The sequence below is a fragment of the Carassius carassius genome, chromosome 26, assembly GCF_963082965.1.
Source record: "Carassius carassius chromosome 26, fCarCar2.1, whole genome shotgun sequence".
In the NCBI taxonomy this organism is placed as follows: Eukaryota; Metazoa; Chordata; class Actinopteri; order Cypriniformes; family Cyprinidae; genus Carassius; species Carassius carassius.
The window spans coordinates 27,505,910-27,650,088 of NC_081780.1; the positions used below are offsets into that span (position 1 = coordinate 27,505,910).

The window sequence follows — 144,179 nt, forward strand, 5'->3', positions numbered from 1 at the left end:
TTATTAGGGATAAAACCAGACTCATAAATCCAGCCAAGCCAAGGTCACAATCCAGGTAATCCGTCAAAACAAAAAACATGAATGTCCGAAAAGAAACACAAACCACAGGGTGACATGAAACAAGGACTCCATGACAATGACAGAAACAAACCTGGTATATATGGACAGGTGCAAACAATGTGAGTGGGAACAGCTGTGGGCAATGAATAGTGATTAGTCCAGATCAAGGTTAGTGTGAAATGCAGTACTGAAGTGGAGCGACGATATGGGGAAGTGAGACCTCTAGTGGACACCCAGGGATACACAAACCAGACAGACACTGTGACAGTGTCATATAGTGAAAGAGGTTAAAAGACAGCCGTTATCATGGTCTTATGACCAAAGATAGCCTACGATACAGCATGAACATTGTACAGTGTGTTTGTTGTTACAATCCAAGTTTACTGACCAACCAATAAAAATTATACATGAAATTAACGCAACATGGCGCTAAAACATAAAAGCAGTCATTCAAAAACACACTACACACCACTTACCTTATAATCACTGGTCTCCTCGAGATATTGTCTATCCCTGTTTTAAAACTATAATTATTTACATACATATATTAATCCAAACTAAAAAAAAATGAAAACACAATTTCTAAGACTGTTCTAATTAAAAGAGGTGCATTTTGAAAAGATTTTAATTTTATCATGTAATAAAAATTCATTAAAAAAAAATATTGAGCAAATAAATCTAGTTTAACTGTTTTGTTAACTGAAATAAAATAAAAAATATTTGATGAAAAAAAAAAAAAATTAAAAAGCATAAACAAAAATAAGAAATTATGCTTGGGCAAATAACTTAAACAAACAAAAAAAAACTACAAAAGCCTATTAAAAAAAAGCTTAAATATATATATTTAAATGAAATACATTGTAACAGAGGATGTTACATTTTGATGTCAAATCCACTATTGTTTTATACAGAGTTTCTACACGTGGATCTCAATAAATTAGAAAGTTGTGGAAAAGTTAATTTCACTAATTCAACTCAAATTGTGAAACTTGTTTATTAAATAAATTAGTGTACTCAGACTGAAGTAGTTTAAGTTATTGGTTATTTTTAATTGTGATGATTTTGGCTCACATCTAACAAAAACCCACCATCTCAACAAATTAGAATACTTCACAAGACCAATTTTTAGTGAATTGTTGGCCTTCTGGAAAGTATGTTCATTTACTGTACATGTACTCAATACTTGGTAGAGGCTCCTTTTGCTTTAATTACTGCCTCAATTCGGCGTGTCATGGAGCTGATCAGTTTGTGGCTCTGCTGAGGTGGTCTGGAAGCCCAGTTCTCTTTGACAGTGGCCTTCACAGCACATCTGCATTTTTTGGTCTCTTGTTTCTCATCTTCCTCTTGACAATAGCCCATAGATTCTCTCTGGGGTTCATGTCTCGTGAATTGCTGGCCAGTCAAGCACACCAACACCATGGTTATTTAACCAACTTTTGTTGCTTTTTGCAGTGTGGGCAGGTGCCAAACTGCTGGAAAATTTGCTGGAAAATGAAAACAGCATCTTCAAAAACCTGGTCAGCAGAAGGAAACATGAAGAGCATGTCTTAAATAAAGAGCAATTTCTGCGAATTAAGAGAACATTTAAAAGTGTATGAAAGATGGTTTCAATTGTATTAAAGTTGTAACAATTTCTTATTCATTTTTTTTTACAGAGAAAGTATATGAAAAGCACATTTCAGTTAATATTTGTGGTGTCCGAAATAGCACAGTTGAGTACACTCAATTAAGTGTTATTTTTCTGCGCTTTTTTCACCTGGGTTCACACATCCATACAATATTTATGTCATATATTTCATCTTTCTTAATAACTTTATAATTGAAAAAAAAATGCTCTTGATCTAACAAAAAATAAAAATGAGTATATTCCTATTGCCAATTCCCTGAAATTATTATTACCACCACTAGATGGCAGCAGTAGGTATGTCCTAAAACAAATAATAAATGAATAATGAATGAATTAAGTTATTTATTACAACCCTGGCTTAGGGTCAGGGACGTAACATAAATAAAGAGTACTGAGCCTGCTTTCACCATTTCTGTGTTTTTGTTTGACATCATCAGATCATTAGACCACACCAAAATAAAAGTCTTGTTGCTTAATCATAGAATTTTACATCAGAAAGCTAATATAAATGATAAGATATAGGATTATTTTAAGAAATTAATTGCAGAGCTATCAAAAGCCCAAAACTGCTATCAATATCATTCAGCTTTATATCTAATATTATATCTAAATGTAAATAACAGTGAAGTTATTTCAATTCATTATAAATTACAGATTATTTGAGATATTATTAATTAATAATTAATTGAAAATAGATATTCCAAATATTTCATATAGGCTATAGGGAATTGCACGTAATATACATGGATTTTTTATTTTATAACCCGCCCCGAAAAAAAAGTGACAATTTCTTTACCTGAGATGAGATGACCCGCACATCACTGGTTGCAAGGTATATGTATGTATATATGAGAGTGTAAGCAGAAATGTTTAAAGGGTAACTAAACCCCTGGTCAGAGCCTGACTCCACCCACTGACAATATTTGAAAAATGCTGAAAAGTGGGCAGATCACAGCGGAGATAGAGGGGACGAACAGAGGGCGGGGCTGAGCGAGAGCAGCGTGAACATGAGACCCGCAGTGACAGATTGATTGACAGCTGCTGTCAGGGTCGCTAAAATGGAGAGTGACTGTAATGACGCAAGTAGCTTTGCAACAGAGCGATCATTTGAAGTAGAGGACTTTTCTCACCTGAAGTGGAGGATGTCGAGGTGTCTGTTCATATCAATTCGAGCCGCTGGCTCAAACTGCGGTCTTAACTCCCGCATCATGTCGCTTTTCAGCGCGAGCTGTGTGGAGAAGCCCATCTCCACCTCCATTGCGTTGGAGAAGCAATCCCATGTAAAATGCAGTTTGCACACTCCAGCTCTAGGTGGGAACTCACGGTCTTCCAGGCCAAGTGTATGCAACCACTGGCACCTAATTTTAAAGTCTGCTGGAAAACTATGCAGTCCAGCAGTGCTGTCGCAACTAGCAACACACCTCCGTACCATCCTGACCACTGTACTAAATACAGATAAATCTATGCTAACTTGAAGATCTAAATAACTATATAATTGATATGCTAAATAGATGCTATAATAGTCGATCCTGATCGTTTCAATACTCGCAATTCCAACTCCAGGAGCTAAACCATTTAGGGCCTTATAGGTAAGTAATGATAATTTGTAACTGATACGGAACTTAATAGGTAGCCAGTGCAGAGACTGTAAAATTGGGCTAATATGATCATATTTTCTTGACCTGGTAAGGGATTCTAGCTGCTGCATTTTGGACTACCTGTAGCTTGTTTATTGAAGAAGCAGGACAACCACCTAGAAGTGCATTACAATAGTCCAGTCTAGAGGTCATAAATGCATGAACTAGCTTTACTGCATCAGAAACAGATAACATGTTTCATGGCTTGGCAATGTTTCTAAGATGGAAGAATGCAGTTTTTGTAAGATGGGAAATATGATTTTCAAAAGACAAGTTGCTGTCTAATATAACACCCAGATTTTTGACTGTAGAGGAAGTAACAGTATATCCGTCTAGTTGCAGATTGTAATCTACAAGATTCTGTGTAGTGTTTTTTTGGTCCAATAATTACTATCTCCTATCCGAATTTAATTGGAGAAAATTATTGGTCATCCAATCTTTTACATTTTTAACACACTCTGTTAGCTTAGATAATTGGGAAGTTTCATCTGGTCTCGTTGAGATATATAGCTGAGTATCATCAGCATAACAGTGGAAGCTAATTACGTATTTTCTAATAATATTACCAAGGGGCAACATGTATATTGAAAATAGAAGGGGACCTAGGACGGATCCTTGTGGCACTCCATATTTTACTGATGATAAATCAAAAATTGTAGACATAAATGGAAGATTTAAAATAGGTCTATAATTTGCCAGTTCACTAGGATCTAGTTTTGGTTTCTTAATAGAAGGCTTAATAACTGCCAGCTTGCATGGTTTTGGGATGTGACCTAGAGATAACAACGAGTTAATAATATTGAGAAGCGGTTCTTCGGCTACAGGTAACAACTCTTTCAGTAATTTAGTGGGTACAGGATCTAATAAACATGTTGTTGGTTTAGATAAAGTGATGAGTTTATTTAGCTCTTCCTGTCCTATATTTGTAAAGCACTGCAGTTTATCTTTGGGTGCGATGGATGAAACTTTAGAGTTTTAGACGCTGTAGAATCTACATTCGCATTTCTAATGTTATCTATTTTATCAATGAAGAAATTCATAAAGTCATTACTATTAAACGTTGGTGGAATATTTGAATCAGGTGGCATCTGGTAATTTGTTAATTTAGCCACTGTGCTAAATAAAAACCTTGGATTGTACATTCAAAAGGCCTTACAACAAGGGTTCATCCATCCATCCACCTCACCCACAGCATTGAGCTTCTTCTTCGTGGCCAAGAAAGATGGGGCTCTGAGGCTCTGCATCGATTACAGTGCACTCAATGCCCAGACGATGATGTTTGCCTATCCCCTTCCTCTGGTTCCAGCTGCCTTGGAGGGACTATGCAGTGCCGTGTCTTCAGTAAGCTGGATCTAAGGAGCTTTTGTGATGCCCACCGGGCAATATGAGTTCCGGGTGATGCCCTATGGCTTCTCCAAGTCACCTCCCATCTTCCAAAATTTTATGCACGAGATCAACAGAGACATGCTCAAACAGTTAATCTTAATCTATATCGATGATATACTCATATATTCACCCAATTTTGAAAAACACTGACCATGTCACCTGAGTACTCCCAGTGCCTCCTTACAATCCGCTTACACTTTTCAAACAATGTTGCATTGCTGCGGTCATCACCTTCTGGATTGGAGTTGAATTTCCTGTATTTGTTGTTAGGCCTTATGCACCGAACCAAGATGTCCGTATCGTGATGGTTCGGTTCGAATACATGTATCATTCTAGGGCAGTTGCGATTAATCGAAAACATTAAAAATCATGATTTGAGCGTGCACGTTTTCTAAATGGCTTTATAGCGCGATTTTCTGCGGCCCGACTTACCGCAGTATGCTATCTGAACCAGTCAGAATGAGGCGCGCCTATCTAGCGCATGAGCATAGAGAGAGCTGTGAGTGCACAAGACACAGGTTGAGTGGGAAGAGACACGTTTTAAGTGCGTGCACTCTCTCCGGGTGAGAGCAACGTGTATCTGAGCATGCGTGTCTGGTTTTGTAACAGAGCATAGGAAATCTGCATGCGAGCAGAGAGATTCATGCTCGCACATTATTTTAATGTGTGTTACAATAATGCGCTCTTGCTGCTGCTTCTGCCCTGCATACACATACTGTATACACACTACAGACAGAGTATGTGTGAACCTGTATAATTTTTAACAAATCTATTTCAACACCTGAGGTACCACTACAAAGAGCTCTATGGCCAATGCATGGCAAAAAAAGAAAAGAAATCCCTAGACACGGGTTTTATTTTATTTTATTATTTTTTTCTGACATCTTTACTTATGTCTGTTCTAGAGACATGTTACAACTTTTTGATAAAAGTCTCATTGGTTTTCTTTTGGAAATTTGTTGCAAATTTATACTGAATGCATTTATGACTGTAAAGCATGTTTGTGTGTGTCAAAATCGTGATTAAAATCGAAATCGCAAAAAAAAAAAATTGGTGATAGTTTTTTTTTTCATAGCATTTTAATGCACGATGAGAAGGTTGCCTCCGCAAAGCGCATTAAATTAATTTAATGTCTGGCTGGCCGTTGATTATCCCGCTTATTCCATGGTCATTTGCCAATGGGTAAAAATTGGTTATTTTGGACTGTTATAGCTCGTTAGTGCTAGCATTCTGTCCACCTCAAATTAGACACAGAGATTAAATAGTGCATTAAGACCACATTTATTTGAATGAATTATACCATGTATTTAAAAATGTATTACCAATAAATGATTGTGTGCGAGTTACCTGCTTGCTGCGTCTGCTGCAGAATCTCCAGAGATATCAGTGGTATCCATCTATGAATTCTCTGCCTGTCTTATCATGGCTATGGAGGCCATCTGTGAGTCCTCGTCCTGACCCGTCACTTTTATGGAGGTCGTCTGTGAACTCTCCAATGGTCCTGTCACATCTGTGGAGAACATTTACGAACTATAGTCTCATCCTGAACCGGCCATAAAGGCCGTTTGTGAACTATTGCCCTGTCTCATCCCAGCTGAAAAAGCTGTTTCTGAAATCTCACCCTTGTCTGTTACACCTGAGTACGCTGCATGTGAATTTCCTGACTTCTGTTTCCCCAAATGTGTCTGCTGAACTGTCAACTTGTCCAGTATCCCAGAATCTGTTTGCTTTCCCTGTCTGTCCATATTCAACCAAGGAACCTGCTATCTGCCCCATCTGTCCAGTCACTGTCCTGTCCAGAGCCCAGAAACTATTAATGAATCTCATGTCCTTCCATTTAACCCTGTCACTGCCATAGAACATGCAGACTATTCCTGGATAATCTTAGTTTCCCCAAGTGTGTCCAATTCTGAACCCTTAAACCTGTTTGTCATGAGCCCCCCCAAAAATAATGCACTCAATGTCTGCCCATTAAATCCAATTACTGGCACATAGTTCATTCATGAACTAGCTGTTTGTTCTGTTTTCCCAAATGCATCTGTTGAACCGTCTACCTTGCTAGTCCCAGTCAGTAATCCTGTTTATGAACTGTTTGTCTGTCAAGTTTCCATCACTGAGCCTGCTTATGAACTGTCTGCCCATTCATTGGTTACCAGGGAAATGGAACTCCTTGAGTTCCCTGCTTCTGTCCATGGGGCCATGAATGCTCTGTCTGTGTTGCCTGTCTCTGATTCTTCTAGGCCCCAGTCCCTATCATAGTGACCCAACCGTTCTGGCCCTCCCTGGGGGTTCTCTGCTCTGACTGTACCACCGTGGTTATTTCCTACTCTAGCCGCTTCAGCCTGGTGGGCTTCTGCTCCATCGTGGAGGTCTTCTGCTTCATCTGCTCTGCTGTGGAGACCCTTGTACCCGACTGCTCTGCTGTGGTTGTCCTCTGCTCTGTCTGCTCGGCCCTGGTGGGCTCCTGTTTTGTCTGCTCCACCCTGGAGGTCGCCAGTTCAACTGGGGTGCCCTGTTCCGCCTCCGCTCCACCTCCCTCATGAACTTGAACTTTTTTCTTAGGGGGGAGAGGGGGTGGGGGCTATGTTGTAATTTCAGTCTACCTTCTCCTGTCTTGGTTTTTTTGTGGACTCTCATTTTGAAGTGTTCTTGTTCCCTATGATTGTTCCTTTACCCAACTTATTAGTTTTCATAATGAATGATTAGCTTCTCTTTTGTCTTTAAATAGTTATCCTGCAACAAATTTTGTACAACGGAGCAGTGTAACTATGTTTCTTTAACTGCATTATATTTTGATAATGAACAGGCTTCCATAAAGCAAAATTATGTTGTTTGTGCATGTGATGCTGGGAACACACCAAAAGATAATCAGGCTGATTTTGGGCAGATTTCCCCCTTTCCTAGCTATGTCCCGATGATCTTGATGGTTCTACAGATTATCTTATCAGATTTTCCCTTGGTGTGAAGTGTGTAAAGAGTGTCTGAACCTGATAGGAAAAACGTCAGCAAAAAAAAAAACCTATCGCAAATATTCAATATGTTTAATAACCTGCGCCCCTATTTTTAAGCATTTTCAGAAAAACGACACCCCCCCCCCCCCAAAAAAAAGTCTAGGCGTCCTTTCAAAAAGGCTACTTGGAGACTCCAAATGGACACCTGTCACCTAATGAGTCAAAACTACATTATACACATCAATTGAGAACTGCTTTGCCCACCAAACCACACAAGAAACAATCAGAATAACATTTGTAATGTTGACTCATTTAGTTTGCATGTGTCCATTTGGAGGCATTTCTAAAAGGACGCCTAGACTTTTCTTGAAATAAAAGCTTTTTTGAAGTAAGTGTACAGAAACAACATCTATATTGTATTTTCAAATCTGTAGTTTCTGTAATCATTTTTCTCCCCAAGAACAGTTCAGGACCTTTCAAAATGGCTATTTAGAGACTGTAAATGACACTTCATACTACATATACCGTGTATATCAAAAGTCTAAATACAATTGTTATTTTGAACAATTCTAATAAAAACAGATGTGATCATTGATAAGTTTTAGAACTAATGAACAAACTATTTTTACTACATTTGTAAATGTAATCAATCTAAAACAGTAAACTACTAATTAATTATCCAGAAAAAAGCAAATTTTACAATGAATAGGGAGACACTCAAGGCAGTCACGAAGAAGGTTTGTCCTCTGACCAACTGGAAAACTGAAAGACAAGAAAGGGAGAAAGAGAAAGTGGGAAAGTGGAAGCAGAACAAATTTGCAACGCTTTATACACAAGTGTGTGTGTAAATATGTGTGTGTGAATACTAACCTATACTGCCTCATGCCAGCCTGTCACACTTGCTTCAACTGAGCCGACTCAGAAGACACCCACTGCAGATAAGAGGGAAAAAGACAGAGCAAAAAGTGTAAACAGACCAAAGAAGACTTTAATAAATTAGAATAAATCAAAGCTATGCGTTCAACAACTATTAGATTTGAACTTTTTATACAATATAACATGTTAACTAAAAACAATTAATATTTCCCACCCTGCTCCTGCCAGACATTGTAACGGTCCCATTTTGGCAGAAAACACAGTGGCACCTCACAGGTTTCACACATGACTGGTGTCTTCTGATGGCAAAGCTTGCACTTTCTCCATCCAGCAGTGCTGTCCTCTGTGACATGTGCTTTGGATTGTGGCAGTCGACTTTTGAAGCCTGGGGAACAGCTGTGCCTCATTCCAAGCCTGCAAGTTCCAGAACAAGTGTTTCCCTGAATGCTTTCTGGGTCAGGGGTCTTTCCTTCTTTGCTCTGGCCAGATGCTGATGCAAACAGCAATATCTACAAAGTGGTAAAAGAAGATTCCGATACCACTTCCGTGTCTTGTGGAGCAATTTGTAGTATTCAATGAGGGCATCGGGCAGGTCCACTCCCCCTATAAACCTGTTGGTAGTCCAGCACAGCACCTGGAATAGGCACATTTGAGACACTTGAGTAAACACACTTGGGACCACTGCCCATCATTGTCCTTCACCTTCATATGCTCTGTGGAATGTAGAATACATCAGTAATTCCCGGGTGTCTTTCCATTCCACCAACAGCAGCTCTTCCTCTCTGAGCCATTGTATGAACCCTTGTGGAGAATTCCGCAGCAATCTGTTGGTAGTCGTCTTTGGATAACCGATCCTGTTTGGACATGCCCAAGGTCTCTGAAAAGCATGGGACTGGTGTAAATAGCGGTCATAAGATGCTGTTCCCTTCTTCTTTTCATTTTCTTCAACATCCTGAGGATCGCTAAGATAGCGTTTGTTATGTTCAGAAACTTCCTACAGGACAGAAAGGGGAACAATATAGATTTGAGACCTCCTCTAATAATCAGTTACAGAAGAGACCTTCACAAGACCCCAGGACACAACAAGTGCCAGGTAAGACGTCAAGTCTTCAACAGAGATGGTCTGCCATGGCCCGCTTGCACTTTCTCCATCTAGCAGTGCTGTCCTCTGTGACATGTGCTTTGGATTGTGGCAGTCGACTTTTGAAGCCTGGGGAGCAGCTGTGCCTCATTCCAAGCCTGCACGTTCCAGAACAAGTGTTTCCCTGAATGCTTTCTGGGTCAGGGGTCTTTCCTTCTTTGCTCTGGCCAGATGCTGATGCAAACAGCAATATCTACAAAGTGGTAAAAGAAGGTCCAATACCATTTCCGTGTCTCGTGGAGCACTTTGTAGTATCCAATGAGGGCATCGGGCAGGTCCACCCACTCCCCCCATGAACCTGTTGGTAGTCAGCACAGCACCTGGAATAGGTACATGCACTTGGGACCATTGCCCATCATTGTCCTTCACCCTCTTTTGCACTGTGTCACCTGCATGTGCTCTGTGGAATGTAGAGCAGCTCTTCCTCTCTGAGCCATTGTATGGACCCTTGTGGAGAATTCCGCGGCAGTCTGTTGGTGGTTGTCTTTGGAAAACCGATCCTGTTTGGACATGCCCAAATCCTCTTTGAGAGGAGGTCTCTGAAAAGCATGGGACTGGTGTAAAAGTTGTGTAACGGCATGTTGTCATAGAGAGGCTTGATCTTCCCCAAGCGGTCATAAGATGCAGTTCCCTTCTTGATGATGCAGTTTTCACCAACTGTAGCCCAAGTTCTCGAGCAGGCCTAAACACGGCTTGGGAGGCTCAATGTCATCCTCATCCACATTATGCCATCTTTACTGTGAGGTGTTAGGGGACACAGCAAGGACTGACTGGCCCCTTCTCCCTCTCCCCCTCCCTGTACCTTTACCTCTACCTCTTGTAGCTGCAGAAGATTCAGATGGAGACTCAGATGCAGATGATGATGAAGATGACTGCCGTGGTATCTTCCGTCGCTTAGGACTGGACTCTTGATTCCAGTCCTCATCTGTGTCAGTTCAAGGCCTAATTTATAGCACAGAGAAACACACACACAAGTAAAAGAGACATACAACTGTTAGCAGCATCAATATTTCTTCACATTACAATTATAAATGCTTGTTTGCAAAATAATTTGCTTATAATGCACAGAATTATATATAATCTTTAATATTTATACTTTTCCCCATATACTTTCGCCTTGTAATCCTTTCCTATTATATTCAGTGAACCAAATTCACACATAATATGTATATATATATATATATATATATATATATATATATATATATATAAACACAATTGACACATCTGCGGGGTCGCGGCATTAACTGTAAGTCAGTCGCGTGTAATTTGTCATTTGCGAAACTACCGCCAAGTGGCACAAAGGGATGGATTGGAAATTAATGTAATTGTAAAATGAGATGAGAGGAGGTAAAAAAACAAAAACATTATGATATAACATTGTAACATGTCTTCTCTCGCATGTTTTTTTCCCAATAAAGGACAGGTAAGGAATAACAAAAATGCATGTTGTTTTATTAAAGGAATTTTAAAATATAAATTATAATACAGGCATAATATATGAAAATATTGACATTTTGCATATTTATCCATGTAGCCTACCACCCTAAAATAGGCTACCACTTTTAATGCTTCAATGCAACGTAAACCACAATTTCTTTTGAATAATATAACACAAAATTCATATAATATAAATAATACTGCACACTAGGGATATGCCGTTATCAAATTTTCCTGTTGCAGTTAATTGATAATGCTATCACGGTATACGGTATTATCACGGTGTTTAAATTTTATTTAAAAAATTGACTTAAAGTGAATTTAAGACAGTTTAAAAATAGAAAATGATTTTACATAAAATAAAGTGCAATACATAAAATATAGTGTAATCAGTTCGGACATCACATAGTGCTCATTCAATAAATGCACAGCTAAACAATGAGCAATAGCTACATTTGCTATAGAAGTTATTAATCTTTGTTAAAAAATACAAGTCTTAGTTCATGTTAGCTCATTAAATAACACAGTTGCAACTTTACATTTTAACATCGTGTTATTAAATATTGGAATACCTAAGATTAATGAATGTTCAGAATAATTTTTTCATTGGCAGTTTATGGCTTGACATTTATCCTGCTTGAATTTGTTTTTTTGAATTTGAAATGCACATAACTTTATAAGTACCAAACTTTAATCTGTGAATATTAAATATTTAAACTATAGTGTTTTTCTTTCATTTTCCGTGACTGAAGCCGTCAAATGTAACACATCAGCGAGGCAAAACTGATGTCTATTTGCGGAAATTAGGGTGACCATATGAGCCATTTTCACAGGACGCGTCCTTGCCAGGATTTTTACATTGCCTAAAATATCCAGATTTTGGCTGTTTGTGCTGTGCAGATCGATCATTGTATGACATTCATAAGAGCTACAGAGAGCAAAGCAGACGGCTCCTTATGCATTAAAATCACTCTCTTGGTTAAATTGGTTGTCAGGAATGGTCAAGTCACTAACTTGTGGTTAAAGTGCCACTCAGCGGTCAAAAGCTGCAAATGCACTTTACAGACGCCGTGGCGGCAATTGGATGGCCACCTATTGTCTATGTATATATATATATATATATATATATATATATGATTGTAAATGTGATGTCCTTATTTATGTATAATATACATCCCCCTCACATAAGGTTATGTTGCACCCTAAATTTTGTACCTCACAGCTGTCACTGTAAATACATGATAAACATATAATATACATATACAAACATTCAATACAATGATGTTGAAACTTACCAATCTAAAACGGGATCGAGTCCACGAATAAACATCTCCTCTAATGCTGAATCGATGCTGGACACCATGCTATCCCCGTCCGAGACGCATATCTCCAAGTCTTTCTGCTGCTCTTGATCGCTGCTTCTCATCACCTCCTCTAAAACACTCAACACCACAAAAACTCTTCTGAATTCGACGTATCATGGTCTAACTTACAGATTTAGATGAAGCTTTGAAGAAAATCCGCTCGCTGATAAGCACTCCGTGTAGCGCTGCAAAGTCGTTCTGTGTATGGCTGTATGCAGCGTGGTGAAGACAAGAGAGCACAAACACATTACATTTCCATCCATAAAAACTTTGATGGTGGTGCGGTGATTAGCACCTCGCTGAACCAGTCAGTTACTCCTGTAAGATCTGAGCTATAACAGTGCCTGTGATTGGAGGAGAAACGGAGGAGGGCTCATTTTGCTCGGAAGAGACTACCTATAGGAAATACATGCCTGGAATACAAATTAGAATCGATGTTTCTTTGAAAATGAATGTTATCGGTAACTATTACTTGAATCGCTCATGTAAACGTTGTTGTACAATACAAAGTACTTATAGCCTAGTTTGTTCATTTTTACTTCGATTTTGAGTTGGTCTGGTATAATAATTGCTTTTCCTGGGCAGACTTGACATATTGGTCTTATATATGTATAAGATGATTGCTCAAAAAGGACATAATGACATAAATTAAAAGCAAATAACATTTTGAATTTGAATTATTATTGTTGGTTTAAAACAGATGAACAATGTGGAATTCAACATATTACATGTTTAAAAGATTTACTGAAATCAAAGATCCAAATCATCTCCACACTGGCACTAATTAATGCCTCTCTGCCAACCTTGTCACCAGAGGAATGGACAATTTCCAGAGAAATCTTGGACATTATTAACCCATTTGAGGACTTCACCACAGAAGTGAGTGCAGAAAAGTTATTAGTTTTAGGACATTTTTTTATTTTCATTTTAAAACCACATTTTACACCGTCTCTTGATGCATGTTTTTCTGTAGCCTTGTTTTAACAGATAAGTATATGCAGTAATGATTTTTATTTTGTTATAATTGATTTTTATAATTTATATTCTTCATAGGTTTGTGACTACATCCAAAGTCATTTTGATGACAAGAATTCTTCAGAGGATTGTTGCTCGATATCAAAGAAATCCCTCAAGCTTTGACCCTGTTAAAAAACTAGTGGATGCCCTGATGTCAGAAATGATTAGGAGGTTTGGTAAAGTGGAACACATTAAAAAGCTTGCTGATGCTATTTGGCTGGACCCAAGGTTCAAAAGCAGACTTTTCTCAATCACCAGGCAGCAGAAGAGACAATAAAGAGGATTACAGCAGAGTGAGGAGGATACTTCAGATCCTGGTGCGACTGCCAGTGCAGGGGCCATGTTTTGGGAAGACTTTGACGAGAGCGTAGCAAGCTTGAGGCCTTCAGCTACCTCTTCTAAGACCTCAGATGCTATGATGGAGATGAGGGTCTACCTTGCAGAGTCACTCTTACCCCTCACATCAGACCCACTGGCCTGGTGGAGGAGGTGTTCACCAGTATACAAAAGCCTTTCTGAAGTCACAAAGACAAGACTTTGCATTGTGGCCACATCTGTGCCATCTGAAATAATTTTTTCTAAAACTGGCCAGATTATCTCAGAGAGAAGAAACAGACTTGTAAGTACATGTGACTTTTCAGTTAAAAACAACTTGTAAACATTGAAGGTAGTTTATAATGGACTAAAGAAATAGTGACTGACTCAAAAATGTTTCATGAATCCTAAACAAGTAACACTACAGTTCTATAGTCTAATCTGAAGGGTGAACTAAAAATACATAAATCATACAACGAGGTCATTTTTGAAGATTAGAATCCACTGTAAAAAAACAAACAAATGAAGAAACAAACAAACGAAAAAAATATATCTTTATCAAAGTGATTTCGCCATCATATTGACAAAATTGAAAGCATAACCAACTCTTTATTACCACATTCAGTGTTATGGAAAAGTACCATCATTACATAAATTAAAAGCAGCAATTTGAAACTAGAAATGCATCACGTAAGGGTAAATAATAATTATAATAAAAAAATAAAATAATAATCACTATGCACCAATATTTGTAAGGAAGGTTGTAAATTAACTTATTTCTATAGTCAGTGTTGCCATGTCACGGGACAAAAGAACAAACAACCCGAAAGACCCGAAAGATGAACTAATCAAATCTCTTTCTGGCTTAGACTGCATTGGTTTAGCGTATGGGGTTGTCACATGATTAAGGAACAAGTCAAAAACCCGATAAGACTCGAACTATGAACTAATCCAGTGGTTCTCAACCTTTTTTTCCACCGGGCCGCATTATGGTCCAAGTACAAGTCTTGCGGGCCGCACGCATATAATTTACATATGATGTCACAAATACAAACCAACCTGATTTATAATACTATAACCTAAATATTATGATATCTAATCTATTACATTCATTGAAATAAATAAATAATTCTACTCCCCATAAATAAAGCACCTGATGCTGTCGGGAGCTGACCAATTTTGTGAAATTCGGTAACAGAACAAAGAAGTTGCGATTGTAAATCCTGTGTTATACTTTCCGCATGAGGAATCCGGACGCAGACTTCTTCCATTTATACTTCCGGAAGCGTACGCTGATGGTCCGCTCTGCAACAAATGTGAACAAACAATTGCCCAGAATTATTGCACATCTGACTGTCTTTACATTCTTTTATTGACGGATTGCACAGGTTCGAGTAGCAATGAACTTCTTCACTCTGCCTGGACATGTGCAATTTTGCTTTTGAAGACTACTGACCACGCCCACCTGTCCGCGCGGTCGTCTGCTCAGAGCCTCGGCACACACTCTCCAATGACGATTTTTACGTCACGCCTACCTAACGGTTCATAGCGGACTCGCGGATGCAGAAAGTATAAGAGGCTTTAAGATGCAGTCTGTAAGACGCGCACGGGAGCATGACCCTAATGCGCAACATTGCAGAAAATGTGCGTTCACAAATGTAGCCTATGTTGATCCAAATATGTAAAGCACTTTTGCATTTAATAATATTAGGCTCTCCCCAAAGATGTTTTGCCACATTTCTTCAATTAAGGATTGCTACGTAGTATATGGTGTTTCTATTTGCCTGAACTTCTTCAAGTGAGTTGCGGGACAAACCGAAAATCACTACTAATTCACTACTGATACTGCGACTATTCTTGTTTTTATGTGTTCATTCGCTGGCATTTTCCACATTCATTTTTTCTCCCTTAAAAACTAATTTGTCCATTCTGATGCTCAATTTTACCGAACTAATGGCTGTTGATTACTATTTGAATTGAATTATGCCCAAGTACGCGCTGGTTCAGTATGTGTCCGTTTAATGCGTGATGTTATGTGAGTAGGTCTGGGGCCCATTTCACTAAGGAGGTTCAACCAACTCTGAGTTTAAACTTGAACTCTGAGTTGACTTACCCTGAGATGGGAAACTCTGAGTTTTCGTTACAGAACATCTGAAATGAGTTAGTTTAATCAACTCTAAATTGACTGCAACACAAGCGCATGCAACACAACTATAAAAAGCCAGTATCAATGGAGTGCTGATATTACGATTCACCATGGCAACAGCTCCCGCCAAAAAGCCGTCTGCATACTTCAGACTCAATACAAGATATAATTCTTCTCAGTGTTATAATATCACAGGTTAAAACTGGCAGAACGTTAGATTAATGAATTAATAGCTAATCATTTTATGGTATCTCATGGGCAAAAAATATATATAAAATAATCATATTAATAATAACATTTTAAGTGCATTTTTCTTATTTTACAAATGATCTGCCAATAGAGTAAGAAAAATACAGCAGTGGCTATTTACACTAAGTGGAATTAACATACTTTCTTAGCGATAGATCCTATTTACAGTAGGCTAAGTGCAAGTAGCTCTAGATGCTATTTACAGAAAAAATGTACAGTGAAAATCGTGATATATTCTATTTACTATATAAAAGTAGCAGTTCTTTGCAACAGACTAAGTGTAAATAATAATTAGATGCTAGTTTTAAGTTATACTGGCAGATACACACTAGGCCCATTTGCACCTCAGTATTGTTATACATTAACAGGATGCAATAATAACAGATTGTAAATTATTATATTTATTACAACTATAAATAGTTATATCATTATTAAACACTCATGAGACACTTTACTTCCACTTTTAGAACATTTTGTTCATTTTTATTGAAAATAAATTCGAATGTGACGTGATGGGAAAAGTGAGAAGAACGAGCTTGACAAAAGCCAGACTCTAACCCAATCAATCACGTTACAAGCTAGTTTTCCGGATTCTCGTGTCGTATTTAACCTTATGTGTTGATGAATATAGCGGACTCGCGGAAAGTTTGACAGAGGCTGAAGATGCAGTCTGTAAGGCGCACGCGAGCATGACTTGACGTGCGACATTGCAGAAAATGTGCGTTCACAAATGTAGCCTATGTTGATCCAAATATGGAAAGCACTTTCGAAATTAAGTAATAGACACTCAGAATAATCTTGTTTTCCATTTGCATTAAGATTATTTTTATTACCACACTGGCATATAATTTTACTTAAGTAAAATGCACTTAATTTAGATCCCCCCAGGAAACAAGACTAAGTATCTTATATCATTTTCTTTTATAGAAAATCAATCTTTATTTTATTTTTTTTATTTTTTTATATTTGTACTTGGGGAAAAAAAAGAAGACATTTTTCCAGTGTGCGTCAATGAAGTGTTTAAAAAGGGGGAGGAGACCGAAAGAAACTGGGTTTACCAAAGAAAACCTGCTCCTGACCATGTTAAGTTCATAGAGTATGTTACAATGGTAACCGACTCTGAGTATGAGTTAGCTCTTTCAGAAATGGGCTAAGGTAGGATATGGATTTAATTGCAAACTGTTAGTACTGATTTTATGATTGATGATGCTACATGCTACACATTCGAGTCGACACGTGTCCAACTAGAAGTGACAGCCTGGTGAATAATCTGCATTACAATGAAAAAATAAAAATACACTGGAAAAAAAAATTATAAAAAAAAAAAAAAAATTTGTAACAGTGCTTTTTCTGTGCAATATAAAGTATATTTATTATTACATAAAACATACAAATAATAGAAAATGTGTTTGTGTGTGGCTATAAACCCTTTAAGTAACACTGAGATTATATATATATTTTTTTCTTCTCAAAACCCTCTGTTTTCATTTTAATAAATGGTTTTTACAAACCAAACAACAAAGTTCTGCCTCTCAGGCAGAATCTCACACTCTTTCGTTTGTAGTTCAATATATCCAACACATCATTGGAAGAAAAAAGGAATTTAAATATGTTTTTCACCAAGAAATCAACTCTGAACTCCTTTGGCATTTAAATGTGCATTTTTACAGACAGCCGTGTGATGACAAGACTTTTATTTTGGTGTAGTGTTGTGACGTCACAAAGCTGCGCCACCCTGCTGCATCTATTGTGATCGTCTAAAGACAGGTATGTGTTTTTAAGCATTAAATGAGTTTACATCGATGCAGCCAGATGAAGAACTAAAAAAAATGTCTCAAATATTGATGAATTAAACATTGCAATACTTTATCTACCATTGATAAACGTTGTTAATATTTTAGCCTAAAAACTGGATTTATCTAAACATGATAATATTTTCTGCTTTAATTTTTACACTTTACTAAAAGCTTATTTCAGCCATGAAATTCTGTTTGTTCATGAAAAACAAGGGACTATAACTGTATTCCAGATGTCTTTCATATGAGACGCTTCTTTGATGCCTTCAATATACAGAATGGTTGGCAGCCCTAATCTAATACCAAATGTAAAACATAAATGCTGTTTGTTTCTTGTATTTTGTTTGTGTCTTATCAGTTGATTTAAGATCATTAACTATCACTCTGGCTGACTCACAGTGCAGTAACTAGGGAGCTGATTGAGATGCACTTGAATATTTATTTATTTTTCTGTTTTATTTTCATCTTAAACAAGACAAAGTGTCCAGTTGCTGGTGAAGGGACTGAGATCCACCTGACACGATTATAAAAATGGCTTTTATTAAAGAGGAGAGTGAAGATGTGAAGATTGAAGAAACATTCAGAGTTAAAGAAGAAGAAGATACTGAGGAACAAACAGGTTGGTTTTTATTCTCAAAGCTGAACTCACTCACTCATGATATTTATTAAAATGTCCAGCTCTACAGAAAGGAATGATTGTTTTTAAGAATATCATATGGCTTTGTTTGACATGGAGTAGGTCCTCATGCTGCCCAGACAAATACTGGACAAAAAACCCACAAAAGGTGAAAATGACCATTTTTGTTGAGTGACTTAGGATAAGAATAAGGGAGCAAAACAGACTTGTGTCAAATCTGTGTCATGTCCAACAGATTGTAAAAAGATTGTTATGCTTTTATGCTGCATTTGAGACCAAGTCGGATATGGAAACATTTGATTTGAAGTGCGCCAACCTCAATGAGTTCCAGTGAATCACCAGTCAAATACACACTGATCACATGATGCCGCCATGACACTTTTTCGTCATCTTTTTGAGTCAGTTAATCCAAAAACATGTAAAAATACCTAAAAAATGCTTCTGTTCATTTTTGAAAATGGTTGACAAAAAGCTAAATATAAGCAAAAAAAAAACTTAATATGAATGTTTTTATCCTTGACATACGTTAGGTCCACTCTTAGGCTTACGGTAACTATAGTTCACAGGTCAGATGTTTGGCTTCAAGCGCCGGTCCAGACTTTATTTCCAAGTAGAAGGTGGAAAAATCTACATTTTGGGTTGTCAGGAATGTAGCATCAAAGTCACATATATAATTATGACAATATAAACAATTAATTTGGCAATGGCAATTTTATTTATATAGCACTATTTACTACAACCATAGTTGACCAATGTGCTTTACAAAAGAATAGCTAAAAACATCAGTAACACAATGAAAAATAAAAACAGTTAAACAAAAAACGAGAGAAAAAGAAAACATAACATGCAGCAATATACAAAATATATAGAACAAGGATAAAAAGAGTCCTTCAACCAGAATTAAAAGCCTTATCGAACAGATAGGTATTTAATTGAGACTTAAAAATGGCCACAGATGAATCAATTCTAATAAAAATGGGCAGATCATTGCAAAAGCGCGATCATCCCTGCATACTTAATATTAGGGCTGTGCAAAAAATCGAATGTGATTTTCATGCGCATCTTATCAGTAAAGGCGCTCTTGTGATTAGAAGTACATCTCCAGCACGTACGCTTAGATCAGGGTTGCCAGGTTTTCACAACAAATCCTGCCCACTTGCTTCTCAAAACTACTCCACGAGTAGCCCAATCTCGTTTCCAGGAGTTTCCCCGATAAAAATTGCATCCCGAGGTAAAAATACACGTTTTTTTTTGTCAGGGTTGCCTTGGTAAAATTTGCATTTTAGAGACTAAACATTACGTTATTTGTATTGGGGTCGCTTGAACTTGCAGACATGAAAAACAACCACAGACTTGGCAACATTGGTTGGCATTTACTACACAGAGCCGTAGTTCACAGAAAATCGATTTAAAAATGTAAAAATTGCAAGCGATTCTTTGTCGATTTTGAAAGAGATTTTGTGTAGCTTGTCGGTGGACTACGGCTCTGTGTAGTAAATGCCTCTCCACGTGAACCAGTGTTGGAGAATATCTAAAATATATTAAACTGTGTTTAGAAGATAAACAGAGGTCTCTTTGGAACGACATGAGGGTGAGTCATTAATGACATAATTTTCATTTTTCGGTGAACTAACCCTTTAAGCACTCTCAAGATTCAAGTTATTCTCATAGTTATGGTTTCAGCTGATTTAAAAAACAAACAAAAAAACTATTATTATAATCACTAAAGCTGTATAAACTGTGAAATGAAACTCTCACTTATACATCTACGCTTTGTTGTTTATGATGAGGGAATTCGCAAGAGTCCGGAATTCAGTCAGCGAACGCGCACACACTCATTTTGGTTAAAATGCGCAACACTGTAAAAATGCCTAAAATAAAATACGATGAGCAGGATTTATTGCCACATTCGACACTGTCTATTCATATTTACTTTGTTTGCAACAGACATAATAGATTATATTTGTTTGTGTAGGGGCATTTTTTGTCCAATTAAGTGGCATTTTAGCCCCAAGTCCCCATACGTGACCAGCCTTACACACGCTCCGCCTATGACTGAGATGTCTTAGAGATTATAAATGCAGAGCTCTTTGCTTGCATTCTGTCAAAACATTCACGCAGCAGCCACTTGCTTTAGTTAAAAATAACAGTGTTCTGTGAATGTTGATGCTTTAATAACAAATATTTTTTGGGAGCGTGTATGCTGGGATTTCATCAATTTCATAGAAAAAAAGTAATGAAACTAATTACTTTTAAAATAAAGTAATCAGAAGAGTAACGCAATTATTTTTAAAAGGAGTAATCCATATTCAGTAATTTGATTACATTTTCAGAGTAACTTGCCCAACACTGATGATAACCTTAAGCAAAAATATAACACGGTATTGTTGTTACAGCTCTGAAATATATTCATTTTATTTGTTTTTTACCGGACACAATATATTTTGCTTTTTAGCAACATAAAGAAAAAATAAACTTATTCTACCATTTCTAATATTCTTTTTTTTTTTTCTTTTTAGGAAACAAATCGAAGACTGACATCTTTATTTAACCTTAATCTGAAATTAGTTATTTAATTGTAGTTATATAATTCATATGATTTAGTTATATAATAATAGTCATACACATAATTTGATTAAATAATATCCAAATTTGAAGGACTTTTGTGAAATTATACTACATGCCTGAACGAAACAAACAGCAGAAACTCTTAATGAGACGCATGTTCACTCTCTAACAGCAGGAGGGGCCTCTGGAACATCAGATACGTGTTTCCTTGGTTACTGCTGTAGACAAAGCTGCGCTGCGCTGAATATGAACTATACAGAGATGAGAAGAAACAAAAATACCACAAACTTTTCAAAATACAGTCAGCTCCCCTCAAGATACATATTCATATAAACCTCCAAATCAATATTGAGGATTTTCTTCCAATAGTTTGTGCATCATGAACAGTGTGTGATCTGCCTGCTACAGTACTTTTCTCTCATAATAAAGTGTTTATATAATAAAAAAGTTAATGGGATCATCATGATTAAATTAAGTATAAATACAAATATAAAATCAACAATAAAAGTAATTGATGATTTTCATCATCACTTATTACACAAAATCAGTAATAATCTGTACTAAATTGTGACAGTTGTGCAATTTTTTCATAAAATGTAAAATTGTGTAATTGGCATAACATTGTGAGCTCTAATGATAATGTCCCTCAAAGTAAGCATGTAATAGGAGAAAAGCAGAGGACCTAATACTGAGCCCTGATGCTCTCCATACTTGAGTTTGATGAAATGTCTTTATGTTTATATAAGTATTATAAGTATTAGCAGTCGGATAGATTAAATTAAATAAAATGTATGCATTTAGCAGACACTTTATCCAAAGCGACTTACAGTGCATTCAGGCTATCAATTTTTACCTTTACCATTATCATGTGTTCCCAGGGAATCGAACCCCCAACCTTGCGCTTGATAGCTCAATGCTCAACCAACTGAGCTAAAGGAACACTAGATACACTAGATATAGGAAATCTAAACCGTCCTAGTGCTTATTGACATGAATGACAGATTCAGGACGGGTCTCTAACATGTTTTTCAATCCATGTCCTGGGGACCCTCTGCTCAGCACATTTTGTATGTTTCCCTTCTCTGTTACACTGAGTTGATGGAGCTCTCCCCTAATGAGTTGGTGATCTGAATCATATAGTCATATAGAGTCATATAAACTAATTATGCAGAGGTGGATCTCTAAGACCAGGAATGACTAGCTCATTATAATCAAGTTTTGTTGAAGGATGTTGGTTTAGATGTCTGTTGGTTTTAGCCAATATTTTGCCATTAACTTGTCTTTTTATTTTTATTTTAGACCTGGTGGCACTAAAAGAAGAGAGACAAGAACTTACAGGTATAGAAGAGAAAGATCCATATGAGAGAAATGACTTCACGAATGTGGAAATATCCATACAGCCTGAAGCAACTTCATCTGAAAATGTGGAAATATCCATACAGCCTGAAGCAACTTCATCACAAACAGAAGTTCAGAAGACTGAATCTAACAGTTGCTTCACCTGCCATCGATGTAAAAAGACTTTCAGTCAAAAATATAACCTTAAAAATCACATGAAATTTCATGCTGGAAAGAAGCCTTTCAAATGCCAACAATGTGGAAACGGCTTTACCCGTAAAGAAAACCTAAAACGCCACATTAAAGGCCACAGTGGAGAGAAGCCTTTTATCTGCAATCTGTGTAGGAAGACCTTCACAAATAAAGCAAACCTTAATTCCCACATGAAATGTCACTCTGGAGAGAAGCCTTTTACTTGCAAATCGTGTGGGAAGAGTTTCACACGCAAAGGATCTCTTAGGTGTCACATGGTCATTCACACCGGAGAGAAGCCGTTTACATGTGATCAATGTGGAAAGTGTTTCAGACATAAAGCAACCCTTAATTCACACATTAAAATTCACACTGGAGAGAGACCTTGCACCTGCAAACTGTGTGGGAATAGCTTCACAAATAGATCAACCCTTACTGCCCACTTGAGAAATCACACAGGAGAGAGGCCCTTCACTTGCGAACTATGTGGGAATAGCTTCTCACGCAAAGGATCTCTTAAGATTCACATGGTTGTTCACACTGAAGAGAAACCGTTTCCATGTGATCAGTGTGGAAAATCTTTCAGACATAAAGCAACCCTTGATTCACACATGAGAACTCACACTGAAGAGAGTCCATACAGCTGCATGCTGTGTGGGAAGAACTACTCAAATAAGTCAACCCTTAATACCCACATGAGAAATCACACAGGAGAGAGGCCCTTCACCTGTAAAGTGTGTGGGAAGAGCTTCTCAAAAAACAGTAATCTCAAGACTCACATAACAACTCATACAGAAGAGAAGCCTTTCATGTGCGCTCAGTGTGGAAAAGGTTTTACACGTGAAAAAACCCTTACTTACCACATGAGGATTCACTCAAATGAGAACTCTTTTAATTGTCATCATTGTGAACTGAGATTCCCAGACAAGAGACGCCTTAACTGGCATGAAAAAAATCATTTTCGATCATCCAAATGTCATGAATGTGGAAAGAGTTTCGGCTATAAAGCAAACCTCAAGGTTCACATGAGAATCCACACTGGAGAGAAACCTTTCACCTGCACTAACTGTGGAAAGAGTTTCAGTCAGAACATAAGCCTTAAGGTTCACAGGAGGATTCACACTAGAGAGAAAGCTTTTACCTGCAGTCTGTGTGGGATGAGCTTCACTCGTAAAGTACAATTTAATGTCCACATGAAAAGTCACACAGAAGAGAAGCCTTTTACCTGCACACTTTGAGAAGAGCTTCTCACACAAAAGATCTCTTAAGATTCACAAGGTCATTCACAATGAAGAGAAGCCATTTTCATGTGATCAGTGTGGAAAGTGTTTCAGACATAAAGCAACCCTTGATTCACACATGAAAAGTCAGCTGTAGTTAAACCTGCAAATTGTGGGGAAATAACTTCTCAAAAAAAGGAAATATTAACCCTTATGCGTTGTTGGGGACGTTTTCATCCACTGGGTGTAAAGTTGAGTCATATTTTGGCGACAACTTTATCTGTGTTTCAGCAAATGGAATGATTTTTGCATAAATCTATTAATCAACCTCAGTCCTGATTAAAACTACCAAATGTTTTTTTTAAAAATCCAAGATTTTAACTCCTTAATTACCAAGTTCATAAATGATGTCACTGATTTGGGGAAAAAAACCACACAAAATGACTTTTTTTTTTTTCAATATAAAAGGTGATTGTGGACTGGATTCTTTTTTTTACCTTTTATCACAGTCTTGGGCATGTCAAAGATTAGTAACAACATTGGCTTTGATGTATTGTTAGTTTTTGTACAGCAAAAGCTTTTTTTGCACAGGCCCATCTAAAGGGTTAATGGTCCCACCTAGTGATCAACTGTAAAAATAACAAATGTTACCTCTTCCCAAAAGGGAAAACCACCAACCATCAAGAATGCAAGATTTGATGGTGTCATGGCTTTGCAATAAAAAAAATGTCATTATAATGGAAGTCAATGGGGCAAAAACAGCCACCAACAATAAATGAGGAAGGAAAATTAAAATCTAATGCTGCACAAAAACTAAAAATGCATCAAAGCTAATGTTGTGACTAATCTTTGACATGCTCAAGACTGTAATTAAAAGGTAAAGAAAAATCCAACCACAATTACTTTTATATTAAAAATAAGTCAGTTTGTTTGTTTTCCCCCCCAAATCAGTGACATCATTTTTTGAACTTGGCAATTAAAGAGTTAAAACCTTGGATTTAAAAAAAAAAAAAAAAAAATTGGTAGTTTTGATCAGGACTGAGGTTGATTAATATATTTATGCAAAAAAAAAATAAAAAAAAAAAATATATATATATAAACATATATATTTATCTGATACATTTTTACAGCAGTTTCATTGAGTGGATGTTTTCATCCCGAACATACCGAAAGGGTAGTGAATTTGAACAATGCACAAGGGTTAAGGCTTGTATGAAAACTACATGTGAAAATACCCTTACGTACCACATGATGCTTCATTGTCATCAGTGTGGACAGATTTACAGACAAGAACCGCCTTAACTGGCATGAAAACATTCATTCTCTAGAGACATCTTTCACATACACTCTTACGATAAATGGTTCTAAACCATACCAGAAAATGGTTCTTCAGCTTGTACCAACAGCAGAACAATTTTTCTATGCTAAATAAATGTCTTTCTATAGTGTTGTTTAAAGAACCACGCTTTTTAATATGCTACATAGGAGCAATCATATATGTGATTTCATGTTTCCCTTTGTTTAAAGATTAACGTTTCAAACCCAAAGAGATACTCTTCATGAAAGTAAAGACTCAGTTACGCCTTCCTAAAATGCCTCATTCAAACATGTCCCACAAATCTACGTCACTGTATGGGAAGATTTGCATAACACCACCCAAATGTATATGTGTATAATGTATAATGAAGAAGGTGTACCTTTTATTCTCGCTTGTGGTTAAGTTATAATTACAACATGATGGAGTGTGTGCAGTGCATTTTATGAAGGATTGTTTTCTGAACCTTGGGAGAGTACTAATTCTTTAAAGTGGGCAATTTTAGGGTGACCATACAGGCCATTTTTATGGGACAAATCCTTGCAAGGATTTCTATATTGGATCAAATATCCAGATTTTGACTGTTCGCACTGTGCGGATCAATAACTATATGCCATTCACAAGAGCTATAGAGAGCAGAGCAGATGGTCCTTTATGCTTTCGAATCATTCTCGCTGTACTTTGGTGTCAATTCAGTGCTCCAAACTGTGATTAAAACAGTCACATTTGCCACCAAAAATATTAAATAGCTGTTAAGTTTTCACTGAGGTTGCCACTGATGACTAGGCCTATGTACATATAATAACCTAAAATTAGCATTTAATGCCTTTTTCCTGATTGTTTTGCAAATGCATAATTTGCTATGTTCACGTATTAAACTGAGATGATGCGCATTAAAGTTTTAGTGGAAAAAAGCTCAAACCGTCCTCATCTCTGACGCACACCTGATAAACGTAGCTCAGATGTGCACCTCGAGAGAAATCGAAATGGAGACGTAAGAAGTCAAAGTAAAGCATCATCTAATTCGTGCACAACTTGAACAAACTACAACAGGTAAAGCTGTCAGCTGTGTGGGTATTGGCAATATCGTTAACAACTCTCGTTTAAACAGGCTGGGCGGGGCAAGTTTTGACCTATAGCACCTAGGCCAAAACCACGCTGCGTTTCAGTTAGTGACAGGTTTTCTGTTGTGAGGTAAATAGGAGGGTGACATCTAGTGGAGAAGACTAATGTAAAGATTCACATTTATCAGATCTTTTAAATGTTTGCCGAAATAAATATAGGAAAAGATTGATTTGTGGCTTTTAAGTACTGCTATTGAATAAACGTAATTTAAAAAAACATAAAAAAAACAACTTCATTCAATATTCCCTTTGTCAACTGTCTCCTCTGTCTCTCTCCATATCTCCGTATGCTGCGTGTGCTCCTCTGTGTCCTCCGCGTTGTATGTGCTGTTTCTACGTGTATTTAGCTTTGATTTAAAATAAGACCGTACATCCTAAACTTAATTTTTCTTCTATTATCACCCCAAAAAAATTTATTTAATTTGTCTACACTATCTATTTGTATCTGCACCTGTGTACTATTTTTACTCTTTCCATATAACATACATTTAGTTTTATTAACGTTTAATGGTAATTCATTTTTATCAAACCACCAGATCAAAGCACAAACAACACAGACAATGTTATCCGCATGGCACAGATGAGACAGAATACCGTAATGGGCTCGGTGCACAAGATTCAGCGATGCGAGTGTGTGCATACTTCCTTCCGGTCTTGCGACGCTCGCATTGACTGTAAGGGAAACTTACATACGAAACTTGGCTAGATGTATATAATTAATGATTTTCAAATTTAACAGCAGAAAGTGGTATATAAAAAACATGGGGAAACATACATTTTTGCGTACCTCTGTGTGGAAATTCATCAAGATACAACGCGGAGATTGCTTTATTCTGTTGATTATGCGATCAGCGTCAGGTCAGGTTAATTATCATTAATTATCAGATTAAACAGATATTAAAATTAGTCATGTATTTTTTACTGTGTAAAATAATAAAATATGTTGTGAAAATAACGATGAAACAGACTGATGTATGTGTACAATTGAGAAATGGATACTTCTGAAGATAAATCGCAGCCCACATCTCACGAGGTAAATATTTCATTAAAAAAATAATAATGCAAACATTTTCGAGAAAAATAAGCAATTTGTACATTAACATATTTGGTAAGATAAAAATACATTATGTAGCTGTGTATACACACCATGAGTTCAACTTTCATCTCGTGAACAGTAGTGAACATTAGTGTATTTAATTCATTCCCCAGACCCAAACATACACAAGTTTCAAATCCACTGGCTCAGTTAACATTTATAGTATAGTAATAATAGCAGTGTATATCTTAATTGCATTTAAAGTGATATTATAAATCCTGTAAACATATAGAAGGTAATATTTGGACTTCTCCGGTTCTCTTCACTGACGTTTAGCACAACCGGAAATATCTACGCACACACTCACAAGACCGGAAATCCAAGATGGTGGAGATATGGACCTAGCCCATTCCTCAAATAAAAGCCGGGGCCTTTATTTACCTGAACTGCAGAAGGTAACAGGTTTTTATTTGAAGCAGGCTTCTATTAGAGACACGCCTTTATTTTTAATTCCATCTGTTTGATAAGTAATTGTTTTAAATAACCCGTTTTAAATTAAAAGCGATAGTGTTCCAGTGGACAGAGATCATAACATTAGCACAGAATCAGTTCGGTTCAGACGCGCAGTGATTCACACTGAATCACACATGCGCAGCATCATCAGCTCCTCGGTTCTCGAATCTGACGCGTCCGACAGAAACGCTTTTCGGTTCAGTGTACTGGTGATACGTAAACTGATGCAACCGATTCTTGACTCGAGAACGAGAAACGCTCCGGCGGTGGGCGTGTACGTTCGTTATCTGGCTCTGCTGCACAAATTTTCGTAGCTTCGTTTAATTACGGTTGAACCCCTGACAGGCCCGGCTCCACGGGGGGGCCAGGGTGGGCCTGGCCCACCCAAACAGAGGCTTGGCCCACCCTGGCCCCTCACCACATAACAGCCAATCACAAAATTAGTGCGATATTCAATTCAGCTCCAGATAATACGTTATTTTCTATTTTCCCAACCCCCTCTTTTTTTCCCTACGCGACAGACACACTTAGCTCATTCACTTCGCAACCTTTGAGGTAAATGGACGTGCTGAATTATAAAGCAATAAACGACAGTAAAAGCCAATTCATTTTATTAGAACTACTAGTGAACTCAATTACCACACTATAGTAGCCTAATAAAATACAACATGTACAGGTTTCTTGTTCCGAAAGGACAAAAGAAAACAATTTTAGCTCACCAGGACACAGCTACCACCTCCTCGTCCATTTGCGGCAATGAGGTCGGAGAAATGGATGAGTCGAGTTCATCAGCAGCTTCCGATGGTGTCAAAAGCACAAATACACCCACTCAAAAATGCAGCAATTCTGTCCCAAATGATTTAAACAGGGCGAATCCTTACCAGCCGGTTCTGAAATCATACCCACGAACTCTTTTTGGAGGGAAAGAGAGATGTTTTTCGGCCGCTTGATATCAGTCATGACCGTGGCTTGAATAATCTGTAGATCGCGATGCATGCTCATTTACAAGCCTCGACCTCATGGACAGAGTTTTGCCGCCGATCGGTTTCAGGGGAGACCGTAGCATGTTTGCTCGGCCCCCAACAGATAGAAAAGAATGGCTATTACATAAAAAGTATGGCAGGTGATGTTGGTCTCACTCGACGGATTCAGTGCGGTAAGTGTTTCATTTCAAACTTTGTCAATTTGATGACTGTTTTTAATATGAAATTCCATGTTATTTAAAAGTATGAACCAAATTAGCGTTAGTTAAGTTCTGTTTCATGTTTTTGTAACTTAGCTGGAGCAGACTCGCGTCTAGGTTTGAGCGCGCAAATTTGAATGATCAGACGTTGGTTGTGTTAATAAGTGTATAGCTAGTAGTACCGTATTAAGTTATTAACTGTGAGGCTTCACGTTAACTACACCATCAAAATTGAACTTTAGCTTTGCTTAATGCTTTTCTTAGTTAACGTTCGTTACTCTAACTTTAACTCTAACTTACTCTAACTTTACTCTAACTCTAACTCTACTTTTGGTTTCAACCGAAAACAGAATGTAAATACAGGTATGAGCGCTGGCCGAATTAACTTTATTTTTATTCATATTTTTCACATCTACTGCAGTCAGATTCACTCGTGTTCACTCTGAAGGAATCACTCACATTGGCTGTGCACTTGTAATGACACATCAAGGATGTTAAGAGGGTAAAAGCAGGTTTAAAATATTGCCCCATTGAAGTCAACAGGGTGCAAATTTTAAAAAGAGGATAACAAGTGTAGGCAACACCGATTTTTGTCGTTGTTCTCTGTACTGACAGCACTCCAAATTTACAAAAAAAATGAGCTCAATGTTAAAATTGACCGGAGTTCTCCTTTAAGTATGTACTCGCATGAAACCGGTGTGTTGGGGCTTGGGTTGCCATGCTATTTGTTTTGATGGGATTACTTTTTCATTTGCACTGGTCATTGTTGGCTCTCTCCATTTTTACTTGCCATATCGCCACTGAATATGTTGGACTGCCCTTCTGGTCAAGACCTTCACTTCTACCTATTGTTTTGGTATTTACCTCTAGCTGTGTTTTTTGGACTGCCATCTCGTTGCCGACTCTTGCCCGTTGCCGACTCTTGTCCGCTGTTATGCAATGACTCTTGCAACGTTTGTTATGATATTGTTGTATCAATTTTATTGAAAATAAAATCAATTGTGGAAACTATTGTTTAATCTTTTTTTTACTACTTTTATGTCATCATATTGCATTACTGTATTAAATTGTAAGTTTACAGTTAATTACTGGCTACTAATTGCATTACTTTTACAGCTGAAACACAATAAATTACTGTTCAAGTTACAGCTGATAACTATATTTATACAGTTATACACTGTGAAATTACAGTAATGATGTGATATCAATAACTGTGAAATGACTGTACACAACTGTAATTATACTGTAATTTACATTAAATTTCTTACTGTAAATTACTGTGAAAGTAATGCAATTAGTAGCCAGTAATTTACTGTAAAATCACAGCAGAATTTTTAACAGTGTACCTGGCTGACATTACATCAGGTATCCCACAAAATGCAAAGTACACTTCCAAAACCATCCAGAATGAAGTTATTGAAATTTTGGCATCCATGGTTCTAAAAAAAATAAAACAGAAATATGACACTGCTGATTCAGCTGCATTCTGTTTGAAAAGTGATGGCACAAGGGATCGGTGCAACACTGAAAATTTGTCCATTATAATTCGTTTTGTGTGCAATGGTGTGCCAGAGGAACATCTGATTGGCTTGTTAGAACTCCAGCAGCTTGATGCAGATTACATAACTACTGAAATATTACGACACTTTTCTGAATCAGGATACAGTGCTGATAATATAATGAGCCAGTGTTATGATGGAGCATCAGTGATGAGTGGGGTGCGAGGTGGTGTTCAGGCTTTATTACAACAAAGGTTGGGCAGGCATATCCCCTACATCCACTGCTATACCCACCAGCTTCACCTCACTGTCATACATGCGATTCATAGTGAACCTTGTGCTAAAAGATTCTTTGACTTGTCAGGCTCCCTGCACTCTTTTTTCAGGCATCATTTTGTCTCTCAGAGATACAATTGCCCGTATCTCAAAAGACTGTTGGAAATCCGCTGGACAAGTCATTTTGAAGTCACAAAATGTGTGGTGGATAATGAGGAAGTCATTCTTGACATTCTTTTTAAGGTTTCCAATGATGATAATGCATCAATTGACCTTGCAAAAGAATCATCCGGGCTTCTCTCTCAGCTGAAACGATGCCATTTTTTTTAATTTGGCAAATTTCTGATACATGTTCTCGCCATTTTAAAACCAGCTAATGCCATCCTACAGTCTCAGCATGTTGATTTGTGCAGTGCAGCTGAAGTTGTGCGGGGATGTCTTGGTGCACTGAAAAATCTCAGAGAAAATGACACTGAATTTCAGCAGTACTGCGCTGACATATCTACTGTTGAGCCCTCACCAAAACGTCTAAGGACTGTGAATCCCTCCTATGGTGACTCTGTCATTTTTTTCATCTTTAGGGCAAGAAGGGCAGTCAGGTTCTGAATGTGCCATTGCAGCTCTAAGACGACCGATGTTGAACATACTAGATACAGCTGTATCAGAGATAGAAAACAGGTTTTCCACAAAGAATCTACAGCTGATGCAAGCCCTCTCAGGTTTAATGCCAAAATCCAACAAATTTCTTGACATCCAGTTGCTTGAACCTCTCTGTAGTCTTGCAGGGGTTGCAAAAACTGAACTCCAGAATTAAATTCTTGTTGCCAGACCAATGCTGTCTAAAAAACTTCCATCTGATGCTAAATGTTCTGCTGTTTGCAAACTCTTGCAGGAATACAAAGATGCATTTGCAGATCTTCATAAATTGTATGTATCTGCTATGGTCATGGGTGTGTCACGGTGCATGGATCGGCTGTGTTCTCAGGTCCTGTGATTTGTTGTCTTTCATGTGGTTACATCATGCTCATTGGAATCAGCTGCTAATCAGTCCCCGCACCAGGTGTCTCACATTACCGTCAGCTACATATACTCATCTCATTCTCTCCTTCCTTGTCTGATAGTTGTTCCGGATGTTGGACTGTCTTGTTGGGTTGTCTTGGTCTTGTTCGTGTTGGATTGTTTATTTCGCCGTTGATCGTCACTGGATTGTTTATTTCGCCGTTGATCGTCACTGGATTGTATTCATCACGGGAGATTCACGCCACGTCATCACCAGCCATCAAGCCACTGCGCCACCCAGCCGAGAGATAACATCATCACCCACGGAGTTCATCATTGTCTTCACGGAGTTTGTGTTCACCGTATTTGTCGTCAATAAATATATGTTCACACTGCTTTTGCTTCCTATCACATTCATTACCATCACAGAACTATCAGACCACTTATGGAAGCAGCAGGCTCCACCCCACTCACGGCTGAGGAGGCTTTACGTTCCTGCATCTCTCGGCTGGAGACCCAGGAGAAGAGCTCGGCGGATACGGGAACAGCGATCCGAGCTCTTGTGGCGCAGGTATCTGAGCTCACCCAGCGGATGCAGAACTGGCAACAACCCACTGCGCCAACCCCACCACCCATGCCGCCCGCCCACCAGGAACCATCCGGGGCTGCCCAGTCACCCGAACCCCGCCTTCCCCCACCAGAGCTTTACAGCGGTGAGCCAAACTTCTGCCGGGCTTTCCTCACTAGATGCTCCATGCACTTTTCATTGCAACCTCGCACGTTTACCAGTGAGGTAAGCAAAGTGGCGTTCGCGCTCACACTGTTAACGGGGAAGGCGGCACTGTGGGGCACGGCGGTATGGGAGAACCAAGATCCGTGTTGTGCCTCGTTCTCGGCGCTCTCCGCCGAGATGAAGCGGGCGTTTGACGGATCTCAAACAGGGGGAGAGATCCGTCTCAGACTTTTCTATCGAGTTTCGCACCCTGGCGGCGGAGTGCCGATGGAACGAGGAGGCGCAGTGGGACATGTTCCTGCATGGGCTGGCTGACCGTGTCCAACGTGAGATCTACGCTCTGGATCTACCCGCTGATCTCAATGGCCTCATCGATCTGGCACTACGGGTAGACGCTCGACTCTCCCGAACCGAGCGGTGGTGTTTAACCGCTCGGTTTCCCCCTGGGGAGGGACCTCCAGTTCGAGCCAGTGGCAACGACGCGGTCGGCCCATTCCAGGATCACGAGCCCATGCAGGTGGGTCGAGCTCGGTTGACTCGGGAGGAGAGGGAGAGGCGGAGATCTCACGGCCTTTGCCTGTACTGCGGGGCGGCGGGACATTTCGCCTTTAGCTGCCCGGTAAAAGGGCCAGCCCGGCAGTAAGGAAGGGGCTACTGTACTGTCGGGTGGGATCTCCGCTATCAAGTCCTCGTTCATATCTACCTCCACGCTCCTCCCGGTCAGGCTTAGATGGCATCGTCTGGACCTGCACTGCACTGCACTGTTGGATTCAGGGGCTGAAGGTAACTTTATGGATTCTACTTTTGCGCATCAAAATCATGTTCCCCTCCTCCCCCTCACCAGTTCTATTGCAGTCCACGCACTCAATGGTCAGACGCTTCCCACCATCACCACCATCACGGAACCCATCACTCTCACGGTATCTGGTAACCACCGTGAGAGCATCTCCTTTTACATCCTGGACTCATCCCACGCACCCGTGGTCTTAGGACATCCCTGGCTCATCAAACACAACCCCCGGATTGATTGGCAGCTGAAAGCGGTGTCTGAGTGGAGCATTAAATGTCATGAGTCTTGTCTTGTGTCTGCCTGTCCGTCTGTATCTGAGTCTGTGTTGTAGGAGAAGGTGGCGGATCTGTGTAACGTGCCCGCGGAGTACCTCGACCTGAAGGAAGTGTTCAGTAAGTCTCGGGCTGCTTCTCTCCCTCCTCATCGTCCCTATGACTGTGCTATAGAATTACTGCCAGGTACGTCTCCGCCTAAGGGCAAGTTATACTCACTTTCTATTCCTGAGAGAGAGGCTATGGAGAAATACATTTCTGATTCTCTAGCAGCCGGGTTCATTCGATCCTCCTCTTCTCCAGCGGGGGCGGGGTTCTTTTTTGTGGGGAAGAAAGATGGATCTCTGCGACCTTGTATTGATTACCGAGGGCTGAATAATATCACGATAAAGAATACTTATCCTTTGCCGTTGATATCTTCAGCCTTCGAGAGGTTGCAGGGAGCATCGATCTTCACTAAATTGGACTTAAGAAACGCTTATCATTTGGTTCGCATCAGGAGGGGAGATGAATGGAAGACTGCCTTTAATACCCCCAGGGGGCACTTTGAGTACTTGGTCATGCCCTTCGGCTTGTCCAACTCCCCAGGTGTCTTTCAGGCACTCGTTAATGATGTGTTGAGAGATATGGTCGATCAGTTCATATATGTCTACCTGGACGACATATTGATTTTTTCTTCTTCTCTCCAGGAACATGTTCAACACGTCAGACGAGTGCTTCAGAAGCTGTTAGAGAATGGGCTTTTTGTCAAGGCGGAGAAATGCGACTTTCATGCACAGTCTGTTCCTTTTCTAGGGTACATCGTGTCAGCCGAGGGTATGCGCATGGATCCCGAGAAGATCAAGGCTGTGGTAGATTGGCCAAGTCCAGATTCCCGTAAGGCCCTACAAAGGTTTCTGGGGTTCGCCAATTTTTACCGGCGTTTTATTCGCAATTACAGCCAACTAGCCGCGCCTCTGACTGCCTTGACCTCTCCCAGAACTTCGTTCAGGTGGTCAGACGCAGCGGAAGCTGCGTTTGCCAACCTCAAACGCCGCTTTGTTTCGGCCCCCATCCTTGTTACCCCTGATCCGTCACGTCAGTTCGTGGTAGAGGTCGACGCGTCAGAGGTGGGGGTAGGTGCGGTGCTTTCACAGCGCTCACCCTCGGACGACAAGATGCATCCCTGCGCGTTTTTCTCTCATCGTTTGTCGCCAGCAGAGTCAAATTACAATATTGGTAACAGAGAGCTGTTGGCAGTCAAGCTGGCATTGGAGGAATGGCGTCATTGGTTGGAGGGGTCAGGGGTACCCTTCATGGTTTGGACCGATCATAAAAATCTAGAATACATCAGAACTGCCAAAAGACTAAACTCTAGGCAGGCTAGGTGGGCACTTTTTTTCGGACGTTTTGATTTTACACTTTCGTACCGCCCGGGTTCCAAAAACATCAAACCCGATTCTTTATCTCGAATTTTTGACCGCTCCGATCGCCCGTCCACTCCCGAGAGTATTTTTTCTGAGACACTTATTGTTTCTACTCTCAGTTGGGAGGTTGAATCGAAGGTAAAGACAGCCTTACATGGGGTAATGCCTCCGGCCGGTTGCCCACCTAACCGTTTGTTTGTGCCAGAAAGTCTTCGGTCCGAAGTTATCCAATGGGGTCATTGTTCCAATGTGGCATGTCATCCAGGGGTAAGTCGCACCTTACATTTGGTCAAGCAAAGATTTTGGTGGCCACTCATGGCTCGTGATGTTCGCAGTTTTGTTTTGGCTTGCTCAGTTTGTGCCACTGGTAAGACTTCTAACAGACCCCCAGATGGGCTCCTACAACCGCTGCCAATCCCTTCGAGACCCTGGTCCCACATTGCGCTAGATTTTGTCACCGCCCTCCCACCCTCTCTGGGTAACACGGTAGTTTTGACCGTGGTGGACCGGTTCTCGAAGGCGGTTCATTTCATCCCCTTGCCCAAGTTACCTTCAGCCAAGGAGACAGCGGTAACAGTCATTGATCACGTCTTTCGGTTACATGGCCTCCCGATAGACGTGGTCTCTGACAGAGGACCCCAGTTTGTGTCCAAATTTTGGCGAGAGTTTTGTAAACTTCTGGGGGCCACTGTTAGTCTCTCTTCGGGGTTCCATCCTCAAAGCAATGGGCAAACTGAGAGAGCCAACCAAGATTTGGAGAGAACACTACGATGTATGGTCACTCGAAATCCTTCCTCCTGGTGTCAGCAGCTGTCGATGGTGGAGTACGCACACAATTCCTTACCAGTGTCTGCCACGGGCCTGTCCCCATTTGAATGTAGTATAGGGTACCAGCCACCTATTTTTCCCAGTCTGGAATCCGAAGTCGCGGTCCCTTCCGCTCACGCCTTTGTCCAGAGGTGCCGTCGCACATGGACCAGAGCCCGTGAGACTCTGGTCCAGGTGGGAGCGCGCACCAAGGCCAAAGCCGATCGCCACCGGTCGAGGCCTCCCGTATACGTCGTTGGTTCCAAAGTGTGGCTTTCTACCAAGAACATTCCTCTCCGATCCGTTGCTAATAAACTTGCTCCCAAATTTATTGGCCCGTTTTCTGTCACCAAGATCATTAGTCCGGTGGCAGTCCGCCTCAATCTTCCTCCAGCGTACAGGAGGATTCATCCCGTGTTCCATGTATCTAAAATTAAACCTGTATTTTTTGCTCGTATTAATCCACCTGCCCCGGTTCCCCCACCGCCGCGGCTCGTAGACGGGGAACCAACCTATTCGGTCAATCGTATTCTGGACTCTAGACGGAGGGGACGCGGATTCCAGTACTTGGTGGACTGGGAAGGTTACGGTCCGGAGGAGAGAAGTTGGGTTCCTGCTAGAGATATATTGGATCACTCTCTTATTGATGATTTCAATCAACAGGTACAGGAGGCTGGGAACGTCAGGGGACGTTCCTAAGAGAGGGGGTACTGTCACGGTGCATGGATCGGCTGTGTTCTCAGGTCCTGTGATTTGGTGTCTTTCATGTGGTTACATCATGCTCATTGGAATCAGCTGCTAATCAGTCCCCGCACCAGGTGTCTCACATTACCGTCAGCTACATATACTCACCTCATTCTCTCCTTCCTTGTCTGATAGTTGTTCCGGATGTTGGACTGTCTTGTTGGGTTGTCTTGGTCTTGTTCGTGTTGGATTGTTTATTTCGCCGTTGATCGTCACTGGATTGTTTATTTCGCCGTTGATCGTCACTGGATTGTATTCATCACGGGAGATTCACGCCACGTCATCACCAGCCATCAAGCCACTGCGCCACCCAGCCGAGAGATAACATCATCACCCACGGAGTTCATCATTGTCTTCACGGAGTTTGTGTTCACCGTATTTGTCGTCAATAAATATATGTTCACACTGCTTTTGCTTCCTATCACATTCATTACCATCACAGGGTGTCTCTACTGCTTCATGTGAGAGCTCATTCTCTACTCTGGCAAGAATTTGGACACCATTCTGCCGAACAATGCTTCATGAGAGGAAAAAGAACCTTGTGCTTTTAGCTCATGAAAAAGCAATAACACATGAACTGGACATGGATGAGTTTGTAACAGAATTCTCTAAAATGAGTAGAAAGCTAATGCTTTAAATATTATAGTGGCAGAAGTAGATCTTTTTTAAGACCGGCCCTGTTTTCCTCAAATCTAAAGTCACTAAACTGATACAAGATCTATTGAGTGGTTAAAAAAACAAAGATTGTAAATAAAATATATTTATATAAAAAAAAATGAATGTACAAAATAACAATGGCCAAAAATCTGTAATTTGATATATATATTAACAGCCATGAGAATAATTCTTAAGAAAAACAGCATTTCACATAAAATTAACATTTTTAGTTTGTAACAAGTTTGTTTTAGTTGATGTAAATAGTTATTTTAAAAGAACTGCCCCTTTTTATCAAATCTAAAGTTACTTAATTGATACATATCATGTGTTCCCGGGGGATTGAATGCCCAACCTTGCGCTTGATAGTGCAGTGCTCTACCAATTGAGCTACAGGAACACAATATATATATATATATATATATATATATATTGTGTTTCTATAATATATATATATATATATATATATATATATATATATTATAGCTAAAAATTAAGAAAACACAAACAATAACAAACAACTCTAACAATTGCCTTTAATATGATATTAAAACTATATCAATAAACATGTGAGATTAAAGCATTAAAATGAATCCCCCCATTTTTAATTTCAGGCTTTTACAGTATATAAACAGACAGTAAAGACAGCTAATCATTCATTATCACATCTAATTGTAATGTTTTTCCGGTTTTACTTGTTTCATGTTTATAAGCAGCTCAAAGGAACAGCTGACATTGTAGCCTTGGGCCATCCAAAATGCAAATGAGTTTTTCTTCATGTTTTTTGCTCAGCCATGGATCATCTGCATTGAATGGGTGGCGTCAGAATGCTGATCGTCAGCTGATATCAGAATTTGCTTACACAAACAAGCTAATCATCAGACTGAAGGCAGAGCATCAATTGCAGTCAGTGCTTCTAAATCCATCAACTGTTCAGACATCTGGACTTCTGATTAAACAACCTGAAGCTCATCAAACATTGAAAGTTTTCAACACCGCATACTTTCAAAATGAACAAACCCGGATGGCTGTACACATTAACATACAATTGTACGAATGATTGTGTTTTTCAAATATTTATTAGTGGTCATTGTGTTTTTGAGGAAATGTTTAGCACAATATCTGAGGGAAGGGAAGGAGTGATTGATTGTGTGATAATATATGGATTTGAACCTAATTTACACATTGAGCATTGTTGAAGATGAAGTTCCCTTCTGCATAAATACTGACCAAACAAATACAGATGAGGAACACAACAGTCGCCTCCAGAATTGAAACGGGTGTTCTCGAAGACACCGAAACGGTAGGAAATTACAGAAAAGGATACAACCCGCAAAATGCACCAAGAAGATGGAAGTAGGGCTGATGAGGTGTATGAAAATAGTGGCGTTATAAATGGTCAATCTGGAAAACAGATCACAACCTGCAACACAACAAGAATTCATTCATCTAAACATACAGGTACTGAGATTAATCATGGACACATTTCATCACAAACATTATGACACAAATCAGATCGTTAATGAAGAGTTTTCTCATGATTTCATTTGCTGTGTGAAGTGGATAAATAAAGAGACTGAAGTCATGTTTGTTGATTTCCAGAAAGTGATGGTGTGAAGATCAGAAGCTCCAGAGCTGAACGCTGTGTTTCATTGCTGCTGTGTGTTTTTCTGCTGACTGCAGTCGTAGCGTTGTGTGTCTTCTTCACTCAAGAGAGACAACAGCTCGTGTCCAGGAATGAGAATCTGACTAGAGAGAGAGACCAGCTGAAACAGGAGAAAAATGATCTTCAGAGCAGTCTTGGTAAAGTGGGTGAGTTTCTTTGTCATTTTTGCTGCAACACAGAAAAACATCTACAAAATAAAACCAACTGTGTGTTTGAATTGAATTGACTTATTGCAAATAAGTATTAGCTACCAGCCAAGAACAATAAGTCTTGGTTCCACAGACAGATCTTAGACTAAGCCAGGACTAGGAAATAAGACAAGTTCAATTCTGATATTTAAGTAATTTAATTAACATGCCTAAGAAAAAACATTACTGGTGTGCATCTTGAGACTAAACAGAAACACTGAAATATTTTAAGATCAGTCAGTGCAAGTTTCTTTCAGCTGAAACGGCTCCCAGGCTTCAGCCTTTTCTGTGAAACCGGGGGTAAACCTCACAGAGACGAGTTAAAACATTTGTTTGGAGGAGACTGAAATAAAGCACTGGTTGTGTTCATAGATGGATGGATCTGCCATCAATCCAGTCTATACTTTTTTTCCTCTGAGAGGAAGAACTGGACGGAGAGTAGAAGATACTGTAGAGAGAGAGGAGCCGATCTGATCATCATAAACAACAGAGAGGAAGAAGTGAGTGTAAGATTGTGTGTGTGGTCCTGGTAAACCCTACATTATTGGGACAAAATGCCCTCACAAAGACGGTAATGTCTGAAATCCTTGTCATTGTTGGGACATTTTTTGGTCTCCATGAGGAAACAAGCATTTAAATAAAATGATTTTTGAAAATCTAAAAATGCACCGTTCTAAGTGATGATATGTATCTGTGTTATTATTCTTAGGACTTTGTTACGAGGGTGTCTGTTTTTAATGCAGTCTGGATTGGTTTGACTGACACTGATGAAGAGGGCAGATGGAAATGGGTTGATGGCAGCACAATGACCTCTGGGTGAGAAGTCACCGAATCAATCTGATTAATATTTCATATATGATCCTCACGATCAGTATCATACCGCACAGACAGCAGCACTGAACATCTAATTCTGATCTATAATTTCAGCTTCTGGATATCTGGAGAGCCAGACAGTTTCATGGGTCTAGAGGAAGACTGTGTCATAGCTTCATATGGATGGAATGATTCTCCGTGTAATGGGGCATTTGGATGGATTTGTGAGAAGACTATTTTTTAAAATGAAACTACATGCGTGGTAAATATCTACAGGCAAATGTGTGTCTTGTCATGTACCACGCCCAGACATGTGATCGGACATTGGACAGATCTGTTTCGGACATTGAAAATAAATGTTTTTTGAGCAGCAAAGCAGCATATTAGAATGATTTCTGAACGATCATGTGACATTGGAGACTGGAGAAATGAAACTGAAAATTCAGCTTTGCATCACAGGAATAAATTACATTTCACTTTATATTCTCATAAAAACAGTTATTTGAACAGTAATAATATTTCACAATATTGCTGTTTTACTGTAAAAACTAATGCAGCCTTGGTGACCATGAGATTTCTTTTAAAGCCTTTAGCAAATCTTACAGATCCAAACTATTGAAGGAATGTGAGAAATATGTACTCACAGAAAGGTCTGCTTGCTGTCAATGCTTTATTACCAGCTCTTCATCCTCATCTAATTAAGATAAAGATTATTATATCTCAACATATTTCTTTAAAGAAATAAAAACTTCAAATAGTCTTTTTATTTTTATTTATTTATTTTTGGCCAGTAACAGAAAACAGCCTCCAGTCAACATATTAAAAAGCAAAGATGATCAAAATCGGGTGATGGGATTACAGATGTACAAAATATACAAACATATAAACTCTGATGTCTTAGGTGCACCCACAGAACAGCTCAAATTAAGCACAGCTGACAACAGTACAGAAAGTGCATTGATCTCGTATAAAACTGTAATGGTAATTTAACAATTCATTATACTTACAAAATTAGAAGGTACAGTTGTTTTTTCATAAATTTTGTTTACAAATATCACTTAAAAATAGATATTTCAGTCTACACTAAACTTTGTTTATATATAGTAAATCTGTATTTTCATCTAAGTAGAATCATGAACATTTCTATTCTACTGCACTGTTAGTAATAATGACAGCATTCATGAGAATGCAGAAACCAAATTGCAATGACAAGATCTCTTAAAGGCCATGTTGCAGGTTAACCACCACTTTCGATTAATGGGTACATAAATCACTCAAGATATGTATATCATTTTTAAAATGTCTCAAAAATAGTCTTAAAGACCTATTTTTTACGTTTTTGGTATTAACGTTTTTTTTACGCAACTCTGCGATGACGTCACATTGGGGAGAAGTCGAGGAAAGGTAGCCTCAGTCTAGTATGATGCCGCGTTCCAGGCAACCCGTAACCCGTGTGTTTCCAACCTTAAACCTGTGAAAGTGCACAGGAACGGCAATCAAACTCGTGACTTCCCACCCGTGAACTTGTGTCTCGTACTAGATCGATGTACTCCGAGTTCCGATGTCACACAGCACGCGAAACAACAATGACAGCCCCTACGGATAATACTGCCTACGGATGCAGTTTATGCAAGTGGCATACGTTGAAAAAACGATTTTAGGTCAATGTACCGTTGCAATAAAAAAAAAAATTTAGTTACAATTCCTTGCACTCAGAAAGTTTGCCGTAACTTGCCTGGAATGGTACAAAGTCGTTAGTCGTGGTATGGAATAGTGATTACGAGCTCAAAAACCTGCCTGGAACGCAGCATCAGAACTAACGTTATAGCGACTGACTGGGATGAGGAAGAGGTGGCAAGAGCCAACATGTATGATGACCTGCAGCTGTGTAATTTCGAACCAGCCAGACGTGAGAGGGTAAATGAGGAATTGCCAAGAACTGATGTCCATAAAAAGCCTATGCATGGCCCGAGGAGAATGAGTGGAGAGTTGGTGAAGTGTCCTGGTGAGTTGCTATCGTTTAGCATCGCAGCAATGAGCACTGGAGCTAGTCTATGAGCAGCAGTGCACAATAACGACACACACACACACACACACATATATATATATATATAATTTTTTACTGTCATTGAGTAGCACCGAGTGAAAAATCAACATTTTCTTTATATCTAGTGGCAGTGATCATGACGTTAGTTCAGATAAGTACCGGTAACCTTTGTCATAGTGTCGTAGAACTGGTAAACGTTGTCTTTGTCATCTAGAAATAGAAAGCATCATGCTAGCTATATGGACGTTTCTAAGCGTTTATCTCTTCCTCCGGTGAAAATGTTGTTGCAAACGTAGCAGCGTGTCTGTCGCTGTGTTTGGCAGGTGCTTGTGTGGGTGCTGTCCCATGGAAACTGCGCTGAAAAGCTTGTGCTGTAGGCAAGTGAGTGCGTTTTGGTCGCTGTTGGTCGATATCTATCTATCTGTCTGTCTGTCTATCTATCTATATATGTAGTCTATCTATCTATATCTATGTATTTATCTATAATCTGCGCTATCTGAGTACTCTCGTCTACTACTCGTCTCTCTAGTCACTCTCAATGCTCTCAAGGCGGCTTTGGTAAATTCTCTCCCCAACGTGACGTGATGCAATGCATTATGGGGGAAAGGAGACCGCTGTAAGATAGTACCTACTTTTTCGTTCGTAAGATAGTACCTACTTTTTCCGTTTTGTGATACCCAACAACATAAAATACAATGGATAACAGTTTAAATGTTTATTACCAACAAGCAAATTGCAGAAATTCGTAAAACAATTTACCCTGCAACACGGCCTTTAATTCATGCACTTAACAGACTGTTTTCTGCTCGATGCTCATTGCAATTGCAGTAGTTGCAATGCAAATTACTGATAGCAGTTTCAAGATTAATCTGAAGCAGTTGTAACAGTAAAAATGTTGTCAAGTTTCCATTTCTCTTAACTGCCAGGAAGCACCAGATCCACATATCATACTTATTTCATATCCATAGATGTTAGCCAATCATAGCAGGGAGCATATACAGGTAAGTCTCTCACAGCAGAAATGCCCATTCAAACAAAGCAGGGTAGAAACAATAGCTATTTATTTCTTAATTATGATCATTTTGATGTGAAATCATAATAATTATTATTATTATTTATTTTTTACATAAGATTATACAGAGTGTAAAGATAACTTTGTGAACATATAACCTTGATATTTTAATAAAGACTGAGTTAGGCCATGTCGCAGATTTGCTTAATGTAATTTCCAATTTAAAAATAAAAAAAGGTTATGTAAAGCTGAAACACTTTTGAACCATTATTATCCTGACTAGATTAATTATCACAATTGTAGTGAACTTATTTATCACGGTTATCAGTATTATTATGGTATTGTTAAAATGTGCTGGAAATGTTCAAAAATTACAAGTTTTATATCTAAAATCAACAAATACAATTATTTTAACAATTAAACTACCAATGTTTAACTAATAGCATGTTCAGATGTCTAATGTAAATGTTCAAATAAATGTTAAATAAGAAATTGTTTTTAACAAATTGTTTTTTAGCTCTTTCTACAGGGGGCATCCTCTCATAGCCACTTCCCCGCATCACCTCGATGTTGGCAGATTTACTCGCATGCCAAAACCGATGGATGCGAGAAGAAAACGGCCTCTTTCATTTCTTTTTGATATCTGTATGGAGATCATGCAGAAATGGAAGGGCTCACCTGAGCTGGAGGGCTATGGTCAGAAAGATAACTCTCAGAGTTTTTTATTTTATGGCCTCACACCGTGGCGTGATCCATAACCTCCAACAGCTCTACATACGCAGGGCAGGACAATTGAGAAGGCTCAGCCCCAACTTCTTCACCATCCTCAAATATCTCCTGCTCTTCCTGGGTAAAAACCCAGCAGAGCACTAACCCCAGTATCAGATAGTGTTAAACATATAACATCATCTTCCCGAGGCTTTCTCTAATCCGCCGCCATTACGAGCGCGAAAGGGAAAATCCCTCTTTAAAACATTCAAACAGATCCACCTGTATTCTCACAAGCTCAATCTTCTCAGTGCCTCAGCAGCGGCGGGTCCTGAACCGCGGGAAGCAGATGGTTGTCTTTTTTTCATGAATTTTTTTCTTGAAAAAACGCTCACAATGCACGCAGAATGCCTCCTCAAAGACATCGCGTGCGTGCTCTTCACCCAAACAAATGACGCAAAGATCGCGTGTGTCATCGGGTGTCAAATAACGCCGACACGGATGCACACATTGTCTAAATGCTTGCTAGTGGTCGCCATGATAAACAGAAAGATCGCTCTTACCATTTCTTTCAGATGCATGCTTCAAACAGAACAGTCAGTGAAGACGAAGAAGTGAATGACGTGTTTTCGCGGTGCCTGTTTATAGTCGTGCTGGTAGTGACGTCAGATGCTGTAGCCGGCAAACAAGTTGGTGTTTTTTCAATGTATGCTTAAGACACGGGTCACAACGAGGTGTTCCCCCATAGCACCCCCTAGAGGACGCAGTTCGACGTTCCCTTGAAAGGGAACTCAAACACACAATATAGGTTATTAGTAGCCTAATTGTCTCTTCAATACCCCTTACTCCTTAGCTCCAGGCCCCTGAGCAGACTAAAAACACTTCCTATTGTTTCTATTGTTCTTTTTTACTTGTACGAACCCGAACTTATGAACTATTGACAATGAAAACTTGAGAGAGAACTTAGCCTAACTCACCATATTAAAACAATTCACAGCACATTCTCTTTCAAAAACAAACGTGTGTGCTATCTGCCTTCCAGCATAAAAAAACTTTACTATAAAGTGAACTCGCTTTCAAGAAATCACTTTGAAAACAATAAATCTTCCCTTTCAAGAGGAATGCATTTGAAATATATGAAAATAAAACTAAATGGTAAGTAAAAAATAAAATAAAGTATAGTTTCTTTCAAAACAACTTAAACTAAAAGTAAGTACTATTTTCAGAAAAAATGACTGTTCCTCAGTCATCCGTTATCAGGTGATTATGTTTCGCTTTGAAGGCATGTTATAACACCCATAGAGCTCTCCCAGCAGCCCCTCATGTCCTGTTCGTAGGCCCGGCAATGGCTTAGCTGAAAGCTAAGGTGTAGAAGATCTCCAAATTTGTCCAAATAGTGTTTGAGCTCGCAGGCATACATGCTGGGTCAATTATTTCTACAACCTTCTCATCTACTTACTCCTCTACCACTTCTTCCAGGACTTCAGTGTGTGGTTGTGTTACAGGAGTATGTGGACGGGCAGGTGTTGTTAGTACAGCAAGAGACCATTTTATATGGTACTGACTTGTGAAAATTCCTAACTGCAGGAGACTGAACAAGAAGTAGCTGAAACAAGACACATACACAAAACTAATAACGTTTTTCTGTCACAGGCAGTTGACACGTATGACATGTAATCCTCATTTTGAACTTTAATCCCCACTTTCCTTTGGCATGCCTATTGGCAAATGCTCTATACATTTTTCCAACCAAGGCACGCCATTCTCTCTGTATTTCTTGAAGTTCCAGGAAAAGGAAAGGCCCAGCACGTAAATTTTAGCACGCTTATCTCTTTTCCATGCGGATGCGCGAGGAACTGCTGAGGGAACGTCGTTATTGTTTGTGTAGCTCCTCAAAATTCTTCCAGTTCCATTTAGCCTTGCGATTCCTATTTTCATCCCAGTATTTAATATGGGAATAGTACATCATTTGGGACATCCCCAGTTCCAGGCAATGGGCAGGATCCAAAGACACTGATGTAACCATATCTGCAGCTCTCCTGAAGGTGTGAGCATACCCAAATGCCTTTCTATCACACACCTCCCTGCAGAACTCACCCACAGTCCGGCAGTAGACTAAATTCCCAATGGGATGATCTGGCCCCTTGAGAGACTGAATCGGCAGGCATTCATCCCGTTGATAGAAGTCACAAAGAAGAATCTTAACTAACTCCTCACCAATCACTTGAGGTCCTGCCAGAAAACAGTAACTGAGTGGAGATATACTTTCAACGCTTGTCTTCTGAAGATCATCTTGGAGCCAAGTTTCCAGTGGAGGAGATTCACCAACACTGGCACTGCCGACTGGACAAGCACAGAGTGACCGACCAAAATAGTGAGTTCCCTGTGTACCCACCACCTCCTGCAGACCAACTTGAGACCACAAAAGATTCACAGAAAGGTTAATGGGATGGACATTACAAGCTGTGTGGTAGGACACATTCGCTACACCTTATGTGTCTACCTGCTGAGGTCAAACTCTCTGTCATCCTTTTGACCAAATTTTGTAATGGTCATATTGACTGACATGTCCAGATCATTGTTTATCTCAAGGATGAACTGCTGATCCCCATGCGCACGTTCTCCTCCCAAACTGGTTCAAATTTGTCATCTGTTGAGTGGGCCTCTCTAAATCTCCAGGTGAAAGAGCCCTCAACCGGCCCGCAAAATGCTTGCAAAAAGCATTCATGAAACTGATGTCATGAGCCTTGGCCATCAATTAATTTAAGAACATGGGGTGTGGAGACTTGTGATTTGCAGGTACCTTACATTAAGAAAGTAACCACTGTCCACATATACCAAAACAATCCCCATCAGACACAATCAGACAGCTGCACCACAACAACATCAAAACTGAAGGTGTAATTCACTTATACAACTGGCATCATCCAATTCTGAAGCAAATAATGGGATATGCATGGAATCTAACAAAAAAAGCTTCCACTTTAAGCAATTCAAAAAAATCCCTTTAGCAGAGCACTAGTGTTTTGGTTGCAGGCAACAGAAACAGGATCAAATTCGAAACTGAAAGGCAAATTGAACATGAATTACCAACAAAGTTAATTACACTACACTCTTAAACACGAAAAATATAAAGAAAATTAAAATGAAAATTACACTTACATGTCCATTGCCAGCTACTTCAGCCTTGCCAATGGCAGTGAACTGATTACTTGCACTTTCAATACATTTACATTATACATTTATTCACTTAGCTGACGCTTTTATCCAAAGCGACTTACAATTGCCACATATGTCAGAGGTCGAACACCTCTGGAGCAACTAGGGGTTAAGTGTCTTGCTCAGGGACACATTGGTGTCTCACAGTGGACTCGAACCCGGGTCTCTCACACCAAAGACATGTGTCTTATCCACTGCGCTAGCACCACCCCTTCAATACAGTGAATCCTTCTGCCTTGTCCAACATTCTGGTTTACAATTAAAAAAAATTCAACCCCATTTGCAAAGTGAAACACACAGACAGCAAATACATTAGTTGCCAAATAATACACATATTCTTTCTATGAGAGTTGCGCTTCACTAAATAAAATTATTTAATAAATCATGCATACACATTCTCATGAGATCACGTTGGATATTTACGTGTGACCAGTCATATAAACGTTTAATCTGTATGACATAATCAACAATCATTATATGTAAATTGAATATTAATTGTCAAACAGATTAAATGTGTATATTAGTTTTATTCAATTTCTTTACTATAGTTAGCGATGGAATATAATTTTGCACTAGAATGCATTCTGTAATTTTGGTTTCAGCATGTAATGTTTTTGTTTTGTAACAGTTGTCTCTTTTTCTAGGGTTGAAGGTGTGTCTTTTAAGTGACTCTATGTGCCGTGGGGTTGAGGACCACATTAAGAACATCCAGGTATTCTTGCATTCTGGTACAAATTTAAGTCCGAGTTTGGTCCAGCATGCACTCCATTTTGATGCGCTGAAGGGGCATATGTTGATATCAACATAGGAACCAACGATGTTGCCAGTGGTGTCAGGCCCCAGGAGAAGCCTCTCGCTGCAACCTGCGGTGGACATCCAACCCGGCCCACATCCAAGTGTGACGTCAGAAGCCATTAGGCTGGCACGCCCATGCCCAAATTGGACACATTCTCATTAACGAAGAAGCATCGAGAAGAGAAGACAAGAAGACGAAGGTAACTGCGAAACAAAATGCACAAAACACGCGGTTTTATAACAGTATAACCACTGTTCAACATTATAAAAATGAGTTGTATGAGAATGAAATGTTACCTGTTGAAAGCAGCTCTAATTACTTTAATAATAGTTTATGAGGTCAGTGCAGTGCGACTGATCACTTGACTAGCATGCCTGCTCCGCAATTAGCGCGAAAGTCCGCGATATGTAATAAATTGTCAAAATATGGATGTAATTCGAATGAATAAGATTTGATGATTTTGTTTTAGATCTATGAATTATCTTCAACTTCCATATTTGGTCATAACTCTCCTGTGATGTCTCTTAACTGAGTTGTGTGTTACATTGGCTGAGTGTATTTCGTATCGGCAAGTTAACGTTAACTAACGTTAAGGGTAGATATGAAAATTATATTATTTCAGTGCTTATGTGTGACGTTACATTCTGTAAATCTTATTCTGCTTCTAGAGAATTTGAGAATTGATTGTCACTCTGTCAGTTGTAACTGCATATTGAAAAATTTGAAGTTGTTAAGTCATTGCTATGTAAATAATCTACGTTCAGTCATTGCTATGTAAGTGTATTGGTTATGTAAATAAGCAATACACGTTTAGATAATGTAATGTGATGATAAACTGTTGTAATATGCATAAGTTTTATTAATGATTCATTGTAAATACAGTGACAGCAAGCCAGCCATCACATCAGCAGTCTTTTAACTATATTATACTTCTTCTTTCAGGAGTACTACAATTTTGAAAGCAAGTGATTGTTTGTCATGTCGGTAAGTAAAAATAAACTTTGGGGTTTGTATCCTAATCAAGTTTGTGTACTGTTAACTGTCAGGCCAAAGGTTTGTCTGAAATGGAATTAACAATTTAACGATAGCTAGGTTAAGTCTGATCACTTATCACTTACAACCCTTGCAAAGTAACTTGATAGAGCAACTGAATCATTTCACTACATCTTACTTGATAACTGTGCGTGTTGCAAATGATCTGTGTATTCTTCTATCTATTCTAGATTAATGGAAAGATCACATAATTACTGTCATTGCCATGTTTTACAGCATCCTACACATTTTCAGTTCAAGCCTGATGCAGATCAATACTGCCTGCATGGGGGGTTCGAATGTCCATGCTGCAGTTTTATGACTAAAGAGAAATTCTCATTTTCTATTCATCTTGAGAACCATATAAGTCATGCAGTGAAGCATGGAGGTATGGTGGAGCATTTCTCTAGATATTGATACATTTTTGCGGTTTTAAATCACAAATATGTCTGTATAATCTAAATATGTTCTTGCATCTCAAAACAAAGACAAACAAGATGAGCTGTAGTTTCTTGAAGTAGAAACACTGAAGTAGGGCAGGTCTTTTATGGCAAAAAACTAAAATCTTGATTTTTCCTGTTCAGAATTATTGACCGATTTGATTTCTTTAAATGTTTAACTAGTCAACGTAAAAATCACATAGCCCTACACTGAAGCCCTACAATGTTGTTACGTTTATTTATCTATTTCTGTGTTTTGTTAAACTTACTGTGTACACTCTGCACTGTTGATAACATAGTTGCTATAATTTTGCAGGTTACTTCATCTCAAAATGCAACAAACTATGCAGGACCACAGCCCATTTTCACTGTCTGTACTGCAGCCAGACAGTAATACGGAAGGAACAATTCATAAGCCATGTCTCCAAATGCTCTAAGACAGAAGTATTTTCAGCACCTACCCTATCTCCAGCTCTTTCTGTAGCTGCATGCCCGACACCCTGTCCCCCAGCTACATTAGTTACCAAGGCTCCAGTCTCTACCCCCCTTTCCTCTGATCTTGGCTTTGTACCATTCCCACCCCCACAAATACAAAGAAAGAGAAAGATGTCTTTAGTTTCTAACTCCCTTACCTCTGATCCTGGCTCCTTTGCACCACCCCCACCAAAAATTGAAAAGAAGACAAACACAGTCATGTGTCCTCATTGTGGACTGTTACTTAACAGACGTAATGTAAGGCTACACATTCTGAGACGACATACACCAATAAAAACGGATATTAGCGCTCTGAACCACCTAAAAGCATTTTCAGCACCCAACACTCCAATACACATAATCAGAAAGACGTGGGGCTCAGAACAAAGAACAGCATGTGAACTTGATATCTGCAGAATTAATAAAGAATTTGCAGAAAGATCAAACATCCGTTCCTATGAGTGCCATCACCTTCGATCACTTGCATACTGCCCACCCGCCGGAAGGGAGATTTCCTTACTGACAGAGCAAGGTTTACAGGCCATGGTTGATGATAGGTGGTTTGGAAAGGACAAGAAGGAGAAATGTTTGGCACGCCAGAGAGAGGCAATTGACGCAGGAGTCCCTCTCTCCTGCCTAGTGACCGTTTGTGGGCCCAGCCATAAAAAATACATTTCTGTGTTCGAGCCCACCATTTCCTACTACAGCAGGCTTGGTCGAGTCATGGTTTCCTATGATGCCAAAACAATTTCTTGGCATTGTCCTTGTGCTAAACCAAGGCAGTCATGCCTTCACAAAAATGTTGCAAAGTGGCACCTATTTGAAGTGGACAGGGCACTCTTCCGGAAAACCAGAAGTGTGGAGGAGGATAGCATTGCACAACAATTTCCCACCAATGTAGAAGGTTTTGAGGCAGAGGACGGAGCCCAGTACCCACCCGAAGGCCAGAATCTGTCTCGGATGGTTAGGTACATCTTTGATAAAAAGAAACTACCTGCAGTCATCCCCTCAGATGTGTTAAACTCTTGTAATTTTCCTCTGAGCTTCACACCATCTGAAGCCTTTTGCACAGAATGTTCTGAGGTAATTCCACTGAGTGAACCATTGATCATCACATCAAAAGCCAAAATCCTGACGATGACCAGTGTCATAGAAGGTTTGTTATGTTTTATTTAAATTTATCATTAATTTAACATTTAATTCCTTTTTACATGTACTGTTAAGTGTTGATGACCATGATTGTCAGGGTCTCCCTCTCCACTTGTAGGCTTAATAGCATCTCCATGCACTCATTTTAGTGTTTAATGTATTAGGGTTGTACGGTAAATCAGTGACAAAAAAATTGGTAACCTCTTTATTGGCACTTGCTTTTGGTAGGAATATCAATGTACAGGAAACAGTGCTATAGATGTGGCATGGTATATCGATATCAGGAGTGGTGCGATGGTATCTATAATTTTGACGACCACATACTTCTGTCAATACACTTGTGCCATTTTCTGCGCAACAGTCTCCAGGTAAAGAACCTTGTTGTATTGAATTTGTGGTATAAAACAACAACAAAGAATTTTGCATGAATATGTATTGTAAAGTTTACATAATGTGACCTCTATTTGGCAGACTCACCAGGCTGTAGGAAGTGCAATTGAGGTCTTAGAGAGAACCTCGGGTAAAGTCTTTCCTTCAAAAACAAGGATCCTGCATGCCTACTTGAGTTTTGAGGCACTATCCGACCACACCTACACTTTTGCATGCGTAACATGTGGTTACCATCCAGTGTCTGTCGTAATGGACCTTCATAAGAAGGGTGTTTTTAGTATGCCTGGTAAGTCCACACATTTATTTATTTTTTTACTCGTTTGTTATGTCATGTACATTGCATGTCCAACTTAGGTAAGACTTGTGTTTAGTAAAGTCTTGCTTTTTAGTGAGCAGCATTGAGGAACCACCAGAGGATTTTGATGGAAAGGTGAATGCTGAAGATTTCTGGGAACATGTTTCTCTGGAAATGATCAGCCGTGGCTTGGTTCCAAGTGAGTATGATTCCCTGATACAGCTGGTATGACATATTAGTGTTTGCTTTCTTTACTATGGAATTATGATGGAATATTCTATTAACAATTTCTTATTCAAAGACAATAAGGCAAACCCCTTTGTGGTTCGTCCGAGCTACCATAACTGGGCTCCATGGATTGGTCCTCACACAAGAAGCGGGAATCATCTTCTCAATACAGAATATCAGAAGGTGCATTCTCCTTATAGTGTAAAGGAGGAATCCGAGTTTACCCTCACAGAGGACCGGCTAACAGATGAGCTTCTAAAACTCAAGGTATTTGAGTCATTAAATCATTTACTGTGAGCTATGTCAGTTAATATATGTGTATTACTGAATCATACTATGTGTTAATTATTCAAATATGCTAATGTTCACTATAGATAGAGGCAGTGCGTTCCTTATGTAGGGAGTGTGGCATCGACCCCAAGGGCTCGCGAATGGACTTGGTTGGACGACTGCAGCAAGAAATGAAAAACAGAGCCAGTTACGACAAGGTGTTTTCACAGATCTGGGGAGCATCTGGTATGTTGTGTTGTATAACAGAAAAAACTTTTCACACTTTACAGGCAGTTCTTTGTTTACGGTTCTTTCAAACGGGCCTGTGATTTGTGTTTTCCTTCAACAGGTGGATGGGCTGTGGTCACCTGTCCTTGTGCTGTGGTCTATGGGGTAAAATTTAACATCAGAGCTGAGAGCCCACGGGACTTCACAGACCTTTTGTTTTCAATGAAACATTTTCCAAATATTTCATTGTATGATTTTGCCAGAGGGTTGGCAACACACACTAACATTAGAAAACCCGAAACCTTCCATCCTCATGGGGGCAGGCTGCTAGAGCCTACAGAGGAAAACATTCAGCTTGCAAATTCTGGGCAGATTAAAGTGAACTTACCGTGGCTACTCACAGAAAAGTCAGTGCCAGATGTAAATGGCCACCCTATAACAGGATCATCTGATCATTATGCCCTATATGATCGTTTCCATGAGGCTAATTCTAAGGACGCCAGGGATACCTTGCGTAAGGTGGAACTGGTCCCGGAGTTGTGTGGTTGGCTTAATAGCCAGTGTGCCGAACAGCTCTTCTCTGGAATGAGAAAAAATAACCATTTTCTTAATATGATGACTCCCTCCTCACACATCTTTCTGATGCGGAACATCTTGCATCACCACAACATCTACAAAAACTCCAGAACCATAGAGAACATGAAGACTAGACTGGGCATGGGAGTGGACATAGCGTTAAATTCCAATGGTCAGACAGTGTTGGGTATGTATTCCACCCTCATTATTAAGTCTTAGTGGTAATGATATTATTGTGAATATTATATATTTATATATGTGTCTGTTTTTATTAAGGTGAGGATGTTTGTTTATGTGTGTTTTAGGTGCAGCCATGGCTGTGAATTCTCAATCCTCCTCTGTTGATACTGCAGCATGCAGTCAAATTCCAGGTACGAAGGTGCAGTTGTTGTGGTCGGAAGATCAATCATCTTTGATTGTGAATATTATATATTTATTTATGTATTTTTTTTATAAGAGTGAGGATGTTTGTTTGTGTTTTAGGTGCGACCATGGCTGTGAATTCTCAATCCTCCTCTTTTGATACTGCGGCAACTGGTGAGTAATGAGGGACTCATTCTGCTTTTCTTTTGTCAAGCTTTTCATTTTGTTTTTCTGTATGACAGAATGCTTATTTTATGGGTTTAAGGGACCCTTACAGTCATTTTCTGTTTTAGTTACAGCAAAGTCAGTGCCCAAGCCATCGTCCCTCGCTGCGCCCAGTCCATCGTCCCTCGCTGCGCCCAGTCCAGCGTCCCTCGCTGCGCCCAGTCCAGCGTCCCTCGCTGCGCCCAGTCCAGCGTCCCTCGCTGCGCCCAGTCCAGCTTCCCTCGGCTTCTCAGGACTGAGTAAACCCTGGGAAAAAGAATTGAATCCTATCCAGGACAAATTGGTAAGCTAATTATTAAAATGTGATATGTGTAGTGGTGCAACGGATCATCATTGATCCGTGATCCGTTTGGATCAATATCTTCGGTTCTGCACAGTTATGGGTGTAACCGATATTTGATCTATGATCTCTACAGGTTACACCCCAGATTGTTCATGTTACCCACTCTATAATTGATGTTAAGAAAGAAAAAAAATCCTCTGGCCTTAATAACTTTAGAAGCTTTTAACAAAGAATGCCATGTATTTTGCTCTTGTACTAATAATAGTCATTTTCAGCTCAACTATGTTCTGGACATGAGACGGCCTGGAGCGGAAATTATTATAAAAGAAGGGCCCATATGTGTTACCCGTGAAGAGTTTTGGAGCCTAGGGCTACAAAGATACATGGATTCCCAGGTGAGTAGTGGGAAGTTTGTTCAAAATAGGAGGGGGGAAAGCCCTGTTTGTATTAGTTTTTTAATGATTACTGATATTTGGAGACAATTAATGATAGTCTTATATTTTATTTGGTTGTTTGTTTGTAGATTGGGAATGCCTACTTTAAATTGATCCATGAAGCAGCTCAGCAACACGTATGTAACTTCTATATATGTATTATATATACACTAGACCAAAGCCTAAATTCAACATAATTTATCAGTTACTATATTCTTTCATTTTATTGTCTACTCTCAAAGTAGTTATAAACTTTTTACTTAGAAATATATTTACTTTTTTTTTGTACTTTAGGGAAAAGACATATATATAGAGAACATGTACGTAGTTCCTACATGGAAGCGTACACCAAATAATGTGGTTGTCAACTTTCCAGTAAGTATGCAAAAAGTACAATGTGTATGTTGTTCCAAAAATTTAGATCTGCATAATTACAAGACATTTGATTAATGTTAGGAGGATGTTGACATGAAAGACTTGTTGGTGTTTCCGGCATGGACAGACTCAATTGGGCCAGATCACTTCGTTCTCTGTGTAAGGGATTGGTACTGTTCTAAGATATTAGATTGTACATGTGGCGGTTATTGTTAAATCATGTAAATTGAAATTGTGAATTCCATAATTTTTTTTCTAACGACTTGTACAATGTTGTGTATCTTTATCTTTTACCAAATACCACATTATAGGTCATGAAGCCACTCATGAGAGAGATGTTATTTTTAGACTCCCATTACACATTGCATGAGTCTGGATTTGGTGATGCTGATTACAGAGCCATTTTTAGGTTCACACATGAGGCATACTGTTTGACATGTTCATATAACAATTTATACTTTGGCTATGTTCTTATAGCCTGTACTGATATATTTCGGCTACGTTCTAATAGCCTGTACATACATATTTGTCTACGTTCTTATAGCCTGTACTGATATATTTCGGCTACGTTCTAATAGCCTGTACATACATATTTGGCTACGTTCTTATAGCCTGTACTGATATATTTCCGCTACGTTCTTATAGCCTGTACTGATATATTTCGGCTACGTTCTAATAGCCTGTACATACATATTTGGCTACGTTCTAATAGCCTGTACATACATATTTGGCTACGTTCTTATAGCCTGTACTGATATATTTCGGCTACGTTCTAATAGCCTGTACATACATATTTGGCTACGTTCTTATAGCCTGTACTGATATATTTCGGCTACGTTCTAATAGCCTGTACATACATATTTGGCTACGTTCTAATAGCCTGTACATACATATTTGTCTACGTTCTTATAGCCTGTACTGATATATTTCGGCTACGTTCTAATAGCCTGTACATACATATTTGGCTACGTTCTTATAGCCTGTACTGATATATTTCCGCTACGTTCTTATAGCCTGTACTGATATATTTCGGCTACGTTCTAATAGCCTGTACATACATATTTGGCTACGTTCTAATAGCCTGTACATACATATTTGGCTACGTTCTTATAGCCTGTACTGATATATTTCCGCTACGTTCTTATAGCCTGTACTGATATATTTCGGCTACGTTCTAATAGCCTGTACTGATATATTTCGGCTACGTTCTTATTCTTTTTTTCTATTTTTTGTAGAAATCTTGCACAAAAAATTGATCCTGGGAGCTGGACTGAAAAAACTGGACATGATATTGTGGTGATTAATAAATGCATATTTAGCTACAAATATTATTAATTCCCATAATCTGCATATCATAGATGTCATAATGTAACCGAGATGGTAATGCTTTCATCTATTTGACATGTATGTTACCTTTTTTTGTTGCTTTTTAGGGATTGCCACACCAGATCTGTGGAAATGACTGTGGGGTTTTCATGCTTATGGTAAGGTCAGTTTATTTGGCAAGTCTGTACAAGTTTCTGTCAACATTGTAAATAAAATGTTTTCTGTCTTTTATATTTCAGTATACCCTTTGCATTGTGACAGGTGTGGGGTTTGACTTCGAGGAGGTTAGTTGATTTTTTTAAAAAAAAAATGCAAAAGGAAATTTCTCACTTTACATGTTGTCTGAGTGCACACTCTTCATCATGAAGAAAATGGATACATTATGAACTAAAGATTCTCCTCGTCACTGTCACACATCTTTCAGATGGACATGTCTTCCATTCGAAAGTGGTGGTGTCTCATTCTGATGGAGCGCTTCAAAATAGAAGGGTATGACGCCACTAAACAATGTGTATATTCATTTCTGTAACTTTTTCTGGTTTTAATACCTTGTGCTGTTTTTTATTACATTTATGTTTCCATTTGCAGTCTATTGTTCATTTTGTGCCTTGGCTCATTTATTCAAATCGATATAAATCTGTTCACTAGATATGAATAATGACTATCATCCATTTAGCTACATGTAACTTAAGTAAGGTGAATGGGTAATGTTTACCATAGTTTCCTCACTCTGTATGCAGCTGCAACTATATGGTACCATTAGTGATGTAGGACCAGACTCGAGACCAATTTCTGCTTTCTCGGGCTCATTCCTTCAAAGACTCGGTCTTGACTCGGTCTCGGACCACAGTCATAATTTCGGATCGAGTCCTTGAGATTTTTTTTCCAACGCATTTTTTTATGTTCAAATAAATAAACGCACAACACTTAACAGTAATAAATAAATGCAATGTTGACAGGCAATCATCACTCAATGACGGTCTCGTCCCCATCACTAGGTACCATGGTCACAATTGTTTATAGGTATTGTATTAATTTTGGTGAACAAACAGACTGGAAATATCTGTGGTTTAAACAGTTTTAAACCACACCTTCCACTTAATCAGACATTTTGTGTATGCTTTTGCCTATGCAGTGCTTTAGATTTACCTTCTTAATGTTTGAAAGGCATGGTCAGCGGTTTGCCTTCTGGACTGATGAGGCCAGAAGCTTGTTACAAGGAACTCTTCAGCCTGTCTACAGAGTGCCAAGACAGAAAGCTATCTCTGAGAAAGTCCCAGCCCACATTGAAGCTGTCAATGTCCGCACAGCTGAGGAAAAGAAGCTAGTGGACTTTATTGTGAAGTTACAGGGATCTGAGGAACATTTGGTGGTACTTTAACAATGTTCACATTTATTCATCTTTAAAGACTAACTCCTAGTAAAGATTCTCCAAGGGCCAATGTTTTAATTAGTGACTATGCAACTATGCTGCAAATTATTGTATCTTTATCTTAAATGTATTTATTCCTTAAATAATTGTTGTTGTACCATGGTTTGACCCTAGGGTGTACTCAACGGGAAGCCATCTAAGTGGTTACGTAAGGTAACTTCTTCCCGGGTGCCTGTCTACCTCGACAGTGAGGAACAGCAGGACATCTTGTTTTCATATCTGAGAGGATTGCTGGATAGGATACCAACACAATTGAGCGTTAAAGATGAAGTGCAGTTCATCTGTGGTGTTCTTTTTCCAGAGGTATGCTGAACCATGTAATGTGTTTGTGTGTCCTGCTCCTGTGCATATAAAATGTACTGTATAAACTGTATGCTAGCACTACTATATAATGGCTGTTTAATACTGATATTATTGTATATTTATATTAATGTTTTTCATAGGCCATCATAAATGCCCTGGCTGTCCTCCGGGATATCTCCTTACAGGAGGCTGAGCAGGTCTTCCTTTCTGGTCCGAATTATCATTGCAGGTCAGAGTAGATTATTAATTATTTTTGCACAATGCCCAGTGCTCCCTTTTGCTACTGATATTTCTGTTAACACAACAGTGACTGTTCTCTGATAACTATTTCAGTGAAGTGGAAGATTTTAACAGACAAATAGACAAACAATTGAGGAAAGAAGGGAGACCATTCAATTGGTGGGTATTGCTCGTTACATTTACACAAATTAGGCGTCAGTAACATTAATATTCTATTTGACTTTCTCTCTCTACAACTCCCAACGTTCCATAAGTGTTAGATCAGAGAAATATATTTCAGTTGAACATGTTAAACACATTTCTATTTCTTCTCTCTCTCACTCTCACAGAGTTGAAGCCTACAGCCATTCTTGCAGCAACTGAAAGGGGGATCTTTTTGGTGCTTTTGTTGTAGCACAATATTTTGTTCTTCCACAAATAATTTTTTCATATAATATAAATAAATGCATGTATATATAAATAAATTCATTCTTGAATCATTCTCGAGTTTTTCCTTCTTATATCTGGCCATATCATTTAGTGACTGCATATGATGATTGCATCATTATTTTACCTGATAATGAGCAAATTAGTTAAACTTAAGGAGGTTAATCATTACAATTCAATAAACTAAGACTCACTCCAATTTTTCAGTTGTTTAAAGATTGATATACATTTTTTAATTGTTTTGTGTAAATTAAAATTTACCCATGTGTGTAAACTTGATGTATTAACACAAAATATTAATTTGTGACCAAGATATTTTAAACCGATGGTATTTTGATATGTTAAACTAGCTTACTTAAATAAGTGAGGGATTAACTGGTTTTTATGTGTTAGAAAATTGTGCAAAAGTTCCTTTATTTTAGTAATTCAACATAGCTGTAAGCCATAATAATCAAATTTAGAACACAAAGGCTTGAAATATCTCACTTTGCATGTAATGAATCTATATTATATATTAGTATCAGCTTTTAGTTGAATTACTGAAATGAACTTGCACAATTTTTTTTTCAAGTTTCACCATATTTTTTTTTTTTTACTTAAGGTTTACTTAAATTCCATTCTGCTGTTCTATTGTTTTATTTGCTATAACAGGCATTAATAAGTGAAGTCTTAATTTGGTTGTAAAAATGCAATATTTCTATAACCACATAGAAAGAAATGTAAAAAAGTTTACATTTATTTTTATTTAGAAGGGGTAAATATATAAGAGTCCACATATAATTAAGAAAGTGACAAACTCGTTTTAGTTTAAGTATATGAAGAGTTCAGATGCAAAAGCCGTTAAGTGCCATCTGAAATTTTCTTCTAGAATGATCATTTTTATCAAGGTCGTATATTTAAGTTCAGTAATTTCACTTAAATGACAATTAATAGGTAATTTTCATTGCCATTTAAGTGAAATTACTGAATTTAAATATACAAGCTTAATAAAAATGATCATTCTAGAAGAAAATTTCAGATGGCACTTAGAGGCTTTTGCATCTGAACTCTTCATATGCTCCCTTAAACGTTTATTATAGCAAAACCATGATTATTGATTACTACCATTTGTGTAACAGAAATACAAAAATATTGTTTTAACGTACATTGTTTACTTGTATTACCATGTCATTGACTTACAAAACCAGTGAGCAATGCAGATGTAACGTATGACCATATGGGCCTACCATTTTTATTATAAACCAATAACTATGATAACCATATGATAACCGTAAATAGACTACAGGAAGTGCAGCGCCATTTTGCGCATGCGAGTCACGTGCCGTTTTTGGATATGGGCGTGTCTTCTGACGTCACACTTGGATGTGGGCCGGGTTGGATATCCCCCGCGGGAAATGAGTCACGTGCCGTATTTGGACATGGGCGTATCTTCTGACGTCACACTTGGATGTGGGCCGGGTTGGATGTCCACCGCACGATGCAGCGAGCTGTACTTGCAGGGGTGCGTTTCCCAAAACCATAGTTACTAACCGAAGTCATCCAGAGTGTGGGAGCACTTTTCTTTGAGCCTCCAAAAAAGAAGAGTAAGCTGTAAACTCTGCACTACTGAACTGTTTAAGACTTATATTTGTGCAGATTCTCCAGTACAATGTTGTTTGCAAATGTTTAGTCGCAAAAGCTGATAACATTGCTTTTTAATAATTAACATTTAAAGATTTACAAACATGTTCTGTGATCAGTTTGTCGTTTACCAGTTCATAATTCAGTCTTGCAGCCTAATTATGACTGAATGAGAGAGGGAAATGTTTAAATGTATTTGAAATGCACTTTTTTTTAAAAAACTATTTTTTATGTGTGTCCAATTTTTTTTTTTCTAGACAACCTTCTGATGGATTTTACTTTAAAATGTGAGTTCCATTCAGGTTCCATGCCACTGGCACTTTATTCGAAGGATTATTTACAATTTCACAGCATAAGCTATAAAGCTGTGTGTTTACAGGACAAAAATAATAAAATGCAATTTTATTCTGTTTTATTCTTTTTCTTCGTGAAAATATGTTCTGAAAGATTCCTTAATAAGCTTTGTTCGGGATGTTAAACTACTTTAGGAGCTCTAAGGACTGCCATGTTGAAAACATTATTTGAAATCTCCTTGTGAAATTTGCTAGAGTTTGGGTCAGTGTTTTGATTGCAGAAGAGTTCAACAAAAGGATTACTAACACATAATAAAACAACTCCAGGTATATTTTTGATGAGGATATGACAATGCAAAATGGTTAAAATCTCTAAAAAGTCTCTATTGACTGATAAATACCATTTGTTATTAATTAACTTGGGAAACTAAAATATAAGCACATAAACAGATTAATCGAATAATCCCAAACATAATCGACAGATTAATCAATTATCAAAATAATCGTTAGTTGCAGCCCTAGTGAAAATAAGTGACAACAACCATGAATATGAATATATGAATATCAACCAAACTGTATAAGGACTATGAAGATGATGAGGTGGGGGTTTTTTTCAGACAGATTTGGCAACCAAACTTGTTGACAAAAACGGAAGTGAAAGCAGAACGGAAGTACTTGCAGTGTTTACACTGGACAGTTAGATTGTTTTTCATTTTGATAAACTGATCATCAAACTGTTTTTATTATTTGCTGATGTGTAAATTTGGATGTAAATAATAGGAAACCCAGGACACTTTGTATGTGGAGCACAAAGGCACTTCCTTTTTAATGTAAGTAGGCATAAAATACTATCTTCATAAAGAAACATGATTCAATATGGACAAATAGGGATTACAAGGTTGTAACATGTTTCACACTAATGTTCTGCAATCATGTTTTCAAACTTTTGTATAGTTGATATAATAATGATCATTTTAAAGTAGCCTACTGTTGTTACTCCATAGGTTGTGTTTTACATCGTAAGCAATATGAAATGTCAAATATATTTCAGTCATAGACAGTACTCATGCTTTGCCTTTCTTAATTGATATAAGGAGAATATATCACCTATGTTCTTTGTGTAATCTTGAGTCAGAAACACACAAAAACACAGCGCTTTTAAAACATTTCAAAATAAAGTGCATTTCATAAAAATAATGACAGATACACCCAAGATATTGGTTTGATTTATAGCACTATTTTATATAGTTGATGACACTATACATTTGTTAATTTTGTAAGGGAAATTTAATCTGCATAAAAATCCATCAAACACGGTTTTATTTTTTTTGTATGTACGCAAAAAAGAGTTAATGACTCAGTGATCAAGCTGACTTGTAACAGCTATCTCTCTTATATTTAAAGGACTCTATAGCAGTGTTATAATGTATGCTGGATTTGACTTTATATAAGCAACAGGTTTTTACCTAACCAGAAGAAACACAGGTTTATATATTGTTTATTATTATTATTAAGACAGTGTAAATAACGTCTTATTGCTGTTTACACATATTGCCCATGTCTCAAGTGCAAATAGCATATTTTGGTAACACTGTATGTAAAACCCTGTGTATAATGCATTATAAAGTATTATTTAAGGGTTTAATAAGAAAGTTTTAATGTCATTTTCTGTTCATCTTACCTTCATATAATTCCATTAAAATAGTGTTTTTATAAGCAGTTAGAATTCCCTGAAGTGTTACCTTAACAACAAATAAATTAGTTTAAAAGAAAAAAGTGTCAGAATCAGCCCGTTTGTTTTTGAAATAGTGTAATCATCCATCATCCAATCGTTTTGTCTCTGTTTTGTTTGTTTTTTTACCTGTGATTTATCAGTTATTTTACTCGGTGGATTGTCAAATATGCTGTGTATGATCCTCCACATTGTTTACTCTCATCTCGAGTCTGAAAAGTTGGTTTCATTAGTTTTCTTAAATGGTTCTGGTTTAACAGATTTCAGTTCTGAAGAAAACTTTCACGTCCAGAGTCTTATAAAAATGCAGAATTGAACGTTTCAGGGCTTCCAATCAAGACACATTTAACTGGAGAAACAAGAAACATCTGCATCATCATCATTCATGGTTAGTAAATTATACTAATGTTACTTCATAAGATACTGAAAAATATCACTTTAAAAGTGACTATTCATTCTACACTTTCAGTAACAGACAGCATTGAGATATTATTTACATCAGTATTATGTTTGTTTTTTGCTAGCAAAACTCAAAGCAATAATATCAGATTTTGGACCAGAAGAAGCTCACAGTAGGCATCCTGAGAAAGATGAACCAGAATGATGGCTGAACAGCTGGGAAATCAACAAAATCAAGGTAACATTGAATTCACTGTGACTGTAACATGATTAAATATTTACAAGTGAAACCTCTTTTCCTCTTTGCAATGCTGATTTGTTTGTAATAAATGTGTCCTTGTGAGTAATTCTCTCTTTCTCTCTGACAGCTCAGAGTGAGGGTGATATGAAAACATCTGTCCCTGTTGGAGGTAATTCACAATGTATCTGGAGTAATTATCAATTACTCTCTTTAAATGGAGTCAAGAAAATTAAGAGTTTGGTTCCAAAATGCGATAAATGCCATTAAAAATCAGTATTATACCTGGTCAGTATTGAAAAGTCTGTTTTTTTGTTTTATGCAAAATGTGATATCTGCCATGTTATTCTGTCATGTTTTCTCCCTTTTTTTCCAAACCACGACAAACGCTAGTTTCCTTTCTCTGTCGAATGCGATACATCCGCTTAGCATATTAAATGCCGCTCTATCTGAAAGCACATGATGGAGATTTACTATTAATCACAGAACTAGCTTTACTGATGAGATACGCATGATAAACGCATGCGATTCAATGATGATTCAATGGATTTATTGCATTTCGAAAAAAAATCTGTTTTTATAACAAAACGTTAAAAATTCAAAACCAGATTTAGATTTTAATCTAAAGATGCTATGTAAAAGTTTGAAACAGAAAATAGTGTCTTTCATCTTGCCACTTTCTTGGTAAAGAAAACACATTTTTACTCAAATTAATCAAAATTGATTTTTTTTGGGTTTTGGAACTAAACTCTTCAAATATGATGCAAGCAGCAATTACAGGACCAGTCATGCTGACTTAAATTTTTTTGTCTTGTTTCCAGCCCAGATATCTAAAAATGGTAACATTTTACATTAAGGTTCCCTTTGTAACAGTGTCCATAAATAACTAACTCATTTACAAAAGCATTATAACTCATTGATAAACAGTTATAGATGCATGAGTAAAAGGGCAAATTTGATGGAATACCTGATGGAATAAATTCTTAATAAAAAATATTTATTAATCCTTATTTCACTCAAAACCAGATTCCTGGTTTATTTCATGATGCAGCAAAATGTACTATTATAGCAAGACTGAAAGATGTTCTATTTATGGTTCTTTCATTTATATGTCATGTCTCATGTCACTTCTCTTACAGTGTTTCTTAATCAGCTCTGTGAAAGTGAACCTTAATGTAGAGTGAACACCTGTGAACCATTTATTAATGAATTATAAAGTGAACTTTAATGAAGACACACTAATGATGTATTTATTGGTAATTATTACACCAACTAAATGTAATTGTTGTTGCACTACATCAGCAAACACCTTTCAATTTGATGAATCTTGAAAAAAGATGAATCTTTTCTTTTACAGCATTCAACACCACTGTTGATGTGAAAGCTGAGACAAGAGCAAATGTAATTGCTCCTGTAATCACTGGAAACAATTTTAACGACAAAGTGACCATCAACTGCACGATACAGCTTGGTACTATCACTATAACTGTTATGACTGAGACACAACGCTTATTAGCAGTTAGTTAATAGCTTATTAATGCCAAGTACATGTGAACCTTACTCATAATTTAGTTTGTTTTATGGCAATATTGTTAAATGTCATGCTTTAGCTACATGGCAGTTTTTTACTTAATTTTCTTTCTCTTCACAGAGAAATCCCAAGACACAGAGAAAAATAAAGGAAAACAAGGTACAGCCATCATGTTCTCTTAAGGCTAGTTCACACTGCACTGAGAGATGCTGACCAACACCAATATACACATTTGTGCAGTTTTATTGGATTAGTGTGCTACCCCTTTGTCACTGGTTGGTGTTACCAACTGAAAATGCCTAATGAAACAAAAAGTATATATTTATAAAATTATTTATTAAATTCTTGGCTGTCAGGTAGAGTATTGAGTTATTGAAATATTTTTAAGACTACATCCAGATCAGATTCAGGACAATGATAAAAAGACAAGATTACGAGTAGATCTCATCCATCAATGCTCCCAAATCTCGCATAGTTCTTACTCTTTGTGGGTTTCAACATTTAATTTGGTAAGCTTGAGCAACTTTAATTAATATACTGTTTAAGCATATAAACGTGAAGCAGTGCTTATATAGTTTTTTTCTGCTTCTTCTTCATCATTTGTGTTCTGATCCAGAGGTTACATACTCTTCCAGAAGATGCATAAAACACTTACAGTATAACAGTGAAAACATGGATTGCTGGGAAATTTAGTCAATCGCAGAAGTTAAAAAGTGATTACTTACTCTTTGCTATTATTTTTCTCTTTCTCAAATGCTCAGCTGCAGTGGACCATGAAGCTGCTGTTCATGATTACACAGAGATCAGCATCAGACTGAAGAAGAAATTAAAACAGGACTACCAACGGATATTGATTGGTAATTCACAGAAGGGTCATCAGCAGAACCTGAATGATATATACACTGATCTATATGTGGTGGCGAATGAGACTGGAGGAATAGAGAGTGAACATGAGGTGATACAGATGGAATCAAGTCACAACCGATTTACCATTGACACACCAATCAAATGCAATGATATATTCAAAGTCCAGAGTGATATGAGCAAACAAAAAAGAGTGCTGACGATGGGAATTGCAGGGGTGGGAAAAACTGTCTCCGTCAATAAATTCATCCTTGACTGGGCTGACGGAAAAGAAAATCAGGATATAGTCTTCATTTATCCACTCCCATTTCGTAGACTGAATTTGATTAAAAAAGAGTTCAGTCTTTTAGGTCTGCTTAACAAATGCTTCTTTAGTAGTCCTGATGAACTGCCCTCTCTTCCTGAAGGGGAAGGTAAAGTCGTGTTCATCTTTGATGGGCTGGATGAATGTAGCTTCCCTTTGAGCTTTAAAGATGATGACAGCATTAAAGATGTTAATGAAGAAAAAGAAGTGAGTATCATTATAACAAGCCTGATGAAGAGAAAGCTGGTTCCCTCTGCTCACATTTGGATCACATCAAGACCAGCAGCTACCAGTCTGATACCCCGAGATTACATTGATCAGGTAACAGAGGTGCGAGGATTTAACGATGAGCAGAAAGAGCAATACTTCAACAAAAACAGCAGTGCTGAAGTTGCTGGAAACATCATCCGTCACATCAGGAAATTCAGGAGTCTGTACATCATGTGCCACATCCCCGTCTTCTGCTGGATCTCTCTCATTGTTCTTCGGCCTCTGCTGGTTAAAAAGGGTAATGACAAGACTCCCACAACTCTCACAGGGATGTACACAAACTTTGTACTTTCTCAGATACAGCAGATGAAAAATAAATACAGTGATGATCCTTTCAAAGAGATTATTTTGAAGCTTGGGAAACTGGCGTTTTATAAGCTGATGGAAGGAAAGCTGATTTTCTACAAAAAAGATCTTGAGAAGTATGAATTAGATGTCAGTAAAGGGTCAGTGTTCTCTGGGTTATGCACCGAGATCTTTAAGGAAGAAAAATCCTTTTTAGAAACAAATATTTACAGCTTCGTACATCTTAGTGTCCAGGAATTCCTTGCTGCTCTCTACACAACTTTGATTGACAAAGAGGAGAAAGAAAAAATATTTTTTCAATCCTACATAGAAAAACTGACATGGAAATTCTCTAAAAGGCCACTGTTTCAAATTCATAAGGCTGCAGTCAAGAAGGCTTTAAAAAGTGAGAATGGACACCTAGACCTTTTCCTTCGGTTCCTGCTGGGTCTTTCACTGGAGTCCAATCAGAGTGACATAAAAGAACAACTGCCAGAACTAGAGCTCAAATCAGAGAACATGACATACTCTGCTGACTATATCAAAAAGAAAATAGAGACGGAGAAATCAGTAGAAAGAACCATCAATCTATTCTACTGTCTGACTGAAATGAAAGTTGACTTAGTTGAGGAAATCCAGAAGAATCTTAGCTTAGGAAAACTTTCAGCACAGAATCTCTCCTCTGTTCAGTGGTCTGGTCTGGTTTTTGTGCTCCTGATGTCAGAAGAGACTCAAGAGAAATTTGAGCTGCAGAAATACAGAATATCTGATGAAGCAGTGATGAGACTGCTGCCTGTGATCAAAAACACCAGAAGAGCAATGTAAGAGTCTTCTTTACACTAACATCTTTTAGTTGGGTCTTAATCTTACACAGATGACTGTTCATAAAAATGAAAAAAAAAATGTAGATGTATATTTGTGAGTGAACTTAATACTATTCTAACTCTTCAGTATATTAATTAAAGAGTATGTTAATACTCTTTGATTATCCTTAATTGTATCCTGTGAGCCTGTCATGATAAATACATTTTGTTCAAAGATATATTGCCCCAGAAATAATTGCAATACATTTATTTATTTTTAATTTTAAGACCATTTTATGTTGCTGACTATAAAATGATAACGTTTTAACTGGAACTTGCTTCTCTGTGTGTGCTAGACAGGCTGGTATCGATGCATTTACAGTGCTGACACCAGTCACATGAAATCCCCTTTAAAGGAATTTAAGTTGAAATAATAATAAAACTAAACTGTGTGTATACTGGTTTTCACTCTATTATGGGCACCATATGTCCCCACAAGTATAGTAATACCAGTAAATTCTGACCTTGTGGGTAAATTGTTAGGTCCCCATGAGGAAACAAGCTTATAAATCATACAGAATTAAGTGTTTGAAAATCAAAAAATGCAGAAAGTTTCCTGTGAGAGTAGGTTTAGATAAAGGGTTAGGATAAGGGGTTAGAAAATAGAGACTGTATGGTAGAAAAACCATTATTCCTATGCAGTGGCCCCAAAAACATGGAAACCAGTGTGTGTGTGTATGTGCGTGTGAAGCAGCTGCCTGTAGGGGAATTTTTTTTAACAAACTGGCATGTAAACACAATGGACAATATATTACATCATCAATATTTATTGTGGTCATGTCCATATACTGTGTGATAAGTAATTATAGCATAGTAATATAGTAATTATTACAACAGGCTAAATTTCATCATAAATTAAAGAAACCGGAAACACTGGTTTGATGATTTATGAGAAAATTGTTTTAGCTTTCTGTACAGTCAAAGGTTTATCCAGGTTATCTATATTCCATATAAACCTTACCTAATAAGCATTAATATCACACTTTATTTTGTTTCCTACACAGGCTACATAACTGCAACCTCACTACTCATTGTTGTAAGAGTTTGTCTTCAGTTCTAAATTCCTCAGTCTCTGTCCTGAGAGAGCTGGACCTGACCAACAATGACCTGAAGGATTCTGGAGTGAAGATTCTGTCCAATGGACTGAAGAGTCCAAACTGTCAGCTGGAGATTCTGAGGTTTGAGTTCAAATATTATTATTATTTTTTTGTATCAAGCTAATTATTACAAATCAAACAGTTATGATTTATTCTGTATGCAGTTACTTTGTGTATATATTGTTCAGATTTCCAAATTCAGATGTTCATATAATTTTCAAATTTTATGATTGGTGATTGTTACTAATCAGTTGGCCTTTTTATGTATTCTGACAATACATGGTTACCAAAACAGGATATGGCTTTGTATGATTACATCACAATCTCAAAAACTTCAAAATGTGATAATTATATAAATACACATTCTGACATGCTCCAGTGAAGGATGAAGCTGTATTAAGCAGGGCTGCACGATGTGTCGTTTAAGCATCGATATCGTGATGTACGAATCACGAGAGAGAGAGCGCGCGCGAGAGAGAGAGAGAGAGAGAGAGAGAGAGAGAGAGAGAGAGCGCGCGCGAGAGAGAGAGAGCGCGCGCGAGAGAGAGAGAGCGCGCACAAGAGAGAGAGAGCGTGCGTGAGAGAGAGAGAGCGAGCGAGTGCGCTGTCTTGCTCTCTCCCTCGCGCATATTAATCTATTGACACGAGGGTGTCGATGTTTAAATCATTTAAAATGATAATGTAAGTGTTCACCCCATTTTTGTTTGTAAGAAAAAATTTGATTAGATTTCATATCGCAATATATATCGCAGAAAGATAAAATATCGCAATGTCATTTTTTCCCAATATCGTGCAGCCCTAGTATTAAGTTACATAAAAGCAGGACAACGTCCTGTGTTTTCAGTGTTTCAAGAACAGCTCGATTCAGGGCAACTTCAGCTCCTGGAGGGCCATTTCCTTGTAGAATTTAGCTCCAGCCAACTCCAACTCATCTGCCTGAATGTTTCTAGTAATCCTGAAAACCTTGAATAGCTGGATCAGGTGTGTTTAATTAGGGCTGGAGTTGAACTCTGCAGGGCAGTGGCATTCAAAGAACTGAGTTTGAACCCACTGCAGCAAATGCTTCTCAACACAAACTCAGTGTGTTTAGGCCGCTCATAACGTGGATTTGAATATGTGCCAAACATTTTCCCAATTTTGTAATGTTTCTTTATTTCATCATAACTAATTAGAAATTACATGAATTACATACATTTTATATATACAATTATATATTTACAATTTAAAAAAATTTAAATTAGTCACTGAAAGTAACTGGTGGTTAAACTGTTAGTTACAAATACATAATACATAATGAATGGTTGAAATAGGTATAAATGTGGAAGTCATGTGGACTGTGTATGTCTTTAGATTGTCTGGCTGTATGGTGACAGAGGAAGGCTGTGGTCATGTGTCTTCCGCTCTGAGTTCAAACCCCTCACACCTGATAGAGTTGGATCTGAGCTACAATCACCCAGGAGATTCAGGAGTGAAGCTACTCTCTGAGAAACTGGACGATCCAAACTGCTCACTGGAAAAACTCAAGTATGTTGAGCTGGAGGAGTTTCTATTAAACCACTCCAAAGGCAGCATTACCATCTTATTATACACTATTATTTATTTTGACTTCATCTTTCAAACATTGTCAAAAGTTTCTGGTGAGAATGAACAGAAGTTTAGCTGTAGTTAAACTATTGAATGCTTCATTCTGATAGGTTGATGAACACTAAGGTGTGCAATTATTTTGCAGTTATTTTGAAGTAATTCCAGTCAGGTTTTGACAGCATTAAATCAGTATATCTTAAACAGTTCAATTTATACTGCTTCGTGGCCAACGACCATTAAAACAAAATTATAATTTATAAGCTACAAGCTGGGTAGCACAGGATCTGGGCAATGTTTAACTTCAAAATACACAACTAAAGACAATGCTTCTTTGTAAATGAAAAAAATGTATTGATCTACTTTTAAGGTTACATGGAACTGCTCTAATGAACACACATACACACACATACACACATACAGTTACTGAAGATGAGAAATAATGGAATTTGAATTAAGTCCCAAGGATCTAGTATTTGTTGCTAGTTGTTAGATCGCACCAAGAGAATCACAAAAGCAGAGATTTGGCTTATCTTTACTGCTTAACCCTATCAAGTCGATTAACGCGGATACGCGTTTTGAGTCATTTTCTCCTGATAACCCCGAAAAGAACTTAAATTACACTTTCAGTTTTAATCGTACAGATAAGAGCAATACATCAATCGAATCTGTAAAGGGTCTACTTTTTTTTGGATACAGACATAATAACAACAAAACTTTGTGCACTTATAAAATAAAGATAACAAACAAGGTGCGCTGTCTGCAGCCTTTGTCTGCGCTGATCTTCTTTTACAAACACGTCATTTAAATGAACTGTAACTCCGTGAATACTCAACGAAAATACATGAGAGAGATATCTATAGAAAGCTTGACATGTCTATTTTTAAACTAAACAAGTGCCGCCGAAAACAGATATTCTGTGATAAAGTAATCCATATGAAAACAACGCGATGTCTGTTTTTCATGTCTCCCTTCATTATATCTAATGTGACCACGCCCCCGCGCCGAACGCGCTATTCAGATTCAAACTGAAGCGCGCGGCTTGAATACGCCCATAACAGAAGAAAAAGCAGCGAGACTGTTCAAGTTTTTTTTATTTTACTGTTTGCTTCGCGATGAGAGGAATAACACATAATTCACCCCAAAAAGATGTGATGTGGTTGAGGATTTGAGAAATGGATTTCCTCAGAAAAAAAGAATGAAGCACTTTATTCAGCAGAGATCATAAACATGAGTAAGTCTCTTTTTATTTATTTATATACTTGTACTAGTTTTCACATAACGTGTAAACGTTTTACTAGTTAGACTTTTTCCAAACTATAATTCCTGACTAAATGTATAATCAAGTGAAACATTATGAAGTTTCAATAACAATATACAACACTATACCCTTCGAAAGCTTGATGTAAATAATATAAATGTAACAAATAGATAACTGTAACAAATGTAAAAACAATGCTTTTCTTTCCATTTATTCCCCCTAAAAACCCAGAAAAATATTCTCAGCTCTTTTCAACATTAATAATAATGATGATAATAATAACAACAAACGTTTTTTTTTTTTTTTAAGAAAATAAGATTGTTAAAAGTATTTCTGAAGGATTGTGTGACTGGAGTAAGCATGCCAAACAATTTGTTTGAAAGTCAGCTTTGATTGTTTCTAATAAACTGTTTAACTGCTCCCCCAAGTGGATATTAATTTATGTTGTGGGATAATTAAATATATTCTAAATAAACTACAAACATAAAATTATATAGATTTATTTTGTCCTCACATTCTCTCTTGTAACTCCTTCCTCTCAGTGGCACAGATGACTGAGAGGCTCATTATGCAGCTCATTATCCTTTGTCTTCTCAGGTGTAAATCACAATGATATTCATGGTAGTTGACGCCTACTCGCATATGACTTTTACCAACAAAAAGTGTCTTAGAAAATTTAAATCAATATATTGTTTTCTGTGAGTGAGTAAACAAGATGATTTTCACATCATTTAGAAAGAAAAATTCTAGGCTACAAGCCTAAAAATCCCGGGAACCATTGTTCTTTATGTGTTTTTTTGCCTTATTCAAGCGTTTTAACATTTTTAGTTTTTCACTAACCACGCATAATATTTTTTTTCTCAAAAACACAATCATGTACATACATGCATTTCACATATTATTACAGCCCAGTTTGTGCTGATTACAGTGAGATTAGTCTTTACCCATTTAGATATTTATAAGAAACTGAAAAAAGCACAAATGTCAAGGCATGACAAAACTTCTCCAGGCACCAAAAATACCCTTAGACTCCAGAGGGTTAAGATTGATTTGCCCCTATTTCAACAAGGAATGAATATTTGTTATACTTGCATTTGCGCTGGAAATCAGGGTTCAGAAGAGTTGGAGATTCGCTTGTTGCCTCGTCTCAAGGAATCAAGTGCCTTGGATTGGTTGCAGATCTGTTGTCTGGATGATGTCTTTGAGATTCACGTGGTGACGAAAGGGGTTTTCCTTGTAACTGCTTAAGTTGGTTGCCTTAGCTACAGATGGTGAAAAACTGGAAGTTCTTCTGAGAGTTTAGTTGCTCAGCTTTAGAATTTGAAGTTTTCGGCAGTCAATGAGGTTTCAACGGAGCATTTGAGTTCTGAATGACTTGATCGCTCGACAGTATGTGAGCACAAAGGCTAAAAGCCCAAGGGTGCGCGAAAAGCAATACAAGCAAAGAATCTGTTTGTGCCATTTGGTTTTAAAGTGAGCCGATTTGGTCCCTCCCAGAGGCAACTGTCCCAATAGGACGCTGTTGCAGGGTTAAGCCATGCCCCATAATGTTTCTTTCTCGTGCATAAATTAAAATGATGTTTATTTCATCACGGTGGAAGTATCTTCGCGGGTTTTGCAAATAAGTTCTATAAAGATTCTTAACATGCGTACAATTTCAGATTTCACCATTTCATTCATACCAAAGCGGTGTAAATAAAACAAGCTTTCATTTAACACTAAACTCTACATATCTTACACATATTTAATAGCTTTATCTGTTAAAAGGGGTTATAAAACATTGGTTTAAGTTGCACTGATTACATGAAACATATCAAACATATATGATATAACACATTATTTTTGAATATAGTTGCACTTTCATACTTTTAAATAATTGTCTTTTGAACTCCTCTATATGAGTTTTATGGTCCTTTGTTTGTACAAAGGAAAAGCGCAATTTTTTCTGGAATGTAGAGGAAGAAAGGGGAAAATGGGGACAGTCCTGAGGTGTCTGTCGCTGGCACCTTTCTGTAACAATATACAAACTTCACAGTCACACTCTCCAAGATACAATGTTCTTTGTTCTATTGTTCAGTTAAACGTTATTGCTATTCCTGTGAAACATGAAGCCGGGTCAGCAGGGGGCAATTTGGGATTCCTTTGTTCTTTTTTACAACTTGCAAAATGGTTAGAAGCTTTAGATGTCTCTGGAATGTAGTTTCAACAGCTAACATTGTGATTCAGAGGTTTATTTGTGTCTGTTCGACAGGGTCCTTACAGCCCTCAGAATTATGTTTTATTATCAATGGAAAGCATGTTCTATTTCACACAGGATCTGGGGTCTTACACTCTGTGTACATATGTGTACATTAGGGCTGTCAACGAATATTCTAAATTCGAATATTTATTCGAATAGTTTTTAAAAAACGAATTTCGAAGGTGAAAATTAATATTCGAATAAAAAAAAAAGTGGAAAAAACGCCCGCGGTAGTAGAGGCGTGGTTGTCTGGTTTACAAGTGGGTGCGCTAGCGTGCCTGAGGGTTCAGGGACAGGTCACAGCCTCACAGCCTCACAGCCTCACAGGAGTCGCACTGTCTGGCACAGCATCACTGCTGAAAGTTGATGCGTCTTCATGGAAGATGACAGCAAGTGCAGAGCCCAACTCGACCGCAGCAGAGAAAGCGAGGTAAAATTGTTGACCCGCGAGATAAAGTTGTATGCAAGCTATTTAAGATACAGTTAGCATACCATTCAACCATGAGGTCACATCTCAAAAATGTGCACCCAAATGAGCATGGCATAATGTGTGGAACTCAAGCTAAACAGTCACGACTTGACACTTAACGTTACTTTGCATCGCCCGCCACAAGCTCTTTGTCTGCAACACGACAAGAGGCCATAACGGATAAAATAATTTCGTTCATTTGTAAAGACATGAAACCGATCAGTGTCGTGGATGGGGCAGGCTTCGGGGAGTTCTGTCAAGCAATGGAAGCGAGGTTTGATTATTTATCGTTTCATGTCAAGGAAAAGTTCCATGTTTACCACAGCACAGCTCGCTCGGAGCATTCAATGCCAGTTCTATATGCTGTAAAACTTCAATTAATATTAATAATATTTGTTTCAATCACTGAATGAAGCCTGCTATATTTGGGACAGAATTCGCAACCTTAAATTGCTTGCACAAAACTCTTGATCAGTACTGAAAAATTTGTTTGTTCATTTAAACCGTTATGCGCAGAGAGGGTGAGAGAGCGTGAGGTCTGCAGTCTTGGCCATTAGTTGATTTCCTTGTTTTTTTCTGTAGGTAATACGTTGTCAAATATGTTTAAACTTAAATAGACTACCTATACAAGTAGTTATGTCTCTTTGTATTATTTTGTCCTGTTATTGACTTAATGCGTGTCATTGACAACATGCGCCACCAGATGTTCGAATAGTTCGAATATTTGTGTTTTTTTTTAGAGGGAATATTCGAACGTCATTTTTGAGCAATTTTGACAGCCCTAGTGTACATATGCTGAGAGAAGCTAGATTTTAATTTTTATTGTTAAATATCATCTACTATCCTTGTTATGTTTTAGAATAAATATATAAAAATATCCAGAGAATATCCTGAAAAATATTCAGCGCTAAAGATTTTACAATTTTTACTTGCCCTGCCAACATTTTCTCTGGCCCTGCCACACAAAAAATAAAATAGTTGCTGTTATTATTTTTTTTGATCCGTTTTCGTGTATTCTAATAAATAAGCCTATATGACACCAATAGTCAATTTAGATACCAATTACATTTTTCAATTCTCTTTAAATTTTGATACCACAGCAAAAAAAACACTAGCCAAAGAAAGCAAGTACAAGTTAATAGCACAAATTAAAGAGGTGATTCAGTGGTTTTTACAAGCTTGTTTGTGTTTATGGGGTGCAGTCTAACATGCGTCAGTGCTAAATGCATATAATTTACCTTTATTCCATACGCTCTGTCCCTACTCTGAGAAATGAAGTGATCATTTCCTTTTTTTATGAAGCCCCTCCCTCAGGAATACGCGATGGGCTCTGATTGGTTAGATAACCAGGTGTGTTGTGATTGGCTAAACCACTTCTAGTGGGGGTCTAAACGTCCCGCCCCTCACCTCAGTGGCATGTGCTCCGGTTGTATTGTAAACAACGGCGTCGTTAAAATAGATTATCAGTTTGAACCTAATTGAGAAGCAGAGGATATTATTGAACAGGATTGTGCAGAACCTGTGAAAGCAAGTCTTTTAATGGCAGGCCTATGTTTTTTGTTGTTGTTGCATACTTTTAGATACGCTTTTATTTGTAAATGCTACTGTTTATGATTTTAATATACAGTTTTTTTTGCGTCTGCAAAGTGCATTTGCAGCTTTCAACCACTGAGTGGCGCTTTAACCACAAGTTATCAAACAAATGCATCAAAGCACATTTTCGCAAATAGCCGTCAGCTTTCCTTCACCTATGTGTTACATTTGGCATCTGGAGTCGGGGAGAAATGAAAGAAAAACACTGTAGTTAAAATATTTTATATTCACAGATGAAAGTTTAGTACTTAAGAAGTTATGTGCATTTCTTAGAGGGAATAAAGCAGGATAAATGTCAAGCCTATGAGCCTGTGCTTATATTTTCTCTAAGCAAAACACAGTATAACACCATATTTTAAATTTGAAACATTTATATGTTGTATTATTTATATAATATATATTGTGTGTTATATTATCCTTAAGAAATGGTGGTATACTTTGCGTCGGAGCATTAAAAGGCCTATATTTGTCACAAATATATTTTTACTTTAGATTTTAAAATTACTTTATTAACACAGCATGCATTTTATTGTCACGCACATACTTTGTTATTCATTACCTGATCTTTATTTTCACAGATAACTTCTCGGGAAAAAGATATCTCTCTGTACACTGGTTAAGAAATTGTTGCATTTTATAAATTATATAATTTATTTTAGTAAAACGTGAGGTGCTGTATAATTTCGCTCCCATTATTTAGGCCTAAATAAAACAAGAAATGAATAAATTAAACCTGCATAATATAGCTACATCATTGAAACTCTAAGAGAATGGATGGATTATTAAAACATCCTCACGCTTAAAATCAACAAAATGCACATGTAAAAAAAAAAGAAAACTTAAGTGATTTTAAAGGGAGCCTGCTTTACTTGCTTTCACACAATTTAAGTTAATAAAAAAAACATGAAGTTACATTTAATTGCAGGTGTGTATCATATTTTCATAATATTTGCACAGCATGCATGATGCTGAGTACACACGCAGCGTTCTTGTTTGACTACATATTTTATCTTCATTACAAATCTTGTTTGGTTTAAGCTTGGATAATTGCATGTAAAAAATTTTTTACATTGTAATGCGTATTAAAACATGTGAAACTACCATCTTATTCGCAGTCTATAGCATTTTATAATTATTTGTGTGATAATATTGAACTTAACCTGCTTTATATCTTTATTATTTAATGTAAAAGAGGTTTATTATAACAAGTTTATGAGAGTCATACATCCATTTATTATTGTTCAAGAACAACTTATAATCAATGATTTGGAGTGACATTGGCCGTTAGATCATTTTAAAACGTAAACTTGCCTCCAATTTACAGGTTATAACTGCATCTGTCTTGGTTGCAGACTTGTGAAGATTTTTTTTTTCAAAAATAAATGAGCTCTATTATTATTCATATTCAAGTGTTTGTTCGAAAATTATTAATGCACGTGAATTACAGGGAGGCGCCCTCTTGATCGCTTAAATTTTTTCCTGATAATGAAATAACTTAAAATTGTCTCACATACATGAGACATACATGAGAAATATATCTACAGAAAGCTTGAAATGTCTACTTTTAAACAAACCAATTAAAAACAAAAGCATTATGTAATCTGTGAAGGTTGCATTTCTCTTTAAAGGCACGTACAGTATACTGTGGAGATGAGAGTCAGCACTGTGAATTTCATCTTGTGGCCGACAAGAAACAGTTTATTAATAAGTACAACCCGAATTCCGGAAAAGTTGGGACGTTTTTTAAATTTTAATAAAATGAAAACTAAAAGAAATTCAAATCACATGAGCCAATATTTTATTCACAATAGAACATAGATAACGTAGCAAATGTTTAAACTGAGAAATTTTACACTTTTATCCACTTAATTAGCTCATTTAAAATTTAATGCCTGCTACAGGTCTCAAAAAAGTTGGCACAGGGGCAACAAATGGCTAAAAAAGCAAGCAGTTTTGAAAAGATTCAGCTGGGAGAACATCTAGTGATTAATTAAGTTAATTGATATCAGGTCTGTAACATGATTAGCTATAAAAGCTTTGTCTTAGAGAAGCAGAGTCTCTCAGAAGTAAAGATGGGCAGAGGCTCTCCAATCTGTGAAAGACTGCGTAAAAAAATTGTGGAAAACTTTAAAAACAATGTTCCTCAACGTCAAATTGCAAAGGCTTTGCAAATCTCATCATCTACAGTGCATAACATCATCAAAAGATTCAGAGAAACTGGAGAAATCTCTGTGCGTAAGGGACAAGGCCGGAGACCTTTATTGGATGCCCGTGGTCTTCGGGCTCTCAGACGACACTGCATCACTCATCGGCATGATTGTGTCAATGACATTACTAAATGGGCCCAGGAATACTTTCAGAAACCACTGTCGGTAAACACAATCCGCCGTGCCATCAGCAGATGCCAACTAAAGCTCTATCATGCAAAAAGGAAGTCATATGTGAACATGGTCCAGAAGCGCCGTCGTGTCCTGTGGGCCAAGGCTCATTTAAAATGGACTATTTCAAAGTGGAATAGTGTTTTATGGTCAGACGAGTCCAAATTTGACATTCTTGTTGGAAATCACGGACGCCGTGTCCTCCGGGCTAAAGAGGAGGGAGACCTTCCAGCATGTTATCAGCGTTCAGTTCAAAAGCCAGCATCTCTGATGGTATGGGGGTGCATAAGTGCATACGGTATGGGCAGCTTGCATGTTTTGGAAGGCTCTGTGAATGCTGAAATGTATATAAAGGTTTTAGAGCAACATATGCTTCCCTCCAAACAACGTCTATTTCAGGGAAGGCCTTGTTTATTTCAGCAGGACAATGCAAAACCACATACTGCAGCTATAAAAACAGCATGGCTTCGTCGTAGAAGAGTCCGGGTGCTAACCTGGCCTGCCTGCAGTCCAGATCTTTCACCTATAGAGAACATTTGGCGCATCATTAAACGAAAAATACGTCAAAGACGACCACGAACTCTTCAGCAGCTGGAAATCTATATAAGGCAAGAATGGGACCAAATTCCAACAGCAAAACTCCAGCAACTCATAGCCTCAATGCCCAGACGTCTTCAAACTGTTTTGAAAAGAAAAGGAGATGCTACACCATGGTAAACATGCCCCGTCCCAACTATTTTGAGACCTGTAGCCGAAATCAAAATTGAAATGAGCTCATTTTGTGCATAAAATTGTAAACTTTCTCAGTTTAAACATTTGCTATGTTATCTATGTTCTATTGTGAATAAAATATTGGCTCATGTGATTTGAAAGTCTTTTAGTTTTCATTTTATTAAAATTTAAAAAACGTCCCAACTTTTCCGGAATTCGGGTTGTAATTAAAATGTCTCTTTTTTTCAGTTATTAGGCTACTTCTGCCTATGCTTTGTGGTCAACTTAATGCATGTGCTTGAGCGCAATATATATTTAGGCTCATTATAGATTAGACTGTGTTAATTTAATATAAATGTGCATGATTAGATGAATAATGACTTAAATGAACGACTACTAGTTACTAGAAAAATCTTATGTGGGGCAGACCAATAAATACCCTCTCTGTTAAAGTTTTTAAAGCATTTTATACGTGTTTGCATAAATTCTGCTTTTGGAACAGTCCGTAATGGAGAGATGCCTTGATTTTTAATTTGAAACGCAAAAACAAAAAGTTGTTTTAAGAATGGCAAACCCTGCTTCTGGTTTTGTGTTTCTGTCACAGAAAGTCTACAAAATATATTGTATTCCAAAAACTCTGGTCTATTTCTCTATTTACGAAATCTAAAATAGCCTATAAAACACATTCATAGACGGATACATTATGGATGTCTGGAACCTGTTTGGGATTTAGAAAAACATAAAGAGCTGGTTCATAAATAATAAATAAGGCTACATTCTATGAGAATTTGTATTTCACACTTTAAAAAATATTGTTTGGATGTAAAAAAGAATAAATAAAAGAATTTACGCAACAGCTTACATCTTTTTTTGGGGGGAGTTAAGGCAACTTCTTCTGAAATTAAGTTATATTAACTAATAAACTACTGTAACGATATAGACTCCATAATTATTGGGAAGAAGGAGGCGGGAACCGGCGGACAATCAAACATAAACTTTAATTACAAAATAAAGACAAAACAGCACGTCAGCCCCTCACGGATGACTGACGCGCACAAATAAAAACCAAACACAAACTAAAATCCAGGCCTGGTCCTCTCTCGTCCGTCACTGTCGTCGCTCCGGTTTTATATCCCTCCATCTCCTCTGTGGGACTCGAGACCTGTGGGTCGAGCAGGTGTCGCTCATTTCCAATCACTCCACTGGCCTCGCTCCTGTTCCCACGTCTCTTGGCCCGCCCCACTCGTCACAACTACATTGCGTTATACAGTAGTCAACATTAGCATTGGATCAAAACCTTTCTTCAAAGTTGTCCTAAAACCAAAATGTGTTCTTGTCTTAGTACAACTTTGATTAACTTTTTTGATCCACTTCAAATGTTACTGTATATACTTAGAAAATTTGTGTTAAAACTAACAATTATTAAGTTGATTAGTTAGAACAACTTAATTTTTCTAAGCTGATTTTTTTCACATTGTTTTTTTGATTCAGTCATGGACACTGGTTACAAAAACAACTAAAATATAATTTTATATATAATTGAAATAATACTAAATGCTACCAGCAAACCAATTTTTTTGCATTGTCAACCAAATGGATTTTCAACTAAATTTAGGGTAATTTATTTCAATCCCCACAAGCTATAAAGAACTACCCCCAAACTCCAACCCTCTCCAGCTGAACTGAATTCGGTCTGTTTTTTGGCTGAAAGGAACAGTGTGTTGTCATGCTATAATTAATTTTACCAGACCATAATAATAACATTTATTAATTCTCAATTTATAATTAATAATTCTTTTAGTGAAAAATCATTGTTATTTGAGAAACGTAGGCATTTTCAGAAAGGTTTTAAGACCAAGCGGATTCCTCTGTCAGCTGCTTCCGCTTCACAGCGAGGGCGACTTGTGCTAACTGCACCCAGGTTCACTGTCTGCAGTTTGATTTTACAAAATCAGTTTGGGCGAATGGAACTTATTGATCATGAGCCCAAAATTCAATCTACATTCAATCTACTGTTAAATAGAGCAAAAAAAATAAATAAATAAAAAAAAAAACAATAGTGTAGGCTATTCTTAAACTTGCACCTCATTATACTGAAGTACAAATCCAAACACCAAAAGCAACCTACACTCTCTTAAGTGTTCTTTCATTGAAACTATGCATTTTATTTATTTACAGGCCGTATGGTTGAAAAAATATTTTAGTTCAAAACTGACATTGTTTAAAAACATGCTTTATTGACTAACGTTTCATAAACCTTAAGTTGTTATGCTTTAAAGCCCCATGCCATTTGTAATTTCACAGTATTTTCACCTCCTATATTACTACCTCAATTCTATAATGGTAAAATGTACTCAGGCTGATGGAAGTATTTTAATGACATTTAAAAAAATTTTTTTTTAAATAATTGGAGCCTACATAAATGGGTGAAGCCAAACAAATATGATAACTTTTTAACTGCAGGCAGATATAGGCCTATATTATTGTACAATACAAATATTTGGATCGTCCCTTATTCTTTTCCGTATTTTCTTAAAGAATAAACACTTACTCTACATAACATATTAATTCATAGAAATAATTTAAGCAATTAAAACCTTTTTTTATACTACATTCAACATTCAAATTTCAATACTATTAAACTGACTTTAAAATCTCAAGGGGTTTATAAGTTAAAAAGGGTAAAATGTCACAGTTCATGTTAAATAACCTAAATTAACTTGCAATCAAGGTCTTCGGATACTATATGATACATATTAGCATAAAACTAACAATATAATTAGATTTTTAAATCGTCCACAGCTGAGCAACGGGAGGCGGATCTGCATCAGAGCACACAAAGTGAATGCGAAAGTTTGTGAGAGGAAAAAAATATATAAATTATAAGTTGCATTTTATTACATTCAGAAATAATAACGGCAGGCCTAATAATGTTATAATGTACCAACTGGATATTTTAGTTCCCTTCACTTTACAACAAATCCTTTAAATTTAACAAATTTTTCAAGCTATAAACTAACAAAAAATAAATAATAATTTAAAGTAAAACATAAGGTAAGGTTATGGTCTCTCATTTGGGACAAATCCAAACGTTTCCATATTTGTGATGTTGCCCATTTGAAGCTTAACTCTTATTAATTAGCTAAAATAGGCTTTGTAGTTCACGCGTGTTTCAGTATTGACGGAAAAAAATTAGAATTAGAAAAAATATTCCAAAGTGGACCGCTGCTCGTGCCGAATTGCACATTTAACAGCTGCACAGTTTCCAAAGAATGTGAGGCACCAGCATGATCAAACAGCTGAAATGGATAATTCTCAATTTTTGGTCACAAAATTAAAGGCATAATTAAAAAATGCAAGATGTTAGCAGTTAGAAAAATCACGAATAATAACAGAGTCAATAAGAATTATTTCTAAATGCTCTCCATATGGTTAAAAAATCTTTAGGTTCCATTTGCAGAGAGAAATGAGAACGGTCTAGCATTTAGAAATAATTATTATTGACTCAGTTATTATTCTTATATATATATATATACTTACATACTTCCTATGTATTTACTTCATCCTTTCATGTCCGTTTACAAACCAACATTTTACCATTACAGACAGTTTGCAATCCATCACTTGACGCCACAGTTGACAGCTATTGACTTGCAGTTTACAGCTATTGAATACTCACTTTTATAGAAGTGAAGTGAAGTGAAGTGACATTCGGCCAAGTATGGTGACCCATACTCAGAATTTGTGCTCTGCATTTAACCCATCCGAAATGCACACACACAGAGCAGTGAACACACACACACACACACTGTGAGCACACACCCAGAGCAGTGGGCAGCCATTTATGCTGCGGCGCCCGGGGAGCAGTTGGGGGTTCGATGCCTTGCTCAAGGGCACCTAAGTCGTGGTATTGAAGGTGGAGAGAGAACTGTACATGCACTCCCACCACCCACAATTCCTTCCGGCCCAGGACTCGAACTCACAACCTTTCGATTGGGAGTCCGATTCTCTAACCACCAGGCCACGACTTCCCCGTTATGTCAAGTATCTTGAATTGTCAACTGTGGGCATTATTGGTGCAAGAAATGGCACCATAAGATCTTGGACCCCAACTTTGGAGAAGCTTAGAGGTTTACAGATTTGAATTTAATTTTGAACTGAACCTCACATTAATACATAACTCAAATAGCAGTCCCAAACATTTGTTAATACGATAAAATTAGAAAATGACCCACCACATTCATTTAAAAAATTTACAAAATAACAGTGAATATAAGGGGCATTTTGGGGTTACAGTTACCATGATAAATACATTATACTACTAATTTAATGAAACATATGAAAAATATATCCTGATGAATAGAATGAACATCATACCTGCATGAAAATTCTTCACAGGACAGACCAGTTACATAATTTATTGGTACTTTTTGGTGATTTCATGACTTAAAAACTGACAATATAACTACAATCCTGCAGGCTTGTAATTCAGGGTTTCCACACATCCTGAAAAACCTGTAAAATTGATGGCTCATTTTCCAGTCCTGGAAAAAATGGAAAATAAGAGAAAATGTCAAATGACCTTGAAAATCTTGATGTGGTCCTAGAAAATTATTATTCTAAAAAATATTGTGTTTTATTTTAACCAAGAATCAATAGTTTACCACTTCCCAGAAAACAAATAATGTTAGTAGTAGAAAATGTTTAAACAGCCTAAATCGGAACCGGCCTGTTTTTGCTTCCAGTGCCAAGTTGATTTCATCCAATCTCTGTTCCAGACTTGCACACAAACTGTGCAAGTCTGGGATGGGGTTTATATAATTGTATCTCTGAGGGGAACTTAGGAGTTAATTTTTTTCCCTTGTTGTCTCTGTGTAATACACAGTAAAGTAGTATTTGTAAGCGCAGTGCTTCTGTGTTTACAGCGATAACCAAGGAAATGCTATATCGCTGTTGTCTACAGAGAGTGAATGTCTGATGTTTTTGTTTCATGCAGATGTTTTAATGTAAAATAATTTCACTAAGCAGTTTTTGCTTAAGATTTCATGCATTATGTAGCATCTTTGTTTGGATCATGATTAAAATGCAGTGGTTGTATTTTAAATTCAAATTGCTACAGAAATTGGCCTGTAATAGATCAAAGAACATCTTGTTCATGTACTTTAATTCTTATTTCTTGCTTAAAAAAATGTAAATTAATAAATAAACAAATAAATATTAAAAAATTAGTATGACAGAATCGGCCCATTTGCATGTTAAAAATTGTAATCAGCAATGAAAAATCAAGACTATCCTTACTGTGTTCTGACAGTGTGAACACTGATATTTACCATCATTCTAGTCAAGTCTTGAGATGAATATTTGTTGTAAAGTGGAAAGCATCATTGCTAAAAGTAAATCAGTAAATTGTTGATTAGTAGTTTTGACTAGGGATGGGTATGAGAACTGGTATTTTTTCGGACCAGTATGTAATTGGGTCAATACCGGAATACAGATAAGCTTCAGGACAAACGATATTGTTATCAATACTTGCATTGTTTTATCTCTATTATTTCCATGTGCTTTAAAGCCTTGCCGGTTCAATGTTTCATTTGTGTGCTGTTCTAACGTGCCTATTCAGAGCGCGTCCACCCGAAGCATAAGTAGGGGCTGGTCAAACAGCACCTGATTGTTTAGTTATCGTCTGATTGTGCTAATACTGACATGAACACAGTTATATCTAAAGTTAAAATAAACAGTTGAGAGGAAAATAGATGTGTGCAGCTCTAAAAGCGACAGTAATAAACATGCTGCCACCTATTGTTAAAGGGATAATTCACCTAGAAACATAAATTCTGTTATTATGTACTAAGTCATGTTGCACCAGACATGTATTATTTTTATTATTACATTTATTCTTGTGCTGAACAAAAAATAAGATATTTTGAAGAATGTGGGTAACCAAACAGTTGCTGGTCCCCAGCGACTGTTTAATTTCCCACATTTTGTCAAATTTATTGTGAAGAGGAAAACCCCTTGAAATGTAACATCTCGTTTTCGAGGGGACAAAAAAACAAAAAAAACAAAACATACTTAACCTACATACTAACAAAGTAAAGACAAAAGCTCTCCATCACATTCTTCAAAATAACTTTTTATGTTCAACAGAAGAAAGAAACTCAAACAGGTTTAAAACAAAAATAACTCACTGCTCTTGACTGAAAAACTTTAATACAGTTGCAAAAGTTGCTAAATAAAATAACCTGGAATTTTCAACAACTTTTGGACAGATTTTTTTTTTGCACCAAATAGTATTGATAACAGTATTGTTAAGTACCAGTATCGATAAGCAGTCTCGGTATTGATAAAATGTAAATGATACCCATCCCTGGTTTTGACTAAGGTTGACCCCACTTTCTCAACGATTCGATGCTTCAAAAACGTTCAAATGTCTGATTTCACATAGAACTTGCAGGGTTTTTTTGCGGTTAATATTCAGCCTATTATATTAAAGCGGTGATTAAGAATCTGTAAAGAAAGAAGCTTCAAATTAATATTTTAAATGGCTTGAGTAAATCCAACCAGCCCTATAGATTTATGTTTTACCTTCAATAATCTGAAAATCCCTTGTCTTGATTATTGTCAAAAGTAGGTTATTAATTCTGTTTTCAAATGCTCCTGTGCATATTTATAATCACTTTCCTTGAACAGCAATATGCAATCCAAATCAGAAATTTAAGTGACTCATTTGTCACTTGATCCTTTTAAAGCAATACTTAATTGAAAAATATTTTTAGAATATACATGTGAATATTTTAAAATGTATTTCTTTAATATTATTTTTGCATTAATACTAAGCAGAGTATTTATTGATTGATTGATTTATATTTTCAAATAGTTAAATTACCTTTTTCCTTTTTTTTGCTATGGGCACTGAAATTGGTTCTGAAAATCATTTCTTGAATGTATAATTAAGAGCTCATATTTGTAACAGGGCTGAAGAGTCATGAGACATGAAGAAACATGTGCAAGCTTATATTCGACAGAGACGTGGTCATAACAGGCATGGGTCAAACACTGGCAAACAGGTATATAGAGGGCAAGACACAAGAATAATCCTAGGGCAAGCGTGGGTCTGCGATGAGCTAACAGTATGCAGAGAGGTAGACATGAGGTGTAATCCAGTAACCAGAGCAAATGAGTCAAAACACAAGAAAGAGGGCAGAGCAAGGAAGAGACAAGACTATGAAGACTATAAACTGAAACAAGATTATGAAAACTAGAAACTAAGAAAAGACTGAAAACAAACATGGAATGGCTTGGTATCACAGCTATCGCTAGAGGAGGGATATGTGCAGAACAATACTCGGCAGTGTGTAAAAGGATATCCAATGCTTATAAAGCGTGTCTGATTGACTGTGCTGTGTGTGTGTATTTGGTCTAAGGACGAATGCAGATGTATACCGATTCACTGCTTTATGACTCAGGAAGAGAATAACAGCATAGAAGGCACTAGGCCGTGTAGTACTCACTAGTACCGTGAGAGCGATTCGAATGCATTGGATCCGTGTGCTCTCTTATCGCTCTCGCTGTACTTTGATGTCATACAGTGTTCATTCTGTGCAGCGCTGCTTCGAAAAAAGTCGAACGCACCTAATATTTTCCTTGTTAGTCATCTGATCAATCACATGATAATGACAGTGCTATACTCAGAGCAGCCAGCAGGTGAATACAAACTACAGCCTAAATGTTTATTCCTTAATTATTTCTAACTTAGACAATTACTGTAACAGAACAGTATGTTTTTAAGACTTCTAGAGCAGTGGTTTTCAACCTGTGGGCCGCGTATTGCAGATGGGCCACCAATTACTATTAAAATTAATTATAAAATTGTTTGTAATTGTATTTAATTAAATGACAAAAAATAAATATGAAACTGTAATTATGCTTCCACTATTCGAGCTCGCGGATAGGTTTAAGAATAAACTGCCAATTTATCTTAGATATTTTTGCTGCATATTTTAAATTTCTTAACCACTGTGCCAACCCCCCCCCTACTCCCCCAGAAATTGTGCCAACATTTTACCCAAAGGGCATTCCCACTGAGAGCCCATAATGAGGCTTCCACAATTTACCACCAGAATCGGGGTCCACAATGGGCTGCCCAATTTGAGCTTAATGTTGGTAATACTTTATTTACACAAATATCTAGTATAAAATAATCTTGTCTGATTATGCCACAGTGGGAGCTGAGACATTATGTACTAATTCTGGTGACTCATCTTACCCTGAGGATCGAAGTTGATCTTTTCACTTTGTCCACAGATTCCTCATTGACAAGCCAACACAAAACCCTTTAATATTTAACATAATACATTGCCACAGATCACTGTTTTCGATAGACAAAAAAATTACATAATTTAACCTTAAAACTGTTTTGATTGCTAAAATCTCACAAATGTTTATATTGAAATATCAGTACAGTTTGTAGACAAAACTTTGAGGTTGGCTTGAAAAAACCCAGATTAAAAGTATGAAGTAGTTCTGAAAGCATTCAAATTGAAACAGTTTGATAGAATTTAATTGTAAAGAATTACTTCAAGTTGCTGGGGTGTTCTTTATGGTTGCTAACACATTTTGTATGATGCTAGCATGATAAGCATCACATTAACATGATTAGCATATCATTAGCTTGATGCAGCATATTTTACAATATTTTTATTCTGTTTAAAGCATGGTTTAATGTAATTTTGTCTTGATTTTCGTATTTTAACAATAATTGGAAGCCAAAATCATAATTTAAGATATACCATAATATAATTAATTGCATTGCACTGTCTGTGTGTGTGTGTGTGTGTGTGTGTGTGTGTGTGTGTGTGTGTGTGTATGTTTACTGACTGAAAGTTACTCTGTGTATTTATAGTGTGGATAATGGAGGAGTGTCCATGATTACAGCTGGACTACAGAAATGTATGTATGCAAACACACACACACACACACACACACACACACACACACAGCTGTAGTGATTGTTTTTGTGTTATAAATGTCTCTGTTCTTGTGTTCAGATGCCCGTTTTCTCACGCTGGATCCAAACACAGCACACACTGAACTAGTTTTCTCTGAGGAGGACAGAAAGGTGACAAATGTGAGAGAGAAACAGTCATATCCTGATCATCCAGACAGATTTGATAATGTGTGTCAGGTGTTGTGTAGAGAGAATGTGTGTGGACGCTGTTACTGGGAGATTGAGTGGAGTGGACGAGATGGTGTGCGTGTATCAGTGTCATATAAGAGCATCAACAAAAAGGGAACGGGTGTTCAATCTGAGTTTGGATGTAATGATCAGTCCTGGAGTTTGTTCTGCTCTTCTGAAAGATACATATTCAGACACAATGACAAATATACTGATCTCCCTGCAGAGAACATCAGCAGTAGAATAGGAGTGTATGTGGATTACAGCGCAGGAACTCTGTCCTTCTACAGCGTCTCTGACACAACGAGACTTATTCACACAGTCCAGACCACATTCACTCAGCCGCTCTATCCTGGGTTTATGGTTTATCCTGGGTTTAAAGTTGGTTATGAATCATCAGTGAAACTGTGTTGATGAATCAAAATAAACTGACGAGAGGTTCTACTCATAATGCTTTGAGCTAGATGATAAATCAGTAACAGTGAAATGTTATAGTCTCTCCATGACTTTAATACTGCAACTGAAATTCTATCACTGAAATAACATGTCTGAATAAATTTGTGTAATAAATCCTTATATAGACAGATCAGTGTTTGTATATGCGTGATTATATTTATTATTTTTCGTGGTGCTCTAGTTCCTTTATAGCCTATGTTTAGCTTTTATGTTCTGGTGCTTTTATTTAGGCTTCAAAATTCATTAAGTTATATTATTTTGAGAAGATTATCTTAATGGACAAAACATGCAAGTTTTATGAACTATGTTTGAACACAGAGCTTATTTTTGTGATAAACCTAAAAGCCTATGGAGAAATCCTATTGTTTTTTTTTTGTCAGGAGAACCAGTGTCATGCTAACAGCTGATCCACATACAAAGTGACGTCAAAGTTCCACCAATCTATAAAACAACAGCAGTAAAAACAATCTAAATTGATATATTAACAGTAACAAAGACCCACTCGAAGGTATTTGCAGATCAATGACCAGGTACTTATCCTGCTCAAGTTTTTTTCTGGAAATTTTTAAAAACCAGCCTTCAGGCTCTCCAAGAAAAGCATTAACGTGATGACCATCCTTGATGATGACCATCCTTCACAAAGTTGTTCATTTTCCAAAGTAGATGAAGGAGGTGGGGGTCAGCTTTGCTCGCCTTGTTGGCTATGAAGCATTCTGCTGTATTGCTTCTCCCATCGACAGGAGCCACACCAGGATTCTTCCTCCTGCAGAGCCACAAAAAGTGTTATTTAAACAGAAAGCTTTTTCCTTCCATCATTCTACAGGGCACCTGTGATGCCAAGGGGGCATTTATAGATGTGTACACTGGTAAACCAGGAATTGTACATGATGCCCTTGTCCTGCGCAAACCACCCATGTACCAGCAATCACCCATTTGTATCCACCAGCTGGTCTCTTGCACTGCAAAAAATGTTTTTCAAGCTTCGATTTTTTGTATTGTTTCCAGCCAAAATATATAAAAAAAAAATTCTTAAACCAAGAACGATTTTCTAGAGAAGTAAAAAATTATTGTCTTGTTTTCAGAAAAAAAATAAAATCACAATTAAGTGAGTTTTTGCTTGAAACAAGAACAAAAATCTGCCAGTGGGGTAAGAAAAATAATTTTGTTTTCTCTTTGAAATAAGATTATTTTGCTTACCGAAGCAAAATAATTTAAATGCATTTAAATTAATCATATTCTTCAATCTCTTAACCTTTATCAAAACCTTTAACCAAGGCTTGTGATTGGCTGTTTGCCGGTGATGTCACACATTCATGTGCACGTGCCCCACAAACTCAGGATCAAAGCCCGAGTTGACAAAGAAAGTTGATGATCAGTATCATGGTACCAACAAAGCCAGATTAGAGAGGTTTGCTTGCGTCAACTTTAAACTAATCCTGTACTCTGAATTTGTTCATTTACCATCATGGTACAGGCCCCAGGGGCCCGTTCTTCAAACATCGCTTAGTACATCCGAGATCAAAGGTCACATCCAAGATGATATAATCTCGCTAATCAGGATCCAGCTAATTTGGTTGTTAATGATTAGCATGGCTGGATCGAGTTCTGAGATAATTTTACATTCATGGTTTTGTTTAAAATGGGTTATCTTTCGATACTCGAAACCACAATTAGCAGTGCAGCGATTGGCTGGTGGCAAGACAGCAACGTAATGACATCATATAATAATAATTACAGACAAATAAAAAAGACGCCTGACGAAAAACTTGACAAGTTTCTAGACTTTTATAAGAAAACAGCCAAGTGAACAAAACTACATAAATGTTATAATAGATAAACAAATTAGTGATGGCCGATTCGTGAACGAATCATTCAATTTAACCGGCTCTTCTTAGTGAACCGGTTGAACCAGTTCACCAAATCGAACTGAATCATTTGAAACGGTTCACGTCTCCAATAAGCATTAATCCACAAATTACTTAAAATGTTAACTTTTTTAACGTGACTGACACTCCCTCTGAGTCAGAATAAACCAATATCCCAGAGTAATTAATTTACTCAAACAGTACACTGACTGAACTGCTGTGTAGACCGAACTGAAGATGAACACCGAGCCGAGCCAGATGACGAACGAACACGCCCTCTGCTGGAGCAGTTCTCGTTCTCGAGTCAAGAGCCGGTTGCATCGGTTTTCGGATCACCAGTACACTGAACCGAAAACAGTTTCTTTCGGACGCGTCCGATTTGAGAACCGATGAACTGATTCTCGTTCTCGAGTCAAGAACCGGTTGCATCGGTTTTCGGATCACCAGTACACTGAACGAAAACCGTTTCTTTCGGACGCGTCCGATTTGAGAACCGATGAACTGATGCTACTGCGCATGCGTGTAAAGTATTTCGGAAAGTGTGATAAAAGATCTATATACATTTTTATTATTATTATTATTTATTTATTTTTTTAAGATGAATGTTTCTAATCTGTATATTGTAGATTATGAATAGGCCAGAGGGGGTTTCAGGGAAGTTGGACAATTATTAAGAACTCTAAAGACTCTATGTTTAATAGGAATAAGGGATGATTTATGAAATATGTGTACTGTATTTATACTTAATGATGACACATTCACAAATTGAGTTTGTAGTAAACAGAACACGAACACGAGTAGAGCAGCTGATGATACTGAACTGTGCCGGTTAGAGTGATTCTCGTTCTCCAGTCAAGAACCGGTTGCATCGGTTTTCGGATAATCAGTACACTGAACCAAAACCGTTTCTTTCGGACGTGTCCGTTTTGAGAACAGAGGAGCTGATGATACTGCGCATGCGTGATTCAGCGTGAAGCCGACTGACTCACAGCGCGTCTGAACCGAACTGATTCTTTTGGTATTTGATTCTGAACTGATTCTGTGCTAATGTTATGAGCGCGGGTAAACCGAGGGCTTGAATGAAGGGGCAATCTGGCGAAACGTAAGTTAATTTAATAACAAATACATTGCAATGGTTTATGTATAGTGGTTTCTGCGCTGATGACCTAATTTATTTACTTTATATCTTCAAGACTTAAATCCTCATATGCACATTATTGCTGTTACTGTATTTGGGTGCGTTGTTGCAAAACTTAATTGTAAACTTTTCATGATTATGAGGTTTTTAACTGACTAAAGTTATGATTACTGACTTTATATATTTGAATGTTTGATAGACGTGACGCTATTACGTCATCGCCAATGACGTCATTACGTCGAGCGTAAAAGAACCGGTGAACCGGTTTTTTCAACCGGTTTATTGAATCGAACCGTCCGAAAGAACCGGTTCGCGGAAAAGAATCGAACTTCCCATCACTAAAACAAATAATTTAATCTTTAAAACAGGTTTGTTATGTGACAGCATTAATTAAAAGTTTCAAGTCTGAAGATCATAGATGCGTTCGACTTAAAGCTCAGCTACAGACAGCTGGCAACGAGATTGGCCAAGAGCAGTCGGGGGTGGAGTTGAAAACAGAGCCTTCAAATCAAACACTTCTGGGCTCTTATAATTTGCTGCATCTACCTCAGTCATGGTGGATCACGTGGCTTTTGCTTGCTTTATTGCAGAGAAATTGGAAGCTATAGAAATGCCATTATTGATTAATGAATTTGAGCACAATGAGCAACGAAGGTGAGTAAATGTTCAATGTAATAAACTTATTAAGTAAAAAACCTACTTGCTTTTATAAACAGTTTATGTGCTTGTATAAATAAATACATTTTAAAGGTACTACCTGATCTGACATGGTTTTAGTTTTAACAATGTTTAGTGGTGTAATGTTTGGCTTCTTTAATCAATAAATAGCTATGATTGCTATTGGTTTAAATACAGAGAGCTACTTGTTTTCTGTTCATGCAAATAACCATGGAGTATTATTCCAAGTTCAACAATAATGTAAACCCTAACTATTTGAAATCTATCCCAGTTCAACATAAAACACTAAAATAAGGATTTTAGTCAATTATCTCTGCTGAAACAAAAAAGGTTGGTTGGCTGGTCTTAGCTGGTTTAAGCTGGAAGTGGCTAGTAAGTGGCCAAAACCCCTGTTTAAACCTCTTAAGACCAGCCAACCAGTTTAGGTTTGGTTTGCACTGTGCAATGTCCGAACTGATTGCACTATATTTTCAGTGTTTTTATTTTTTTTTATGTAAAATAATTTTCTGTTTTAAATTCATTTTAAATAAGTAAATTTTTTAAATTTTACAACTTTTAAAATTGCTTGTTTTATTCTTGTTATTATTTTTCTTCATTATTATTTTACTTTCTTTTATATAAAGCACTTTGAATTACCATTGTGTATGAAATGTGCTATATAAATAAACTTGCCTTGCCTTGCCTTTTTTTTCATCAGGGACATGTATACAACAAATTTAATTAATGTTTCTGTTGTGTAGAATGGTAACAAAAATACTGAATTTTGTGGAGGAGGCTGTCCCTATATAAGGTGCCTCAGAATTTCTAAGTCATTTCAGGCTTTCCAAACAACGGGTGGAGGTGTGTATTAAATAATGTAAAATTAATTTAATTATTACATTTGTTGGCATATTGTGTTGATACCCTATGTTCTTCCTGTGCAGGATGTCATTACAACCCTTGGTCCTGTTTTATATGAATTTACAGCAAACCAAACTGCCACTAACATGGAGTGTTCTTGCCTGCCTTTGGACACTTGCCTATCAGGAGTCATACCGTGGGGTAGCAGACAGATTCAACATCTTAAAATCCACTCTTGCCAAATGTGTCTATGAGTTTTGTTGTTATTTTAATACATACATGCCCCACCACATCTCCTGGCCCACAGGCCAAAGGCTGCAGATGTCAAAGTTGAATTTTGACACAGCAGGCTTCCCCAACACTGTATGTGGTGGATGGGTGTCCTTCCTATAAGGAGACCCCCCTGTGATAATCCCCTAGCATACCTGAATAGGAAACAGTTCTATTCAGTCATTTTAACTGGGTTTTATGACAGTCAGCGGTGTTTCTGTCACATCAGTGCGGGGCACCCTGGGAGTTGGTTGATGCCAGAGGATTTTGTCTAACGGAGGTTGGACGAGTTCTTGAAGAAGATCCTCATTCCCTTGTTCCATATAATTGGAAATTCAGCCCATCCCCTGTTGCCTCAACTTATGAAGCCTTACAGAGACAATGTACACTTGACTGCTTAGGCAAAGACCCTTTAATAGAATGCTAATTGCTGCCCATGTATTCATTGAACATACATTTGGCATTCTGAAGTCCAAGTTCAGGAGGCTCCAATTCTTTAATGCAAAGCATTTCAAATATCAGTTCTGCACTCTCAGCATGCTGCATTCTGCATAATGTTTATTATGTTGCCATTATAGAGACCTGATTTGCAAAATCATCTAACTTGAACAAAGAGTATTTTTTTTAATAATAAAACCTTGTCATAAATTTTTTTGTAGTAAGGACATTTCAATATTTGACAAATGATACTAACTTGTATGTACTGCTTCATCGGCTAACCTTATTTGACATATTCAGTTTTGACAAATTCAATTAAATCTTTTATTAAATAATAATGTTTTTTCAAGACTTGGTGACTTTTCCTTTACTTACTGAACACACAATGGAAATTGGACTTCATTTGATAAATCTGAGTGGTAAAGTGGTGTAAAAAAGAAACATGGACAAAACATGTTATATGTATATGTCGTCATTGACAACTGTTATATAGAATTTTATAGATAAATTAGTAAGAGATGAAGAGGGGTTTATGGAGTAAATTTAATGGAAATAGTAACTTACAAACAATGCAGAAATATCAATACTGAACACCAGTTTCAGAACATAATTCAGTGTGTCATAAACTCATTTCTTATCCTGAAAATCTATCGACACCTCTTGGGTGGATGCATACATGAAACAATACACACAATCTGAAACAAGTCTTTTGACACCTGTATCTTTTGTTCTTGACATGACATTAAACAGTATTTTTTTTGTTTGTTAGTTTTTTTTTTGAAAGTCTGTATATGAGCATTAGTGGGACTGAAGTTGTCAGAATAAACCTGAAACACACATGATTGTTGTCATGTGGTGAATTTGGCCAATCATGAAACAGCTGTGTCGTCAGCCGGCTGCTCTCGAAATGCTCTTGCGGTACTTTGATGACATACGTGACTGTCATGTGGCATTGGCACTGTCTCAAGTCGGACAAAATTGCTGCATGCACTGCTTCAAGTCAGATTGCAATGGGTCTGCGCAATGCTGCGTGAAGTCGAACACACCTTATGTTATTTGCATCTCCAGTGCTCCATCAAGCCACTCGGAGAGCAAGGTATGGCAAATGTCCTGGCAACAACTCAATATGATGTGGCACTTGCTAACCAAAACAGAAACACAAGTATATCCAGCACAGGGCGTTAAAAGGAAGTGGGAAAAGAAATTCAAAATTAGCATTAAATTAATGCTGTTGCAACGTTTTTCCACTGTGGGGCACTGTACTCATTTTCACATTTCTAGCAGCCGCAACCATAACTTACTGGTCAAAAGATATGGTCAAAGTATATCAAGGTTGTGATGTTTATTAACTGGCTGGCCAATGCTGCATCCTATCGGGCTGATGCCTCAGCCTTTGCTATCCCTAAGTCAACAGTTCACAGGGATGTGCACAAGGTCAGCAGGGCTGTCCTTGGCCTGCTAAAAAAAAAATATTGTCCAACTCCCTTAGGGTGAAGAGGTGGAGGAGATTGGTGCATAATTTGCCAGGTTGGCAGGATCTCCTGCTTTTCACATGGCAGTCAGAGATATTGACGGCCACCACATCTGCATAAAGCCCCCAGCCTTCAATGAATCTTGTTATTTTAACATGAAACGATTCCATTCAGTGCTCTAAACATGTTGCCTCTCCACTACAACAGCCAACATTCCAGGGCCAGATGCATGATTGAGAGGCCCCTCTGCATGCTGAAGACCTACTGGAGGTCCATCTTTTTTAAAGCCCTTGAGGTGAGCCCAGAATTCACCCCATCGTTATTACATGCTGTGTAAAACTACACAACATGTGCATGGCTGCCGGTAACATAATTGATTAGCGAGGGCGTTCATGCCAATCGCCCTAACCAGCTCCCTCAAGGGGGAACCCCTGGTGACGATGTTCTGGATCAGGATAACTTACCGTCGTCCCGCGGAGCTCCCAGGCACCACCAACCTTGGCTGGAAAGAGGCAGTCATCCGATCTCTGGAGAGTCTCCGATTCCAATCTGGAATCAGTCAGCCGGTAGTTCCCGATCCCCAGTTCAGCCCAGGAAGGGCTCCTGTTCCCGAGTATATCCCACGGAGGGCTCTTGATCCACAGTTCAGCCAAAGAAGAGCTCTTGTTTCCCCGTTATGCCCAGGAAGGGATCCTGATCCCCCATTTATTCCAGGAGGGGCTTCTGTTCCCAAGTCAAGCCCAGGATGGGCTCCTGATCCACAGTAGTTCAGCCCAGGAGGGGCTTCTGTTCCCAAGTCAAGCGCAGGATGGGCTCCTGTTCCCAAGTCAAGCTTTTGTGGCCCTAACTTAACTTCCGGTAGACTTCCAAATAGAATCAATAACAATAGCCAAGTCCCTCCAAAGTAGATTTTTTTTTTGCTGTGTAAATCAGGCGGACTTAATGAAAATGCAAATTCATTCTTTGCCAGCAGGAGATGCTTTAAAGCGTGAGAAATAGAGGTTTCCTCAGTAACAGCTGTAAACAAAGCAGAGCTACGCTCACAAACACTGCTTTATCAGGCATATAACATGCAAGTCTTCCTTCAGAAATACAGTGATATAAAAAAACCTGTGCTTTATTTTGATATTTAAACATATAAATGTAAGGAATTATTATTATATTATTATTATTATTAAACGTGCAGTATGTGCTCATGTTTATTCAACGAAGCCTTTTGTAAAAACGATCAGTTTTAAAATCATGGCTAGTCTCCACAAATAAATAAAAGTATGGGAAACACATCCCACAGCACAACCGCCTGAGCCCAACTTCAGTCTACTCATCACCTTTAACTGCGTTTGTAGACGGCACCGCTAGCCAGACCGATATACACAATACAGACCGGAAGTTAACTTAGGCTCAGGAGGGTGCCCCGATGAAACCGTCTATATATATATATATATATATATACATATATATATATATATATATGTATATATATATGTGTGTGTTTTAGCATAAATATATAAAAATAAAAATCCGTAAGAACAAAACTATTCTAAAATATTTATCAGAGAACTATTTTAGTAGTATTTCAATTTTTTTAAACAATTCAAAATCTAATTTTGATGATTTAACAAGTTTATACAATTCTCCCTCTCCGATAATAGAGAATGAGGAATTGTTCCTGAGGTGATCTATAGCACACTATCTGATGTGATACTATAGCTTAAGGCTGCATGGTTACAATTTTATCTCTAATAGTACTTTTACATTTAATCATTTAGCAGATGCTTTTATCCAAAGCGACTTACAAATGAGAACAATAGAAGCAGTCAGGTCAACAAGAGAACAACAACAGTATACAAGTGCCATTAGTCTAGTATAGAACGCATAGGCAGGTTTTTTTTTTTTTTTATAAAATGAAAAGACAAGAAAAGGAAAAGTGCTAGTGTTAGTTGGTTAAGTGCAGGCAAAAAGATGAGTGAGTCTTTAGATGTTTCTTGAAAATGAGTAAAGACTCAGTTTTACGAATTGAGATTGGGAGGTCATTCGACCAGCTGGGCACAGTCCAGGAAAAGGTCCGTGAGAGTGATTTTGAACTTCTTTGGGATGGTACCACAAGGCATCGTTCACTTGCAGAGCGCAAACTTCTGGAGGGCACATAAGATTTAACCAATGAGTTTAGGTAAGTTGGTGCCGTGCCAGTGGTCGTCTTGTAGGCTAGCATCAGTACCTTGAATTTGATGCGAGCAGCTACTGGTAGCCAGTGTAACCTGATGAGGAGAGGAGTAACCTGAGCTTTTTTTGGCTCATTGAAGACAACCCTCGCTGCTGCATTCTGGATCAATTGCAGAGGCTTGACAGTACGTGCAGTAAGGCCCGCTAGGAGAGCATTACAATAGTCCAGTCTGGAGAGAACAAGAGCTTGGACAAGAAGTTGGGTTGCTTGCTCTGACAGGAAAGGTCTAATCTTCCTAATGTTGTATAAGGCAAACCTGCAGGACCGGGTAGTTGTAGCAATGTGGTCTGTGAAGCTTAACTGATGATCCATCACAACTCCTAGGTTTCTGACTGTCCTCGAAGGAGTAATGGTTGATGAGCCCAGCTGTATAGAGAAGTTGTGATGAAGCAATGGGTTAGCTGGAATCACCAGGAGTTCTGTCTTCGTAAGGTTAAGCTGAAGGTGATGGTCATTCATCCAGCTAGAGATGTCACTCAGACAGGCTGAAATGCGAGCAGCTACCGTCGGGTCATCTGTTTGGAATGAGAAGTAGAGTTGGGTGTCATCAGCGTAGCAGTGATAAGAAAAGCCATGCTTCTGAATGACAGATCCTAATGATGTCATGTACATGGAGAAGAGAAGTGGTCCAAGTACTGAGCCTTGAGGAACCCCAGTAGCAAGGTGGTGTGACTTTGAAACATCACCCCTCCGAGACACACTGAAGGATCTGTAGGACTTAACCCACAGGAGTGCTGTTCCAGAGATGCCCATATTTCTGTGGGTGGACAGGAGAATCTGGTGATTAACAGTGTCAAAAGCAGCAGGAAGGTCCAGTAAGATGAGTACCAAGGATTTTGAAGCTGCTCTTGCTAGTCGCAGGGCTTCAGTAACCGAGAGCAGAGCAGTCTCAGTTGAGTGGCCACTTTTGAAGCCAGATTGGTTGCTGTCCAGGAGGTTGTTCTGTACAAGGAACATAGAAAGCTGGTTGAACACAGCTCGCTCAAGTGTCTTTGCAATGAATGGAAGAAGGGATAGTCTGTAGTTTTCAAGAAGCGCTGGATTTAGAGATGATTTCTTGAGCAGTGGGCTTACCCGAGCCTGCTTGAATGCTGAGGGAAATGTTCCAGAGTGAAGAGAGGAGTTGATAACGTGAGTAAGCGAAGGTATGACTGAAGAAGAGATCGCTTGAAGGAGGTGAGTGGGGATCGGATCAAGTGGACAAGTAGTAGGATGATTGGACAGGAGAAGTTTGTAGACATCCATCTCTGAGAGTGGGGAGAAGGAGGAGAAAGAGTGTGCGTTGGTCATTGTGAAGTTGTCCTCAGTCTGCGGTGTGGAGAATTGGTCACTGATGGATCTAGTCTTATTTGTGAAGAAAACTGCAAAGTCGTCCGCTGTAAGAGTCGATGAAGGAGGGGGTGGCGGCGGATTAAGAAGAGAAGAGAAAATCTTGAAGAGTGTCCGAGCGTCACAACAGCTGTTAATTTTGTTGTAGTAGGATGTTTTAGCCGTGAAGACATTTGCAGAGAAGGAAGAGAGGAGAGACTGATACACACTGAGGTCGGTAGAGTTTCTTGATTTCTGCCATTTCCTCTCTGCAGCCCTGAGTTTAGAGCGATGTTCACGGAGAACCTCGGACAGCCAGGGGGCAGATGGGGCGGTGCGTGCTGGTCTAGACCAGTGGTTCCCAAACTTTTCCATTCCACGACCCACCTAGACAAGTGTAATATATTTCACGACCCACCAAAATATTAAAAAAAAAAAAAAAACAACGAGTGAAATTACTTTAAACCTAATCTTACTTAAAATTTTTATGACAGAAATTAAGTATTTAAGAAAAATAACCATTTTATTTTAGAGTACAACTGAAAATTTCACTACAAATTTACAAGTTTTAATTTTTGTTTACTGGCGTTAAAATATGTAGTGTCCATAAAAACGTGAAGCAGGCTCACTCCAGTGAAGTGTGATCTGCGCTGCTGTGTTTTGTTGCATTCATGATCCTTCCGTGTGTGTCGGCGAGAACGGAGCACAATCCAACACTTTTTTAGAAAAGCATAAGAAGCAAAGCAGAACTATCTAAAACAGTTTGGAGATTAAAATAATTGTGAAATAGGTAAAAAAAGACCGATTGAACCTTTTAATGACATTGCTCTGAGACCTTCAAAACACGCAACGCACACGGACTTAATTGCAATTTGAAAATCACACTAAGGATATTGCAGTTCATTATTAATGTTGGTGGGCTATATCGTTGTGATGAGTGGGTTCCCAGTTCCCGCCTCCTTCTTCCTGTGATTGTGAAGATTTTAATGTTTTACACTGGTGCCGAAGCCAGGGAGGAAGGAGGGGCGCGCTGCCGAAGATCCTTCGCCGCTGGGGTGAATCCGCAGTGCCATCGAGCAGGGCGAAGGAGTCTGCCGCCGAGGGTGCTCGATGTGGTGGGCTGGAGTGAGTTGCCGGGGGGGGGGGGGGGGGCGAACTCACTCCAGCCCACCGCCTCGATGACTCCTTCGTGGAAAGAGGTGGGAACCGGCGGACAATCAAACAAAGTTTTAATAACCAAATAAACACAAAACAGCGCGACAGCCCCTCTCGGATGACTGCCGTGCACAAATAAAAAACAAACACAAAATAAAACCCAGGCCTGGTCCTCTCTCGTCCTTCACTGTCATCGCTCCTCTTTTGTATCTTTCCGATCTCCTCCGTGGTTCTTGAGACCGGTGAGTGTTGCTCATTTCCCAATCACTCCACCGGCCTAGCTCTGTTCCCATGGCACTAGGCCCCGCCCCACTCGTCACATTCGTGCAGCCCTAGACTGAACTGTGTTAGTGTCTGTGTGTCATTGAAACGCAAAATTAGCTGCAGCCAAGTGACTTTGTGCGACCCACCTTGTTCCATTCCGTGACCCACGAGTGGGTCGCGACCCACAGTTTGAAAACCCCTGGTCTAGACAACAGTGGGCAAAAGTTGTCCAAGCAAGATGTTAAGGTGGAGCAAAGAGTGTCCGTAGCGCTGTTCGTGTCCAGAGCAGAGAACTGAGAGAGTGCAGGAAGCGAGGATGAAACCACAGAAGATAGGCGATATGGAGAGAGGGAGCGTAGGTTTCGTCGAAAGGTGGAGTGTGAGGCACTTCAGGAGTAAGTGCTAGGTTAGCAGTAATGAGGAAGTGGTCTGAGGTGTGCAGTGGAGCAACTGAAGAGTTGTCCACAGAGCAACAGGGCGTGTAGATGAGGTCCAGTTGGTTGCCTGATTTGTGAGTCACTGTAGTAGACACTAGCTTGACATCAAATGAGGTAAGCAGAGTTTTGAAGTCAGCAGCCTGGAGTTTATCTAGGTGGATGTTGAAGTCACCAAGCAGTACCAGAGGAGTACCATCTTCAGAAAAGTTTGATAGCAGCACATCCAACTCCTCCAAGAGGTTTCCCAATTGACCTGGGGGACGACAAATGACCACAAAGTGGATTTTATAAGGGGAGGTTACAGTAATGGCATGTGATTCAAATGAACCAGTACCTGTAGGTGATGGCTGAAGATTAAATTTCCATTCTTTTGATATAAGGAGACCCGTACCTCCACCCCTCCCAGTGGTACGAGGAGTGTGGGAACAAGTGAAATTAGTGGAGAGGGCTGCAGGGGTGGCAGTATCTTCAGGTTTGATCCAAGTCTCTGTCAGTGCCATGAGGTTGAGACCGGAATGAGTAGCAATAGAAGAAATGAAGTCTGCTTTGTTAACTGCAGATTGGCAGTTCCAGAGACCAACTGGAATAGAGAGTGTAGTAGTAGAAGTCAGAGGGACAGGCCGTAGGTTTGTCAGACAGGCCTTCCTGCGACGTACATAGCGTGCTCTCCGAGTGTTAGTAGGGATAGTAGAGATCTGAAAGCACATAGTGACTACAAGTTTAAGAGATATTTGAGAACAAGTTATACAAAAAGTAAAGAAAGAGGAGAAAAGCAATACTCAAGTGCCCTGTCGGTGTCCTTGTTCGGTGGAGTCGCGCAGGTAGAGTCGATTGTCTTTACACTCGTCCGTCTTCACACGAGGAGGGATCACACAAGGGCTGCCGCGGTGAAACATAGCGCTTTTGTATTTGCCTGATTACCTGTGATTGAAGTCAGCTGGCCACGCCTCACTATTTAGTGGATCGAAACCAGGCAGTCCCGCGATAGGCAAACGCAAAACCAAGCGCCACTTTCAGCACGTATTAACCAGGGTAAGACACACACACAATTTAAACCAAAACTTTCCTAGCAATGACGATCACACACTAGTCTGATGAGAAAACAAGACAAAACACTCACAAGCTGCTGTCCTTCTCTGTAGCTCGACTGTATCGATTTTAGAAGTAAAGTAGTTCAAGTCATTACTGCTGTGCTGTTGGGAAATGTCAACACTTGTTGATGCTTTATTTTTCGTTAGTTTAGTCATTGTATTGAATAAATACCTGGGGTTATGTTTGATTTATTTTAAAATAGACAAAAAGTAATCAGATCTAGCAGTTTTTAATGCTACTGCAGGATAGGTTACTTTCCCACCAAGCAATACGAAATACCTCTAGTTTTGTTTTTCTCCAGCTGCGCTCTATTTTCCGGGCTGCTCTCTTTAGGGTGTCAGTGTGCTCATTATACCAGGGTTCTTAACACCTTTTCCAAAATAAAATTCAAGCACTTACAAGGTCAATTTTCAAGATTTTCCAGCACTTTTACAACTGTGGTAAATTACATGTTTACATAACTGAACAACTCAAGTATGTATGTAAACATTTTAGATGTTATTATGCCAATATCAAACCACCTGTCTGGACTGCATATAATATTGCCTAAAATAACCAACATACAGTATATAAATTATCAAATTAAAAAAATAAAGAATTTACAGGGTATTTGCAGTATTTTTTTAAATACAATTTAAGGCTTTTTAATACCTGCACAAATAAAATTAATACTGTTTTTATCTAAAACACACCCACACACAAAAGCATAAATAAATATCTTAATTTAACCCTTAAAGACCTAGAACATTACCCTTAAAGACCTAGAACATTTTTGGGGCGCGTGACACACCTGCACTTTTCTTTGTTTTTAAGAACTATTCTAGCAGTCAGCATCAAACACCATTATAAACAAGAGAACTTACATTTTAAGTTTAACTAATGTAAAGTCTCAATTAAATTTTTGTTTTCTCTAAGAATGAATGAAATTACAGAATTTTAACAAAGACGCAAGCAACAATTGGGTGTTTTTTTACTACGTACTCAGAAACTTTTGGATATTTTTCTTTAGAAAGTTGCATCTGTGTGTTTTACACTTCCACATAAAATATTGTTTACTTATATCGTTCCCCAAGCAAGTTAATGCCATTTATTACAATACTGTTATCTGTGCTTTTAAGTGAAAAACATGTGTTATGTAAAATGTAAAAAAGTTTTTTTTTCTTCAGAAAAATATATTTTAAATCTGAGTATGTACAATAAACACAAACCATTCAGCATGTAGTAAAAACAACTGAACAAAATGTCTTCTGCAAACAGTGCAAATGATTCATAAACTAAACACAAAATGAGTGAGTAATATTCAGAGTACCATAGAAAAAACAGTTCAAACTATCTTTATGAACTATATAAGAATTCTTTACTTAATATGCATAATATAAATGATCGATCCACTGGCTGTAATCTGCGTCAAAATCTGTTTTACCTGGACATCACCTAGCAACATGAAGACATAAATTCCAGTGCTTTATCAGACATGTACCAATGTTTCATCTTTATTTTTGATTTGTATTACAACCCGAATTCCGGAAAAGTTGGGATGTTTTTTAAATTTTAATAAAATGAAAACTAAAAGACTTTCAAATCACATGAGCCAATATTTTATTCACAATAGAACATAGATAACATAGCAAATGTTTAAACTGAGAAAGTTTACAATTTTATGCACAAAATGAGCTCATTTCAATTTTGATTTCTGCTACAGGTCTCAAAATAGTTGGGACGGGGCATGTTTACCATGGTGTAGCATCTCCTTTTCTTTTCAAAGTAGTTTGTAGACGTCTGGGCATTGAGGCTATGAGTTGCTGGAGTTTTGCTGTTGGAATGTGGTCCCATTCTTGCCTTATATAGATTTCCAGCTGCTGAAGAGTCCGTGGTCATCTTTGACGTATTTTTCGTTTAATGATGCGCCAAATGTTCTCTATAGGTGAAAGATCTGGACTGCAGGCAGGCCAGGTTAGCACCCGGACTCTTCTACGACAAAGCCATGCTGTTGTTATAGCTGCAGTATGTGGTTTTGCATTGTCCTGCTGAAATAAACAATTCCTTCCCTGAAATAGACGTTGTTTGGAGGGAAGCATATGTTGCTCTAAAACCTTTATATACCTTTCAGCATTCACAGAGCCTTCCAAAACATGCAAGCTGCCCATACCGTATGCACTTATGCACCCCCATACCATCAGAGATGCTGGCTTTTGAACTGAACGCTGATAACATGCTGGAAGGTCTCCCTCCTCTTTAGCCCGGAGGACACGGCGTCAGTGATTTCCAACAAGAATGTCAAATTTGGACTCGTCTGACCATAAAACACTATTCCACTTTGAAATAGTCCATTTTAAATGAGCCTTGGCCCACAGGACACGACGGCGCTTCTGGACCATGTTCACATATGGCTTCCTTTTTGCATGATAGAGCTTTAGTTGGCATCTGCTGATGGCACGGCGGATTGTGTTTACCGACAGTGGTTTCTGAAAGTTTCCCTGGGCCCATTTAGTTATGTCATTGACACAATCATGCCGATGAGTGATGCAGTGTCGTCTGAGAGCCCGAAGACCACGGGCATCCAATAAAGGTCTCCGGCCTTGTCCCTTACGCACAGAGATTTCTCCAGTTTCTCTGAATCTTTTGATGATGTTATGCACTGTAGATGATGAGATTTGCAAAGCCTTTGCAATTTGACGTTGAGGAACATTGTTTTTAAAGTTTTCCACAATTTTTTTACGCAGTCTTTCACAGATTGGAGAGCCTCTGCCCATCTTTACTTCTGAGAGACTCTGCTTCTCTAAGACAAAGCTTTTATAGCTAATCATGTTACAGACCTGATATCAATTAACTTAATTAATCACTAGATGTTCTCCCAGCTGAATCTTTTCAAAACTGCTTGCTTTTTTGGCCATTTGTTGCCCCCGTGCCAACTTTTTTGAGACCTGTAGCAGGCATTAAATTTTAAATGAGCTAATTAAGTGGATAAAAGTGTAAAATTTCTCAGTTTAAACATTTGCTACGTTATCTATGTTCTATTGTGAATAAAATATTGGCTCATGTGATTTGAAATTCCTTTAGTTTTCATTTTATTAAAATTTAAAAAACGTCCCAACTTTTCCGGAATTCGGGTTGTATGTCAAAGTACTCTGTCGTGTGTTTTTCTGGGCTTTTTCAGAGAGTTATCTCATGCACACACACACACACACACACACACACACAGCTTACTTGGCAAAATTGCTAATGTACCTTCAATAATCCAAATTATTTACATTGTTCTAAACAAAATCAGTATATCGCCACCAGGTGGTTCATTTGGAATGGTATAAATCAGTTTGTAGGAATGTCCTTAAATTTGAAGTGACAATGACGATTAATGTTGATTATGTTTTTGTGTGGGGGAAACGACACATCATATTCATATTCATTACATTCTTCAAATTGGTAATTTTAGTAGCATGAAAAACAAGATGGTTATTCAATTAAAACATACAGAGAGCAACAAACATTCCAAATTAATGACTGATGATTTCACTAAATCTTGCTGTCTACACCGCAGAATACATTCAGTGAGCGCATGATCTGAACAACTGTAGCGTTCTGTGGATTTTTCCTCACTGGTGACTAATATGCGCTCAACATCTTGTGTGATTTGTTATAAAGAAATTTGTATTAATTTTGAGCATATCTTAAACGTAAATGCCACAATAAACACTTTTCATTCATTTTCATTTTAATCACTATAGTCTTAAAGATTTAGTTTAAAGGGTTAGTTCATCGAAAAATCAAAATTATGTTATTAATAACTCACCCTCATGTCGTTCCAAACCCATGAGACCTCCATTTATCTTCTGAACACAGTTTAAGATATTTTAGATTTAGTCCGAGAGCTCTCAGTCCCTCCATTGAAGCTGTGTGTACGGTCTACTGTCCATGTCCAGAAAGGTAAGAAAAACATCATCAAAGTAGTCCATGTGACATCAGAGGGTCAGTTAGAATTTTTTTAAGCATCAAAAATACATTTTGGTCCAAAAATAGCAAAAACTGCGACTTTATTCAGCATTGTCTTTTCTTCCGTGTTTGTTGTGTGAGAGAGTTCAAAACAAAGCAGTTTGTGATTTCCGGTTCGTGAACTGTTAACTTGTTTAATGTGGCTGACACTCCCTCTGAGTTCAAACAAACCAATATCCCGGAGTAATTCATTTACTCAAACTGTACACTGACTGAACTGATGTGAAGAGAGAACTGAAGATGAACACCGAGCCGAGCCAGATGTCAGCAACAAGAAAAAAGTTAACAGCTTAAGTCATTTGTGGATTAATGCGTATTGGAGACAGTATTGGAGATTCAGTTCAATTTGGTGAACTGGTTCAAAAAGATCCGGTTACACCGAATGATTCGTTCGCGAACCGGATATCACAAACTGCTTTTTTAACTCTCTCTCACAACAGACACGGAAGAGAAGACAATGCTGAATAAAGTCATAGTTTTTGCTATTTTTGGACCAAAATGTATTTTCGATGCTTCAAAAAATTCTAACTGACCCTCTGATGTCACATGGACTACTTTGATGATGTTTTTCTTACCTTTCTGGACATGGACAGTAGACCGTACACACAGCTTCAATGGAGGGACTGAGAGCTCTCGGACTAAATCTAAAATATCTTAAACTGTGTTCCAAAGATAAACAGAGGTTTTACTGGTTTGGAACGACTTGTCTTTTTCAAAACAGAAAAAGACACGTGCATTCATTCAGTCACTGATAGTCTCAGTACTTCTGGATACAAACTCCACTAGTCTGCATTTCTGTACCTTCTTGCTGTTGGGATAGTAGATCATGTACACCGGACTATTCTTGTCGTATCAAACAAAAATACCCTTCTTACATCTTGAATTCAACTTGCCTAACTTCCCTCTGTCATGTATGTAAGCGTAGCATGCTACTCCGAATAACTGCATCCTTGACATGTTAGGCTGTCTTCCTGTCAACATAAAGTAAGCTGTCTGTTTAGTGCGATTGTTGAAACATCTGTTTCTCATTACAGCAGCTTTCTGGATCGCATACATTTTTTATGTTTATTATGGATTTTACATAACTGTGACAACCACAGGCAAGTGCTGAAGTGCTGAACATTGTTTTATCTTTAATGAGGGGTTAGGGAGACTGGATCTTTTACTCCCTCCAAGTCAAGTGAGGAGAGAGATGTTTTGTCCAGTTTTTCCACAGAGTGATATTACATAATCTAATCATGGGTGATAATACAGTGTGACTTATTTATTCGCTAGGTGGTGTTAACTAATAAGTAGCACTCTGGATAAAAATAATAAAATGTGAGACTTGTTAAGTCTCAAAGGGGGGGTAAATGTGGAAGATTTTTAAAAATAAGATTTGTATCAGGCAAGTATAATTAAGATGAATCTAGTCACATATATGTATATATATTATTATTTTATAATCATATAGCTGGTGTGTAAAAAGAATGTGTCTGTCTGCAAAAAACATCCTGACCCACAAATAGGAAACATCTGGAAAAACATGCAATGGGCCTTTTTTCTTTACTATAGCAAGTCTCAACTCTCTAGGGGGTAACTGAGGTCTCATTTGTCTCACACACAAAAATAACAACGCCGGGGATCGTAACAGTACGAATGGAAACGGAATTGTGGACTAGTTGTGCCCTTAAAGTTTATTACTGTTACGCTTATAGTACACCTAAAAGTATAATTTTATATACTAAAAAGTGAGCCAATTTAGTCCCAAGTAGTATTCAAGTAGTACACTTACAAGTATAGCACATATATGTTAGTATACTTACTATATAATGTCTACTTTTAAAATATTCTTCAACATTACTTAAGTACACTTCATAAAAAGAACTTGAAGTAAACTTATTTTTAAGTAAGGGAAGAAAAGATGATTAATAACAAATTAATATGCTATCATGTTTTTTGCCAGTTAAAGAAACTGAAAAGGTACAATTGCACATATATATATATATATATATATATATATATATATATATATATATAAATTATTACCACTGAAATAATTAAGCTCAAATACAGACAATTTTACCTTGTAAAGGTATCCAGTACTTAAAGAAGATTTGTTAATTTTCAGCATCTATTCTTCAGTCATGGACCTTTAATGAAATACACTTTAATGAAATAAAGCTGAAATTTGATTTGTTGTCTTTATGTTCTGGGGATAAACTGAGATGGCGTTAGATGAATACAATTTGTCATAAGGATTCAGTTTCTGTAATAAACTTTTAAGTTAATAAATAGTTAAATCTCTCTGCAACCACAAATTCAATTTGGATTCGCAAACTCTTTATGAGTTTGAAATATTCAGAAGTTCTTTGTAGTCCTATAATTTGAAGACCAAGATACTGGAGTTTATCTTAAGAATCACAATTAGTAACTCATGAATTGAAAGCATTTCACAGTTGTTTATGTTTAGAAATAAACTAGATATCTAAGCTAAGCTGTATTTATAGCTTTGGGCTTTCATCTGTGCAGCTCATCTCTCCAATTAATTATTTACGTTATTATTTATACTTGTTTTCTAATGTAAAAGTCTATTATTTTGTCGTGTAGACAAGACTTTTATTTTGGTGTGTGGTTATGACGTCATAAGCCCGTGCCGCGACCCCGCGTCTGTGATTCGGCTGAAGAGAGGTGTGTGCTTTTAATCGTTTGAATCAATAAAACTTTACAGAATTGTATTGCATGAAACAGTGAATTAATTCCTTATTAGTGTATTTAACACTGCTTACCTAGTTACAGTAATGAACGTTATTTTGTGTGAGTAAGCGGCATGAAATGGAAATGTGCGTCTTATTTATCTTCATATATCGTGAATCAGTTTATCATAAACATAAATCAGACAGGCTCATCTTATTCAATAAAACATGGAAACCCCTCATATCATACCTAAAAACTACATATCCAGTGCAACAGTGTGCATCCTAGCACACGATATATGACTGTTAATGGTTTTAGAGTGAAGGTCTCTACGAGGAAGGGTGAAGATAAATGGGAAGGGGTTGGGATATTGTGGGAGATCGTGGTCAGACTGGTGGTGTTTTTTTGTTTTTGTGGGTGTTCTTGTTTTGTTTTGGCTTTTTAATGTTGACCACTTTAAGTCTTAAGTTACCTTTTATTTTATTTATATATTTATTTATGTTTGAATTGGTTATGAAAAAGCTCTCCGAATGTACAAGTGAATTGTATGTCAAATCATATGCTTTAATAAAAAGACGTTTGATAAACATAAATCCAGTCACTAGCAAGTAGTGGTGGAGAAACACATCTTTTCAAAACTCAATTGTAAAATGATGCATTGATTCGAATCACCTCAAAATACAAACACAAATGTGTAATCGCAACTTTAACAAACAAACTTCAAACGATTTCATGAAAGCGTAATCTACTTTCTATTTTCATTCAAGTGTAATCTATTTTATTACAATAATGACACTCATTATATATTTAGTTAACATATTTTTTCATAATTGTAGAGATTTATTTATTTATCTTCCTGTTTATTATTTCCATTTCAAACAGGACAGAGTGTTAAAACACAGAAAAACTGGTGATTTAACTGAAAAGATGGCATTAATCAAAGAGGAGAGTGAAGATGTGAAGATTGAAGAAACATTCAGAGTCAAACATGAAGATACTGAGGAACAAACAGGTTGGTTTTTATTCTCAAAGCTGAATTCACTCATTTGATCCTTATTAAAATGTCCAGCTCCACAGAAATGAATGATATTGAAGAATGTATTTTATTTGGAAAACAGTTTTATTTGACACATCACACATTTAATAACAGTATACAACAGTAAATGCTGAATCAAGCAATAACCAAGTTATATGTAATAAACATCAGTCAAATGATAAAATGTTTGGCCTGTTGACGCAGCTTGTTAGAGTTACTGCATGCTGTCTTTTATTTTTTCATTTAAAAGGCTGTGGTAATTTCATAAGAAATTGCTTAATATGAAGTTAACCTTACATGACAATTCAGCACAATCATTATTTATTTTTTTAAAGGAAGTTTTTTTTATTTTTTAGTTTTCCCCCACAGTCCAAGCATACATATAGGCCTATAAGAACAGTGCATCAAACACATTAAGGAAGAAATTAAAATCATTGTAAATAATTCTGCTCCACAGCAGATTTTGGGTGACATGAGGCTGCATGGGATTCATTTAAACAGCTTAAGCAATGAAGTACATCTTTTTTTTTTTTTTGACATTTGGTTGAAAATCATGCCAAAATCTATTTGTCCACATAGATGCAGTGTATTTTGTTTCATTTAAAGTTTGCACAGACCAACTTGTTAGCAGTTGCAAGTGAAGTCTGTATGGAGGATCAGTTAAAAAATAAATAAAAACATATGACGCTGCTGACGTGTTTTCTGGCATGCCCAATAACAAAGATAACATGTCGGCAGCATTGTGAACGTGCTCACAACAGACCCTGGAAGAGAAGACAATGCTGAATAAAGTTGTAATTTTTGGACCAAAATTTATTTTTGATGCTTCAACAAATTCTTACTGACCCTCTGATGTCACAAGGACTACTTTGATGATGTTTTTCTTACCTTTCTGGACATGGACAGTAGACCGGACACACAGCTTCAATGAAGGGACTGAGAGCTCTTGGACTAAATATAAAATATCTTAATTCGTGATCCTAAGATGAACAGAGGTCTTACAGGTTTGGAACAAGTCATTAATGACATAATTTTCATTTTTCGGTGAACTAATGTTTTAATTATTGAGTTTTATATTTTATTTCATTGATTAGTTGATACAGCCTTAATATTAATGATACACTTCACTAACTACTTAAGCTGTGCAGTGTTTTCAGGTTACAATAAAAACCCAAGTATCCTCGGAATAACAGTGAAAATGAATGATGTCCCTCAGGGGGAACATACAGTATATAAGGAGAAAAAGAGAGGACCTAATACCGAGCCCTTTGGCACTCCCTACTTTGTATAAATACAGAGATGTTATATCAAACATGATTAACAGTGGACAGATAGATTGAACCTAAACCGTGCTAATGCTTGTGCACAAATGTCAGCATAATAATCAGAGAATGTTGTAGTCTATGTTGATGTAATGGCACAGCACTAGAAGAGTTGAACTAGCTGGGATGAAAGGTCATTGTGAACTTTAATAGGTGCAGTTTTTGTGCTGAGGCTTAAAAGGATAGTTCAGCCCAGATAGAAAATGTATTAACCCTCAGGTAATCCAACCGGCAGCTTATTCAGCGGTCGCAGCAGCCATCGTGCAAAGAGTGTAAAAACCCACTGTGCAACTTCACCAGGCAGGGACATGACTATCGTTTTTGATGCATTCTCTTTTCTACACATCGTTTCAGTTCAGGTTCAGTTTAAATGACCGACTCTTACTATGTTTTTCCAAATCCACAATATTACTACCATTTGCCAACCACGCATCACACAGTATAGGCGACGCAATCCTAACAACCTGTGCACTTTATCTATGTCTGCAAATACACTACTTTTCTTTTTCTGTCGGTCTCTGGAATTGTCAGTCTGCAGTAAACAATTCCAGTGAACAGATTTCATTAGATCTATTTCTAGTCATTCAAGACTAAACCTCATGGCCCTGACAGAGACATGGATCAAACCAGAGGACACTGTTACTCCTGAAGCACTCTCCAATAATTTATCATTTTCTCACACTCCCCATCTGACTGGAAGAGGTGGGGGTACTGGTCTTCTTATCTCTACTGATTGGAAGTTTATTCCTTTACCTTCTCTGAGTATTACCAGCTCTTTTGAATCTCATTCAGTCACTATTATGCACTGTTTCAAAACCAATTTTTTGGTTTTCTATCAACCCCCAGGACCAGAAGGTAAACTTCTTGGATGAATTATGAATTAAATATTGACCTTAACCCTTGTGCGTTGCTGGGGACGTTTTCGTCCACTAGGGGGTAAAGTTGAGTCTTATTTTGGCCACAACTTTCTCTGTGTTTGAGCTAATGGAATGATTTTTGGTGACAAATCTTATTTTGACCCATATTTTGGGAAAATGCTTTGACATTTTTCAAAAACTCAATGGTACACTGTGGGCAAATTCACTATCCTTTCGGGAATGTTCGTGGATGAAAACATCCACTAAATTAAACTGCTGTAAAAATGTATTAGATAAATATTTTTTCTTTTTTTTTTGCATAAATCTGTTAATCAACCTCAGTCCTGATCAAAACTACCAATTTTTTTTTTAAATTCCAAGATTGTAACTTTTTATTTACCAAGTTCATAAATAATGTCACTGATTTGGGAAAAAAAACACACAAAATTACATATTTTCAATATAAGAAGTGATTGTGGACTGGATATTTTTTTACCTTTTATCACAGTCTTGGGCATGTCAACGATTAGTAACAAGAATTGCTTTGATGCATTGTTAGTTTTTGTGCAGCATTAGATTAAATTTTTTTCTCCCTAATTTGTTGTTGGTGGCTGTTTTTGCCCCATTGACTTCCATTATAACGACATTTTTTGATTGCAAAGCCATGACACCATATAATCATGCATTCTTGATTGTTTGTGGTTTTCACTTTTGGGAAGAGGTAAAAAAAAAATATTTTTACAGTTGATCACTAGGTGGGACCATTAACCCTTTAAATAGGCCTGTGCAAAAAAAGGCTTGGTTTCTGGTTTGTATATGGAGTTATATGGAGTATAACAGCAAATTATAGTGTTTGTGTGTCTGTGAGATTCTTGATTGTTGGTGGTTTTCCCTGTTGGGAAGAGGTAACATTTGTTATTTTTTACAGTTGATCACTAGGTGGGACCATTAACCCTTTAGATAGGCCTGTGCAAAAAAAGGCTTAGTTTCTGGCTTGTATGGAGTTATATGGAGTATAATAGCAAATTATAGTGTGTGTGTGTGATAGAGAGAGAGAGAGAGAGAGAGAGAAAGAGAGGGTGTGAGAGAGACCTTTGTGCACTTACCTTGATGTACAGTATCTGAAAAAATCAAAATCTGCACCTCATGCTCTCAGAACTACATAGTAAACAATAAAAAAAGAAGTGTGTTTATGCACCTGCTTCCTTTTGATGGTGAAAAGTACAGATGGCCTATATGTGAAATGCTCCTCTTTTCTTGATGGTAAAGCCAGTTTACAACCTTAAAATCCTGTAAAAAAAATCTACTTCGCATCAAATATATGAACATAATGTATTATGAACCAAAATGCAATTGAGAATGAGGAGATGTCGTCACGACACAGCGCCCGCCCCCAGAGACCGCGTCTCCTCCCCTTTCCGCCATTTTGGGAGGATACCCGACAGCACAGTTCATTGTTTACATTGGTAGTAGAGGAGGTTGTCGCAACTATTCTAGAATGCCTGGAAAACACTGCTGTGTAAAAAACTGCTCCAGTGTCTCACACGATTGTCGTGTAAACCGTAGGAACCATTTGTTACAGTTTTTTCGTTTCCCTACATGGAAAAAGCATGAGGGAGAGCATGTCTCCGATGTGACAAAGAGACGTCTGATTTCTTGGGTGTCTGTAAACTTGATTTTCTTTCCTCACACAGTAATTTTCATTTTGGGTGAACTATACACACTAGCTGCTACATATTGTCACTATCCACGATATATATTGTTGCATTTTTGTATTGCAATATATTGTGACACGATATTGTTACACCCCCAATTGACACTATTTCTTTGAACTGAATGCCATCACTGTTTGATCCAGAGCTGCTGTAAGTTACAGCAGAAACAAACTTTGTTATTTTACTGTTATTATTATTATATTATTAATCTGCTTTGATACAATCTGGATTGTAAAAAGCACTATATAATTAAAAGTGACTTGATTTGACAAAAGGTGAAGCAACTTACCTTTGCCAGTACAACGGTGTTTTCACAGTTTGGGGGCTTGTAGATGACCAAGTCGCACACCCAGCCGCAGCAGAATGTCTCGTAACTTTCCAAGGATTTCAGGCTTTTGAATTCTAGCATAGTGTAATAACTGATGCCAAAAACCAAGTAATTAACTATTTCCATGTAAGTGCAAGGTGGTAAAGAGTCGAGGTCTTTGTTCCATTCAGCTGCAGGCAGCTCGTATGGGTCGACGTTTTTTATATTAGCCAGTTTCTCTAAATACCTCTGTTTGGCATTGGTAGTAAGTTTCTCCCTGTAAGGACCCTTTTCTTTTGCCGCATTCTTCTCCATTTCTTCTTAATTTCTATATTATATACATGTATTTATATATATATTGCCCCTGGCAACCAATAGCGTATCCTCCCAAAATGGTGGACGGGCGCAATTCGTCACGTGACAGCAAGCTACCGTGACGCATCTCCTCATTCTCAATATCAACTTCAAATAAGCTGCAGCTCGCTGGAGGGGTCACGCTACATAATCATTTCTAAAACTTTGGTACAAGTCAAACCCTTTCTCGTGTCACTTGCTGCTCTTCTCACCATTAAATATCCAGCACGATGGTATGCAAGTGTTTAAATCCACGTACTTTGCTTTTGTTTAGTCTATTCGCTTGTTAAGTCTGACGTCACGTAGCAGCACTTCCGTGTCCAAACGCTCTATCAGTTACCACGAGAAAACAACAAAAGGTGCTAATATAAACTCACAATGTGATAGAATACTAGCGAAAAAGTTATAATATTAACCTTTAACTCCATAACGAAGTACCAGATAGCCAGACAATGAAAATATAAAAAAAAATATATAAAAATTATTTGTGTTTGGGACGCTGTGAGCACGGAGACTGTAGTGTATATCGTAAGTTTGAAAGCGTTCAACTTAAATTATCAATATGAATAAACAGTGCTCATAAACGGCTGCTGAGGTCATATTCTAAAAAGGAAGGAATATAAAAAGGAAGTAAAAAAACACCAATGTATGGTTGCTCTCTTGAGACAAAACACAGTTTGCATTTGAGGGTCTTCAAATTCTTCAAGGTCTTATACAACAAAACGACCAGTCTGTCCAAAATTATTTTATAAAATCATTAACTAAAAGAAAAAATAATTGTCAGTTACTTTCCCCTTAAATTGACTTCCAGGGAATTTTGTTGCCCGTGATGATGACTGCTCTACTTCTTCTGGCGATTTTTACCCATTGGCCTCAGAGCCCTACTGTTCTTTTAAGGAGTTCTTGTTTTTGGAAGCTTTTCAGGCCCTTTACATGTTTACAAGCTCAATACATTTTGTACACGTCACCACTGCCGAATATATCATACATATTTGTATTATTATATTTTTTGCTCTCAATGACCCTAACAGATTTTACATCAACAATTATTAGCTTTACCCAAACAATATGTTTTTGAGGCTTTGGACATTCAGGTGTTTTCATGTTAACCATTTAAAATTTCAGAAAATTTTTCATGCACATCAGAGTTGTGAACCATTAGGTGTAGGAAATGTCTCATGCATGGATGTTGAGCAGGGGGCTCAGTAGTATCCCCTTTTGATTGAAGTACTGAAGTCAGTGTTACCTACAGGTGCTGTTCATATAATCAGAATGTCATTGAATATTCGGTCAGTATCTCAGAAAATTTGAATATTACTTAAGACCAATACAAAGAAAGGATTTTTAGAAATCTTGGCCAACTTAAAAGTGAACATGAAAAGTATGAGCATGTACAGCACTCAATACTTAGTTGGGGCTCCTTTTTCCTGAATTACTACAGCAATGCAGTGTGGCATGGAGTCGATCAGTCTGTGGCACTGCTCAGGTGTTTTGAAAGCCCGGGTTGCTCTGATAGTGGCCTTCAGCTCTTCTACATGCTTGGGTCTGGCATATCGCATCTTCCTCTTCCCAATACCCCATAGATTTTCTATGGGGTTAAGGTCTGGCGAGTTTACTGGCCAATTAAGAACAAGGATACCATGGTCCTTAAACCAGGTACTGGTAGCTTTGGCACTGTATGCAGGTGCCAAGTCCTGTTGGAATGGTCAGATGACATGGCACCCCAAACCATCACCGACTGTGGAAACTTTACACTGAACCTCAAGCAACGTGGATCATGTGCCTCTTCTCTCTTCCTCCAGACTCTGGGATCCTGTTTTCCGAAGGAAATGCAAAATTTACTTTTATCAGAGAACATAATGTTGGACCACTCAGCAGCAGTCCAGTCCTTTTTGAAGCGAGACGCTTCTAATGCTGTCTGTTGTTCAAGAATGGCTTGACACAAGGAATGCGACAGCTGAAACCCATGTCTTGCATATGTCTGTGCGTAGTGGTTCTTGAAGCACTGACTCCAGCTGCAGTCCACTCTTTGTGAATCTCCCCCACATTTTTAATGGGTTTTGTTTCACAATCCTCTCCAGGATGCGGTTATCCCTATTGCTTGTATACTTTTTTTCTGCCACATCTTTTCCTTCTCTTCGCCTCTCTATTAATGTGCTTGGACACAGAGCTCTGTCAACAGCCAGCCTCTTTGCAATGACCTTTTGTGTCTTGCTCTCCTTGTGCAAGGTGTCAATGGTCTTCTTTTGGACAACTGTCAAGTCAGCAGTCTTCCCCATGATTGTGTAGACTACAGAACTAGACTGAGAGACCATTTTAAAGGACTTTGCAGGTGTTTTGGGTTAATTATCTGATTAGAGTGTGGCACCAGGTGTCTTCAATATTGAACCTTTTAACAATATTCTAATTTTCTGAGATACTGAATTTGGGATTTTCCTTAGTTGTCAGTTATAATCATCAAAATTAAAAGAAATAACAATTTGAAATATATCAGTCTGTGTGTAATGAATGAATATAATATACAAGTTTCACTTTTTGAATGGAATTCGTGAAATCAACTTTTTGATGATATTCTAATTATATGACCAGCACCTGTATTGTCACCAAACTCCGTACGTATAACGTTGTTATCAAGACAGCCAACTTTCAACAATACAGTTATTAGATTCACCCAACAGACATTCGTAAATGGATTTAGTAAATAATGTATGCACTCCTTCTAGGAGATCCATATAATTATCATCAAATTTGTTCACCACAATGGCAAGATATTTGAAGTTGGGTATTTGATGTTTGATATGTTGATAAATTTATAGTAAAAAATGGGAACTGAAGTTTAGCTCTATCACTTTAATGCATGGCCCCCCAATTTGTGACATTGACCAGTAGCGATTGAGCCAGTCATCTTAGCTTACAGCTGGATTGTTGGTTTTGATGTTTTAAATGTTTTGATGTCCTTTGCTCTATGCCATTAAAATGGGCTTAAAGGGATACTCCACACCAAAATGAAAATTTTGTCATTATTCACTTACCCCCATGTTACATGTAGATGTTACGTTAGTTTAGAGAGGTATTGTGGTGGCGTAACAAGAAATAAATTATACTAGTTTAAAGTAATATTAAAGGCGGTAAATAGAACAATGAGAATACACTTCAGTTCTCAGCTGGTAAGAAACACACAGTCAGCACATAAAAATTATTCACATTACCTTTTACTTACCCTCACAAAGATTTAACTATTAGGAAGCACTCATGAATGAGAATAAATTCCTAATGCTGCATTCACACCAAACTTGAATAGAACGTCTGGCGCGAATGATTTCAATGTTAAGTCAATGTAAAGACTCGTTTACATGCGTCTGGAGGTCTCGAGGCGCAAATGAGGCGTTTGCAGTAGGCATCTAGTTCACACGAATGGCGTGAATTGAGTGTCTGGCGCGATACGAGCGAATGGTGCTTTTGTGCATTTCGCATTTGGTGTGAATGCAGCATAACATAACAGGGCTAGTAGCATGGGCAGACACAAGAAGATTCGGTCAAAAACTGGGAAGAAGTGATCCTCCCTAGCAGCGTCAGAAGGCTACATTGTTACTGCTCCACTCAGTCTCAGGCATGCTCACAACAAGTGGCAGCTGGGGGTAATTAACCTGAGAGTGATAGTGAGGGAGAGACAGGAGCGCACAAAACAACAAGGTGCAAGGCCTACATTTACAATAAAAAGAAAATCAAACGCCTTTGGTCTGTAATCTTAGTGGTGGGGGTGTTACATAACAATAATAATAATAATACATTTTTTTAAAGGCGCCTTTCTCGGCACTCAAGGACACTGTACATGAATACATAAAACAGTATTAAAAAAAAAAGAAACATCAAATGGAATAAGCATTTTTAAACAGATGTGTTTTGAGTTGTAATTTAAAATGGGGGAATGAATCAATGTTTCTAAGTTGGGGTGGTAATGAATTCCACGGGGAGCAGAGTGGCTGAATGCTCCCCATGGTGGTGAGACGGGCAGAGGGGACAGACAGGTGTATGGAGGAAGAGGATCTGAAGGAACGGGAGGGAGCGGGAACCTGGAGGAGATCAGACAAATATGGGTGGGCAAGATTGTGTATGGCCTTGAATGTAAAGAGAAGGATTTTGAATTGGATGCGAAACTGGACAGGGAGCCAGTGGATCTGTTGGAGGACAGGAGTAATGTGTTGAATGGAGCGGGTTTGAGTTATGATGCGGGCAGCTAAGTTCTGGACCAGTTGATGTTTATGGAGAGATTTGTGAGGGAGGCCAAAGAGGAGAGAATTACAATAATCCAGACGGGAAGTGACTAGACTGTGGACAAGGATGGCAGCAGTGTGGAGGGTTAGGGTGGGGCGGAGGCGATTGATGTTTCGTAGGTGGAAGTAGGCACACCGGGTAATGGTATTGATGTGGGATTGAAATGATAGTGTGCTGTCAAGGATGACACCCAGACTCTTAACTTGGGGGATGGTGAAATGAAGGAGTTATCAAAAGTGAGATTGAAACTCGGTTTTGGATAGAGTGGTTTGGTGCCAATGAGGAGAACCTATTATTATTACCTATTATTACTGTTTAATTTGAGGAAGTTTTGGGTGAACCAGGTTTTTATTTCAGAGATGCAATAAGAGAAGTGGGCGGAAGAGTGGACGAGGGTTTAGTGGAGAGGTAGAGCTGGGTGTCATCAGCATAACAGTGGAAGTGAATGTTAAATTTGTGGAAGATATTGCCGAGTGGAAGGAGGTAAATGGTGAAAAGTAGGGGCCCCAGGACAGATCCCTGGGGCACACCTGTAGTGATGGAGGAGGGAATGGATTTAAAAGACTTTAGCTGAACGAACTGAGTGCGGCCAGAGAGATAAGATGTGAACTAGTCTAATGGAGTGTGGGTGATGCCGATGGAAGAAAGCCTGATGAGTAGGGTGGTGTTCTGGATGAGTTCTGTAATTTCTAAAATAACGGGGAGCTGGAAGGAGGAGAATGAGTGAGTGAATGGTTGAAAGTCAGCTGAGATGTTTAGGTGAGAGATTGTTACAAGGAGCTGGTGGATGTTTTTATTTTTTCAGTAAAAGGACATAATGGAGTTGCAGAAGGAGGTTGTATACAATTGAGGGGGGAGAAAGTCCTGGGGTTGGGTGATATTGTTAAGTAAGGAAAACAGTGACTTTGAGTTTCCTTTACTGGCATTAATTAAACCAGAGTAGTAGTGGGTTTTGGTGCTAGCAATGGAGTCCCTATAACGTAAGATATGGTTATTGTAAATTTCTTTGTGAATAGTGAGACCAGTTTTTCTGTAGAGACGTTCAAGTTGCCGACCTTTGGCTTTCATGAGACAAAGATCGTTAGTGAACCAAGGGGCAGAGACAGAAAAAGAAACAGTTTTGGTTTTTAACAGAGCAAGGCAATTAAGAATATTGTGGAGTCAAGTGTTGTAATGAGAGACAAGATCGTCAGGGGTGGATAGATTGTGAGTGTCAGAGATTCAAGATTTTTATTCGTCACATACAAAATTATATATAGCATATATAACCAGCAGTGAAAGGTGAGAGAGGCAGAAGGAGTATATACTTGAAGTGAGAGTATCAGGGTTTATATTTTTTATATTCCGAAATGAAATAAGGCGTAGTATTTTAGATATGGATTGAGTGAGTTTCACAGTAAATGAGAGGAGAAAGTGGTCAGTTATGGGGGAGTTCATCAGCTGTAAAATCAGAAGGGGTGACACCAGAGCAGCAGATTAAGTCCAGAATATGTCCTTTACAGTGTGTTGGAAAAGTAATATGTTGCTGACATCCAAAACTGTCAAGGCATGAGGTGAAGTCTTTGGTGAGAGGCAGATTGATATTGTCCATGTGGATATTGTTATCGCCCAGCAGTAATATGTCCAGCGAGAGAGAAGATAAATGGGTGAGGAAAGCAGCAAAATCATTTAAAAATTCACTAATCAGTTTAGGGGGTCGGTAGACAGTAGCAATGATGGTTGGAGTGTGGCAGTCTATGGGACACTCTCAAGCCTCCAGGTTTTCATCCAAAATATCTTAAATTGTGTTCCGAGGATGGATGAAGCTTTTATGGGTTTGGAGTGAAATGGGGGTAAGTGATTAATGACAACAGTTTCATCTTGGGGTGGAGTAACTCTCTAAAATGTATTTGTCTTTTTTTCCTTAGATTTGATTGCAATTAAAGAGGAGAGTCAAGATCTGAATGAAATGGAAAAAGATCTGCATGAAAAACACCACAGTTTCATAACTGGAGAAAAATCTTTTTGTTTTTCACAGTCTGAAAATACTTCCTCACAAAAAAGAGCTCAGAAGTCTAGATCTAGAACCTGCCAACAATGTGGAAAGAGTCTGAACAAAAAAGACAGCATTAAAGCTCATATGAGAATTCACACCGGAGAGAAGCCTTACTCCTGCCAACAGTGTGGAAAGAGTTTCCCGCGAAAAGAAAGTCTTAGGATTCACATGAGAATTCACACTGGAGAGAAGCCTTACTCCTGCCAACAGTGTGGAAAGAGTTTCCCACGAAACGAAAGTCTTAGGCTTCACATGAGAATTCACACTGGAGAGAAGCCTTACACATGCCAACAGTGTGAAAAGAGTTTCCCGCGAAAAGAAAGTCTTAGGATTCACATGAGAATTCACACTGGAGAGAAGCCTTACACCTGCCAACAATGTGGAAAGAGTTTCCCACAAAAAGAAAGCATTAGGATTCACATGAAAATTCACACTGGAGAGAAGCCTTACACCTGCCAACAGTGTGGAAAGAGTTTCTTACGAAAAGAAGGTCTAACGATTCATATGAGAATTCACACTGGAGAGAAGCCATTTGTGTGCGGTCAGTGTGGAAAAAGTTTCCCTCATAAAGCAACTTTGCATTCTCACATAAGGCTTCACACTGGAGAGAAGCCTTACAGCTGCCCACTGTGTGGAAAAACTGTGAACCACAAAGGACATCTTAGAGCTCACATGAGAGTTCACACTGGAGAGAAGCCTTTCACATGTGATCAGTGTGGAAAATGTTTTGTATGTAAGGAAGGCCTAACTAGGCACATGGAGATTCATTCAAGAGAGAGCAGTTTTATATGCCCTCAGTGTGGAAGTACATTCACAGACAGGAAACACTTTAAGCGCCACGTTAAAACACATCGTACATGAGCCTTTGATCTATCATCACTGTGAAAAGACTTTCACAAGAAAAGCACGCCTCAAGACTCATTAGAATTCACACTGGACAGAAACCTTTAACGTGAACAATGTGGAAAGACTTTCAGACAGAAAACAACACTTTATATACCCACATTAGAGTTCACACCACAGAGCAGTGTTGTAGTCGAGTCCGAGTTGAGTCTCGAAACCCAGTGTTCGAGTCCAAGTCACCAAAGAAGAGTCCGAGTCGAGTCCAAGTCGAGTCACCATTACTAGAGTTCGAGTCAGAGTCGAGTCTCGAGTCCCATATTTGAGTCCGAGTCAAGTCTAGAGCTCCCAGTGCCTACATGTCTCCACTCTGGGACCTTCAAAGAACTGATAAAATGTATTAAAGAGTTTCTACATTAAACAAAAATGATAATTCAGTGGTGCCTGGGGCAGAAGAGGGACGGGGGGTTAAGTTTGGGAGCGAGTTCAGCTTCCTGACAGCCTGATGGATGAAGCTGTCCTTCAGTCTGCTGGTCCTGGCCTGGAGACTCCGCAGTCTCCTCCCTTATTCAATAAGCTAAAAGTTTTTGTTTTATACATTATTAGTAGTTACATAATTTATTTAAATTCTTTTCTATAATGCTGCTGATAATCGTTTTATAGAACCATCAGATTATGTGTGGGTAGCAACAAACACTACTTTCATGCATCTGATTACAACGTCAGGTACCATGGTTGAATCGGCATTGAATTAGGTTTTGATTTAGCAAATTGGATCAACGTTGATAGTTATATCGTTTCACCGTGGAAGTAACAATGTTGATTCACAGTTGAAATCCTTTAACCTAATACCTTTAAACAGTCGATCATCGTTAAACGTTCAAGCAAGCATTAAATTTGAAAATTTTTAATATGGCAATCTAGCTTAAACGTCAACACTGAGATATAAGCTATGATTTTCTGTGCATATTTCTTGTTTTCACCAACTAACAAATCTTGCTGTACATGATTTGCAATCGGACGGCATGAACAAACTACTTTTAATTATGGGAAAAAAAGCATTCTAACAATTAGACGATCAGCAGTGAAGGGATGAGATTCTCCACATTCTAAAGAAGAAAAACTTTGTAACAATTATGCCAAATGTAATAACAAACAGTCTAATTAGAATTTATTTAAACATACTATATATAGTGTACATTTTCACAGAATTTCTTGAGAAAATTCTTGTTTAACAACAATAAAACAATGTACCATTAAACCCTTAAGACAGTATGTCAGAATGCAGAGAGGAATTTCATTCTGGAAACTTAATTTCTAGAACCATACATTTTCATTTAAAATAAAAAAATGTGTCTTTAAGGAAGAGTTCTGGCCACCAACACCTATTCTCTGTGGTGCATATTTTAAGTATTTGGACATGGTCTCCAATATTTTTGTGCTTGTCATGTTGTGTGTATTGATAAATGCATCTAAAGAGAAAAATCTTAACAGTTAAGATCAACAAAATTGCTATAAAAATTATGGAAGATCTTTTCAAAGGATGTAGAAGTTATTAGGATCACAATTGATCCTAATAATTGAATGTGAATAAGTCATTCTACACTCGCTGCCTTCAGGATCTGCCTCAGATACACGAAGGCTTCATCAAGCAAATGGGAGAAAGGATTTAAGTTGTACATTTTTAGTTATATCCATGAATATGAAGGTAGGGGTAGTAATGTTATACAAAGTTAAATGCTAAATCTGACTGACTAAATTCTGGGTTTAAACAAAGGATTAAAACAGTACATGCTGTTAAATATATCTCAGAATGGTTACACCGCACTAGCAAGTGACATTTAACTATAAGTTTTTGAGCTGGCTTATATTATTGCAGAACTATGTCAGAACCAATAAAATGACTTGATGAAATTGTAATTTGGATTACCACTACCCAAATTATCATTAACACTCAACACAAATATCAATGGGTGACAGGGAAAAAACCCATTGGATGTCACACTGGTAAGTTTTCAGGAAAATAATGTGTAAAGATTGGGGTTTCACTACATTATGCTTCTGTAACATTGTCTATCTTCTCAGAAAATATCTTTGCAGAATGAATTTGTGTAGTGCCTAAAATATCGATTTACAGTGGAAAACTGAAAATATTGATATATCTGTTGAAAATATCGAAATATAGAGTTTGAGCTATTAAATGATCAAATTCAATCCTGGTGATTAGAGCTGAAACAACGAATCGATTTAATCGATAAAAATCGATTATTAAAATAGTTGTCAACTAATTTAGTCATCGATTCGGTGCTAAATAACTTTTATTTGCCGTAAGCGGCTCATTTCGTGCATATTTCAAATCTGCGGTGGCCAAAGTGTGGCAGTAATGAGCCATCGGAGGTTTTACTCAGCCAGTACAGACGGAGAAGTAGCGAATAGCCAATAGCTGGCCTCGTTTTATGTCACGTGCTTCCCGAACAGCGTCTCTTCAGCATTTAGCGGGATGTGGGAGACTGGGAGTACTTTACTTTGAGCCTTCAAAAAAGAAGAGTAACCTGTAAACTCTGCACTACTGAACTGTTTAAGGGGACGTTCACATATCGCGTCTTTTGCGCGCTCAAGTTCGTTATTTCCAACACCGCACCGCATCGAGTTAAAAACATCTCAACTTTTCAGAATGCTGCAAGCGCATCGTGGGTCATGTGACAAGAACTAACCAATCAGCTTCATCCTTTCCCGTAACAACGTTAAAAGCTCAGTCAAGATGAAAGGAACAGCTGATCATAGTTGTATATGGATTTCCATTTTGAAATAAATTTAGTAGCAGAGCTACTGCAAGTGATTTTTTGAGCTGCAAATCCATTTATCCTTTGCTGAAATTTCCGCGTCTTCAAGGAGAGAGCACGTAATGGTTGCTTATCAAAGGCAGACGCCTCAGGGGCGCTTCTGCCCGAGCGCTATTTGTGCAGATTCTCCAGTACAATGTTGTTTGCAAATGTTTAGTCGTAAAAGCTGATAACATTGCTTTTTAACAGTTAACATTTAAAGCTTTACAAACATGTTCTGTGATCAGTTTGTCGTTTACCAGTTCAAAATTCAGTCGTGCAGCCTAATTATGACTGAATGAGAGAGGTAAATATTTAAAGATATTTGAAATGCACTTTTTTTTCTAAGTATTCACTGCTCTTTTTCACACAGCAGGTTTTTTGTGTGTGACTGTCCAATTTTTTTTCTGGACAACCTTCTGATGGATTTTACTTGAAATTGTGAGTTCCATTCAGGTTTCATGTCACTGGCACTTTATTCGAAGGATTGTTTACAATTTCACAGCAAAAGCTGTAAAGCTGTTTCCCAGTAAATAATAAAATACAATGCACTGCAATTTTATTCTGTTTTATCCTTATTCTTCGTGAAAATATGTTCTGAAAGATTCCTTAATAAGCTTTGTTCAGGATGTTAAACTACTTTAGGAGCTCTAAGGACTGCCATGGTGAAAACATTATTTGAAATCTACTTGTGAAATTTGCTAGAGTATGGGTCAGTGTTTTGATTGCAGAAGAGTTCGACAAAGGATTACTAACACAATAAAACAACTCTAGGTATATTTTTGATTAGGATATGACAGTGCAAAATGGTTAAAATATTATAATCTATGCTGAAGGATAAAGACCATTTATTAATAATTTACTTGGGGGAAAAAATGGAAAAAACTAAAATATAAGTACATAAACTGATTAATCGATTAATCGTAAAAATAATCGACAGATTAATCGATTATCAAAATAATCGTTAGTTGCAGCCCTACTGGTGATGTCAGTGCCCTTAACAATCTTACAATGGACTATTTCACATCTGGAGATGAAGGACCAATGATGAAGTTTCCTCAAAAGGCCGCCTCAGTCTCCACTCATGTTTAAAAACTTATGAACAACTGACAGCAGCTTTCTAGCCATGTGTGCCATTAGCTTTAGTGGTTTCAAAGTAACCATTTTGTATGTTTTACATGTACAGTGACTTACAAGTCACTGTACAAGTTAAGTAATTTACCACAGTGAAGTGACTCTTGTTGTACTTTTGTTTTCATTGCCAATCTTTAAAACATTTTTTCTCAAAATTCATGAAAAATCATAGCGATCAGTCGACTTCAAATAACAATGACTTTTAGACAAACTGAAAGAAATAAAAACATGATAGATTTCACCAACATTTTTATTTTTTAATGGCTCTATTTGAGAGAGTTCTGTAAAACAAAATATGATTAAATAAATTTGATCATCTAACAAAAATAAGTTTTGGTTTATTTAAAGTGAAATCAAAATGAAAGATTTTTTGGGTGTTAGTATCAATATGTAAGTCTTAAGTTTATCTATATGCCTCTTTGGGGCCCGTGTGGGCCCACTGTGGGCAGAAAATCTTGTGAAATGTGGGGCACATGTGGGTATGTGTATGCCCTCTATTTGTCCCTAAGAAATAACAAATATAGTTTGGTCCTGTTAAGTAGCGTCCCAGCTGAAAAAGTGAACTTTGGGGCCCCAGCAGACTTCACAGTATGCCCACATTTTGGAGGGCATAAACCTGTGTAGGGCTTTTGTGGCCTCAACAAATAACAAAACTTTGTACCTGCAGAATAACTGCACGTTGAAATTAGGAGTCATGTATTTTTAATACTTTAATTTATTCATGGCCATGTCAAAAATGCAGAAAATAGACCGTTCAAAAGTTTAGGATTGTTAAGATTTGTAAATGTTTCTGAAAGAAGTCTCTTTTGCTCACCAAAACTACATTCATTTAATCAGAAATAGAGGTAAAGGCAGTAAAACTATAAAATGTAACAAATTTTAATAACTGTTTTAATATATATTTTTAAATAGTTTTCCTGTCATGTTTAATTAGAATTTTCAGCAGCCATTACCCCAGTGTTCCGTGTCATACAATCCAACAGAAGTTTTTCAAATATGCGGTTTCGTGCTCAATAAACATTTCTTATTATCTCAAAAACAGTTGTGCTGCTTCATTTGTGGAAACACTGATACGTTTTTTTTTTTTTTCAGGATACTTTGAATACAGCTTTTTTTTTTAAAAATATTTTTTTTGTAACATTTTTATTGTCACTTTTTATTAATTTAATGCGCCTTTAATGAATACAAATGATTTCTTAAGGAAAAACGTCTGACCCCAAACTATTGAAAAGTAGAATATATTTGAATAGTTTTATAAAACAAAACAATGAACTATTATAACATTAAGTAGATATTATAGATAAATCAATCCCTTAAGGAGCACAGATGTATATGTGGCTGTATATAGGTTATTAAAGTAACTCAGTCTGTAAGTATTAATGCTTGTTACAGGACAGTGTTATGTTGTTGATGTGGAGAAGCGGTTACATCTGGTCTGCTTGTGTTCTGGTGGCAGTATTATTCACAGTGCTCTCTTCTCATGTTTATATGAATAAAACCCACACAGCGAGAACACGATCTCTGATCTTCTGGTTCTTCTGGTTCTTCTGCTCCTTCCACCATTCCTAGTCTGGCTGCTTTTTGTTCCAGCATCTACATGAGAAAGACAACAACAATTAAATTGTAAATATATACAGGGAGAGAGAGACTTAAAGTGTCCCTATTATGCCATTTTTATGTTAGCTAATGTTGTTTTTTGAGTCTCCTAAAACTGGTTTACATGCATGCAAAACACTTTAACACTTTAGTTTTCTCAGTAAAGAGATTAAATTTTAACTATTTTCTAAACGATTCATAATCTACTCATGCGAAGCAGTTTAAAGAACCAGTCTCTCTAAACTCCTCCTTTCCATGAGCCCTCACTGCTGTGATTGGTCAGATGGCGCAGACCTTTGTGATTAGTCCAGAGCCGTAGAGAGATCTGGATTGGTCTACCGTGTACAGCGCGTGTCGGAAAACAAAACACCAGTCACCTTGACAGAATGACAGACCTGGAGACTTGACAATACATAGATTTGTATGGATTGTAGTTTACCAACTCATTCTGATGATGAAACGGTTGAAGTGGTTGATTGATAAGAGACTGAATCATAAGCACGACTGGAGCAAGACATTTCTCAGGGGTAAGTGTCAAGTGTTGACAAGTTTGTGGTAATTATGAGATGTGTTCAAACTAATTTTCTCTCACAGTGTGGGATACAGCGTCTTATTGAAATTATGTTAACCACACAGAAACTTTACTGTGTTTGTGGGCAGGCAAGTTGGCGACCTAAAACATGGGTGGACATTATGCAAATGTGTCACTTTGTTTTGTAGAGTCGTAACAGAATAAGATTCAAATTCCTGACGACTCGTTTAGTTGATTGCGAATCGACTTTTTTTTCTTTTTAATTTTGATAAGACAATAACTTTATCTATCGTGCACTGTAGGTGTCACAACTTTGCAGATAGTTTATGGTCACATACAGCTATGTGACACACTGCATGAAAGGTAATATTCAAAAAGGCATAATAGGGGCACTTTAATCCAAGTGCAAAGCTTATACTTGTGTCTTCCTGACTGTTAGTGCATTAAGGAACGACTCGACCCGAAAGACTCTTGAGATGAATTAATCAATTCTCTTTCCGTGACCCAAAAGTCAGAGTCAGTAAAATGATCCGAACTTCCCATCACTAGGCGGTTGGCACACAACGAAAAGGTGCATTACCGCCACCACTGGTATGGAGTGTACATCTGAATGACTACTACTTATTTTATTACAAACAAAATAAAACTAAACCGATTAAGACTCAAATCTTCTCAATCATATTGATTATTCTAAGATAACGGAAAACGATTCCATAGCCCTTATCACTTGAGTTTTTTTCTAAGAATTTACATATGGTTGAAAGAGAATAAATGTATATGCTCACAAATTATATAACTTTGAATACTTAATGGTATGTACATCAGTGTGTATGCCTGCAGCAATAAAAATGAATTTCTGCAAGACTGCAAGCCAGTTTATTTATATAATTTAATTGTTTATTTAGAACTAAGCTTTAAATGTGTGTACCATTTACCATTTGCCTATATTTGAAAATGCTGGGCAGAAATACATACTGAGACCTTTAAGAGGTCTGACCTCTGACCCCAGCACACAGGCCTGCCAAACTGATACACTGTGATGCTGCTCAGTAGCTGAAAGGGTTGGCCTGAATTGTTGAGCCTGGATTTGTGGGGCCGAGGAAATGGGTAATATATAGCCCAGATTCAGGCCTTTCACTGGTGTTTTTTTATATCAATAAAAGTCAAAAATAATATTAAAGGTGAGTATGTATGAAATATTTATTTTTATTAAAAAAATCAGTCATCCTCCCCTTCGTCATCTGCAAATTACTGGAGAAAAAAAAAAAAAAAAAAAAAAAATTCAAATAAATAATTAACACCAGAATTGCAACTAGAGAGTTTGACTGCCTACACTGAATATATACATTACCTCAATAGCGTCATCATTTGACTCTTGGCGAGGGATATTGGGGATGTTGGGTGGAGGTGGTGAAGGAGGAGGAGGAAGAATATGACCTCTTCCTATGATTTTCTCAGATGATGATGTGTTTTCGCTGTCGTGCTGCACCAATCTGTCCAACTGCACATCGTAGGATAATCTCTGTCTAATACAGATGCCCTGTTCACGGTCCGGCTTATAAGCACAGTGGATGCCTTGGGAAAGAAAGAAAAAATCATGGAAAAATAAATGAAATGTGAATTATTACAACAAGCTTTGTTTGTATTTATATTGTCCACTCAAATGAATTTTAAACTAACAGCAGCTTTAGCAGGGCCCAACTCATTAGCATTTCAATGGATTCTCTCTGTGTGTGTCTGTGTGTTTGAGATAAAAAAGAGAATAAATGTTGAATAAAAATAAATATGCTCACAAATTATATAACTTTACATACTTAATGGTATGTACATCAGTATTATTACTATAATTAAATACAAATGTCAAATGCGCAAATTAAAAGTTCTGCATTTATCAATTTATTTATAAAGATTTTACTTTTTAACAAATGCTCACGACGAATTTGTTTCCTCAAAAGCCTGAATTGCCTGTGAGCTTAACATTTTTAATTTACAAATATGTGCATGAATTTACTGAGATTTACAGTTAAAAATTTACAATAAAAATTTATTCTATTGTTTTCAAAATAAAAATAATTTCTGACAATCTTTACTGTCACTTTTTGAACCCATTTAACATTCATTAGTTCATTAGCTTAGTAGAATTCATTTATTCCAAAAAAGAAATAAAACAAAGATTCACGCCAAACTCCTGAATGAAAGTGGTGATAAACTTTGATCCTCACACCTTCACACCTTCCCAGGGTAGAGTGCACACCCTTTACAGGGGGCAAGGTGAGTTCTGATTGGCTAGTTTGAATACCAACTCAAGGGTCATTGCAGGTCAACTCTTCAAACAGTTAACTGTGTGTCTTATAACAAACAAGTAGCTTCTTTATGACAACATGTGTCAATATACAAAATGAGATGTCCTGGCTTGTGTTTGTGGTCCGTATGGTCCATCAGTCTTGGCCTTGATGTGATGGAGCAGACTGGTGAATGATTGGCCTGATGTGTTCACTCATCCAGCCAGTCAAGGTTTAGTGCTTCTCCTCGAAAAGATTTGCGCTTGACGCCGTAATCAAACAGCAGCTCCTCGCATACATGAATGTCTCTTTTCGCCTTGAAAAGGATGACATCCCGCTGTCCTTCAGGGAAGTTCATCATGCAGTGCACTGGCCTCAGGTTTGCTCACTTGGAGGAATGATTGATCATCCGGCCCATAGTGTTTTCTGTTGGGTGACACTCACAAGGAAAAGTCTCAGCGTCCACACAGAGGTCCCGACCAGCAGTGTGGAAAAAGAAAAAGTAGGCCATATCACCCTTGATGGACTCGACCAACTTCCGGCCCTCTGCTCCTGTGATTACCTTGCCATGGTAATCACAGATGATGGAGCCCATGGCAAAGTGTTTGGTGGCAACAACTCCTGTGGTCAAAAGAAGGTGCAATTAGTATTCACTCCAGTAGTACAAATATCTACTTACAAGACAAAAATGGTATTGATTTTTATGTATTATGTTTACATACCATGTCCTTTTGTGCCAAAGTCCTTGAGGGCCAGACCTGTCCACTTTTGATTCTGGATCGTAGTGATGATCCATGGATCCGACTCCACCTGCACCCTAGTGACGGGGCGAGGATACAGTTGCCAGTCCAACCCTCTTTTTGGATCAGCAGTGACACCTTGCTGACCGACGGGGGCCGTCTTGAACACTGGGCTGTCAAAGACAAATGTTAAATTAATATTCTTGTCCAAAATGTGAATTATGTTACTTTGATTATAGATATAGGCATTCATTTTTTTTTTAAATAAAGCACATCAACTTACACAAGAGGTGCTCCTCCCGCTTGGCAAGCTGCAAAGACCTCCACCTGTCATAAAACACTCTGTCAGGTGGAAACCCCGCAGCGCTCCGCTTCTTTTTGTGTGGGCGGGCTGCTACTCGCCGTTGCTGGAAACTGCAGGAGAAATGCTCCAAAGTCCCTGTCATCCTGGTCAGCTGCGCCTCTGCCTCTCTTCGGTTTCCGACTTCTCCTCTCATCGGCCGGCTCAACAGAAGAAGAGCTGAAAAGTTGAGAAGATTTCATGTTCAAACTCTTACAAAAAGCTAGACAGACCTTGGAAGTAGCTGACAAACAGAACATATATCAATGTCACTTGTGACACTGCCAACTGGCAGCCCTTGTTTGGACAGGAAAAATCTGCCCTGGTCGTCCTCACTGTCCTGTAGACATCCTGGACGAATCTTCTGGAAGTATGCGTCGAGCATCTGTGGAGATCAGATATGAAGTTAATGCATACCGAAAACTTTTAAGAGATCTCATCCTGATAAGATTCTCCCCAGGTGTTGAATCCTTATCCTGCTCTCACCAAATTTGACCTAGTTTATTTTAAAGTATAAATTGCATACCACCTAACTGCACATTCATTTTATTCTTTATTTTAAAAGGGACAATGCACATTTTCTTTATTAGTCTTCAAATTAATTAATTAGTATAGTTTATTAGAATAATTTATTGGGTAAGCTTTAAATGTGTGTATCATTAACCATATATTTGAAAATGCTGGGCAGAAATCCTGTTAGAGAACTTACAGCAGAGTCCTCCTCTGTGAGGGAAAATGTTGCACTATGCTTTGTGGATTGCACCTCCATGTGAATTCGTCCATCAACATTTCTCTTGTTGATCCAGTCTGAAGCCTGGAAAACAAATAAAGAACACAGTGACTGACTTTAAACACACTGAGGAAACACTGTGAAGTAAAAGTACTTACTTTAAATGCCCTCACTGCTTCTGGTCGCAGGAAGTATCTCAGGACCAGGATGGCTCCGCAGAAGTACCGGAACAGCGTCCTTTGGTCCTCTTCCACATCCTGCTGATCCAGGAGCTTCCTGTGGATGTCCAGCATGTCTGCCTGCGATACTCTGAGGACTCTCTGGCAGTCTTGGAGAGTCGGCTGATCATGCCTAGAATGATTAGATGAAACAAAAAAACGAACAAGGAGGCGAGTTAGAGATGTTTCTGTATGTGTGCCTGGCAGCGTTCCAATATTAAATTGAATGACTGCATTAAACGAAAAGTAATACCAGTGAATAAAAACTCACCTTTTGTTGTGGATTTCCACTGCAGCGCCTGGCGGTCTGTGACTGGATTCAGCCTGTGCATCCATGGGATCATTTAGGATTAAAAATTGCCTTTCACGAAGGTCTTCCAGCAGAGCCTGTCTGGAAGCCTCATCGGGGTCCCACTTGACCATGACGTTGTAGTCCCAGGTTCTGCCTCGGAGGGACTTTTTGGCTCTCTCCACCTCTGCATTCCTCTCCTCATTAGTCTTGTCCTTCATGCAGACCCTTAACAGGTGGTTAGGCAGCATCTCCTGTGGCCTGAAACACTGCAAACAGGAAATGATGCGACGATCCTTGTGGCGTAGGACAGCAGCACAGGATTGAGACTGGAGCTTAACTCTGCGATCAGGACTAAATGGCAATCAATACTCAAAAGAGAGAAGACAAACATTATGTTAATAGTTTAAAACTGAAGTTGAAAATTTTTTAACATATGGTTTAAAATCTGAGAATGGTAAAATGTCTCAGTCAAATATAGGTTTGTATGAATGAACGTGCTGATTAACTACACAGTCAAGAGAAATCATAATTACATGAATTAGTTAACTTAATATTATTTCCTGAGCAATCTCACTGGCTAGAATTAATCACGTGCTGAAGGACTGAAAAGTGAAAGTGAAGTGACATTCAGCCAAGTATGGTGACCCATACTCAGAATTTGTGCTCTGCATTTAACCCATCCGAAGTGCACACACACACAGAGCAGTGAACACACACACACACTGTGAGCACACACCCGGAGCAGTGGGCAGCCATTTATGCTGCGGCGCCCGGGGAGCAGTTGGGGGTTCGATGCCTTGCTCAAGGGCACCTAAGTCGTGGGTTTGAAGGTGGAGAGAGAACTGTACATGCACTCCCCCCACCCACAGTTCCTGCCAGCCCGGGACTCGAACTCACAACCTTTTGATTGGGAGTCCGACTCTCTAACCATTAGGCCACGACTTCCCTAAATAAACAGATAATGCTGTGCCAAAATGTATTATATTATTAAATACAACTTTTTCCTTTCAGAAATATTTAATAAATTACTACATCACTAACCAATACGAGCAATAACAATGAATAAATGAACAAATCAGTCCATTATCTGTTTATTCACATGGCATTATTACTAACATATAAATGTTAGTGTTGTCACGGTATCAAAATGTCAGTATTCGGTACCGATACCAGTGAAAATCCACAGCTCTCGGAACCAATTTCGGTACCAAAGCAAAACACAAATTTTTTTAAAAGTATACCATACCATGTGTTTAAAGTTTTTCTACAAGTAATATAAATATATTTATGTTTAATTAATGAAATTTAAACATTTTATTTTTGGTAAATAAAGGGGATTTGTTATTAAAATTTAAACATGGAAAAATATTGTGTTATTTATTTATTTAAAAATAAAGTTTTATAAATTTTTTCAACAGTAGTATCAGTATCACATACATTCTGCTAATAGTAATATTTCTAGCACAATGCCTTTATGTAAAAATGAACTTTTATTTTGACAGTTTGCCGTGAATACCTTAAATTGACACTGGTTTTACTCAAATGAAACGTTTGTGAAATTAAAATGCTTGTGACAAGACTCAGACCAGTTCTGGTGATGTTGTTTATGTATTTATGTCCTCATTGAGACAGCAGATGCTGAAGTTACTGCAAACGTCACGTGCTTCAGTCTATGTAGTAAACAAACCCGCACTTCTCTGCCATTCATTCATACAGAGACGCGCAGAACATGCAGGATTCATATTTCAAACTACTTTTGTGATTTAACATTTACAGATTCTGGTCCATATGGAGATTTGATTGGATTAATTTATGCTAAATTTGACAAATTCCATGACTGTTCATATTAAAATGTAAGTTTCATTTTCATGACTGGATTTTGAGATTCCGTCCGCGTTTTTTGATTCGCGGAAATCATAGCGCTGTATGCATCAAGAACTGGGTTGACCGGGTACTCAGTACCACCGGTACTTAAAGAAACCTGGTACCCTGACATTTAAATTTTTTTGTACCGACTTGATACTGAAGTACTAATATATTTATATATATATTATGGCGCTTTTCCACTACACAGTACCAGCTCGCCTCGACTCGGCTCTGTTTGGTTTTCCACTGTGTAAAAGTTGTACCTGTACCGGCTTCCAGGTACTTTTTTTCGTACCACCTCCGGCGAGGTTCAAAGCGAGCTGTGGCGATACTATAATGTGACGTGAAAACACAGCAGACTGCTGATTGGTCAGAGAGAATCGTCACTATTCACTGCGTCATCTTTACACGCGCCAGCAATAGTATCCAGATAGTATCCAGAATAACCCCGCCATTTATAAAACAACGTTTGTCTTCTTGCTGTGAGAAACGGCCACATCCCGAGGATTGAAAACAACATGCACTCGATTTCCTCCATTGTCCTGTATGTGTGGGTAGCGGGTGTGTGTCGCGTAGAAGATTACGTCACGGCAGTTTCCTGCAGCGTCGCTATGACAACCAGGTACTATTGTGGAGGTACTGTCTGCAATGGAAAACGGAGCGAAAAGCGAGCCGTGATCCTGACAAAACCCTTCCTCACCTGAGGTGTTGCTCATGGCCACCTATAATGAAAGTGCATAATGTTAATGCTGTGTTTAAAATACAATTTACAATTAAAATACAATTTTTGCACATTAAGAAATAAATGACCTCACATTATGTCAATCTCGTTTACACACTTGCCTCCGAAACTTTCGTCCATAAAAAATTCAAACCAAGTTCGATTTCCTGCGTTTTCACTAATGGTTGAAAAGGAAACAGGAAAGATGGGTTATTATCATAATTAATCTGTCAATTCTGCCAGTCTAATACAATGAAAAAAAATAATGAGAATAGACAACAATACAACATGCCAACTAACATGAATATCGCTTAATTATTTTTTCACAATAAGTGTTATGATTTTATCTTTCTATAATTATTAACTTTGCACCCCTAAATGAGTTTATTGTCTTGTTCAAGAACACTTTGATGATAAAGTCCTGAAACTTTCTATATCCAGAATCCGTCTGACCCATTATAAATCAACATTATCATGAAAAACTAACACAGTAAAGACTACATTTTTCAGGAGATTTGGGTCCATGATCCTCTTCGTCACTATTACTGTCCCAAGGTTTGCAGAGAGGATGGGGACATTTCCTGCTGGCGCTTTAATAAAGACAGACAGCCAACATTTAGCATTACAGGTTAGGAGCCGAAAAATTGCAAATGGGACCAATTTAATATTAATGAAATACAAAGACAGCATTGAGAAAAATACTTTTCTTAAAAATGTTTTTTATGCTCATTAACATCTACAGGGCATTGAAGGTTCGAAGGGCATCGAAGTAATCTTGTCCATTTTTGGCCTTGTTTTAACAAACTTGTCAGCAATACCATTTTACATGAATACAAATGTATTAGTAGCAAGTTGTGAATCACAGGTTTTTCACAATAAATATCACAATAAATATTAATACAATAATGTCATAATGAATAAATAGCATAATAAATAGTCATAATTATAGCAAAATGAATAAATAACAATACATATAAATACTATAAATATACACACGACAGTAAATATAAATAAATACAATGATGACAATAAATGTTATGTTATAAATTAATCTTATCATATGCATTTTCAGATATCTCCATCTCCAAGACAACATGGACCCTGCTGTGGACAAAACGGACAAGCTCTGGAAGATCCGGCAGTGGATGGACCTCCTCCAGGTTAGATTCCAGGCGCTCTATGAGGTCAATGGCTTTGTGACTGTGGATGAGTCCATGGTTAAGTACAAGGGACGCCTGGGCTTCTGGCAGTACCTCCCCATGAAGCCGGTGAAGTGGGGAATAAAGGTGTGGGTCATGGCGGAGAGCAAAACAGGTTACGTCACACATTTTCAGGTTTACACGGGTGCCATTCAGGGTAAGACGGAGAAAGACCTGGCTCACCGGATAGTGTCAGACCTGGTGGCCCCTTATTACGGGTCCAACCTGTCCGTATACATGGACAACTTTTACACCAGTGTGAAGTTGATGGAGGACCTCAAGGTCAGGGGGGTGCAAGCTTGTGGAACGGTTCGTGCCAACAGGAAGGACCTCCCCAAGATTAAGGAGCTCACAAAGAAGGCTGAGTTGAACAAGCATGAGTTCAATGTGGCGCAGCGGGATGACTTGACTTTCTGCATCTGGCAAGACACCAAGGCTGTGATGGTCCTCTCCAACTATCATGACCCAACAGCTCATGGGTTCGTGAGGAGGAAGGCCAATGGTCAACGCCAGACAGAGGTTCGGGTGCCAGCATGCCTTGCTGACTATCAGCAACATATGAAAGGAGTCGATCTTCTGGACCAGATGGTGGGCTACTATCAGATCCATCATCGGTCTACGGAGTGGTGGAGGAGGCTTTTCTTTTATTTTGTTACGGTGGCGTGCTACAATGCCTTTGTGGCTGCCAGGTCTGTGGGAGGAGCGGAGTGGAAGTACAGGAGGGGTGGCTACAAGGACTGGCTGGAGGATCTGACCCAGGAGCTGATCGTCCCCGTCACTGCAAGAAGTGCTCCTAATGTGCTCCCCACCACCCCAACTGCAGCTTCTGCTGAGCATGACCTGGTCCAGATCAACAAAAAGAGGAAGACCTGCAGGGAGTGTTCTCTGAAGCACTGCGGCACCGACGTGCGTCCTGGATCAACTCTGATGGGGTGCAGGCAATGTAACCTTCCCCTTCACCGCGAGTGCTTCATGTACCACGTCGTTCGCCACAAATGATTTGTCTGTCTATGTGAGGAGGAGATGTGAGCCATGAGCTCAGAGACTGAGACTGTTCCCAGTTCCACCTTTCCCCACCTCTCTCTCATAACAAGATGCATTGTTCAATGTGTTGGCATGTTTAAATGTCTTTGTTATATTTTATATGATTAATGTATTTATTTATTTTTTCCCATATGATTCTGAGAATTTTTAGAAAAATGTGTTATGTTAGTGCCAATGTTGCCATGTTTTAATAAAAACTGAGATTCTTACCTTTAAAATGCACTTTATTTCATGTTTCTAAGTGCTACAGAGGCTTAGATATTAAGGTTTTGGTAGGCGTTGACAATTCTTAGTATTTTTTCTGAAAACCCTCAGGAGATAAGGTATTTATCCTAGAATAACAGGTTTTTATAGGCGTTTTTAGCAGGCGTTTTAGGAGTAAATGGGTTAATTAAGTACTCAACCCAAATAACCTGAATGAGTGTAGTTTTTATAAATGCAAAATGGTGGAAGACATTAGGATGGCAGCATAAATATGCCTGTTAAAAGGCCTATATGGTTCAATATCACTATAAAGTGCCTTTGACACATCACAATTCCCAAAACAAAAATTTTCTATTAAACTTCATATTTGTTCCATCCTATCATGTGACAAATTCAGAGTAGAATATGATTCAGTATCTCAGAAAATTTTGAATATTACTTAAGAATACAATACAATACAAAGAAAGGATTTTTAGAAATCTTGGCCAACTGAAAAGTATGAGCATGTACAGCACTCAATACTTAGTTGGAGCTCCTTTTGCCTGAATTACTGCAGCAATGCGGCGTGGCATGGAGTCAATCAGTCTGTGGCACTGCTCAGGTGTTATGAGAGCCCAGGTTGCTCTGATAGTGGCCTTCAGCTCTTCTACATTGTTGGGTCTGGCATATCGCATCTTCCTCTGCACAATACCTCATAGATTTTCTATTGGGTTAAGGTCAGTCGAGTTTGCTGGCCAATTAAGAACAGGGATACCATGGTCCTTAATCCAGGTACTGGTAAATTTGGCACTGTGTGCAGGTGCCAAGTCCTGTTGGAAAATAAAATATTAGTTCCTTTAATTAATTCCTTAGTTGTCATTTATAATCATCAAAATTTAACATTTTAAATATATCAGTCTGTGTGTAATGAATTAATATAATATACAAGTTTCACTTTTTAAATGGAATTAGTGAAATAAATCAACTTGATGATATTCTAATTATATGACCAGCACCTGTATGTACTCAAACTTTCAATCAATACTAGCTGGCACTAATTTCTTTATAAAGAAAACACAAAAGGTTTTGCTAACTTGGCAAAATTATTTGTTTATTTTCATAAATGCATTAATGGATGAAGAGGACATCATAAAAACAACAGGAACAACAAGAAACCCTTAAGTAATGTAAAGAATAATTTCAGGAATATATTTCATATACTGCAATTGAAAAAAATTCTAAAATGATGTAAAAGGGCATTTTTTTCTCACTTTATTAGATCTATGCATCATATTTTAAAACATAATTCTTTTAAATTGGAATAGCAAGATATAGGGTTCTTCCATATAAATATATATATATAAATGGTGCACAACGACAGGGTGGACATTTTTGGTTAAAGTTAGCATTTAATACACACATGGTGTACATTCAGTCAGCAAAGTGGTTCATTGTTGAAGCTGAATGTGTACCGTTTAAAATATGTATTTAGAATTTTTGAAAAAAACTTCATGTAAATTAGTATTCTACCATGACAGGGTGGACATGTTAGGCTTGCAAGTGTTAAGGATGCAACTACAAACAATATGATGAAAACTAGGAAATATAAGTTTAGATAATGACAGGGTGGACAGCAATTTCAGGGACATATGCAAAATTGTTAATATTATTATGGAAATAGAATGTAAGTGAACACTCTTGTTTTCATTATCAACTGGCTGAGGACATTAAGAATATTTACAATTATTTGGAAAACATGTAAGCCATGGATCAAAAAAAGGCATGACAACAAACAAAGCTCATATAAAAAATAATAATAATAGTGTGGCATTGTAGGTAATTAAACGTTATTTGGATAACGATTGCCAAACGAATCATGGACATACTTTTTTTTATTACAAGTGTATAAAATTGTCTTCAACATAAAGATATACATTTTACAAAAAGATGTGCTCACCCTTGCTCTTTCTTCGACATCTTTTCCATCTTCAGTAATGTCGGCAACAGGTTGGTAGGTGTAGACGTTAATAAAACACAATCTAACAGGTAGAAAACTTATTGGTAACTTCCAATATTAGCTGTATCCCTTCTAGTCATTTAGTGCTTCGTTCGACCAACAAGGATTTCCTATACTGTGTCTCACCCTGGTGGACAAAATCAGCATGCCCCTATTACACATGTATTCGAAGATGTATAGAATAAGTTAAAGCATTAAAGCATAGAGTGTAAAAAATATTATACCAGCACAAAACTGACAGGACATACTAAAAGGAACGGGCAAAATCTGTTACTGTGAGAGGCATTTATTAGGGGCCGTTCACATATCGCGCCTAAAACGCGTGGAAAACACTAGTTGCGCCGCTTTCGCCTTCTTTCCAAAGCGCTCGGGCAATTTGCGCCCCTGAGGCGTCTGCCGTTGCTAAGCAACCATGACCCGCTCTCTCCATGAAGATGCGGAAATTTCAGCAAAGGATAAGTGGATTTGCAACTCTATAAATCGCTTGCAGTAGTTCTGCTACTAAATTTATTTCAAAATGGCAATCCATATACAGCTATGATCAGGTGTTCCTCCATCTTGGCTGAGCTTTTAACGTTGTTACGGGAAAGGATGAAGCTGAATGTTTAGTTCTTGTCACATGACCTGCGGTGCGCTTGCGGCATTCTGAAAAGTTGAGATGTTTTTAACTCGATGAGGTGCGGATGCTCCTGGAAAAAACGAGCGCGTCGCAACCGCGTCGCTTCCATTATGAGCGCGCATACCTCGCGCCTACATTGGAAATAACAAAAATGAGCGCGCAAAAGACGCGATATGTGAACGGCCCCTTAAACAGCACAGTTAATAGGCTGCTGATAGATCAATGTCATTCTCATGGATAGGCTATATCAGGGGTGGCGAAATTCGGTCCTGGAGAGCCGCAGCCCTGCAGTGTTCAACCCTAATTAAAACTCACCTGCCTGTAGCTTTCTAGTAACCCTTCAGACCTTGATTGGCTTGTTCAGATGTGTTTGATTGGGGTTAAAGCAAAACTCTGCAGGGCTGTGGCTCTCCAGGACTGACGTTCGCCACCCCTGGCTATATTTTGTTACTACTGTAATGGATTAACGTTAACAGTACTGATTATCATACAAAATGGCCACTGTGTGAGTTGTGTTTATTATATGTATTATATGAAATTGTAGTTTAATGTGTATAAGACACAAACTGCCTGTCTCTCAGAAATTTCCAGACCACCTCAGCAGTGCCACAAACTGATCACCTCCATGCCATGCCGAACTGAAGCAGTAATTAAAGCAAAATGAGCACGTACCAAGTATTGAGTAAATGTACAGTAAATGAACATACTTTCCAGAAGACCAAAAATTCACTAAATGTTTTTTTTACTTATAAAGTACTCTAATTTGTTGAGAGAGTGAATTGGTGGGTTTTTGTTAAGTGTGAGCCAAAATTATCACAATTAAAAGAACCAAAGATTAAACTACTTCAGGCATTGAATTTATTTAAGAGTGTCACAATTTGAGTTGAATTACTGAAATAAATGTACTTTTCCACAACATTCTAATTTATTGAGATGCACCTGTACATATTTAAACCAAGATTATTTTTTATAAAATCCCAACATTTGTATAGAAAATTGTTTGCACATATTTCTATGCCCATTTTGTGTGTACACAACATTTTTAAATGCAACCCCAGATCATTTTGTAGAGGTAACATCCTTATGTCATGGCCATGCAATGTGAAGTTGTGGCCTTGAGATCCTATGTTAGTACTTTCTGTCAGTCTTAATAAAATAAAAAGGAAAAAATCACAGGTTGCTATGGTCATGCAGATTTTTTTTATGCATAAACTCAGAGAATGTTGTTGTACTGAAAAAAAGATGTTTTTCCCTCAACAATGGAACTTGGGGCCACAACTTATTACCATTTTCTTATGATATGTTTTTCACCACAACAAAACAGAACATGAACAGAAGTAAAGCAAACAAGTCACCATAGCATTCAAGAGAATGAGGAACATGTATGTGGTGGCTTCAAGCTGCAAACCATTTGCATCTTCTAGAAAGACCAAAAATGTTGCTTCCAAATCTAAAGCTTTAACAGAGGGCAGTTGTGGCAATCAACTCAGAAGTGGTTTAAGAAGCATCATTTTACTACATCCAACTTGAACATTGTGAAACTGCTCGGCTTTTGCAACACAAACAATCTTTGATCGAAAAGAACTGTAAAGCAACTAAACATGTATTGAGTGAAAAATAAAATATAGTTGTGAATTTTACTGAATCTTGTGTAAGAATTAAGAATCACTATAATGTTTTACGTTTTACTACAGTATGAGAACTGATATCTAAATATATGATATTCAATACAATTTTATTTGATAGAACTTGTAATTGCTGATTACCACAAAAAATAATGCCCACTTGTCCGCGCATTTCTTAAAATAAAATGAAATAAAAATATTGGATACAGTGAAATGTATACAGTGCACAATTACAATGAAAGTGGGTGGGGCCAATCCATAAATGTTCAAATGCTCACTTTTTTAGTAGTATAACCAAAAGATGTGAACAACATGTGTTAACACCTTTGCATACAAAAAACAACTAAACCTTTTCTGTGTGAAGTCGTGTCCAATTTTATAACTTTGTTTCCATAACAATTTCAAAATTCCAAAAATGACTGTAAAAATGTTTGATACCGTATTTTTCGGACTATAAGTCGCACCTGAGTATAAGTCGCATCAGTCCAAAAATACGTCATGATGAGGGAAAAAAAACATATATAAGTCGCACTGGACTATAAGTCACATTTATTTAGAACCAAGAACTAAGAGAAAACATTACCGTCTACAGCCGCGAGAGGGCGCTATATGTCTTCAGTGTAGACTACAGGAGCACTGTGCAGCATAGAGCACCCTCTCGCGGCTGGAGATGGTAATGTTTTCTATTGGTTCATTTCTCATGGTTCATTTCTCTCGGTTCATGTCAAATTAATTTTTATAAATAAGTGGCACCTGACTATAAGTCGCAGGACCAGCCAAACTATGAAAAAAAGTGTGACTTATAGTCGCACTTAAAATACGGTAGTTATCTTAAATACATAGAACACTATTATAACTCCTCTATCTCACCCTAGTTTTACTTACCGAGACTCGATAAAACTTGTCCCTCATGTTGGCCCTTACAATACCGGTAAGTAAACCAGCATCTAAGCTGCACTATTCTACATGTCCAGATTTATAGTGGTTCTCTTCTAAATCTATGGTTTTTCTATCGTCTAAGAAAAAGGACATAAGATTGGAAATTGATATGGCCATAGCTAAACGTTAGTGCTTCTGAGATGGTAAAAGCACGTTTTTTTTCTGGCAAATTAGCAAATGGTTTGCAAACATACAATCAAACATAATACAGTGAAAGATATATATAGTGAATATATATAGTATATAGTGAAAGTTTATTTGGGGCACAATGACCAGGCATAATAAATAATCTTAATCACAAAGAATATAATATTAAAGTTTATATATAAACTAACAAAATAATAAATGAATAAATAAAACATTTACAAAGGGAAAAAATCTCAGAGAAGCACGCATAAACAAAATTAGTTTTTTAACATTTTTGGAAAAAACGAATGGGCAATATCTCTCATGAAAAAGTGGATAAGTGTTCATACACAGCGCAGATCATAATGAGCGAGCGTGTTTTTAAAATAAAGTTTGAGGAAGCTTGATGATAACACTGATTCGCAACCATGGTGTGTGCTGTAGTCCGTTTATAGCCTACCGTTAGCATTTTATATCTGACGGCTTTATTTAGGCTTCAAAATGTATAAATTTTGGATTAATTTGTAAAGATTATCTTGTTAGACAAAACTTGTAAGGGTCATAAGTCTTTGTTGAACACAGATCTTATTTTTTGCAATTTTCCAAAAGTCTATGGGGAAAATGCATAGGCTTTTCGATCGAGGGAACCCATGAACCGCTAACTTCCGGGTTGTCCTACAAAGTGACGTCAAAACTTCGGCACTCTATTGGCATTATGCAACAAATGCTGTTGATTATTAGAATTCAGAGTTTGTAAGAGGTTAAACAATCAGTCAGTCAGAGCCATTTCCACATTTATTGCAGACTTGTGGTCAGAAAAATGTCTCCACCCCCCTTTAAAGTATATTTATACAGTGTTTTGTCAGTGAGAGCTCACTGGTCATCTTCATGATGACCTTCATCTCTCTGCTCCTGCTGGCCTCTCTGCTGCCACACCTGACCTTCACTGGTAAGACAGATTGACTAGATTGCATATTGATCAATCAGGTGAATAAGGATCTCTTTCAGCTCGTGTAGGTATAATGAACGGCAGTGAAGCAAAACCCCACTCCAGACCTTATATGGTTTCTATTCAGGCTTATGGGGAACACCTCTGCAGTGGATTCCTCATCTCTGATGAGTTTGTCTTGACTGCTGCACATTGCTGGAAAGGGTAAGAGTTTTGTCTAGTCTAAACTGCAATGTCAGTTATATGGTAGCACTGCAGTCATATTGTGTATTATTTTCATAAATGAGCATCATGACTCAATAAATCAATATTTTCAATACTCTTTAAACAGATTTGGGATTCGGACGGTTGTGGTTGGTGCTTATGACTTAAGCAACAGTACGACTCTGAAGCCCATTGAAGTGAAGAAATACATCCCACATCCAAAGTACAACATTTATCCTATTCAGAATGACATCTTGCTTTTAAAGGTAACAAACAACCTGTTTATCTGTTAAAAATAATATCTGATCAGGAACACTAGCATAGACTTAACTCATAGACTTAGCATAGCCTCAGACTATGAGAAATCATTATTATTATTTTATTTATTGTATTATTTCTTTACGACATACTCACAAACAAAAAAATGGGCCATATATATACTTTGTTAGAAAGTTTTTGTTATAATCAGGAGAACAAATCAATAATGTAGATAAAAGACAAGCAGTATAATCAACTGTGGTTCAGTTTTTATAAAAGACTATTAAATCTCTGTATTAATATTGTTTGTTTTTGAATTGCAGCTACAGAAAAAGGTCAAAATAGACAACAATGTTAAATGGATATCATTACCAAAGGATTGAGAAAATGTTCACGAAAACACTCTCTGTAGTGTTGCGGGCTGGGGGCATCTGTGGACTAATGGTAAACCAAGTAGTCGTCTAATGGAGGCAGACGTGTATGTAATGAATAACACAGAATGTTACAATAGATGGGGAGAGATTTACTTCTTGCTCTCACAGATGATGTGTACATATGGCGATGGTGGATTCTGCAATGTACGTACAAAAGATGATCATAGACTTTAATTAATGAACCGGTTTTAACTGATATGTGGCACTTAAGTAACGTGTTGATCTGTGTTTCTTAACAGGGAGATTCTGGGGGTCCTTTGGTTTGTGGAGACACTGCAGTTGGTGTCGTATCATTTCGTTACAAAGCTCTCTGCAATTCACCTGAGAAACCTAATGTGTATACTAAGATTTCAGCATATCTTCCATGGATCCACCAAATCATTAAAAACGTTAAGTGACTTCGTGAAGAATAAAAAAGGAAGAAATCCTTAAACTTCCTTCCTTAAACTTTCTTTCAATAAAAGTATCCCATGGCAAGCATCAAACAGTTGAAGTGTTGTCATTGTTGAGACCATACAATTTTATGTGAAGGGAACAAGGTTGCCATCTTGGTGATGTTCTTTAATATACATGCATATATGGCTTATATCTACTTGAATAAAGGCGGAAAATCCTGGTGGTCAAGATAGATTTAATAGGTCAAACAATCAACTTCTTCAATTTCCTTAACTCACCACAAGAGATTAGTTGTCAGTTTCCTCAGTTTTTTTAATGGTATACTACTACAGCATCACAAAGGCTTGGGTTGATTGTAAGAACTGCATGCAGCTACATGCTCTACATACAAGAGAAAAAAGGAACGTGTTTGGTGGCTTTAAGCTGTAAACCTTTTACATCATATGTTAACTAATGGATTGCTTAGTCGATATAAAAAACTGGATGACAAGTAATTTCTTACTGCTAAATTCTGAAAAAACAGAGGTGTTAATTATAGGACCTAAAAACTCCGCTTGTAATAACCTAGAACACGGTCTAAGACTTGATGGTTGCTCTGTCAATTCTTCGTCATCAGTTAGGAACCTAGGTGTGCTATTTGATCGCAATCTTTCCTTAGAAAGCCACGTTTCTAGCATTTGTAAAACTGCATTTTTCCATCTCAAAAATATATCTAAA

General features: G+C 37.8%; 4 protein-coding genes and 2 pseudogenes across 7 annotated transcripts; 5 read left to right on the forward strand and 1 right to left on the reverse strand.

Annotated features, from left to right (window-relative positions):
• Window positions 1-17,927: 17,927 nt before the first annotated feature.
• Window positions 17,928-120,393, forward strand: LOC132106099 (gastrula zinc finger protein XlCGF8.2DB-like). Of its 4 annotated transcripts, none has more exons than XM_059511729.1 (3): window positions 17,928-17,976; window positions 18,481-18,624; window positions 119,229-120,393. In XM_059511729.1, exons 2-3 carry the CDS (start codon window positions 18,537-18,539, stop codon window positions 120,215-120,217), a joined length of 1,077 nt encoding a protein of 358 aa, XP_059367712.1. In that variant the 5' UTR covers window positions 17,928-17,976; window positions 18,481-18,536; the 3' UTR covers window positions 120,218-120,393. The 4 variants fall into 4 exon arrangements, 3 of the variants coding, with proteins under 3 accessions (XP_059367712.1, XP_059367711.1, XP_059367713.1); XM_059511730.1 differs by lacking the exons at window positions 17,928-17,976; window positions 18,481-18,624 and adding exons at window positions 107,422-107,453; window positions 108,343-108,467; XR_009424027.1 differs by lacking the exons at window positions 17,928-17,976; window positions 119,229-120,393 and adding an exon at window positions 22,510-22,632 and having other exon boundaries at window positions 18,000-18,624.
• On the forward strand, window positions 22,638-24,263 carry LOC132106055 (gastrula zinc finger protein XlCGF57.1-like; annotated as a pseudogene).
• LOC132106144 (CD209 antigen-like protein E) lies at window positions 38,491-40,226 on the forward strand. The gene is made up of 5 exons (XM_059511797.1): window positions 38,491-38,772; window positions 38,914-39,123; window positions 39,538-39,665; window positions 39,875-39,981; window positions 40,093-40,226. The coding sequence occupies exons 1-5, from the start codon at window positions 38,649-38,651 to the stop codon at window positions 40,220-40,222; spliced, it is 699 nt and encodes a 232-aa protein (XP_059367780.1). The 5' UTR covers window positions 38,491-38,648; the 3' UTR covers window positions 40,223-40,226.
• LOC132106019 (NACHT, LRR and PYD domains-containing protein 3-like) lies at window positions 62,425-87,736 on the forward strand. The gene is made up of 9 exons (XM_059511610.1): window positions 62,425-62,531; window positions 62,662-62,703; window positions 63,889-64,002; window positions 64,183-64,221; window positions 64,824-66,606; window positions 67,653-67,826; window positions 69,096-69,269; window positions 86,880-86,926; window positions 87,025-87,736. Exons 1-9 carry the CDS (start codon window positions 62,495-62,497, stop codon window positions 87,564-87,566), a joined length of 2,952 nt encoding a protein of 983 aa, XP_059367593.1. The 5' UTR covers window positions 62,425-62,494; the 3' UTR covers window positions 87,567-87,736.
• A 9,254-nt stretch (window positions 120,394-129,647) lies between the features above and the next one.
• Window positions 129,648-131,100, reverse strand: LOC132106000 (uncharacterized). The gene is made up of 5 exons (XM_059511581.1): window positions 130,862-131,100; window positions 130,531-130,723; window positions 130,352-130,456; window positions 129,876-130,027; window positions 129,648-129,822 (listed from the first exon to the last, which is right to left on the reverse strand). The coding sequence occupies exons 1-5, from the start codon at window positions 131,098-131,100 to the stop codon at window positions 129,648-129,650; spliced, it is 864 nt and encodes a 287-aa protein (XP_059367564.1).
• Window positions 131,101-141,910: 10,810 nt separating this feature from the next.
• LOC132106147 (duodenase-1-like) lies at window positions 141,911-143,524 on the forward strand (annotated as a pseudogene).
• Window positions 143,525-144,179: the final 655 nt, after the last annotated feature.

What these genes read in the sequence shown, in the direction of transcription:
- LOC132106099 (XM_059511729.1), top strand. Translation starts at nt 18,537, where the DNA reads ATGGCTTTTATTAAAGAGGAGAGTGAAGATGTGAAGATTGAAGAAACA. An exon ending in AGATACTGAGGAACAAACAG is followed by an intron (nt 18,625 to 119,228) that starts GTTGGTTTTTAT and finishes TTTTTTCCTTAG; the next exon opens with ATTTGATTGCAATTAAAGAG.
- LOC132106019 (XM_059511610.1), top strand. Translation starts at nt 62,495, where the DNA reads ATGATGGCTGAACAGCTGGGAAATCAACAAAATCAAG. An exon ending in AACATCTGTCCCTGTTGGAG is followed by an intron (nt 62,704 to 63,888) that starts GTAATTCACAAT and finishes TTTCTTTTACAG; the next exon opens with CATTCAACACCACTGTTGAT. An exon ending in AAAAACACCAGAAGAGCAAT is followed by an intron (nt 66,607 to 67,652) that starts GTAAGAGTCTTC and finishes TTTCCTACACAG; the next exon opens with GCTACATAACTGCAACCTCA.
- LOC132106144 (XM_059511797.1), top strand. Translation starts at nt 38,649, where the DNA reads ATGCACCAAGAAGATGGAAGTAGGGCTGATGAGGTGTATGAAAATAGT. An exon ending in TAAACAACAGAGAGGAAGAA is followed by an intron (nt 39,666 to 39,874) that starts GTGAGTGTAAGA and finishes TATTATTCTTAG; the next exon opens with GACTTTGTTACGAGGGTGTC. An exon ending in GGCAGCACAATGACCTCTGG is followed by an intron (nt 39,982 to 40,092) that starts GTGAGAAGTCAC and finishes CTATAATTTCAG; the next exon opens with CTTCTGGATATCTGGAGAGC.
- LOC132106000 (XM_059511581.1), bottom strand. Translation starts at nt 131,100, where the DNA reads ATGAAGGACAAGACTAATGAGGAGAGGAATGCAGAGGTGGAGAGAGCC. An exon ending in AAGCAGTGAGGGCATTTAAA is followed by an intron (nt 130,457 to 130,530) that starts GTAAGTACTTTT and finishes TTTGTTTTCCAG; the next exon opens with GCTTCAGACTGGATCAACAA. An exon ending in GTTTGTCAGCTACTTCCAAG is followed by an intron (nt 129,823 to 129,875) that starts GTCTGTCTAGCT and finishes TCAACTTTTCAG; the next exon opens with CTCTTCTTCTGTTGAGCCGG.